The sequence below is a fragment of the Camellia sinensis genome, chromosome 2 (genome assembly GCF_055761805.1).
Source record: "Camellia sinensis isolate YWXY chromosome 2, ASM5576180v1, whole genome shotgun sequence".
NCBI classification, from domain to species: domain Eukaryota; kingdom Viridiplantae; phylum Streptophyta; class Magnoliopsida; order Ericales; family Theaceae; genus Camellia; species Camellia sinensis.
The window spans coordinates 131,774,389-131,918,567 of NC_138962.1; positions in this window are offsets into that span (position 1 = coordinate 131,774,389).

Genomic DNA, 144,179 nt, shown 5'->3' on the forward strand with positions numbered 1-144,179 from the left:
TGCTCACGGCATTCTCATACTGTACTCACATACTGCATTCTGCACTGATAAACTGCTCACGGCATTCATACATTGTACTCACACACTGCATTCTGCACTGATAAACTGCTCACGGCATTCTTACTGTATTCATACGCTGCATTCTGCACCTTTAAACTGTTCACAGTGTACTGATGCATTTCCCTTTTGTGTACTTTTCAGCCTCCTTTCCAGATTCCCATGGCGGGAGGTGCTCCAGCTAGACCTTCTGTCCCTGCTCGGGGGAGAGATGAGGAGGGCAGGATATTTCCCCGTACCAGGGGAGGGCGTACTCACGTCGGGAGTAGCTCGCGAGCTCCAGTCCCGGACGATGACGACGACGAGGAGTCAGAGGCGGAGGCAGGGTCATCGGAGGAGGAGACCGGAGACGGTTCTAGCTCGGGCTCTGATGACGACGCTGATGATGCTCCTGGACCTTCGTCCAGGAAGAGGACCAGGACGGACTGACAGCCCTCCGGAGTGCTCGATGCAGATTTTGCTATCTTTTCTTTCTTTCTTTGTACTTTTCTTTTTGTTGGTAGATAGATTACCTTGTACTGCCGCAGGCAGGTTTTTGTTTCCAAAACTTGTACATTTGAAAAGCTAAGTAAATGAAACAGACTTTTTATCTGAAAAAGTGTTTACATTTACACATTTCATGCATTGCATCGCATCTCATCATGTTACACCTCAATGTAAATGGAATTGATTGGTTTTCTGAAAATTGAAAACTTGCATTGTAATAATCAGATAAGTTAAACAGCCGACAGCAAAATAACCCAAGCAACCCACTGCCTGATTCTGGACACACAGCCCTTACTCTGTTGGGGATTAATCTACACACAGCCCATAACACAGCATTCGATTCATTCTGCACACGGCAATTCTAAACAAAACAGCCCAATCTGACAAGACGGACCTCAAAGATGGAACCGGTTGGAGTCAAAACACATTCAAATGTAGAGAATGGCACAGCATTCTGAGCATAAGCGATTTTTTTGAAATCGAATGAGGGTTTTTCAAACCGGGATATCGAGCCCAACACTGAACACAGCGGGGAGGACTCAAACAAAGAGGTACACGACCTAAACACAACGAGACACGCTCGGGAGAGACTCAAAACAAAAGACGAGACCGCCAAATGAAAGAGACACGACACACAGACGCGTAAACGAAGATGGGAGACCTCGGACCACGAGGAGCCAGTTCAATCTGGGTATTGTTTTCCCACCCTTTCTGATTTGTGATCCTCACATCACTCGACTCTCAAGCTCGGATTTTCTCTCAAAACCCTTTTCCTCACTTTTCTCTCAACTTACACCTCTCTATTCTTCAATCTCTCATTTTCCATCCCTCCCCGGGGTGATTGATGGATAAATAGAAAGTTGTGGGTTCATGCTCAATACCGTTAGCTCACAGCTATTTCTTCTGGTGGGCAGAGTGCTCTTCTGGCAAGTACGTCGATGACGGGGGAGAGACAGAACGCCTGGCTCAACTGTGCCCCTAGTTCATCATTTTAACCTTTTTTCGTTTTTGCCTTCTACTAAAACGGTTTTGATCAAAATGAGAGTCGGATTAACGTACTTGTTCGATTTTTGATTTGAAAAACATGCAAGTCAGGCTGCAAGCACTGAAAATTTTCCTTTTTTGGGTCCAAGACAATGGTCCGGTTTTGGAAAATGGAATAGTTTTCGAGAAAATAGTCAACTTCAGTAAAAATTTTCAAAAACTATTTTTCAAACAGCTGATGCTCAACAAGCACAGAACTTACCCTTCGAGATGCGCAACCTCGGATCGGAGGCAATGGAAAATTGCCCCTGGTTTGAAGGGGGGTGGGAGGCAACTGAAAGTTGCCCCTAGTTTGGAAGGCGGCTCACAGTGGCTCGTGGCAACGGAAAGTTGCCCCTTGTTTGGATGGTGCCGCAGCAGTCCGCAGACAGTCTTCATTGGCGGTGGTCGAGTTCTCAGACACAGAGATGACGAAGACGGTCACAACACATATATGGACACAGTCACCTTGAAGGGTGTTGGCCACTGGACTTTGGGATGAAATCGAAACCATTGCATGGACTGAGACGCTTATGAAAGCGTTGGGGGCTGGACTTCATGATGAAGTTGCCTACGTATCCCAAACATGGGAATCAAGCCTCGCGTAGTTCCGGTTAAGGTCCACTCGGGTATTTTAACCTTCACTTTGTTTGGCTCTTATTTTTGCCAAGGCGCCCAATGCGGGTTTTCGACCTTGCGAGCTTCTTTTCATTTTATTTTGTTCGTTTCTTTTTCTTTTCTTCTTTTTTTTTTTTGCTTTTCTTTTTTTTTCTTTTCTTTTTTCTTTTCTTCTTTTTTTTGTATTTTTCTCTTGCTCTAACTTTTGCCTGGGCCGCCCTTCCGGGTTTTCGGCCCAGCGAGCCTCTCAAAGGGTAAAAGTGTAGCAAGTCCATGCCAAATGTTTTTTTTTTTTGAAATTGAAGCCTCTCTGTGTCTAGGAGAACGGCTGTTGCACTGATTTGCGGAGAATCCATCAGGGTTACTCTACGAGCTTCTTCCGGCGAGATCTACTCCTTCTGATTCGGCCTTGGTGCCTTCTGCTCGAGGGCTGTTTCGAAACTGGCCACACGGGCCTCCATGGCGTTTGTCCGTTGAACTTTCTGAATATTCTAAACGGGTTCAAACTTGGAAAACAAATAGGTTGAATCTTGAGACTGAGAGCGATCCTAGGTTGCGCAATCTCAAGAGCGATTCCACACAGGTCTTCGCAGGGCTGCGTAAAACATTTGCTTTTGAAAGTTTTTAAGAAAGCGACGAATCGCTCGCGCCGAAGATAGTGTGGAACCAATCTGGATCAGGCCAGGGTCCTTCTCAGTACTCACGCCGACAAGCATGATTTCATTCATAAAAAGGCTCAGCACGCCTCTCTTTCTCTCAAAATGATCAAAATTTTGCAAAACCCGAGGAATTCCTTCCCCTTCGTTTTCATCACCGCAGTGTTCAAAAGTTTTTTTTTGAAAAACTTAGGTTAATGCTATGAGTTTGGTGCGCAGGAGAGCAGGCGAGATGTACTGTCAGCCCATTCAAATTCTCTGGTCCTTATGCTGAAAGCAAGCATGAAGGTTGAGATAGCAACAGCTGTTTCAATCGGCTTTGTTGGTGTACCTGGCCCCTCGGTAGAGACAGACTCAAAACAAAAACAGATAATAATTACAAAACAAAACGGTGTTCGAGGCAACAACCCCAGAATCACCTGGTATTATATACAACGAGGACTGACTCGATACAACAAGACAGACCCTTAAGCAAAAAAAGACTGACTCAAGACAAAGATACAGACTCAAAACACAAGACTGACTCGGCATCCAAGCCGGGATTTACAAAACTCGGTTTCACCGATGCTCAAAAATGCGTGCCAGACGCTTCATCCCAAAATGTACCAAATGTTGCCCGCAGGCGGTTCTCTTCACATACTCGCAGTATCTGAGCCCTCGAAATCCAACAACTGAGTGGTGACGGGCTTGCCTGAGGTAGGTGGTAGGATAACCTTATTATCAATCAAATCCTGCACTTCATGACGAAGGCGGGAACATCCATCGGTGCTGTGACCGGACTGCTGGTGGTACGCGCAGTACAAGGTAGCATCATGGGTGGCGGGGAGATTCTTCGGGAGCGGCCGGGGCTCCAAAGGCTTAAGATGCCCATTCTTCGCCAATATTAACAATGCCCTAGACAAAGGCATGTGGAGGTCGTGAAAGACCCTGCGCCCTCGGGGCAGGTACTTTGCAGTTTGAGGATTCTTGCCAGATGCGCTGGCGAAAGGATCGGCTGGCGCTGCCTTGGCTTTTTGAACCTTTCCCGGTGCAGGGTTGGGAACAACAGGAACTGTCTGGGCATGACGGGGCCCATCCCGGTGTTCTGCCTGGCTTGAACCGCCTTTGGTTGGAGCGGGGAAAACATCATCTATAGTTTTGGTCACTATTGCAGATGTTTGTTGCTTGTTCATCCCTCTGGCCTTCAGAGCCTCGACTGCCCACAGCAGTTGTTCAATGGGGTCGGCGTCTATCTTTGCCTTGTCCTTTCCCCTGGCCTCAGCCTGATCGAGGGTCTGGGTTGGTGCTGGCATGTCGTGGCTATAGCCGGAAGTCACCTCTGACTGGCTGAGCTCTATCACTATCCGCCCCAGTAGCGGGGGCTCCTGTGGTACAAAATTCCCGGCATACGGTGCCGCTGGCGATGAAGCCGTCATTCCATAGGCGAGGTCTGCCACAGACCTTTGGAGATCGCCTATCATCCCCATCAATTCGAAGGTGGTGGGCTCACGAGCCTGGTATAACTGGGGAGCCCAAACCGGGTGCACAACGGGCGACCTGGGCGGGTATGACATACTGATATTGGCCTCACTCTGCGGAGCGGTCCCCTGCTCCGATACAGCTGCCATAACCACAATTTCTTCTGAACTCTGTGCCGCCATAAATCCTGCCTCAACAAGGGGGAGACACTGACTATTCTGTTTCAACTCTGCGACTCTCTGAACTGAAAGGAAAAACAGACAGCATTTCAGCCCAAACTGATCAAACACGGGTGTAGCTAAACAACTGTACCCTACTGCCGATCACTGTTCCCAAATTTCTGTTCCCGAAAACTGAACCGATACCCGCGGATAACTGATTCTCAACAATACTGATTCTGGTGCCCTCGGGCCCGATACTCAAACTCACAAACTGGTATATGCATTCCTGTAGAGATACACTCTAGAAGCACATAGCAAGTAAGAGAGAGCCAAAACACCCCTATGTTGGGGTAGGGTTTCCCTGTCCTATTTCGTCAGGAACTAGGGTTTCACTACGCACACAACGGTTTCAAACAACTTAGCATCGGGTAAGCAACCTGTCCTAGTTTGGAATGGTCACTATGGATTCCGAATATGCACTAGGTCGAATGGTCAAAAGGGTGCCCCGGTAAAACCGGGGTTTGTGTTCCCATACTGTCAGAGCCCATAGCCGGTCAGCCTTACGGACATGCCTTGACAAGACAAGCCTCCGGTGAACCGTTCAGGAATGGCAGATGGCAAACACTGTGTTCCTAGGCGCACCAATGCACATGCAATACAAAGAAACACATAAATGAAGTCAAAACAGGATATCACGAGTTCGAGTCAAGCTCTCTAAAAATCCCCAGCAGAGTCGCCAGAAACTGTAACAGCGCCCGCGTGGGGCCTCGTGCTACAGTTCGGACTCGATTTGTGTCACGGTTCTTAATCTGAACCAAAGAGTCCAAATCTGGCAAATCGTTTTGAGAAACAGATTTTTTTGAAAAAGTAGTGCCAAACATGGACTGCTTTGCCAGATACAGAGTCGCCACCTAAATATTTTTTTTTTATGGGAGAATTTAGGAAACCCTGACTCGGTGCCGAAGGCCACATGTCCGTCATCACCGGAGTTGTCTCGGCTCGGGAGCTTGGGTACGATCGGGGAAGGTCAGCTATGAGCACCCCCTTTCGCCCGGTCCGAAGACCGGCCTCTACTAACTATGATATCCGTTTTTGAAAACTTTATGTGTTCTTAAACCAATTGTTAGCCTAGAATTACTATGTTATGCGCGCAGCAAACAAGTATAGACTAGATTGCCTAATTTGGAAATAAACATTGCATATCCGTTTGGTTTGAAAATTCTTTGGAATTTGCTACTCGCAAGTAGGCTAAAATACGGATTTCAACGAGTTTTTCCAACTCAAACAACCCAACCTTCACCCACAGGCATTCAAAGCAGTTTAACACATAAGCATCTAGCCACATGTTAAGCATACTGTTACGGCAACATTCACACTCATGCGATATGCTAAAGCAGAAATACTTACATAGTACTCCGTGCCAAAACAAAGAACTTGTTAGCAAACATGCATGATCCAAGTCCATGTGAAGTGCCTAATGCATCGCATACAAAATGTTGCTAGAATAGGCTCGGCTATCCTAAACATGTCATGTGAAAATGCACAATTATCACGTATTCAGTTTGAAAATTGAAGTTTTGATGCAATTAGCGTGATGTACCGAGCCTAATGCATGTAATACAAATGCATGGATGCACGCATGCATAGCATAAGGTATGCTAAAATAAATGTGACCTAATACTAACCATCAAAGCAGGTAAGTAAAAGGGAAGAAAGAAGTGGGGATTGGAAGACATTCACACACCCACACACACTTATTACAGATTTGCCCTCGCTCGGAGGGACCGAATAAATATTACAAATTAATTAACTACGCAAGCTAATTAATATTACAAATTAACTAATTTAATTAACAAATTAAATTAAATTAATTAAAGCAGGAAAGCATCTCGGGAAACGCGCCACCATGCACAAGCTGCCTCTGTTTTCCTTCCTTTCCTCCTCTGGAGGCTGTCAAAGCCTCAGGACTACATCCTTGGACAGAGGGGATCATCACCGGCTGAATGGAACTTCCACCGGCAGTGTGGTATGGCCATCGGCACAAAATAGGGTCTGTCGGCAGAGAAAAATGTGTCGGTCGGCACATTACCCTGCCGGTCGGCAGAGTATTCCTGCAGAACCTGCAACTCACAGCAACAAAGGGCAAAACAAGGCATGGCAGCATATTTCAAGGCATATATGCATCAACCATGTCTCTTATCATTGTGATGACTCAAAGGGACATGTGCCTCGGTTCTTGGACCACCAATCATGCATTTCCATGCATGGTGGCCCAAAGAACCGAGTATGCATCTTTGATTTCAAATGTATGCACACCAATCAAACAAATAAGGCCCAATTCCTATCACCAATTCAAGGAACAAGGCATGCATGCGAAATGCAATGCAACCTAGGCATACAAGCTAGGAATGCAACATGGCATGGCAATCAACTCATGCAAGCATACAAGCATGCATATGGCAATACAAATGAGTGCAAAGATGGACTTAAACATGAATTAGGCGGCTCTAAAAAAGGCCTAAAACAGTAGCCAAAGTTCTATGAAATGAAGGCTAAATGGCATGCACACACACATGCACATAAGGGCCAACACTTAAGCACAAATCAAACAACATTCAAGCACACTTGAAAGGAGGAAACATGGATAATTGGCATGCAACACGAGCCCTAAAATCATGTTAGGATGGTGCCAAACCAAGCAACAAAATCAAGCCAAAACATGCAACAAATAGTCCAAGTGTTCAAAGCAAATCAATAAGGCATTGAACTACACTTAACATGACCAAACATGGCATGCATTATACAACTAAAAAACAGATTTTTTAGCATGTTAAAACAAGGCCAAAGGACTCCTTAGATGGCACCTAAGTGGCTCAAATTCAAAGGCATGCAAAGGCACCAAAACATGGAGCATTGCAAAACATGCTTTCAAAGCATTAAAGAGACATGCAAGGCAATCCAACAAGCATGGAAATGGGACTGAAATAGCATGTAGGATGATTCCAAATCATCAAAACAATGCAAAGATGGCATGCTACACATGCACACACTCAAGGCCAACAAGCCCAAATACAAAGGAGCTATATAATGCATGCAAAGATCAACCCAAACGACTATGGACAGAGCTAAAGCATGGCAAAATAAGCACATAAACTTCACAAATACAAGCCTAAAACATGCTCCAACTAAGGCTAACAACCTAAGGCATATTAAGGCATAAACATGGCATTACATGGCAACTATGCTAAGCATGCATGGAGTTCCAAAACCAACTTGAAATCATGTTATATCATGGATATATAAGCATGAAAAACAAACCAAACATGCTCAACACACACTCAAGCATAGGCTTCTTTAAGAGGCCAAAATGTGCCCTTTTCAAGGACAACAAGGAGAGGGGGTGGCCCTCTCCTTCTTGGGACTTCAAAGCATCATCTTCACCACTGAAATCCCTCAAGATTTCAGTGGTGAAGAGACCTCAACACCAAAATCCCGGAGCTAGCACAAAATGGCTCAAAATGAGGCCTTTTGAGGCCTAAGGGTGGTCAACACCCCTCAAACAACAAAACACTCTTAATAAACAATAAAGAGGGCCTAAAAACAGAACTTTTTTATGTTATACAACAAGCACAAAAACAGCTCTAAGATAGGTATAAAATCAAAGCAAAAATAAGGGAAAAAGGGACTAGTTTCTTACCCTTGTAGTCCTCTTCAACAATGGTGCTCCAATGGCCTTCTTGAGCTTGAATCTAACACCAAAATCTCAAAACACACTCTTTGGAACCTCAGCTCCAAGAGGAAGGTGAAACACTAGGTGTTTGTGTGCAATAGTAAGGCACAAAACACCTAGTGTGCAAAATGAGAGGGAAATAGAGATAGAAAGTGTATATATAACCCTAACCCTAGAAAAACCAGAGCTCTTCTCTGTATTTCTCTCCCTCAAAAATGTCTAAGCCCCTCTCCTCTTTGCCTTAGAGAGAGCTCCTCTCTATATGCCTCTTGTAAAGCTTCTCAAACAAGCTTTGCAAGAGGGAGATCCCTCCATACACGTGTATGGAGGGGAGCAAAAGTTATACAGCTGTCCAAAAATATCTGCAAAAGCAGATGAACAGCAATCGGCCGGCAAAAAATGCCATCTTGGCCAAACAAAGTGCCGACCGGCACAAAAAAGTGCTGACCGGCAACAAATAGTGCCGACCGGCAAACTATTTTGCCGGTGGCAGCAAAAACCAGCCGGTGGCATCTAGCCACTGCCGGTGATGGGTGGGGATGGTCTACAAGCCCCACCCTGCCTCTCAAAGGCAAGATGCAAGTGTTTGGTGCAAAACCAGACACTAAACGGTCGAGTTCGGGGATCCTGAGGCGGGGCGCGCGAGCCGAGACCTCCGGGAACTCCAAACGAACACAAACATGGATAATCACCGAGTGTTCAAACGGTGACGTCCAAGTCTTGAGGACGGTCAAAAATGGGGTGTCTACACATATCAAGCACTATCTTGTTTTGATGACTTTTCTTGAAAGTCCTTAGTTGCAGGGGACTATAATGCAACTGCACTCTTGTCTTGACAGTCCTTAGTGCTAGAGGACTCTAAACTTTCGCAGCACAGCTTTTCTTGAAAGTCCTTAGTTGCAGGGGACTATAATGCAACTGCACTCTTGTCTTGACAGTCCTTAGTGCTAGAGGACTCTAAACTTTCGCAGCACAGCTTGTCTTGAAAGTCCTTAGTTGCAGGGGACTATAATGCAACTGCACTCTTGTCTTGATATGTCATCACCCCTTGAAATAAGTAGATGTTATTAACATCCAAGGAACTTGAAAGCCGGCAAATGAACTTGACTTTTCCCTTGATTGTAAAGTATACTATGTATTGTTTTGTAAGAGATCTTGGATGTCAATCATGCAAAACCTTTATTTCTAATATCATTCACTGAGTATCCAAGCTCACCCTCTCTATATATATATGTAGGTGATGAACAAGAAGGCATTGAGGCCTAGGCGTGATGCCAATGTGTTTTGGGCGCATTGCCGACATGTTTTGGACTTGCGTTTTGTATCGTCTTGAAGATTATGCTTCTCGGCTTATGTTTTCTCTTGTTTGTTTTGGAATATGTCGGCTTGAGAAGCCTTTTGGTCAGGATGTATTTTGTATCTCATTCTTGTTGTATCTAAATTGTAAGACTTGTAAGGATGCTTGATGTATGACATTCCATTGGACTTAAGCACGGCTCTCATGGACTACTCAGTTTTATATGTATATTTTGCTTCCGCTCTCGTAAGCCCCATATCTCATACTCTGATTGTGTGTGATTTTTGTAAGACGGCCTTCGGTAACCACGGGTTACTGGCCATCACGGCACCAAACTACTAGGGGCGGTTTGGGGGCGTGACAGATTGGTATCAGAGCACAAGTTCCTTATAGTACGTTAATCACACACCTCGAGTCCTAAAGAGCATAGGATTTCCCTTAGAATGATGTTAGGATTGCATCATATTGCTTGCTACTTGACAAGGTGTGCATCATCTCGGCGTGAACATTTTGTTATATCAGCATAATTATATTCTCTTGCATGCATGTTCCTTTGTTCATTTTGTTTAAGTGTCACACCCTGCATACTCCCAGCATCATGAGGAGAGGTAGACCTCCAGTTGGCTGAGATCGTTCAGAAGATAGATTGGAGAGACTGGAAAGGTTAGTCGAAGGCTTGGTTCGTGAGCTGAGACAACCGAGGCCGCAGGATACTGGTACCACCTCTACCCAGGCCGAGCAGACCAATGGCCGATATGTAGCTTCGCCTCCACCTCCTCCAGTGCCGCAAGTGCCTCCGCAGCAAGCTTTGTATGGGAATGACACGATAACCCTGATCAGAGAATTCAAGAAAATGAAACTGCCAAGATTCCAAGGGGGCATAGAGCCAATGAAAGCCGAGGCGTGGGTCTTAGAAATGGAGAAGCTGTTTGAAATTTTCCCCAGTACAGACGCTCAGAAGGTATCCCTGGCAGCGTTCACGTTAGACGACGATGCCCGCAGGTGGTGGATGATGGTCCGAGAAAGTAATCCGGGTTTGACTTGGGCCAGATTTCTGGAGTTGTTCTACAACAAACATTTTCCCCTTAGCGTCCGAGACCGAAAGACCACGGAGTTCCAGAATCTGACACAGGGGAACAAGACAGTGGCAGAGTATGACCGTGCCTTTACTGAATTGGCGAGGTATGCGCCTCACATGGTTGATGACGACTACCGGAAGGCGAGAAAGTTTGAAAGTGGGTTGCGTGGACCGATACAAGACCGCGTCAACATGCTCAATATGCCGACGTACGCCGGAGTACTAGACAAGGCTATCCTAGCTGAAGCTAACTTGAACTGATACCAGAGTTCGAGTGAGGGCCAGAGAAAGAGGCAGAATTATGATAATCGCCGAGTTCCGTTCAGTGCCAAGAAGAAGATCAATGTGGACAGTTCCAGCAACTCAAATCAGGAAGGAACTGCTAAGCCATTGTGTACGAGTTGTGGGAAGCTGCATTTTGGGGTCTGCCGTTGGGCGACAGGGGCTTGCTATGAGTGTGGCGAGATAGGCCATCGTGTGAAAGACTGCCCGAAAGCAAGGACCGATGATGGAAAGAGGAATGGAAGCACCTCGGGCTCTGTGCAGAAGAATAACATCGGGGGAATACAAGCGAGGCAGGGCAGAGTTTTCGCATTAGTGCCAGGAGACGCCCAGAATGCTGAAGCAGTGGTGTCAGGTACCATTTCAATTTGTTCTCAAGATGCATACGTATTGATTGATTCGGGTTCTACGCATTCGTTTGTATCTACTTTATTCGCCGAGAAGTTGGATAGGGGACTAGAACCCCTTGATTATGTATTATCTGTGTCAACTCCCTCTGGGAGAAATATGATTGTCGCATCCATTTATAGGGCGTGTGTTATTACGATTGAGGGAGTAAAGTTGTTAGTCGATTTAATGCCCTTGAGCATGACTCATTTCGATGTCATATTGGGGATGGATTGGTTGGTAGCGAATCATGCATCCATTAATTGTGTTACTAAGAGCGTCACCTTGAAGACCCCAGATCTAGCCGAGATCATTTTCCAAGGTAAAGGAGTAGTACCCCCACCTTACTTAATTTCATCTATGAAAGCCTACAAGTTGGTCCGGAAGGGATGTCAAGGTTATTTGTGCAGTATACTAAGTGATTTGAATGGAAGTATGGAGTTAGCCGACATACCTGTTGTGGAAGAATTTCCCGACGTCTTTCCAAAAGAGCTACCTGGCCACCTAGTCGATAGGGAAATAGAATTTGCTGTGAATATCATGTCGGGAACACAACCTATCTCCAAAACCCCCTACAGAATGGCCCCAGCTGAACTGAGAGAACTAAAATCGCAATTACAAGAATTGTTGGATAAAGGTTTTGTTAGGCCGAGCACTTCACCGTGGGGAGCACCCGTTCTGTTTGTTAAGAAAAAGGATGGCACACTTCGTCTTTGCATTGACTACAGGGAACTTAATAAGGTGACCATCAAGAACAAGTACCCTTTGCCTAGGATCGATGATTTACTTGATCAACTACGAGGAGCACGAGTCTTTTCCAAGATTGACCTTAGATCGGGCTACCACCAGTTGAAGGTTAAGGCCGAGGACATCGAGAAAACTGCTTTTCGGACAAGATATGGTCACTACGAATTTTTGGTAATGCCCTTCGGAGTAACCAATGCCCCAGCAGCATTCATGGACTTGATGAATAGAGTCTTTAAGCCGTATCTAAACGAGTTCGTGGTCGTTTTCATCGACGACATACTGATCTATTCCAAGAGTACGAATGAACACGGGAATCATCTGAGGCTTGCCCTACAAATCTTGAGAGATAAGGAGTTGTACGCCAAGTTGAGTAAATGTGAGTTTTGGCTTTCCAGCATCTCATTCTTAGGGCATGTGATTAATGAAGATGGTATATCAGTTGACCCCAGTAAGATTGAAGCCATTGTGAATTGGCCAGCGCCGACCAACGTGACCGAGGTTCGTAGTTTTCTAGGTTTGGCAGGTTATTACAGAAAGTTTGTGAAGGATTTCTCGAGGATTGCAGTGCCATTGACACAACTAACTAAGAAGGGAGTAGCTTATGAATGGACCCATGAAAGAGAATCAGCCTTCCAGGAGCTGAAGACGAGGTTAGTTACAGCACCAGTTCTTATACTACCATCGGCTAATGAGGAATTTCAGATTTACAGTGATGCTTCACATAAGGGTTTGGGTTGCGTGTTAATGCAAGAAGGTAAAGTCATAGCATACGCGTCTCGTCAGTTGAAGCCCAGTGAAGAGAATTATCCTACCCATGATCTGGAGTTAGCTGCCGTGGTTTTTGCTTTGAAGATATGGCGTCATTACTTGTATGGAACATCTTGCCGAGTTTTCACCGACCACAAGAGTCTGAAGTACTTGTTCACCCAGAAAGAGTTAAATATGAGGCAGAGAAGATGGCTCGAGCTGTTGAAGGACTATGACATGCAGATTCAGTATCACCCAGGTAAGGCAAACTCCGTAGCCGACGCATTAAGCAGGAAACTAGTCGGAAGTTTGGCGTGTCTGACAACGATCTCAGCGGAACCGACCATCGTTGAGGAAGTGAAGACCAGGCAGATGGAAGATAAGTTCCTAAAAAGGGTAATTGATGAATTCGTCACCAAGCCGAGGCCGGGATACACTATGGAGAATCAAGTGCTCAAGTTTGAAGGGAGATTGTGTGTAGCCGACGTACCAGAGCTAAAAAGGAAGATTTTGTAAGAGGCCCATAGTTCCAAGTTCGCCGTTCACCCAGGGAGCACCAAGATGTATCAAGACGTAAAGCGGACCTTTTGGTGGCCAAACATGAAAAGAGAGATAGCCGGGTTCGTATTTCAGTGTCTGAGTTGTCAGCAAGTGAAGGCAGAACACCAAAGACCGGCAGGACTTCTTCAACCCTTGTCAATTCCTGAGTGGAAATGGGAGCACATCTCCATGGATTTCGTAGTGGGCTTGCCGAGGACGCAAAGAGGTATGGATTCCATTTGGGTTATAGTCGACAGGTTTACTAAGTCAGCTCACTTCTTGCCTGTCAAGACTACGTTCAATGCCGACCGACTTGCCGAACTGTACATAAATGAAATCGTTAGACTTCATGGCGTACCGATGTCCATTGTTTCAGACCGGGATCCGAAATTCGTTTCTAGGTTTTGGCAGAGTCTACAAGGAGCCTTGGGAACGGAGTTGAGATTTAGCACAGCCTTTCACCCCCAGACTGACGGACAAACGGAAAGAATGATCCAGACACTCGAAGACATGCTCAGACTGTGTGTGTTGGACTTCCAGGGGAGTTGGGAATCACATTTGCCATTGGTGGAGTTCGCGTACAACAACAGTTATCAAGCCAGCATAGGCATGGCGCCGTATGAAGCTTTGTATGGAAGGAAGTGCAGATCGCCGATATGTTGGACTGAAATAGGAGACAAGGTTCTAATTGGCCCTGAGATGGTTCAAATGACAACCGAAAAGATTAAACTCATTCAGCAGAGGATTAAAACCGCACAGAGTCGACAGAAGAATTACGCCGACCAGAGAAGGAGGGAGTTAGAATTTGAAATTGGAGACCATGTATTCTTGAAGGTCTCGCCGATGACAGGAGTTTCGAGATTCGGGAAGAAGGGTAAACTTGCACCCCGATACATTGGGCCATTTGAAATTCTCGAGAGGGTTAACACCGTTGCTTACAGACTTGCTTTGCCACCAGATTTGAGTCAGGTCCACAGCGTGTTCCATGTTTCGATGTTGAGGAAATATATCCGAGACCCACTGCATGTGATAGATTATTCTGGGATTGCAGCTAATGAAGATCTAGGCTACGAAGAGAAACCGATGAGAATTATTGACAGACAAGTGAGACAGTTGAGAAACAAGTCGATTTCGATGGTAAAAATCGAATGTGTGAAGCATTATGGCAAGGAGGCCACGTGGGAAAAAGAAGAAGAGATAAAAATCTGTTATCCGGAGTTATTCGTAGGACAAGGTAACCTAAGTTTGGGGACCAAACTTCTTTAAGGAGGGTAGACTGTAAGAACCCACATTTTATGTCTTAATCATGTTCATGAGCATATGTATGATTATGGTTTACTAAGCTTGCATGTGTGTGTTCGTGGTTTGTCCTACCTAAGTGAGCAAGATCCATGCCTTGATTTGATACCTTGTGACTTGTCTAAGTGTTATGTGCTTGCCGAAGTTATGTTTAGCCGACGTTATGCCTAGATCATTCCAAGCCGAGGTCATTCTCAGTTTAGAAGTATCTTGGAACCCCTTGTTGACCTCCGTTCATGCCTTGACACATTAGCCGAGATGTTACCTTGTACCCCAGTGATCTCGTCCTGGAGCGGTATGACCTAGGCCGAGGTGTGGCGCATCTAGGCCAAGATGTGGCACAGCTTAGTCAAGTGTTGTCCTTTCTAGCCGAGGTCATTGTCACCTTAGTTGCCGAAGTCCTTTTGTTAGCCGATGTCACCCCTTGCCGGAGTATCGTTCCGTGTAGCTTGATAGATACGCCTTGTTATTAGCCGATGTCGTTGCCTTGTCAGGAAGCCCATACCGTTTTGCTTGTTGAACACCCTTCCACCATGCCTTGTCTGGTCTGTCAGCAACCTTTTCAGGGTGAACCCAACCAGTCGCCGCCACGTGTCCCAACAGAGCTATTAAGCCCAGAACCGAGTGAGAGCACTTATCATTTTAGTGTTATAACCTTGCCTTGTAGAGAGAGAAGCTCTAGGAGGAAGAAGGAGTTTTAGAGCGAGGAAGTAAGTCTTCAAGCTTGATTCCTTGAGATCAAACCGTTGGATTCGTGTTCTAAGGTTAGATTCTTGATCTGCTCATGATGTTCTTTATGTTCATGATATTGCATTGCATGATCGGATATGATTTGTAAGCCATGCATCGTCTTGAAACTCGGTTTTAGAAAGAGAAAATGACATTCACGTGTTCTTCAAGAAAAGTCATGTTTTGATCCGAAAGTTTTTGCCTAGACTCATGTTTTGTGTTTGTTCTTGCATGATTTTCAACTATGGGTACCCAGGTCCATGTTTTCAAACCCGTAGCATGAAAATCCCAGATTTGGGATAACAGATTGTGAACGAACATTCATATTTTCCATGTTTTCATACTCATGTTCTTCATATTCATCAGCAGAGGGAAACCCAGAGTTTCCCGACCTCTTTTCCTTGCATGTGGCCCTCGGAAACACACCTCGGCTTAGACCTGGTTGGTGCCCAGTATGTTTTCCAAAATCATTTGCATGCATGTTAGACTTGTTTTGAGGAATATGTTCACGTACGCTTTGCCATGTGATTGTAGGACTTGGACCTTGCTTGACCCCGACGTTTGAAGAATTATGTGAGTGGTATTTTTAATAAAGCTATGTTACACTTGTTTTGATAAATCTTGTTTTGCCTTGTCTTGAAGAGTATTTGATTTTAGCATGAATGGCTATCCCTAATTGCATATCAAGCACTATCTTGTTTTGATGACTTTTCTTGAAAGTCCTTAGTTGCAGGGGACTATAATGCAACTGCACTCTTGTCTTGACAGTCCTTAGTGCTAGAGGACTCTAAACTTTCGCAGCACAGCTTTTCTTGAAAGTCCTTAGTTGCAGGGGACTATAATGCAACTGCACTCTTGTCTTGACAGTCCTTAGTGCTAGAGGACTCTAAACTTTCGCAGCACAGCTTGTCTTGAAAGTCCTTAGTTGCAGGGGACTATAATGCAACTGCACTCTTGTCTTGATATGTCATCACCCCTTGAAATAAGTAGATGTTATTAACATCCAAGGAACTTGAAAGCCGGCAAATGAACTTGACTTTTCCCTTGATTGTAAAGTATACTATGTATTGTTTTGTAAGAGATCTTGGATGTCAATCATGCAAAACCTTTATTTCTAATATCATTCACTAAGTATCCAAGCTCACCCTCTCTATATATATATATGTAGGTGATGAACAAGAAGGCATTGAGGCCTAGGCGTGATGCCGATGTGTTTTGGGCGCATTGCCGACATGTTTTGGACTTGCGTTTTGTATCGTCTTGAAGATTATGCTTCTCGGCTTATGTTTTCTCTTGTTTGTTTTGGAATATGTCGGCTTGAGAAGCCTTTTGGTCAGGATGTATTTTGTATCTCATTCTTGTTGTATCTAAATTGTAAGACTTGTAAGGATGCTTGATGTATGACATTCCATTGGACTTAAGCACGGCTCTCATGGACTACTCAGTTTTATATGTATATTTTGCTTCCGCTCTCGTAAGCCCCATATCTCATACTCTGATTGTGTGTGATTTTTGTAAGACGGCCTTCGGTAACCACGGGTTACTGGCCATCACGGCACCAAACTACTAGGGGCGGTTTGGGGGCGTGACAAAATTAGTAAGAGTTTATTGAGTAATTCACCGATAATTAACTGAGTAATTTATAGAGAATTTAATGAAAATTTAACGAATAATTTACAGACTAACTTGATGAGTAGTTTACCAAGAATTTATACAAAATTTTCTGAGAATTTACAGAGTAATTTACTCATAATTTACTGGGTAATTCACAAAAAAAATTCTAATGATTTTCTAAGAATTTACACAGAATTTTCTAACAATATACTGAATAATTTTCTGAGAATTTTGCGTGTAATTTATTGAGAATTTTACTGAGTAATGTAATGAGAATTTATTGAGTAATTTACTAAGAATCTACCCCGATAATTTACTGAGTAATTGATTGAGATTTTACTGCGAATTTGACTAAGAAATTTTCTGATAAATTGTTAAGTTCTTCACTGGGTAATTTATTGAGAATTTACTGAGTAAGTTACTAAGAATTTATTGATAATTTACTTAGACTTTATGGATTAATTTATTGAGAATTTACTAAGTAATTTACTTAGAATTTATTGAATAATTTGTTGAGAATTTACAGGAAATTCACTAATTAATGTTCGAATAATTTACTGAGAATTAACAAAGTAATTCACGAATTTTTTTTGATAATTTTATGAGTAATTTACTATGAATTTACTGAGTAATTTACCAAGAATTTATAATGAATTTTCTTCGAAATTATTGGAAATTTTCTGAGTAATTTATTGAGAATTTATTAAATAATTTACTGAGAATTTATAGAAAATTTACAAAGTAATGTATAGAGAATTTATTGAGAACTTAACGAGTAATTTATTGAGAATCTACGGAGTAACTTGCTGAATAATTTACTAAGAAATTACTTTGAATTTACCAAGAAATTATATAGAATTTTCTGAGACTTTATTGAGTAATTTACACATAATTTACTGATTAATTCACAAAAAATATTCTTGTAATTTTTTGAGAATTTACTCAGAATTTTCTGATAAGTTGCTAAGAATTTGCTGAATAATTCATAGAGAATTTTATGTGTAATTTACTGAGAAATTTCCTGAGTAATTTAGTGAGAATTTACTAAGTAATTTACTGAGTAATGAACAGAGAATTTACCAATAATTTACTGAGTAATTTATAGAGAATTTATCGAGTAATTTGCTGATAAATTACTGAATAATTCACTCATTAATTTACTTGTAATTTACTGAGAATTTATGGAGTAATTTATTGAGAATTTACTCAGTAATTTGGTTAGAATTTATTAAATAATTTACTAAGAATTTACAGAGTAATTTTCTAATAATTTACTGAGTAATTTACTAAGTAATTGACCAAGAATTTTTTGAGAACTTATCGATAATTAACTGAGTAGTTTACTGAGAATTTACCTAGTAATTTAAAGATAAATTTAGTGAGTAATTCACCGAATAATTTACTATGAATTTACTTGGTAATTTATTTAGAATTTACTCAGTAAATTAGTAAGAGTTTATTGAGAATTTGTTGAGTAATTTTGTAGGAACTTACCAATCGTTTACGAAGCAATTTACCGAGTTATTTACCACGAATTTACTATAACTTTAATGGTAATTTGCTGAGTAATTTATTGAGAATTTACTGTGAATTTAATGAGTAATTTACTCAAAATTTATTCAGAATTTTCATAGAATCTATTGAAAATTTTCGGAGTAATTTACTTTGAATTTATTGAGTAATTCACCGATAATTAACTGAGTAATTTATAGAGAATTTAATGAAAATTTAACGAATAATTTACAGACTAACTTGATGAGTAGTTTACCAAGAATTTATACAAAATTTTCTGAGAATTTACAGAGTAATTTACTCATAATTTACTGGGTAATTCACAAAAAAATTTCTAATGATTTTCTAAGAATTTACACAGAATTTTCTAACAATATACTGAATAATTTTCTGAGAATTTTGCGTGTAATTTATTGAGAATTTTACTGAGTAATGTAATGAGAATTTATTGAGTAATTTACTAAGAATCTACCCCGATAATTTACTGAGTAATTGATTGAGATTTTACTGCGAATTTGACTAAGAAATTTTCTGATAAATTGTTAAGTTCTTCACTGGGTAATTTATTGAGAATTTACTGAGTAAGTTACTAAGAATTTATTGATAATTTACTTAGACTTTATGGATTAATTTATTGAGAATTTACTAAGTAATTTACTTAGAATTTATTGAATAATTTGTTGAGAATTTACAGGAAATTCACTAATTAATGTTCGAATAATTTACTGAGAATTAACAAAGTAATTCACGAATTTTTTTTGATAATTTTATGAGTAATTTACTATGAATTTACTGAGTAATTTACCAAGAATTTATAATGAATTTTCTTCGAAATTATTGGAAATTTTCTGAGTAATTTATTGAGAATTTATTAAATAATTTACTGAGAATTTATAGAAAATTTACAAAGTAATGTATAGAGAATTTATTGAGAACTTAACGAGTAATTTATTGAGAATCTACGGAGTAACTTGCTGAATAATTTACTAAGAAATTACTTTGAATTTACCAAGAAATTATATAGAATTTTCTGAGACTTTATTGAGTAATTTACACATAATTTACTGATTAATTCACAAAAAATATTCTTGTAATTTTTTGAGAATTTACTCAGAATTTTCTGATAAGTTGCTAAGAATTTGCTGAATAATTCATAGAGAATTTTACGTGTAATTTACTGAGAAATTTCCTGAGTAATTTAGTGAGAATTTACTAAGTAATTTACTGAGTAATGAACAGAGAATTTACCAATAATTTACTGAGTAATTTATAGAGAATTTATCGAGTAATTTGCTGATAAATTACTGAATAATTCACTCATTAATTTACTTGTAATTTACTGAGAATTTATGGAGTAATTTATTGAGAATTTACTCAGTAATTTGGTTAGAATTTATTAAATAATTTACTAAGAATTTACAGAGTAATTTTCTAATAATTTACTGAGTAATTTACTAAGTAATTGACCAAGAATTTTTTGAGAACTTATCGATAATTAACTGAGTAGTTTACTGAGAATTTACCTAGTAATTTAAAGATAAATTTAGTGAGTAATTCACCGAATAATTTACTATGAATTTACTTGGTAATTTATTTAGAATTTACTCAGTAAATTAGTAAGAGTTTATTGAGAATTTGTTGAGTAATTTTGTAGGAACTTACCAATCGTTTACGAAGCAATTTACCGAGTTATTTACCACGAATTTACTATAACTTTAATGGTAATTTGCTGAGTAATTTATTGAGAATTTACTGTGAATTTAATGAGTAATTTACTCAAAATTTATTCAGAATTTTCATAGAATCTATTGAAAATTTTCGGAGTAATTTACTTTGAATTTATTGAGTAATTCACCGATAATTAACTGAGTAATTTATAGAGAATTTAATGAAAATTTAACGAATAATTTACAGACTAACTTGATGAGTAGTTTACCAAGAATTTATACAAAATTTTCTGAGAATTTACAGAGTAATTTACTCATAATTTACTGGGTAATTCACAAAAAAATTTCTAATGATTTTCTAAGAATTTACACAGAATTTTCTAACAATATACTGAATAATTTTCTGAGAATTTTGCGTGTAATTTATTGAGAATTTTACTGAGTAATGTAATGAGAATTTATTGAGTAATTTACTAAGAATCTACCCCGATAATTTACTGAGTAATTGATTGAGATTTTACTGCGAATTTGACTAAGAAATTTTCTGATAAATTGTTAAGTTCTTCACTGGGTAATTTATTGAGAATTTACTGAGTAAGTTACTAAGAATTTATTGATAATTTACTTAGACTTTATGGATTAATTTATTGAGAATTTACTAAGTAATTTACTTAGAATTTATTGAATAATTTGTTGAGAATTTACAGGAAATTCACTAATTAATGTTCGAATAATTTACTGAGAATTAACAAAGTAATTCACGAATTTTTTTTGATAATTTTATGAGTAATTTACTATGAATTTACTGAGTAATTTACCAAGAATTTATAATGAATTTTCTTCGAAATTATTGGAAATTTTCTGAGTAATTTATTGAGAATTTATTAAATAATTTACTGAGAATTTATAGAAAATTTACAAAGTAATGTATAGAGAATTTATTGAGAACTTAACGAGTAATTTATTGAGAATCTACGGAGTAACTTGCTGAATAATTTACTAAGAAATTACTTTGAATTTACCAAGAAATTATATAGAATTTTCTGAGACTTTATTGAGTAATTTACACATAATTTACTGATTAATTCACAAAAAATATTCTTGTAATTTTTTGAGAATTTACTCAGAATTTTCTGATAAGTTGCTAAGAATTTGCTGAATAATTCATAGAGAATTTTACGTGTAATTTACTGAGAAATTTCCTGAGTAATTTAGTGAGAATTTACTAAGTAATTTACTGAGTAATGAACAGAGAATTTACCAATAATTTACTGAGTAATTTATAGAGAATTTATCGAGTAATTTGCTGATAAATTACTGAATAATTCACTCATTAATTTACTTGTAATTTACTGAGAATTTATGGAGTAATTTATTGAGAATTTACTCAGTAATTTGGTTAGAATTTATTAAATAATTTACTAAGAATTTACAGAGTAATTTTCTAATAATTTACTGAGTAATTTACTAAGTAATTGACCAAGAATTTTTTGAGAACTTATCGATAATTAACTGAGTAGTTTACTGAGAATTTACCTAGTAATTTAAAGATAAATTTAGTGAGTAATTCACCGAATAATTTACTATGAATTTACTTGGTAATTTATTTAGAATTTACTCAGTAAATTAGTAAGAGTTTATTGAGAATTTGTTGAGTAATTTTGTAGGAACTTACCAATCGTTTACGAAGCAATTTACCGAGTTATTTACCACGAATTTACTATAACTTTAATGGTAATTTGCTGAGTAATTTATTGAGAATTTACTGTGAATTTAATGAGTAATTTACTCAAAATTTATTCAGAATTTTCATAAAATCTATTGAAAATTTTCGGAGTAATTTACTTTGAATTTATTGAGTAATTCACCGATAATTAACTGAGTAATTTATAGAGAATTTAATGAAAATTTAACGAATAATTTACAGACTAACTTGATGAGTAGTTTACCAAGAATTTATACAAAATTTTCTGAGAATTTACAGAGTAATTTACTCATAATTTACTGGGTAATTCACAAAAAAATTTCTAATGATTTTCTAAGAATTTACACAGAATTTTCTAACAATATACTGAATAATTTTCTGAGAATTTTGCGTGTAATTTATTGAGAATTTTACTGAGTAATGTAATGAGAATTTATTGAGTAATTTACTAAGAATCTACCCCGATAATTTACTGAGTAATTGATTGAGATTTTACTGCGAATTTGACTAAGAAATTTTCTGATAAATTGTTAAGTTCTTCACTGGGTAATTTATTGAGAATTTACTGAGTAAGTTACTAAGAATTTATTGATAATTTACTTAGACTTTATGGATTAATTTATTGAGAATTTACTAAGTAATTTACTTAGAATTTATTGAATAATTTGTTGAGAATTTACAGGAAATTCACTAATTAATGTTCGAATAATTTACTGAGAATTAACAAAGTAATTCACGAATTTTTTTTGATAATTTTATGAGTAATTTACTATGAATTTACTGAGTAATTTACCAAGAATTTATAATGAATTTTCTTCGAAATTATTGGAAATTTTCTGAGTAATTTATTGAGAATTTATTAAATAATTTACTGAGAATTTATAGAAAATTTACAAAGTAATGTATAGAGAATTTATTGAGAACTTAACGAGTAATTTATTGAGAATCTACGGAGTAACTTGCTGAATAATTTACTAAGAAATTACTTTGAATTTACCAAGAAATTATATAGAATTTTCTGAGACTTTATTGAGTAATTTACACATAATTTACTGATTAATTCACAAAAAATATTCTTGTAATTTTTTGAGAATTTACTCAGAATTTTCTGATAAGTTGCTAAGAATTTGCTGAATAATTCATAGAGAATTTTACGTGTAATTTACTGAGAAATTTCCTGAGTAATTTAGTGAGAATTTACTAAGTAATTTACTGAGTAATGAACAGAGAATTTACCAATAATTTACTGAGTAATTTATAGAGAATTTATCGAGTAATTTGCTGATAAATTACTGAATAATTCACTCATTAATTTACTTGTAATTTACTGAGAATTTATGGAGTAATTTATTGAGAATTTACTCAGTAATTTGGTTAGAATTTATTAAATAATTTACTAAGAATTTACAGAGTAATTTTCTAATAATTTACTGAGTAATTTACTAAGTAATTGACCAAGAATTTTTTGAGAACTTATCGATAATTAACTGAGTAGTTTACTGAGAATTTACCTAGTAATTTAAAGATAAATTTAGTGAGTAATTCACCGAATAATTTACTATGAATTTACTTGGTAATTTATTTAGAATTTACTCAGTAAATTAGTAAGAGTTTATTGAGAATTTGTTGAGTAATTTTGTAGGAACTTACCAATCGTTTACGAAGCAATTTACCGAGTTATTTACCACGAATTTACTATAACTTTAATGGTAATTTGCTGAGTAATTTATTGAGAATTTACTGTGAATTTAATGAGTAATTTACTCAAAATTTATTCAGAATTTTCATAGAATCTATTGAAAATTTTCGGAGTAATTTACTTTGAATTTATTGAGTAATTCACCGATAATTAACTGAGTAATTTATAGAGAATTTAATGAAAATTTAACGAATAATTTACAGACTAACTTGATGAGTAGTTTACCAAGAATTTATACAAAATTTTCTGAGAATTTACAGAGTAATTTACTCATAATTTACTGGGTAATTCACAAAAAAATTTCTAATGATTTTCTAAGAATTTACACAGAATTTTCTAACAATATACTGAATAATTTTCTGAGAATTTTGCGTGTAATTTATTGAGAATTTTACTGAGTAATGTAATGAGAATTTATTAAGTAATTTACTAAGAATCTACCCCGATAATTTACTGAGTAATTGATTGAGATTTTACTGCGAATTTGACTAAGAAATTTTCTGATAAATTGTTAAGTTCTTCACTGGGTAATTTATTGAGAATTTACTGAGTAAGTTACTAAGAATTTATTGATAATTTACTTAGACTTTATGGATTAATTTATTGAGAATTTACTAAGTAATTTACTTAGAATTTATTGAATAATTTGTTGAGAATTTACAGGAAATTCACTAATTAATGTTCGAATAATTTACTGAGAATTAACAAAGTAATTCACGAATTTTTTTTGATAATTTTATGAGTAATTTACTATGAATTTACTGAGTAATTTACCAAGAATTTATAATGAATTTTCTTCGAAATTATTGGAAATTTTCTGAGTAATTTATTGAGAATTTATTAAATAATTTACTGAGAATTTATAGAAAATTTACAAAGTAATGTATAGAGAATTTATTGAGAACTTAACGAGTAATTTATTGAGAATCTACGGAGTAACTTGCTGAATAATTTACTAAGAAATTACTTTGAATTTACCAAGAAATTATATAGAATTTTCTGAGACTTTATTGAGTAATTTACACATAATTTACTGATTAATTCACAAAAAATATTCTTGTAATTTTTTGAGAATTTACTCAGAATTTTCTGATAAGTTGCTAAGAATTTGCTGAATAATTCATAGAGAATTTTACGTGTAATTTACTGAGAAATTTCCTGAGTAATTTAGTGAGAATTTACTAAGTAATTTACTGAGTAATGAACAGAGAATTTACCAATAATTTACTGAGTAATTTATAGAGAATTTATCGAGTAATTTGCTGATAAATTACTGAATAATTCACTCATTAATTTACTTGTAATTTACTGAGAATTTATGGAGTAATTTATTGAGAATTTACTCAGTAATTTGGTTAGAATTTATTAAATAATTTACTAAGAATTTACAGAGTAATTTTCTAATAATTTACTGAGTAATTTACTAAGTAATTGACCAAGAATTTTTTGAGAACTTATCGATAATTAACTGAGTAGTTTACTGAGAATTTACCTAGTAATTTAAAGATAAATTTAGTGAGTAATTCACCGAATAATTTACTATGAATTTACTTGGTAATTTATTTAGAATTTACTCAGTAAATTAGTAAGAGTTTATTGAGAATTTGTTGAGTAATTTTGTAGGAACTTACCAATCGTTTACGAAGCAATTTACCGAGTTATTTACCACGAATTTACTATAACTTTAATGGTAATTTGCTGAGTAATTTATTGAGAATTTACTGTGAATTTAATGAGTAATTTACTCAAAATTTATTCAGAATTTTCATAGAATCTATTGAAAATTTTCGGAGTAATTTACTTTGAATTTATTGAGTAATTCACCGATAATTAACTGAGTAATTTATAGAGAATTTAATGAAAATTTAACGAATAATTTACAGACTAACTTGATGAGTAGTTTACCAAGAATTTATACAAAATTTTCTGAGAATTTACAGAGTAATTTACTCATAATTTACTGGGTAATTCACAAAAAAATTTCTAATGATTTTCTAAGAATTTACACAGAATTTTCTAACAATATACTGAATAATTTTCTGAGAATTTTGCGTGTAATTTATTGGGAATTTTACTGAGTAATGTAATGAGAATTTATTGAGTAATTTACTAAGAATCTACCCCGATAATTTACTGAGTAATTGATTGAGATTTTACTGCGAATTTGACTAAGAAATTTTCTGATAAATTGTTAAGTTCTTCACTGGGTAATTTAGTTGGAAATTTCTAAGTAATTTATTGAGAATTTACTGAGTAAGTTACTAAGAATTTATTGATAATTTACTTAGACTTTATGGATTAATTTATTGAGAATTTACTAAGTAATTTACTTAGAATTTATTGAATAATTTGTTGAGAATTTACAGGAAATTCACTAATTAATGTTCGAATAATTTACTGAGAATTAACAAAGTAATTCACGAATTTTTTTTGATAATTTTATGAGTAATTTACTATGAATTTACTGAGTAATTTACCAAGAATTTATAATGAATTTTCTTCGAAATTATTGGAAATTTTCTGAGTAATTTATTGAGAATTTATTAAATAATTTACTGAGAATTTATAGAAAATTTACAAAGTAATGTATAGAGAATTTATTGAGAACTTAACGAGTAATTTATTGAGAATCTACGGAGTAACTTGCTGAATAATTTACTAAGAAATTACTTTGAATTTACCAAGAAATTATATAGAATTTTCTGAGACTTTATTGAGTAATTTACACATAATTTACTGATTAATTCACAAAAAATATTCTTGTAATTTTTTGAGAATTTACTCAGAATTTTCTGATAAGTTGCTAAGAATTTGCTGAATAATTCATAGAGAATTTTACGTGTAATTTACTGAGAAATTTCCTGAGTAATTTAGTGAGAATTTACTAAGTAATTTACTGAGTAATGAACAGAGAATTTACCAATAATTTACTGAGTAATTTATAGAGAATTTATCGAGTAATTTGCTGATAAATTACTGAATAATTCACTCATTAATTTACTTGTAATTTACTGAGAATTTATGGAGTAATTTATTGAGAATTTACTCAGTAATTTGGTTAGAATTTATTAAATAATTTACTAAGAATTTACAGAGTAATTTTCTAATAATTTACTGAGTAATTTACTAAGTAATTGACCAAGAATTTTTTGAGAACTTATCGATAATTAACTGAGTAGTTTACTGAGAATTTACCTAGTAATTTAAAGATAAATTTAGTGAGTAATTCACCGAATAATTTACTATGAATTTACTTGGTAATTTATTTAGAATTTACTCAGTAAATTAGTAAGAGTTTATTGAGAATTTGTTGAGTAATTTTGTAGGAACTTACCAATCGTTTACGAAGCAATTTACCGAGTTATTTACCACGAATTTACTATAACTTTAATGGTAATTTGCTGAGTAATTTATTGAGAATTTACTGTGAATTTAATGAGTAATTTACTCAAAATTTATTCAGAATTTTCATAGAATCTATTGAAAATTTTCGGAGTAATTTACTTTGAATTTATTGAGTAATTCACCGATAATTAACTGAGTAATTTATAGAGAATTTAATGAAAATTTAACGAATAATTTACAGACTAACTTGATGAGTAGTTTACCAAGAATTTATACAAAATTTTCTGAGAATTTACAGAGTAATTTACTCATAATTTACTGGGTAATTCACAAAAAAATTTCTAATGATTTTCTAAGAATTTACACAGAATTTTCTAACAATATACTGAATAATTTTCTGAGAATTTTGCGTGTAATTTATTGGGAATTTTACTGAGTAATGTAATGAGAATTTATTGAGTAATTTACTAAGAATCTACCCCGATAATTTGCTGAGTAATTGATTGAGATTTTACTGCGAATTTGACTAAGAAATTTTCTGATAAATTGTTAAGTTCTTCACTGGGTAATTTAGTTGGAAATTTCTAAGTAATTTATTGAGAATTTACTGAGTAAGTTACTAAGAATTTATTGATAATTTACTTAGACTTTATGGATTAATTTATTGAGAATTTACTAAGTAATTTACTTAGAATTTATTGAATAATTTGTTGAGAATTTACAGGAAATTCACTAATTAATGTTCGAATAATTTACTGAGAATTAACAAAGTAATTCACGAATTTTTTTTGATAATTTTATGAGTAATTTACTATGAATTTACTGAGTAATTTACCAAGAATTTATAATGAATTTTCTTCGAAATTATTGGAAATTTTCTGAGTAATTTATTGAGAATTTATTAAATAATTTACTGAGAATTTATAGAAAATTTACAAAGTAATGTATAGAGAATTTATTGAGAACTTAACGAGTAATTTATTGAGAATCTACGGAGTAACTTGCTGAATAATTTACTAAGAAATTACTTTGAATTTACCAAGAAATTATATAGAATTTTCTGAGACTTTATTGAGTAATTTACACATAATTTACTGATTAATTCACAAAAAATATTCTTGTAATTTTTTGAGAATTTACTCAGAATTTTCTGATAAGTTGCTAAGAATTTGCTGAATAATTCATAGAGAATTTTACGTGTAATTTACTGAGAAATTTCCTGAGTAATTTAGTGAGAATTTACTAAGTAATTTACTGAGTAATGAACAGAGAATTTACCAATAATTTACTGAGTAATTTATAGAGAATTTATCGAGTAATTTGCTGATAAATTACTGAATAATTCACTCATTAATTTACTTGTAATTTACTGAGAATTTATGGAGTAATTTATTGAGAATTTACTCAGTAATTTGGTTAGAATTTATTAAATAATTTACTAAGAATTTACAGAGTAATTTTCTAATAATTTACTGAGTAATTTACTAAGTAATTGACCAAGAATTTTTTGAGAACTTATCGATAATTAACTGAGTAGTTTACTGAGAATTTACCTAGTAATTTAAAGATAAATTTAGTGAGTAATTCACCGAATAATTTACTATGAATTTACTTGGTAATTTATTTAGAATTTACTCAGTAAATTAGTAAGAGTTTATTGAGAATTTGTTGAGTAATTTTGTAGGAACTTACCAATCGTTTACGAAGCAATTTACCGAGTTATTTACCACGAATTTACTATAACTTTAATGGTAATTTGCTGAGTAATTTATTGAGAATTTACTGTGAATTTAATGAGTAATTTACTCAAAATTTATTCAGAATTTTCATAGAATCTATTGAAAATTTTCGGAGTAATTTACTTTGAATTTATTGAGTAATTCACCGATAATTAACTGAGTAATTTATAGAGAATTTAATGAAAATTTAACGAATAATTTACAGACTAACTTGATGAGTAGTTTACCAAGAATTTATACAAAATTTTCTGAGAATTTACAGAGTAATTTACTCATAATTTACTGGGTAATTCACAAAAAAATTTCTAATGATTTTCTAAGAATTTACACAGAATTTTCTAACAATATACTGAATAATTTTCTGAGAATTTTGCGTGTAATTTATTGGGAATTTTACTGAGTAATGTAATGAGAATTTATTGAGTAATTTACTAAGAATCTACCCCGATAATTTACTGAGTAATTGATTGAGATTTTACTGCGAATTTGACTAAGAAATTTTCTGATAAATTGTTAAGTTCTTCACTGGGTAATTTAGTTGGAAATTTCTAAGTAATTTATTGAGAATTTACTGAGTAAGTTACTAAGAATTTATTGATAATTTACTTAGACTTTATGGATTAATTTATTGAGAATTTACTAAGTAATTTACTTAGAATTTATTGAATAATTTGTTGAGAATTTACAGGAAATTCACTAATTAATGTTCGAATAATTTACTGAGAATTAACAAAGTAATTCACGAATTTTTTTTGATAATTTTATGAGTAATTTACTATGAATTTACTGAGTAATTTACCAAGAATTTATAATGAATTTTCTTCGAAATTATTGGAAATTTTCTGAGTAATTTATTGAGAATTTATTAAATAATTTACTGAGAATTTATAGAAAATTTACAAAGTAATGTATAGAGAATTTATTGAGAACTTAACGAGTAATTTATTGAGAATCTACGGAGTAACTTGCTGAATAATTTACTAAGAAATTACTTTGAATTTACCAAGAAATTATATAGAATTTTCTGAGACTTTATTGAGTAATTTACACATAATTTACTGATTAATTCACAAAAAATATTCTTGTAATTTTTTGAGAATTTACTCAGAATTTTCTGATAAGTTGCTAAGAATTTGCTGAATAATTCATAGAGAATTTTACGTGTAATTTACTGAGAAATTTCCTGAGTAATTTAGTGAGAATTTACTAAGTAATTTACTGAGTAATGAACAGAGAATTTACCAATAATTTACTGAGTAATTTATAGAGAATTTATCGAGTAATTTGCTGATAAATTACTGAATAATTCACTCATTAATTTACTTGTAATTTACTGAGAATTTATGGAGTAATTTATTGAGAATTTACTCAGTAATTTGGTTAGAATTTATTAAATAATTTACTAAGAATTTACAGAGTAATTTTCTAATAATTTACTGAGTAATTTACTAAGTAATTGACCAAGAATTTTTTGAGAACTTATCGATAATTAACTGAGTAGTTTACTGAGAATTTACCTAGTAATTTAAAGATAAATTTAGTGAGTAATTCACCGAATAATTTACTATGAATTTACTTGGTAATTTATTTAGAATTTACTCAGTAAATTAGTAAGAGTTTATTGAGAATTTGTTGAGTAATTTTGTAGGAACTTACCAATCGTTTACGAAGCAATTTACCGAGTTATTTACCACGAATTTACTATAACTTTAATGGTAATTTGCTGAGTAATTTATTGAGAATTTACTGTGAATTTAATGAGTAATTTACTCAAAATTTATTCAGAATTTTCATAGAATCTATTGAAAATTTTCGGAGTAATTTACTTTGAATTTATTGAGTAATTCACCGATAATTAACTGAGTAATTTATAGAGAATTTAATGAAAATTTAACGAATAATTTACAGACTAACTTGATGAGTAGTTTACCAAGAATTTATACAAAATTTTCTGAGAATTTACAGAGTAATTTACTCATAATTTACTGGGTAATTCACAAAAAAATTTCTAATGATTTTCTAAGAATTTACACAGAATTTTCTAACAATATACTGAATAATTTTCTGAGAATTTTGCGTGTAATTTATTGGGAATTTTACTGAGTAATGTAATGAGAATTTATTGAGTAATTTACTAAGAATCTACCCCGATAATTTACTGAGTAATTGATTGAGATTTTACTGCGAATTTGACTAAGAAATTTTCTGATAAATTGTTAAGTTCTTCACTGGGTAATTTAGTTGGAAATTTCTAAGTAATTTATTGAGAATTTACTGAGTAAGTTACTAAGAATTTATTGATAATTTACTTAGACTTTATGGATTAATTTATTGAGAATTTACTAAGTAATTTACTTAGAATTTATTGAATAATTTGTTGAGAATTTACAGGAAATTCACTAATTAATGTTCGAATAATTTACTGAGAATTAACAAAGTAATTCACGAATTTTTTTTGATAATTTTATGAGTAATTTACTATGAATTTACTGAGTAATTTACCAAGAATTTATAATGAATTTTCTTCGAAATTATTGGAAATTTTCTGAGTAATTTATTGAGAATTTATTAAATAATTTACTGAGAATTTATAGAAAATTTACAAAGTAATGTATAGAGAATTTATTGAGAACTTAACGAGTAATTTATTGAGAATCTACGGAGTAACTTGCTGAATAATTTACTAAGAAATTACTTTGAATTTACCAAGAAATTATATAGAATTTTCTGAGACTTTATTGAGTAATTTACACATAATTTACTGATTAATTCACAAAAAATATTCTTGTAATTTTTTGAGAATTTACTCAGAATTTTCTGATAAGTTGCTAAGAATTTGCTGAATAATTCATAGAGAATTTTACGTGTAATTTACTGAGAAATTTCCTGAGTAATTTAGTGAGAATTTACTAAGTAATTTACTGAGTAATGAACAGAGAATTTACCAATAATTTACTGAGTAATTTATAGAGAATTTATCGAGTAATTTGCTGATAAATTACTGAATAATTCACTCATTAATTTACTTGTAATTTACTGAGAATTTATGGAGTAATTTATTGAGAATTTACTCAGTAATTTGGTTAGAATTTATTAAATAATTTACTAAGAATTTACAGAGTAATTTTCTAATAATTTTCTAATAATTTTGTAACGCCCTCAAAAATAAACCCATTATATATATCATTGACATGCATTATTTAAAGAAAACACTTTAGTAATTCATTATAATATCCATCAGAGTCTAACTAACCAAAAGCATTACATGTAACATCAAAGTAAATGCCCTACCGGCTTACATCTTTCCAAGCCAACACTTGGACACAAAGTATGAGTTCTAACTCAAATTTAAATAAAGCCCTAGGCTTGTGTGTTTACATGTACCAACAATGAAAAACAAATAACTAAAAATAGTCTTCCAAATCCAAGTCCTTCCAAGCTAAGTCCTTGGAGGTAGCTTATCACCTGAACCTGAAAATGATGTTCCCATAAAGGGTGAGCCACAGCCCAGCAGAAAAATACTAAACCACATATAAGCAATGAATAAAGCAATAGCATTCAACAGATGGTTAACCGAGGTAATCAATTACTTCATTTTACAGTGTCATGACACTATTGTCTATGACACGTTTTACTTTCCAATTTTATCAACATGGCTCAGAACCTGGCCAAACTTACAACAGTGAATTACATATATCATATTCACATCCTTCCAATATCAACAAACAAATGAGACTCAAGCTCAAATCAAAGCACTTCAGACTTCCAGATTGATACACATTTTAGTGCTGTATCAATAAAAACACTTCTATATAAATAAGCACACATAAAAGTGATGCTAATGGAGTCCATCCCCTATCTCCTCCCAAACAAAATCCGGTTTAGAGGTCCATCCCCTATCTTCCCCTAAACCGTGGAGTACATCCCCTATCTCCTCCCACACAAAACAATGTATGCAAATGCAATGCTCAATTAACACACATATTTTCTGTATCAATGCAATAGACAAAATTAATGACTTAACCAATGTGATTAGTTTCAGTTATTCCTAATCCACATGCAATGTCTACAACAATCACGACTATCCTCCACCGATAGCCCAAAACAGTTATTTCTAAACTGAAAATAACTATGTCAACAATTCAATAGACAAATGTTTCAAATTATCCAACTACGCCATTTAATCCATAAATTCCCCAATTCCATGAATTTAACCATCTTTTCCCAATTCCATGAATTTAACCATACAAATTGATTTAATAATACAACCAGGGTTTTTTCCAAAATTTTCCAAAGTATTCCCAACATATCAAAATACCAAAACTTAGAACAAAACCTATAAAATGGAGTAGGAAATCCCTACCTCGAAGAAATAGCCCCAAAAAAGAAGATGGAGATGAAAGCCCAAACTCCAAAGTGCTCCAAACTACCAACAATTCAGATTAAATGGAAGCCCTCGACCCACTCTATCTTTTTAATAAAGGATCTAAGGTAGAAACTCACTCTAAGTAGATCAATCCTAAGAGAGAAGGTGTGTAGAGGGAGAGAGAACTCGTACCTAGGGTTTTGGAATCTGAAAGGGAATGAAAAACTGATCTGAAACACGTTGCTGCCTAATTAAACCTGACCGGCTCGCTCGAGCGAAGACTTGGTCGCTCAAGCGACCAGACACAGAAAAGCTACGCTCGAGCCAAGAAAACCTTGCTCGAGCCAACAACCCAAAAGCTCGCTCGAGCGAAAGAAAACTCGATCGAGCGAAGAACTCAAATCCTCAGGTCTGTAACCAGACACACGCTCGATCGAAGGAACTATTGCTCGAGCGATGAACAAACTAACTTGCTCGAGCGAAGAAAAGCTCGCTCGAGCCAAGAATGCACAGCTACAGGTCCAAATCAGACGCAACCTCTCGCTCGAGCTACCAAACCCCGGCTCGAGCGAAGAACCAAAAATAACAGCTCGCTCGAGCGACAAACTCCTAGCTCGAGCGAAGATCCAAAATTCTGGACAGCAACACTTGGCTTCTAAACCCAACCAACCTGAAACAAACCTGCCCAACACATCCTATAAGTCCAAATGAGCAAATAAGGGACAACAACAACAATCATACAATGACAGAATCTACGGAACCTAAGTCCGGATACAATAATCAAATGGGAGAAGACCGGGGTCGCTATAACCTCCTCCCCTTCAAAGAATTTCGTCCCCGAAATTAAGCATAAGTTTTTGAAAACAGATTTTTTTTAACAATTCATTAGTAAACATCTTGACCCAAAACTGGTCATTTCATCTCTTTATCAAGAGGCATCTCATATTAAATATATAACACAACATATATCTCAACCTGTATCATTATTATGCATTATTCCTTTCAATGTTAACAATTCCCATATCATATTCAATCACATGATATATACAACCCATTCAACAATGAACTCAACAGATGCAATATTACACTAAACTTCTATAATGAAGCAAGTTTCAAGATACACCCATTTACCAATACAAACTCAATGTTTTACAACTTAAGACATATACAAAGCTCTTAAGTTCAATAATATAACAGAATCTAATTATAAGATTACAAATCAACAAACATGTCTGGATATTTCTGGCGGACTTCCAACTCACGTTCCCAAGTGGCTTCCTCCACTCCGTGGTGTTTCCACAAAACTTTGACCAAAGGGATGGTTTTGCCTCGCAAAACTTGATCCCGCCTATCCAAGACCCGAATCGGTCTCTCCTCATATGAGACATCTTCGTCAACCACTAAATCAGTCCAATCCAACACATGTGATGGATCCGGCTCATACTTCCGAAGCATACTCACATGAAACACGTCATGTACTCCGGACAACTGCGGCGGCAAAGCTAAACGATAAGCAGCCTCGCCAATCCTCTCAAGGATCTCAAATGGACCAATGAACCGAGGGGACAACTTCCCACTCTTCCCAAACCTCATCAAACCCCGTCTAGGTGATATCTTCAGAAAGACATGATCACCCACCTCAAGCACCAAAGGTCTCCTTCTACGGTCGGCATAAGATTTCTGACGACTCTGTGCTGTAACAAGCCTCTTACGGATAAGCTCAACTTTCTCCGTTGTTTCCCTCACCAACTCCGGACCCAACAGAGGTGCATCACCCACCTCGGCCCAACAAACAGGGGATCTACACGGTCGGCCATACAAGGCCTCAAACGGTGCCATACCAATACTAGACTGGAAACTGTTGTTGTAGGCAAACTCCACCAACGGCAAGTGCCTCTCCCACGACCCACTAAAGTCTAGAACACAACCCCGAAGCATATCCTCAAGGATTTGAATAGTACGCTCGGGCTACCCGTCAGTCTGAGGATGATAAGCCGTGCTAAAGGTCAACTTAGTGCCTAAGGCACTCTGCAAACTCTGCCACAACCTGGCAGTAAAACGAGGATCTCTATCTGAGACAATCGTCATTGGAACCCCGTGTAACCTCACTATGTCCCGAATGTACAAGTCGGCAAGATGATCTACCGAATCTCTCACGCGCATAGGAATGAAGTGCGCCGACTTAGTCAACCGGTCTACAACCACCCAAATAGCATCACTACCCCGCTGAGTCCTCGGAAGACCCACAACGAAGTCCATAGTGACGTGTTCCCACTTCCACTCGGCAATAGGCAAGGGTTGCAACAAACCCGCTGGCCTCTGATGTTCGGCCTTCACTTGTTGACAAGTAAGGCACTTAGATACGAAAGCTGCCACATCTCTCTTCATACCCCGCCACCAGAACTGACGACCCAAATCCCGATACATCTTAGTACCTCCCGGATGCACCGCAAGGCGTGAATGATGAAAATCTCGGAGTACCTCCTCTCGACAAGACTCTGGCACAAACAGACGGTCTCGGTATCTCACACTCAGGTCGGGATACACCGTCAAACCCTTCTCAACCTTTCCATCGGAAATCTTCTCACGAAGCGATTCTACCTCAAGATCACCCCTCTGAGCCTCTAACACTCGAGTCACAAGTGTAGGCTGTGCAACGACAGAAAACAAGGCCGCAGCCTCAACAGATTCGCCCAAAAGTAAATCAAACTCCCCAAGTGCACCCAACATCTCCCATTCTCGGATGGCTATACTAGCTATGACACCAACAGGTTTTCTGCTAAGGGCATCGGCCACCACATTGGCCTTTCCCGGATGATAATGCAACTCAAAGTCATAATCCTCTATGAACTCCATCCACCTCCTCTGCCTCAAGTTCAAGTCTTTTTGTGTAAACAAATATTTCAGACTCTTATGATCCGAGAACACCTCGAACCTCTCACCATAAAGATAATGCCTCCAAATCTTCAAGGCAAATATCACAGCTGCTAACTCTAGATCATGCGTAGGGTAATTCTGCTCGTGAATTTTCAACTGACGTGAGCCATAGGCAACTACTTTCCCCTCTTGCATTAACACACAACCCAGACCCTCTCGTGAGGCGTCACAATAGACTGCATAACCCAACCCTCTCTCTGGAATAATCAAGACTGGAGCGGTGGTCAGTCTAACTTTTAACTCCTGAAACGACTTTTCACAAGTCTCACTCCATACAAATTTGACTCTCTTCCGAGTCAATCTAGTCAAAGGCGAAGCTAATCTGGAGAAATCTTTCACAAACCGGCGATAATACCCAGCTAACCCCAGAAAACTGCGAATCTCAAACACACTCTTAGGCTGTGCCCAATCTTGCACTGCCTCAGTCTTGGATGTATCAACAGACACTCCTTCCCCAGAAACGACATGGCCTAAGAACTTGACCTCTTCTAGCCAAAACTCACACTTCCCAAACTTGGCATAAAGCTTATGGGCTCTAAGTAACTCAAGCACCACTCTCAAGTGTTCCTTGTGCTTCTCCTCAGAAGGTGAATAGATAAGGATGTCGTCTACGAAGACAACTACAAAACGATCTAAAAATTCCCGGAATATCCGGTTCATCAAATCCATAAAAACTGCCGGTGCGTTGGTGAGCCCAAATGGCATCACCAGAAACTCATAGTGGCCATACCACGTACGGAATGCCGTTTTCAGAATATCCTCCTCCCTGACTCTTAACTGATGGTAACTCGATCTCAAGTCTATTTTCAAGAAACAACGGGAACCCTTCAACTGATCGAACAGATCATCTATACGAGGCATAGGGTACTTATTCTTAACCGTAGCCCGATTCAATTTTCGGTAATCTATACACAGTCTCAAAGCACCACCTTTCTTTTTAACAAAGAGGGCCGGTGCTCCCCACGGCGAAACACTAGGACGTATAAAACCCTTGTCTAGCAACTCCTGGAGCTGAATCTTCAACTCAACTAACTCAGCTGGGGCAAAACGATAAGGTGCCATAGAAATCGGTGCCGTGCCGGGCACCAGGTCAATAGAGAACTCAATCTCTCGATGCGGTGGCAAACCAACAAGATCCTCGGGAAAGACGTCCGAGTACTCACAAACCACCCTTGGCAACACAATCTGAGTCTCAACATCCTCACTAATTGAAAGGTTAGCAAGTAGACCACTAAGCTCACTCCGTCCTCGCGGAACATACCCCGGTGGCAACACATCACCAACCCGGTCCCCCAGAAAATGAAAATACTCTCCGCTCACGGTACAACAAGTGACTCTCTGGCGGTAGCAATCAATAACTTCCCGGTATGACGATAACCAGTCCATACCCAAAATAACATCGAAACCCCTCATAGGCATAACTACAAAGGAAAATGGGATTCTATGATAATCAACCTCTATATCACAACCCCTAACACCTTGTTTCAAGATCAATTCACCCCCAAGAGGTGACACTACACAAATAGGAGATGCTAACTGTGCTAACTCCAACTCCAAAACAGATGCAAATGCAGCAGACACAAAGGAATGAGATGCACCCGTATCAATCAAAACATTAGCAACCGAGTTGCAAAACAAAAAGGTACCTCTCACAACTGATGGTGCCGGCACAAGATCCTGCGCGGTAACAGCATACACGCGCCCAGACGACCTCTGATCAACCTGCTCACCCCTAGGAGCATAAGATTGCTGCACTGACTGGGACGATGAAGCCCCCTGATTGGCCCTCGAGACCTGACCTGACTGAGCTGGCTGCTGACCCTGAATCGGCCTCAAACCAGATGCACCAGGTGTGCCACCCAACTACGGGCAATACCTCTTCATATGCCCTGGCTGACCACACTGATAACACGAGAGTGGCTGGCCTCTACCCTGACTCTGGCTCTGAGATCGAGCCGAAGCTGATGCTGCTCTTTGCACTCCTCCCCTCTGAGGACAAACTGGAGACTTGTGGCCCAGCTGGCCACACTTGAAACAGGTAATGTCTCTCTGACTGCCTTTCCCCGAACTAGCACTCGGCACAGGAAAAGTCGATCTAGAAAAGCTACCCCGAGACTGCTGAGGATTAAAACCCTTCTGTCTCCTACCATCACTCTGACCATCCTGACTCCTCTTGGAGCCCTTTTGTCCTTCCTCCTCCTCCTGCATCATGATCTCCATATGGGCTGCAGCATCAACCATACGCCCATAATCCCGAATCATAGTTCCCCCAACTCTCAGCTTGAGGCCACGCCTCAACTTCTTCTCGAACTCAATACAACGGCGTTCCTCAGACGCCACCAACTCAGGTGCAAACCTGGATAAACTAGTAAATGCAGCCTCAAACTCGGCCACTGAAGAACTCGACTGCTTAAGCTGACAAAACTGGTCTCGCAGCTTCTCCCTGACAGCTGGAGATAAGAACTTCTCCTGGAAAGCATTCACAAAAGCCTCCCACGTACCTCCTATACGCCCCTTAGTAAACTTCCACCACTGACCCGCATCCCCCTTCAACTGGAAAGATGCCAAGGTCACTTTCAACCCCTCGTCTTCGATGCCAAGCATCTCAAACGTCTTCGTTGTCTGTTCAAGCCATTCATCTGCCTTAAGCGGCTCTTTAGGATCACCCACAAATTCATCCGGATTAGACCGGAAGAACTCCCTCTTCAGAAAGGAAGGTCTTGCATCCACAACAACAACCTGAGCTTGATTCTCAGCTCTGAGAATGCCTACTGACTCCCTGAATGCCCCTGCTATCTCTCGGGCTAGAGCGCCCATAGCCTGCTGACCTACTGGCTCGGCCACATTGGCCTGGCCAATACCCTCCTGAACTACCGGAATCTCTTCTGGCACAGGCACCTCCTTCCTACCCGGCCTACCACGCCTACCGCGTCCTCGACCTTGTCCTGACATCCTAATAAAGGAAACAAACACATTAGCACATTAATAAATGTGCCGAAGCTAAACACTCGCGTCCTAATGCATTGGACAACAATAATTCATTCCACGTAAGCACATAATCACATAAGCACCTACGAATTTCATTCCCGGAATAATGATAGTCCCAATGCGTTACTATAGTTCCGGTTGGAAGCAGCAGTGATCAAGTGCCTTTCCAACAAGACTACTAGAAACTCAAGGGTCCAATCATCATCCCAGAAACTACATTCCATACCCACATAATCACATCAACATGTTATCACATAAGCGTATAACATTACACTAAGTCTCTATCAAACGAGACGAACCCAATGTGATACTAATCACTTCCCACGTACCCAAAGTATTCAAACCCGGTACGCTCTGATACCAAGTTGTAACGCCCTCAAAAATAAACCCATTATATATATCATTGACATGCATTATTTAAAGAAAACACTTTAATAATTCATTATAATATCCATCAGAGTCTAACTAACCAAAAGCATTACATGTAACATCAAAGTAAATGCCCTACCGGCTTACATTTTTCCAAGCCAACACTTGGACACAAAGTATGAGTTCTAACTCAAATTTAAATAAAGCCCTAGGCTTGTGTGTTTACATGTACCAACAATGAAAAACAAATAACTAAAAATAGTCTTCCAAATCCAAGTCCTTCCAAGCTAAGTCCTTGGAGGTAGCTTATCACCTGAACCTGAAAATGATGTTCCCATAAAGGGTGAGCCACAGCCCAGCAGAAAAATACTAAACCACATATAGGCAATGAATAAAGCAATAGCATTCAACAGATGGTTAACTGAGGTAATCAATTACTTCATTTTACAGTCTCATGACACTATTGTCTATGACACGTTTTACTTTCCAATTTTATCAACATGGCTCAGAACCTGGCCAAACTTACAACAGTGAATTACATATATCATATTCACATCCTTCCAATATCAACAAACAAATGAGACTCAAGCTCAAATCAAAGCACTTCAGACTTCCAGATTGATACACATTTTAGTGCTGTATCAATAAAAACACTTCTATATAAATAAGCACACATAAAAGTGATGCTAATGGAGTCCATCCCCTATCTCCTCCCAAACAAAATCCGGTTTAGAGGTCCATCCCCTATCTTCCCCTAAACCGTGGAGTACATCCCCTATCTCCTCCCATACAAAACAATGTATGCAAATGCAATGCTCAATTAACACACATATTTTCTGTATCAATGCAATAGACAAAATTAATGACTTAACCAATGTGATTAGTTTCAGTTATTCCTAATCCACATGCAATGTCTACAACAATCACGACTATCCTCCACCGATAGCCCAAAACAGTTATTTCTAAACTGAAAATAACTATGTCAACAATTCAATAGACAAATGTTTCAAATTATCCAACTACGCCATTTAATCCATAAATTCCCCAATTCCATGAATTTAACCATCTTTTCCCAATTCCATGAATTTAACCATACAAATTGATTTAATAATACAACCAGGGTTTTTCCCAAAATTTTCCAAAGTATTCCCAACATATCAAAATACCAAAACTTAGAACAAAACCTATAAAATGGAGTAGGAAATCCCTACCTCGAAGAAATAGCCCCAAAAGAGAAGATGGAGATGAAAGCCCAAACTCCAAAGTGCTCCAAACTACCAACAATTCAGATTAAATGGAAGCCCTCGACCCACTCTATCTTTTTAATAAAGGATCTAAGGTAGAAACTCACTCTAAGTAGATCAATCCTAAGAGAGAAGGTGTGTAGAGGGAGAGAGAACTCGTACCTAGGGTTTTGGAATCTGAAAGGGAATGAAAAACTGATCTGAAACACGTTGCTGCCTAATTAAACCTGACCGGCTCGCTCGAGCGAAGACTTGGTCGCTCGAGCGACCAGACACAGAAAAGCTACGCTCGAGCCAAGAAAACCTTGCTCGAGCCAACAACCCAAAAGCTCGCTCGAGCGAAAGAAAACTCGATCGAGCGAAGAACTCAAACCCCCAGGTCTGTAACCAGACACACGCTCGAGCGAAGGAACTATTGCTCGAGCGATGAACAAACTAACTCGCTCGAGCGAAGAAAAGCTCACTCGAGCCAAGAATGCACATCTACAGGTCCAAATCAGACGCAACCTCTCGCTCGAGCTACCAAACCCCGGCTCGAGCGAAGAACCAAAAATAACAGCTCGCTCGAGCGACAAACTCCTAGCTCGAGCGAAGATCCAAAATTCTGGACAGCAACACTTGGTTTCTAAACCCAACCAACCTGAAACAAACCTGCCCAACACATCCTATAAGTCCAAATGAGCAAATAAGGGACAACAACAACAATCATACAATGACAGAATCTACGGAACCTAAGTCCGGATACAATAATCAAATGGGAGAAGACCGGGGTCGCAATAAATTTACTGAGTAATTTACTAAGTAATTGACCAAGAATTTTTTGAGAACTTATCGATAATTAACTGAGTAGTTTACTGAGAATTTACTTAGTAATTTAAAGATAAGTTTAGTGAGTAATTCACCGAATAATTTACTATGAATTTACTTAGTAATTTATTTAGAATTTACTCAGTAAATTAGTAAGAGTTTATTGAGAATTTGTTGAGTAATTTTGTAGGAACTTACCAATCGTTTACGAAGCAATTTACCGAGTTATTTACCACGAATTTACTATAACTTTAATGGTAATTTGCTGAGTAATTTATTGAGAATTTACTGTGAATTTAATGAGTAATTTACTCAAAATTTATTCAGAATTTTCATAGAATTTATTAAAAATTTTCGGAGTAATTTACTTTGAATTTATTGAGTAATTCACCGATAATTAACTGAGTAATTTATAGAGAATTTAATGAAAATTTAACGAATAATTTACAGACTAACTTGATGAGTAGTTTACCAAGAATTTATACAAAATTTTCTGAGAATTTACAGAGTAATTTACTCATAATTTACTGGGTAATTCACAAAAAAATTTCTAATGATTTTCTAAGAATTTACACAGAATTTTCTAACAATATACTGAATAATTTTCTGAGAATTTTGCGTGTAATTTATTGAGAATTTTACTGAGTAATGTAATGAGAATTTATTGAGTAATTTACTAAGAATCTACCCCGATAATTTACTGAGTAATTGATTGAGATTTTACTGCGAATTTGACTAAGAAATTTTCTGATAAATTGTTAAGTTCTTCACTGGGTAATTTAGTTGGAAATTTCTAAGTAATTTATTGAGAATTTACTGAGTAAGTTACTAAGAATTTATTGATAATTTACTTAGACTTTATGGATTAATTTATTGAGAATTTACTAAGTAATTTACTTAGAATTTATTGAATAATTTGTTGAGAATTTACAGGAAATTCACTAATTAATGTTCGAATAATTTACTGAGAATTAACAAAGTAATTCACGAATTTTTTTTGATAATTTTATGAGTAATTTACTATGAATTTACTGAGTAATTTACCAAGAATTTATAATGAATTTTCTTCGAAATTATTGGAAATTTTCTGAGTAATTTATTGAGAATTTATTAAATAATTTACTGAGAATTTATAGAAAATTTACAAAGTAATGTATAGAGAATTTATTGAGAACTTAACGAGTAATTTATTGAGAATCTACGGAGTAACTTGCTGAATAATTTACTAAGAAATTACTTTGAATTTACCAAGAAATTATATAGAATTTTCTGAGACTTTATTGAGTAATTTACACATAATTTACTGATTAATTCACAAAAAATATTCTTGTAATTTTTTGAGAATTTACTCAGAATTTTCTGATAAGTTGCTAAGAATTTGCTGAATAATTCATAGAGAATTTTACGTGTAATTTACTGAGAAATTTCCTGAGTAATTTAGTGAGAATTTACTAAGTAATTTACTGAGTAATGAACAGAGAATTTACCAATAATTTACTGAGTAATTTATAGAGAATTTATCGAGTAATTTGCTGATAAATTACTGAATAATTCACTCATTAATTTACTTGTAATTTACTGAGAATTTATGGAGTAATTTATTGAGAATTTACTCAGTAATTTGGTTAGAATTTATTAAATAATTTACTAAGAATTTACAGAGTAATTTTCTAATAATTTACTGAGTAATTTACTAAGTAATTGACCAAGAATTTTTTGAGAACTTATCGATAATTAACTGAGTAGTTTACTGAGAATTTACCTAGTAATTTAAAGATAAATTTAGTGAGTAATTCACCGAATAATTTACTATGAATTTACTTGGTAATTTATTTAGAATTTACTCAGTAAATTAGTAAGAGTTTATTGAGAATTTGTTGAGTAATTTTGTAGGAACTTACCAATCGTTTACGAAGCAATTTACCGAGTTATTTACCACGAATTTACTATAACTTTAATGGTAATTTGCTGAGTAATTTATTGAGAATTTACTGTGAATTTAATGAGTAATTTACTCAAAATTTATTCAGAATTTTCATAGAATCTATTGAAAATTTTCGGAGTAATTTACTTTGAATTTATTGAGTAATTCACCGATAATTAACTGAGTAATTTATAGAGAATTTAATGAAAATTTAACGAATAATTTACAGACTAACTTGATGAGTAGTTTACCAAGAATTTATACAAAATTTTCTGAGAATTTACAGAGTAATTTACTCATAATTTACTGGGTAATTCACAAAAAAATTTCTAATGATTTTCTAAGAATTTACACAGAATTTTCTAACAATATACTGAATAATTTTCTGAGAATTTTGCGTGTAATTTATTGGGAATTTTACTGAGTAATGTAATGAGAATTTATTGAGTAATTTACTAAGAATCTACCCCGATAATTTACTGAGTAATTGATTGAGATTTTACTGCGAATTTGACTAAGAAATTTTCTGATAAATTGTTAAGTTCTTCACTGGGTAATTTAGTTGGAAATTTCTAAGTAATTTATTGAGAATTTACTGAGTAAGTTACTAAGAATTTATTGATAATTTACTTAGACTTTATGGATTAATTTATTGAGAATTTACTAAGTAATTTACTTAGAATTTATTGAATAATTTGTTGAGAATTTACAGGAAATTCACTAATTAATGTTCGAATAATTTACTGAGAATTAACAAAGTAATTCACGAATTTTTTTTGATAATTTTATGAGTAATTTACTATGAATTTACTGAGTAATTTACCAAGAATTTATAATGAATTTTCTTCGAAATTATTGGAAATTTTCTGAGTAATTTATTGAGAATTTATTAAATAATTTACTGAGAATTTATAGAAAATTTACAAAGTAATGTATAGAGAATTTATTGAGAACTTAACGAGTAATTTATTGAGAATCTACGGAGTAACTTGCTGAATAATTTACTAAGAAATTACTTTGAATTTACCAAGAAATTATATAGAATTTTCTGAGACTTTATTGAGTAATTTACACATAATTTACTGATTAATTCACAAAAAATATTCTTGTAATTTTTTGAGAATTTACTCAGAATTTTCTGATAAGTTGCTAAGAATTTGCTGAATAATTCATAGAGAATTTTACGTGTAATTTACTGAGAAATTTCCTGAGTAATTTAGTGAGAATTTACTAAGTAATTTACTGAGTAATGAACAGAGAATTTACCAATAATTTACTGAGTAATTTATAGAGAATTTATCGAGTAATTTGCTGATAAATTACTGAATAATTCACTCATTAATTTACTTGTAATTTACTGAGAATTTATGGAGTAATTTATTGAGAATTTACTCAGTAATTTGGTTAGAATTTATTAAATAATTTACTAAGAATTTACAGAGTAATTTTCTAATAATTTACTGAGTAATTTACTAAGTAATTGACCAAGAATTTTTTGAGAACTTATCGATAATTAACTGAGTAGTTTACTGAGAATTTACCTAGTAATTTAAAGATAAATTTAGTGAGTAATTCACCGAATAATTTACTATGAATTTACTTGGTAATTTATTTAGAATTTACTCAGTAAATTAGTAAGAGTTTATTGAGAATTTGTTGAGTAATTTTGTAGGAACTTACCAATCGTTTACGAAGCAATTTACCGAGTTATTTACCACGAATTTACTATAACTTTAATGGTAATTTGCTGAGTAATTTATTGAGAATTTACTGTGAATTTAATGAGTAATTTACTCAAAATTTATTCAGAATTTTCATAGAATTTATTGAGTAATTCACCGATAATTAACTGAGTAATTTATAGAGAATTTAATGAAAATTTAACGAATAATTTACAGACTAACTTGATGAGTAGTTTACCAAGAATTTATACAAAATTTTCTGAGAATTTACAGAGTAATTTACTCATAATTTACTGGGTAATTCACAAAAAAATTTCTAATGATTTTCTAAGAATTTACACAGAATTTTCTAACAATATACTGAATAATTTTCTGAGAATTTTGCGTGTAATTTATTGGGAATTTTACTGAGTAATGTAATGAGAATTTATTGAGTAATTTACTAAGAATCTACCCCGATAATTTACTGAGTAATTGATTGAGATTTTACTGCGAATTTGACTAAGAAATTTTCTGATAAATTGTTAAGTTCTTCACTGGGTAATTTAGTTGGAAATTTCTAAGTAATTTATTGAGAATTTACTGAGTAAGTTACTAAGAATTTATTGATAATTTACTTAGACTTTATGGATTAATTTATTGAGAATCTACTAAGTAATTTACTTAGAATTTATTGAACAATTTACTGAGAATTTATAAAGTAATTTACTGAGAATTTACAGGAAATTTACTAATTAATGTTCGAATAATTTACTGAGAATTAACAAAGTAATTCACGATTTTTTTTTTTTAATTTTGTGAGTAATTTACTATGAATTTACTGAGTAATTTACCAAGAATTTATACAGAATTTTCTTGGAAATTATTGAAAATTTTCTGAGTAATTTATTTAGGATTTATTAAATAATTTACTGAAAATTTACAGATAATTTACAAAGTAATTTATAGAGAATTTATTGAAAACTTAACGAGTAATTTATTGAGAATTTACGGAGTAATTTGCTAAATAATTGTCACGACCCCAAATCGCCCCTAGTAGTTTGGTGCCGTGATGGCCAGCAATCCGAGATTACCGAAGGCCAACTTTCAAAAGCTTAACACAATCAGAGTATAACAAACGGGGCTCACAAATGCGGAAGCAATAAATCAAAATACAAGTGGTCCATAAGAGCAGTGCATAAGTCCAATGAAATGGCATACATCTTTACAACTTGAATACAACAAAGCAAAATACGTATTACATCTTGATCAAAAGGCTTCTCGAGCCGACATATACAAAATGACAATGAATACAAGCCAAGAAGCATAATTTTCAAGATTTGCCGACATAAAAATGACATCGCCGACGTGAATACAAAACAAAGCCGACAAAATCATGGATCCAAAACAAGCTTTCAAAAACACATTCTAGGCGTCGCCGACGTCCTGCTCATCACCTACATATATATAGAGAGGGTGAGCTTGGATACTCAGTGAATGATACTAGAAATAAAGGTTTTGCATGAATATAGCCGAAGTCTTTCAAAACAAAACATGCCAAAACCATACGAATATTAGCCGAGATCTTTTCACAGCAAAACACATCAAAACTTTATCAAAACAAGAGATGAACCGTATTCATCTATCAAGTCTTACAAGTCTCAAGGGATGCTCACTGGCATCGGCAAAACACAAATCAAGCTTTCCGAACAAACAAGTCCACGCGGTAAACCGTCAGTGGCAAAACAAGGATTGCACGATCCGTAATCGATTAGGCAAAGGTACTGCGAAAGTTTGTAGTCCTCCAGCACAAGGGACTTGTGTTACTTAAGCCCGTAGCTCTTTTTAACACGATGGTCTTGTGTTACTTAGGCCCGTAGCCCATTTTAACACGATAGCCTTGTGTTACTTAGTCCCGTAGCCCGCTTTAACACGATAGTCTTTCCAGGAAAGGACCGTATCCTTTTATACTTAGTGCTGCGAAAGTTTAGAGTCCTCCAGCACAAGGGACTTTTATACTTGGTACTGCGAAAGTTTAGAGTCCTAAAGTACAAGGGACTTTTCAAGAATGACTTCAAAACAAAGCTTATACTTGATACATCAAAACAGAGCTATTCATTCATGCTTAACAAATCCTTTCGTCAAAACAAAGCAGAGCAAGATTTATCAAAACAGTATAACATAGCTTTATTAAAAATACCACTCACATAGATCTTCTCAGGTGTAGGCTCAAAGCAAAGATCAAGGACCTACAATCACATGGCAATCACATTCTCAAAACGAGCTTTACATGCATGCAAATGATCCCCGCATTCTCGCCAGATCCAAGTCAATAACAAAGCAAAACATGCTGAGAGTTTAAACACTGCTTTCCGTCTCATGAAAACACACTGGGTACCAACCAGGTCTTTGCCGAGGTCCTACACCTCCTTGCCGAGGTGTGGTCCGATGGCCTCATTCAAAAACAAAGTCGGGAAAACCTGGGTTTCCCTTTGAAGAACATGATGAACATGATCATGAGGAAGATGAATACAAGGTCATAACTTGTTACAAAAATCTGAAATTTCATGCCATGAGTTCAAAACATGGACCTGGGTACCCATACAAGAAGATCATGCAAAAACAAACACAAAAACATGGTTCTTGTTCCAAACTTTCGGATCAAAACGAGACTTTTCTTCAAGAACACATGAATACTATTTTTCTCTTCCGAAACCAACTTCAAATCGATGCATGACATGCAAAACAAATCCGATCATGCAATGCAGCTAGATGATCAATAACAACAACAAGAGTAGGTTAAGATTCTAACCTCAAAACTCGAATCCAACGGTTCAAACCTCGAAGATCAAGCTTGGAAGATCTATTCTCACTCAAGAACTTCTCCTCCTTTCTCTAGAGCTTCTCTCTCTAAAGGCAAAGATTTAAGACAAAAATGAATTTGTTTCTAGATCTGCCGGCTGTCTTAACAATCAGCTCGGACACGTGGCGCTACTGGGTTGGTTCAACTCAAAAGGTGACTGATTGATAAGACAAGTCTATGACAAAGCGTATGCAACAAGCTAAGGCAAGACACATCGGCAAGTAATGACATCGGCTAAAGTTAAAGCTTCGGCAACAGGGTAACAAAGACATCGGCTAGGGAGGACGACACTTGACTAAGCTGTGCCACACCTTGGCCGGGGTGTGCCACACCTCGGTCTAGGCCATACCTGCCCAAGGACAAGGATCACTAAGTGCAAAACATCTCGGCAAACATGCCAGGGTGAAGATGGGGTCGACCAAGTGGTTCCAAAACAATTCTAAGTACAAAGGTTCAGAGGTGAACTAAGCTCAAGATGACCTCGGCTACACACCAAGCGAGGAACAAAATCATGCAAGCAATACTTAAACAAAACAAGACAAGGCAAAACTTGCAAAACAACATAACAAGACAAGATCACGCATGAATGTATGCAAGTATGACAAGGGTAAGGTGAGGGTTGCTACAGTCTACCCCCCTTAAAAAAGTTTGGTCCCCAAACTTAAATTGCCTTGCTCTATAAACAACTCCGGATAACGGATTCTCACATCCTCTTCCTTTTCCCACGTGGCTTCTGTGCCATAATGCTCATTCTATTCGACCTTTACCATTGGTATCGATTTGTTTCTCAACTGCCTCACTTGCCTGTCAATAATCCTCATTGGTTTCTCCTCATCGCCCAAATCCTCATTAACCGTAATTCCAGAATGATCAATTATATGTAGTGGGTCTCGGATGTACTTCCTCAACATCGAAACATGAAACACATTGTGGACTTGGCTTAAGTCTGGCGGCAAAGCAAGTCTGTAGGCAACGGGGTTAATTCTCTCAAGAATTTCAAATGGTCCAATATACCAGGGTGCTAATTTACCTTTCTTTCCGAATCTTGAAACTCCGGTCATCGGCGAGATCCTCAAAAATACATGATCCCCAACCTCGAATTCTAGCTCCCTTCTCCTCTGGTCGGCATAACTCTTCTGTCGACTCTGTGCGGTCCAAATCCTCTACTGAATGAGCTTAATCTTTTCGGTCGTTCGTTGAACTAACTCGGGGCCAATCAAAGTTGTATCTCCCACCTCGGTCCAACATATCGACGACCTGCACTCCCTTCCATACAAGGCTTCGTACGGCGCCATTCTAATGCTGGCATGATAACTGTTGTTGTATGCGAATTCTACTAATGGCAGATGCGATTCCCAACTTCCCTTGAAATCCAATACACACATTCTGAGCATATCCTCAAGTGTCTGAATGGTTCTTTCCGTTTCCCCATCCGTCTGGGGGTGAAAAGCTTTGCTAAACCTCAACTCAATCCCCAAGGCTCCTTGCAGGCTCTGCCAAAATCTAGAAACGAATTTCAAATCTCGATCTGATACAATGGACACCGGCACACCGTGAAGTCTAATAATCTCATTCATATACAGTTCGGCAAGTCGGTAGGCATTGAACGTAGTTTTAACTGGCAAGAAGTGTGCTGACTTAGTTAACCTGTCAACGATAACCCAAATTGAATCCATACCTCTTTGCGTCCTCGGCAAACCCACCACAAAATCCATGGAGATGTGTTCCCATTTCCACTCAGGAACTGACAAGGGTTGTAGAAGCCCTGCTGGTCTCTGGTGTTCTGCCTTCACTTGCTGACAACTCAGACACTGAAATACGAACTCAGCTATTTCTCTTTTCATATTTGGCCACCAGAAGGTCCGCTTCACATCTTGATACATCTTGGTGCTTCCTGGATAAACGGAAAATTTGGAGTTGTGGGCTTCTTGCAAAATCTTTCTTTTTAACTCTGGGATGTCGGCCACACATAACCTTCCTTCAAACTTGAGCACTTGATCTTTGATGGTATACCCTGATCTCGGCTTTGTGACAATCTCCTCGGCTACTTTCTTGAAGAATTTATCCTCCATCTGTCTTGTCTTTACCTCATCAACAATAGTCGGCTCCACTGTTATCATGGTCAAACATGCCAAATTTCCATCTGACTTTCTGCTCAAAGCGTCGGCCATGCTATTAGCTTTACCTGGGTGATATTGAATTTGCATATCATAGTCTTTCAACAACTCAAGCCACCTTCTCTGTCTCAAATTCAATTCCTTCTGAGTGAACAGGTACTTTAAACTCTTATGATCTGTAAAAACCTGACAAGAAGCTCCATACAAGTAGTGACGCCAAATCTTTAAAGCAAATACGACGGCTGCTAGCTCCAAATCATGGGTGGAATAGTTCCTTTCATGTGGTTTCAACTGACGAAATGCATATGCTATAACCTTACCCCCTTGCACTAACACACAACCCAAGCCCTTACGTGAAGCATCGCTATAGATGTGAAACTCTTCATTACCTGATGGAAGTACGAGTACTGGTGCTGTAACTAACCTCGTATTCAGTTCCTGGAAAGCTGACTCCCGATCTTTGGTCCATTCATACAGTGTTCCCTTCTTAGTCAATTGCGTCAATGGAATTGCGATTCTTGAGAAATCCTTCACAAACTTCCTGTAATAACCTGCCAAACCCAGAAAACTACGAATCTCGGACACATTAGTCGGCCTCGACCAATTTACTACGGCTTCAATTTTGCTAAGATCAACCGAGATACCCTCTTCATTAATCACATGACCCAAGAATGAGATAGTAGAAAGCCAAAACTCACACTTGTTAAACTTAGCATACAATTTTCGGTCTCTCAGGATCTGTAAGGCAAGTCTCAAATGATTTTCATGTTCAGCTTTACTCTTGGAATAGATCAATATATCATCAATGAAGACAACTACAAACTCGTCTAAATATGGCTTGAAGACTCTGTTCATCAAATCCATAAATGCAGTAGGGGCATTGGTCACTCCAAAAGGCATTACTAAAAACTCATAGTGGCCATATCTTGTCCGAAAAGCAGTCTTCTCAACATCTTCGGCTTTAACTTTAAGTTGGTGGTAACCAGACCTAAGGTCAATCTTAGAAAAGACTCGTGCTCCTTGTAATTGATCAAGCAAATCATCAATCCTAGGTAATGGGTACTTGTTCTTAATGGTGACCTTATTAAGTTCTCTGTAATCGATACAAAGACGGAGTGTGCCATCCTTTTTCTTAACAAATAAAACAGGTGCTCCCTATGGTGAAGTGCTCGGCCTAATAATCCCTTATCCAACAATTCTTGTAATTGCAGTTTCAATTCCCTAAGTTCAGCTGGGGCCATCCTGTAGGGGGTTTTGGAGATCGGCTGGGTTCCCGGCATGATATCAACAGTAAACTATATCTCTCTATCGGCTAAGTGGCCAGGCAATTCGTCTGGGAAGACGTCGAGGAATTCACTAACAACTGGGATGTCGGCTAAATTAACATTTCCATTCTGGTCACTCAGTATACTACACAAGTAGCCTCGACACCCTTTCTGAATTAACTTATAGGCTTTAATGGACGAAATCAAGTAAGGTGGGGACACTACCCCTTTACCTTGGAAGATAACCTCAGCTAGGTTTGGGGGTTTCAGTGTGACACTTTTTGAAACACAATTAATAGATGCATGATTTGCGACTAACCAATCCATTCCCAGTATAACATCAAAATGAGTCATGACCAGAGGTATTAAATCTACTAACAGTTCGACATTCTCAATCACGACAACACATGCTCTATAAATGGATACAACAATCATAGATCTCCCAGATGGCGTAGACACAGATAACACATAATCAAGGGGCTCTAGTTCTCTATTAATTTTCTCGGCAAACTTAGTAGACACAAACGAATGCGTAGAACCCGAATCAATCAACGCATAGGCATTTTGGGAGCAAATTAGGAGTGTACCTGACACCACTGTCTCAGCATTCTGAGTGTCTCCTGGTACTAGCGCAAATACTCTGCCCTGTCTCATCTGTCCTTTCCCAACATTACCCTTCTGGACAGAACCTGAGATATTTTCACCTTTCTTGCTATTATCAGCCTTTGTCTTAGGGCAATCCTTCACATAATGACCCATTTCGCCACATTCATAACAAGCTCCAGACGTCCGACGACAGACCCCGAAATGTGGCTTCCCACAACTGGAACATATCGGCTTAGAACCACTATCTTGTCTTGGGTTGCTTGAACTGCCGACGTTCGCTTTCTTCTTGGTACTAAACTGTGCGCGGTGATTGTCATAACTCAGCCTCTTCCTCTGGCTCTCTCCTGAACCCTGGTATCTGTTCAAGTTAGCTTCGGCCAGAATGGCTTTGTCCAACACTTCGGCGTAAGTCGGAATATTGTGCAAGTTAACCCGGTCTTGAATCGGTCCGCGAAGTCCACTCTCGAACTTCCTGGCCTTCATGTATTCATCGTTGGCCATGTGAGGTGCAAACCTCGCCAATTCAGTAAAAGCGCGGTCGTATTCCGCCACTGTTCGGTTGCCTTGCGTCAAAGTCTGAAATTCGGTAGCCTTGCGGTTTCGAACACTTAGGGGAAAGTGTTTGTTGTAGAACAACTCTAAAAATCGGGTCCAGGTCAGATCTGGATTGCTTTCTCGAACCATCATCCACCATCTGCGAGCGTCATCATCTAAGGTGAATGCTGCCAACGTCACCTTCTGAGCATCGGTGCTAGGAAAGATCTCGAACAACTTTTCCATTTCCAATACCCACGCCTCAGCCTTCATTGGCTCTATACCCCCAGAGAATCTCGGTGGTTTCATTTTCTTGAACTCCCTGATCAAAGCTATCGTGCCATCCCCATATAAGGCTGGATGCGGGGGAACTTGCGGCACTGGAGGAGGTGGAGGCGGAACTACATTTCGGCCGTTGGTCTGTTCGGCCTGAGTCGACGTAGCACTAGTGTACTGCTGTCTTGTTTGCCTCAACTCGCGGGCCAAACCTTCCACTAATCTTTCCAGTCTGTCCAATCTGTCTTCGGCCTGATCCCGGCCAATTGGAGGTCTACCTCTCCTCATGATGCTATGAGCATGCAAAGTGTGACTTTAAAACAAATAAGAAAATAATCACGTAGGCAAGTAACAAATAGGTATGTCAAGACAATGCACACCTCGTTCAAATAGCAAGCACCATGATGCAATCCTAACATCTTTCTAAGGGAAATCCTATGCTCTTTAGGACTCAAGGTGTGTGAATAACGTATACTGAGGAACTTGTGCTCTGATACCATTCTGTCACGACCCCAAACCGCCCCTAGTAGTTTGGTGCCGTGATGGCCAACAATCCGAGATTACCGAAGGCCAACTTTCAAAAGCTTAACACAATCAGAGTATAACAAACGGGGCTCACAAATGCGGAAGCAATAAATCAAAATACAAGTGGTCCATAAGAGCAGTGCATAAGTCCAGTGAAATGGCATACATCTTTACAACTTGAATACAACAAAGCAAAATACGTATTACATCTTGATCAAAAGGCTTCTCGAGCCGACATATACAAAATGACAATGAATACAAGCCAAGAAGCATAATTTTCAAGATTTGCCGACATAAAAATGACATCACCGACGTGAATACAAAACAAAGCCGACAAAATCATGGATCCAAAACAAGCTTTCAAAAACACATTCTAGGCGTCGCCGACGTCCTGCTCATCACCTACATATATATAGAGAGAGTGAGCTTGGATACTCAGTGAATGGTACTAGAAATAAAGGTTTTGCATGAATATAGCCGAAGTCTTTCAAAACAAAACATGCCAAAACCATACGAATATTAGCCGAGATCTTTTCACAGCAAAACACATCAAAACTTTATCAAAACAAGAGATGAACCGTATTCATCTATCAAGTCTTACAAGTCTCAAGGGATGCTCACTGGCATCGGCAAAACACAAATCAAGCTTTCCGAACAAACAAGTCCACGCGGTAAACCGTTAGTGGCAAAACAAGGACTGCACGATCCGTAATCGATTAGCCAAAGGTACTGCGAAAGTTTATAGTCCTCCAGCACAAGGGACTTGTGTTACTTAAGCCCGTAGCTCTTTTTAACACGATGGTCTTGTGTTACTTAGGCCCGTAGCCTGTTTTAACACGATAGCCTTGTGTTACTTAGGCCCGTAGCCCGCTTTAACACGATAGTCTTTCCAGGAAAGGACCGTATCCTTTTATACTTAGTGCTGCGAAAGTTTAGAGTCCTCCAGCACAAGGGACTTTTATACTTGGTACTGCGAAAGTTTAGAGTCCTAAAGTACAAGGGACTTTTCAAGAATGACTTCAAAACAAAGCTTATACTTGATACATCAAAACAGAGCTATTCATTCATGCTTAACAAATACTTTCGTCAAAACAAAGCAGAGCAAGATTTATCAAAACAGTATAACATAGCTTTATTAAAAATACCACTCACATAGATCTTCTCGGGTGTAGGCTCAAAGCAAAGATCAAGGACCTACAATCACATGGCAATCACGTTCTCAAAACGAGCTTTACATGCATGCAAATGATCCCGGCATTCTCGCCAGATCCAAGTCAATAACAAAGTAAAACATGCTGAGAGTTTAAACACTGCTTTCCGTCTCATGAAAACACACTGGGTACCAACCAGGTCTTTGCCGAGGTCCTACACCTCCTTGCCGAGGTGTGGTCCGATGGCCTCATTCAAAAACAAAGTCGAGAAAACCTGGGTTTCCCTTTGAAGAACATGATGAACATGAATACAAGGTCATAACTTGTTACAAAAATCTGAAATTTCATGCCATGAGTTCAAAACATGGACCTGGGTACCCATACAAGAAGATCATCCAAGAACAAACACAAAAACATGGTTCTTGTTCCAAACTTTCGATCAAAACGAGTCTTTTCTTCAAGAATACATGAATACTATTTTTCTCTTCCGAAACCAACTTCAAATCGATGCATGACATGCAAAACAAATCCGATCATGCAATGCAGCTAGATGATCAATAACAACAACAAGAGTAGGTTAAGATTCTAACCTCAAAACTCGAATCCAACGGTTCAAACCTCGAAGATCAAGCTTGGAAGATCTATTCTCACTCAAGAACTTCTCCTCCTTTCTCTAGAGCTTCTCTCTCTAAAGGCAAAGATTTGAGACAAAAATGAATTTGTTTCTAGATCTGCCGGCTGTCTTAACAATCAGCTCGGACACGTGGCGCTACTGGGTTGGTTCAACTCAAAAGGTGACTGATTGATAAGACAAGTCTATGACAAAGCGTATGCAGCAAGCTAAGGCAAGACACATTGGCAAGTAATGACATCGGCTAGGGAGGACGACACTTGACTAAGCTCTGCCACACCTTGGCCGGGGTGTGCCACACCTCGGTCTAGGCCATACCTGCCCAAGGACAAGGATCACTAAGTGCAAAACATCTTGGCAAACATGCCCGGGTGAAGATGGGGTTGACCAAGTGGTTCTAAAACAATTCTAAGTACAAAGGTTCAGAGGTGAACTAAGCTCAAGATGACCTCGGCTACACACCAAGCGAGGAACAAAATCATGCAAGCAATACTTAAACAAAACAAGACAAGGCAAAACTTGCAAAACAACATAACAAGACAAGATCACGCATGAATGTATGCAAGTATGACAAGAGTAAGGTGAGGGTTGCTACAATAATTTACTAAGAAATTACTTTGAATTTACCAAGAATTTATATAGAATTTTCTGAGAATTTATTGAGTAATTTACTCATAATTTACTGATTAATTCACAAAAAATATTCTTGTAATTTTTTGAGAATTTACTTAGAATTTTCTGATAAATTACTAAGAATTTGCTGAATAATTTATAGAGAATTTTACGTGTAATTTACTGAGAAATTTCCTGAGTAATTTAGTGAGAATTTACTAAGTAATTTACTGGTAATTTACTGAGTAATTAACAGAGAATTTACCAATAATTTACTGAGCAATTTACAGAGAATTTATCGAGTAATTTACTGAAAAATTACTGATTAATTCACTCATTAATTTACTTGTAATTTATTGAGAAGTTAAGGAGTAATTTATTGAGAATTTACTCAGTAATTTGCTTAGAATTTATTAAATAATTTACTAAGAATTTACAGATAATCTACTGTGTTATTTTCTTGGAATTTACAGAGTAATTTTTTGATAATTTACTGAGTAATTTACTAAGTAATTGACCAAGAATTTTTTGAGAACTTATCGATAATTAACTGAGTAATTTACTTGGAATTTACCTAGTAATTTACAGATAAATTTAGTGAGTAATTCACAAATAATTTACTATGAATTTACTTAGTAATTTATTTAGAATTTACTCAGTAAATTACTAAGAGTTTATTGAGAATTTACTGAGAATTTGTTGAGTAATTTTCTAGGAACTTACCAATCATTTACGAAGCAATTTACTGAGAATTTACCGAGTTATTTACCACAAATTTATTATAACTTTAATGGTAATTTGCTGAGTAATTTATTGAGAATTTTCTGTGAATTTAATGAGTAATTTACTCATAATTTATTGATAATTTTCTTAGAATTTATTGAAAATTTTCAGAGTAATTTACTTTGAATTTATTGAGTAATTCACCGATAATTAACTGAGTGATTTATAGAGAATTTAACGAATAATTTACAGAGTAATTTGCTGAGTAATTTTTTTAAAAAATTCTGTGAATTTACTGAGTAATTTACCTAGAATTTATACAAAATTTTCTGAGAATTTACAGAGTAATTTACTCATAATTTATTGAGTAATTCACAAAAAAAATTTCTAATGATTTTCTAAGAATTTACACAGAATTTTTTAACAATTTACTGAATCTAACGATAATTTACTGAGTAATTTACTAAGAATCTACCGATAATTTACTGAGTAATTTATTGAGATTTTACTGCGAATTGACTAAGAAATTTTCTGATAAATTGTTAAGTTCTTCACTAGGTAATTTAGTTGGAAATTTCAAAGAAATTTATTGAGAATTTACTGAGTAAGTTACTAAGAATTTATTGATAATTTACTTAGACTTTATGGATTAATTTATTGAGAATTTACTAAGTAATTTAGTTATAATTTATTGAATAATTTGCTGAGAATTTATAAAGTATTTTACTGAGAATTTACAGGAAACTCACCAATTAATGTTCAAATAATTTACTAAGAATTAACAAAGTAATTCACGAATTTGTTTTTGATAATTTTAGGAGTAATTTACTATGAATTTATTGAGTAATTTACCCAGAATTCATACAGAATTTTCTTGGAAATTATTGAAAATTTTCTGAGTAATTTATTTAGAATTTATTAAATAATTTGCTTAATATTTATAGCTAATTTACAATGTAATTTATAGAGAATTTTTTGAAAACTTAATGAGTAATTTATTGAGAATTTACGGAGTAATTTGCTGAATAATTTACTAAGAAATTACTTTGAATTTACCAAGAATTTGTATAGAATTTTCTGAGAATTTATTGAGTATTTTACTAATAATTTGCTGATTAATTCACAAAAAATATTCTTGTAATTTTTTGAGAATTTACTCAGAATTTTCTAATAAATTGCTAAGAATTTGCTGAATAATTTCTAGACAATTTTACGTGTAATTTACTGAGAAATTTCCTGAGTAATTTAGTGAGAATTTACTAAGTAATTTACAGGTAATTTACTGAGTAATTTACAGAGAATTTATCGAGTAATTTACTGATAAATTACTAAACAATTCACTCATTAATTTACTTGTAATTTACTGAGAATTTACGGAGTAATTTTTTGAGAATTTACTCAGTAATTTGCTTAGAATTTATTAAATAATTTACTAAGAATTTACAGATAATTTACTGTGTTATTTTCTTGGAATTTACAGAGTAATTTTCTAATAATTTACTGAGTAATTTACTAAGTAATTGACCAAGAATTTTTTGAGAACTTATCGATAATTAACTGAGCAATTTACTGGGAATTTACCTATAATTTATAGATAAATTTAGTGAGTAATTCACAAATAATTTACTATGAATTTACTTAGTAATTTATTTAGAATTTACTTACTAAATTACTAAGAGTTTATTGAGAATTTACTGAGAATTTGTTGAGTAATTTTCTAGGAACTTACCAATCATTTACGAAGAAATTTAATGAGAATTTACCGAGTTATTTACCACGAATTCACTATAACTTTAATGGTAATTTGCTGAGTAATTTATTGAGAATTTACTGTGAATTTAATGAGTAATTTACTCATAATTTATTGATAATTTTCTTAGAATTTATTGAAAATTTTCAGAGTAATTTACTTTGAATTTATTGAGTAATTCACCGATAATTAACTGAGTAATTTATAGAGAATTTATTGAAAATTTAACGAATAATTTACAGAGTAATTTGCTGATTAATTTTTTAAAAAAATTCTGTGAATTTACTGAGTAATTTACCAAGAATTTATACAAAATTTTCTGAGAATTTATAGAGTAATTCACTCATAATTTACTGAGTAATTCGCAAAAAAATTTCTAATGATTTTCTAAGAATTTACACAGAATTTTCTGAATAATTTTTCGAGAATTTTGCGTGTAATTTATTGAGAATTTTACTGAGTAATGTAATGAGAATTTACTGAGAATTTATTGAGTAATTTACTAAGAATCTACCGATAATTTACTGAGTAATTTATTGAGATTTTACTGCGAATTGACTAAGAAATTTACTGATAAATTGTTAAGTTCTTCACTGGGTAATTTAGTTGGAAATTTCTAAATAATTTATAGAGATTTCACTTAGTAAGTTACTAAGAATTTATTGATAATTTACTTAGACTTTATGGATTAATTTATTGAGAATTTACTAAGTAATTTACTTAGAATTTATTGAACAATTTGCTGAGAAATTATAAAGTAATTTACTGAGAATTTACAGGAAATTCAGTAATTAATGTTCAAATAATTTACTGAGTAATTTACTGAGAATTAACAAAGTAATTCACGAATTTTTTTTTGATAATTTTATGAGTAATTTACTATGAATTTATTGAGCAATTTACAAAAGAATTTATACAGAATTTTCTTGGACAATATTGAAAATTTTCTGAGTAATTTATTCAAAATTTATTAAATAATTTATTGAAAATTTATAGCAAATTTATAAAGTATTTTATAGAGAATTTATTGAAAACTTATCGAGTAATTTATTGAGAATTTATGGAGTAATTTGCTGAATAATTTACTAAGAAATTACTTTGAATTTACCAAGAATTTATATAGAATTTTCTCCGAATTTATTGAGTAATTTACTCATAATTTACTGATTAATTCACAAAAAATATTATTGTAATTTTTTGAGAATTTACTTAGAATTTTCTGATAAATTACTAAGAATTTACTGAATAATTTATAGAGAATTTTACGGGTGATTTACTAAGAAATTTCCTGAGTAATTTAGTGAGAATTTACTAAGTAATTTACTGGTAATTTACTGAGTAATTAACAGAGAATTTACCAATAATTTACTGAGTAATTTAATGAGTAATTTACTCAGAATTTATTGAAAATTTTCAGAGTAATTTACTTTGAATTTATTGAGTAATTCACCAATAACTAACTGAGTAATTTATAGAGAATTTATTGAAAATTTAACGAATAATTTATAGAGTAATTTGCTAAGTAATTTTTTAAAAAAATTCTGTGAATTTACTTAGTAATTTACCAAGAATTTATACAAAATTTTCTGAGTAATTTACTCGTAATTTACTAAGTAATTCACAAAAAAATTTCTAATGATTTTCTAAGAATTTACACAGAATTTTCTAACAATTTACTAAGAATTTACTGAATAATTTTCTGAGAATTTTGCGTGTAATTTATTGAGAATTTTACTGAGTAATGTAATGAGAGTTTATTGAGTAATTTACTAAGAATCTACCGATAATTTACTGAGTAATTTATTGAGATTTTACTACGAATTGACTAAGAAATTTACTGATAAATTGTTAAGTTCTTCACTGGGTAATTTAGTTGGAAATTTCTAAGTAATTTATTGAGTATTTACTGAGTAAGTTACTAAGAATTTATTGATAATTTACTTAGACTTTATGGATTAATTTATTGAGAATTTACTAAGTAATTTACTTAGAATTTATTAAATAATTTACTGAGAATTTATAAAGTAATTTACTAAGAATTTACAGGAAATTCACTAATTAATATTCGAATAATTTACTGAGTAATTTCCTGAGAATTAACAAAGTAATTCACAAAATTTTTTTGATAATTTTATGAGTAATTTACTATGAATTTACTGAGTAATTTACCAAGAATTTATACAAAATTTTCTTGGAAATTATTGAAAATTTTCTGAGTAATTTATTCAGAATTTATTAAATAATTTACTGAAAATTTACAGCTAATTTATAAAGTAATTTATAGATAATTTATTGAAAACTTAACGAGTAATTTATTGAGAATTTACGAAGTAATTTGCTGAATAATTTACTAAGAAATTACATTGAATTTACCAAGAATTTATATAGAATTTTCTGAAAATTTATTGAGTAATTTACTCATAATTTACTAATTAATTCACAAAAAATATTCTTGTAATTTTTTGAGAATTTACTCCGAATTTTCTGATAAATTACTAAGAATTTGCTGAATAATTTATAGAGAATTTTACGGGTGATTTACTGAAAAATTTCCTGAGCAATTTAGTGAGAATTTACTAAGTAATTTACTGGTAATTTACTGAGTAATTTAATGAGTAATTTACTCCAAATTTATTGAAAATTTTCAAAGTAATTTACTTTGAATTTATTGAGTAATTTACCGATAACTAACTGAGTAATTTATAGAGAATTTGTTGAAAATTTAACGAATAATTTATATAGTAATTTGCTGAGTAATTTTTTAAAAAAATTCTGTGAATTTACTTAGTAATTTACCAAGAATTTATACAAAATTTTCTGAGAATTTACAGAGTAATTTACTCATAATTTACTGAGTAATTCACAAAAAAATTTCTAATGATTTTCTAACAATTTACTAAGAATTTACTGAATAATTTTCTGAGAATTTTGCATGTAATTTATTGAGAATTTTACTGAGTAATGTAATGAGAATTTATTGAGTAATTTACTAAGAATCTACCTATAATTTACTGAGTAATTTATTGAGATTTTACTACGATTTGACTAAGAAATTTACTGATAAATTGTTAAGTTCTTCACTGGGTAATTTAGTTGGAAATTTCTACGTAATTTATTGAGCATTTACTGAGTAAGTTACTAAGAATTTATTGATAATTTACTTAGACTTTATGGATTAATTTATTGAGAATTTACTAACTAATTTACTAAGAATTTATTAAACAATTTACTGAGAATTTATAAAGTAATTTACTGAGAATTTACAGGAAATTCACTAATTAATGTTCGAATAATTTACTGAGTAATTTCCTGAGAATTAACAAAGTAATTCACAAATTTTTTTTGATAATTTTATGAGTAATTTACTTTGAATTTACTGAGTAATTTACCAAGAATTTATATAGAATTTTCTAAGAATTTATTGAGTATTTTACTAATAATTTGCTGATTAATTCAAAAAAAATATTCTTGTAATTTTTTGAGAATTTACTCAAAATTTTCTAATAAATTGCTAAGAATTTGCTGAATAATTTCTAGACAATTTTACGTGTAATTTACTAAGAAATTTCTTGAGTAATTTAGTGAGAATTTACTAAGTAATTTACTGGTAATTTACTGAGTAATTTACAGAGAATTTATTGAGTAATTTACTGATAAATTACTAAATAATTCACTCATTAATTTACTTGTAATTTACTGAGAATTTACGGAGTAATTTTTGAGAATTTACTCAGTAATTTGCTTAGAATTTACAGATAATTTACTGTGTTATTTTCTTGGAATTTACAGAGTAATTTTCTAATAATTTACTGAGTAATTTACTAAGTAATTGACCAAGAATTTTTTGAGAACTTATCGATAATTAACTGAGCAATTTACTGGGAATTTACCTAGTAATTTAAAGATAAATTTAGTGTGTAATTCACCGAATAATTTACTATGAATTTACTTAGTAATTCATTTAGAATTTACTTAGTAAATTACTCAGAGTTTATTCAGAATTTACTGACAATTTGTTGAGTAATTTTCTAGGAACTTACCAATCATTTACGAAGCAATTTACTGAGAATTTTCCGACTTATTTACCACGAATTTACTATAACTTTAATGGTAATTTGCTGAGTAATTTATTGAGAATTTACTGTGAATTTAATGAGTAATTTACTCATAATTTATTGAGAATTTTCTTAGAATTTATTGAAAATTTTCAGAGTAATTTAATTCGAATTTATTGAGTAATTCACTGATAATTAACTGAGTAATTTATAGAGAATTTATTGAAAACTTAACGAATAATTTACAGAGTAATCTGCTGAGTAATTTTTTAAAAAAATTCTGTGAATTTACTGAGTAATTTACCAAGAATTTATACAAAATTTTCTGAGAATTTACAGAGTAATTCACTCATAATTTACTGAGTAATTCACAAAAAAATTTCTAATGATTTTCTAAGAATTTACACAGAATTTTCTGAATAATTTTTCGAGAATTTTGCGTGTAATTTATTGAGAATTTTATTGAGTAATGTAATGAGAATTTACTGAGTAATTCACTAAGAATCTACCGATGATTTACTGAGTAATTTATTGAGATTTTACTGCGAATTGACTAAGAAATTTACTGATAAATTGTTAAGTTCTTCACTAGGAAATTTAGTTGGAAATTTCTAAGTAATTTATTGAGAATTTACTGAGTAAGTTACTAAGAATTTTTTGATAATTTACTTAGACTTTATGGATTAATTTATTGAGAATTTACTAAGTAATTTACTTAGAATTTATTGAATAATTTTCTGAGAATTTATAAAGTAATTTATTAAGAATTTGCAGGAAATTCACTAATTAATGTTCGAATAATTTTCTGAGAATTGACAAAGTAATTCACGATTTTTTTGATAATTTTATGAGTAATTTACTTTGAATTTACTGAGTAATTTACCAAGAATTTATATTGAATTTTCTTGGAAATTATTGAAAATTTTCTGTGTAATTTATTTAGAATATATTAAATAATTTACTGGAAATTTACAAATAATTTACAAAGTAATTTATAGAGAATTTATTGAAAACTTAACGAGTAATTTATTGAGAATTTACGGAATAATTTGCTGAATAATTTACTCAGAAATTACTTTGAATTTACCAAGAATTTATATAGAATTTTCTGAGATTTTATTGAGTAATTTACTCATAATTTACTGATTAATTCACAAAAAATATTCTTGTAATTTTTTGAGAATTTACTCAGAATTTTCTGAATAATTTATAGGGAATTTTACGTGTAATTTACTGAGAAATTTCCTGAGTAATTTAGTGAGAATTTACTAAGTAATTTACTGGTAATTTACTGAGTAATTAACAGAGAATTTACTAATAATTTACTGAGTAATTTACAGAGAATTTATCGAGTAATTTACTGATAAATTACTGAATAATTCACTCACTAATTTACTGAGAATTGAAGGAGTAATTTATTGAGAATTTACTCAGTAATTTGCTTAGAATTTATTAAATAATTTACTAAGAATTTACAGATAATTTACTGTGTTATTTTTTTGGAATTTACAGAGTAATTTTCTAATAATTTACTGAGTAATTTACTAAGTAATTGACCAAGACTTTTTTGAGAACTTATCGATAATTAACTGAGTAATTTACTGGGAATTTACCAAGTAATTTACAGATAGATTTAGTGAGTAATTCACCGAATAATTTACTATGAATTTACTTAGTAATTCATTTAGGATTTACTCAGTAAATTACTAAGAGTTTATTGAGAATTTACTGACAATTTGTTGAGTAATTTTCTAGGAACTTACCAATCATTTACGAAGCAATTTACTGAGAATTTACCGAGTTATTTACCACGAATTTACAATAACTTTAATGGTGATTTGCTGAGTAATTTATTGAGAATTTAATGAGTAATTTACTCATAATTTATTGAGAATTTTCTTAGAATTTATTGAAAGTGTTCAGATTAATTTACTTTGAATTTATTGAGTAATTCACTGATAATTAACTGAGTAATTTATAGAGAATTTATTGAAAATTTAACGAATAATTTACAGAGTAATTTGCTGAGTAATTTTTTAAAAAAATTCTGTGAATTTACTGAGTAATTTACCAAGAATTTATACAAATTTTTCTGAGAATTTACAGAGTAATTCACTCATAATTTACTGAGTAATTCACAAAAAAAATTCTAATGATTTTCTAAGAATTTACACAGAATTTTCTGAATAATTTTTTGAGAATTTTGCGTGTAATTTATTGAGAATTTTACTGAGTAATGTAATGAGAACTTACTGAGAATTTATTGAGATTTTACTGCGAATTGACTAAGAAATTTACTGATAAACTGTTAAGTTCTTCACTGGGCAATTTAGTTGGAAATTTCTAAGTAGTTTATTGAGAATTTACTGAGTAAGTTACTAAGAATTTATTGATAATTTACTTAGACTTTATGGATTAATTTATTAAGAATTTACTAAGTAATTTACTTAGAATTTATTGAATAATTTTCTGAGAATTTATAAAGTAATTTATTGAGAATTTGCAGGAAATTCACTAATTAATGTTCGAATAATTTTCTGAGAATTGACCAAGTAATTCACGATTTTTTTGATAATTTTATGAGTAATTTACTTTGAATTTACTGAGTAATTTACCAAGAATTTATATCGAATTTTCTTGGAAATTATTGAAAATTTTCTGAGTAATTTATTTAGAATTTATTAAATAATTTACTGGAAATTTACAAATAATTTACAAAGTAATTTATAGAGAATTTATTGAAAACTTAACGAGTAATTTATTGAGAATTTACGGAGTAATTTGCTGAATACTTTACTAAGAAATTACTTTGAATTTACCAAGAATTTATATAGAATTTTCTGAGATTTTATTGAGTAATTTACTCATAATTTACTGATTAATTCACAAAAAATATTCTTGTAATTTTTTGAGAATTTACTCAGAATTTTCTGAATAATTTATAGGGAATTTTACGTGTAATTCACTGAGAAATTTCCTGAGTAATTTAGTGAGAATTTACTAAGTAATTTACTGGTAATTTACTGAGTAATTAACAGAGAGTTTACTAATAATTTACTGAGTAATTTACAGAGAATTTGTCGAGTAATTTACTGATAAATTACTGAATAATTCACTCACTAATTTACTGAGAATTGAAGGAGTAATTTCTTGAGAATTTACTCAGTAATTTGCTTAGAATTTATTAAATAATTTACTAAGAATTTATAGATAATTTACTGTGTTATTCTCTTGGAATTTACAGAGTAATTTTCTAATAATTTACTGAGTAATTTACTAAGTAATTGACCAAGACTTTTTTGAGAACTTATCGATAATTAACTGAGTAATTTACTGGGAATTTACCAAGTAATTTACAGCTAGATTTAGTGAGTAATTCACCGAATAATTTACTATGAATTTACTTAGTAATTCATTTAGGATTTACTCAGTAAATTACTAAGAGTTTATTGAGAATTTACTGACAATTTGTTGAGTAATTTTCTAGGAACTTACCAATCATTTACGAAGCAATTTACTGAGAATTTTCCGACTTATTTACCACGAATTTACTATAACTTTAATGGTAATTTGCTGAGTACTTTATTGAGAATTTACTGTGAATTTAATGAGTAATTTACTCATAATTTATTGAGAATTTTCTTAGAATTTATTGAAAGTTTTCAGATTAATTTACTTTGAATTTATTGAGTAATTCACCGATAATTAACTGAGTAATTTATAGAGAATTTATTGAAAATTTAACGAATAATTTACAGAGTAATTTGCGGAGTAATTTTTTAAAAAAATTCTGTGAATTTACTGAGTAATTTACCAAGAATTTATACAAAATTTTCTGAGAATTTACAGAGTAATTCACTCATAATTTACTGAGTAATTCACAAAAAAAATTCTAATGATTTTCTAAGAATTTACACAGAATTTTCTGAATAATATTTTGAGAATTTTGCGTGTAATTTATTGAGAATTTTACTGAGTAATGTAATGAGAACTTACTGAGAATTTATTGAGATTTTACTGCGAATTGACTAAGAAATTTACTGATAAATTGTTAAGTTCTTCACTGGGCAATTTAGTTGGAAATTTCTAAGTAATTTATTGAGAATTTACTGAGTAAGTTACTAAGAATTTATTTATAATTTACTTAGACTTTATGGATTAATTTATTGAGAATTTACTAAGTAATTTACTTAGAATTTATTGAATAATTTTCTGAGAATTTATAAAGTAATTTATTGAGAATTTGCAGGAAATTCACTAATTAATGTTCGAATAATTTTCTGAGAATTGACCAAGTAATTCACGATTTTTTTGATAATTTTATGAGTAATTTACTTTGAATTTACTGAGTAATTTACCAAGAATTTATATAGAATTTTCTTGGAAATTATTGAAAATTTTCTGTGTAATTTATTTAGAACTTTTTAAATAATTTACTGGAAATTTACAAATAATTTACAAAGTAATTTATAGAGAATTTATTGAAAACTTAACGAGTAATTTATTGAGAATTTACGGAGTAATTTGCTGAATAATTTACTAAGAAATTACTTTGAATTTACCAAGAATTTACCAAGAATTTATATAGAATGTTCTGAGATTTTATTAAGTAATTTACTCATAATTTACTGATTAATTCACAAAAAATATTCTTGTAATTTTTTGAGAATTTACTCAGAATTTTCTGAATAATTTATAGGGAATTTTACGTGTAATTCACTGATAAATTTCCTGAGTAATTTAGTGAGAATTTACTAAGTAATTTACTGGTAATTTACTGAGTAATTAACAGAGAATTTACTAATAATTTACTGAGTAATTTACAGAGAATTTATCGAGTAATTTACTGATAAATTACTGAATAATTCACTCACTAATTTACTGAGAATTGAAGGAGTAATTTATTGAGAATTTACTCAGTAATTTGCTTAGAATTTATTAAATAATTTACTAAGAATTTACAGATAATTTACTGTGTTATTTTCTTGGAATTTACAGAGTAATTTTCTAATAATTTACTGAGTAATTTACTAAGTAATTGACCAAGACTTTTTTGAGAACTTATCGATAATTAACTGAGTAATTTACTGGGAATTTACCAAGTAATTTACAGATAGATTTAGTGAGTAATTCACCGAATAATTTACTATGAATTTACTTAGTAATTCATTTAGGATTTACTCAGTAAATTACTAAGAGTTTATTGAGAATTTACTGACAATTTGTTGAGTAATTTTCTAGGAACTTACCAATCATTTACGAAGCAATTTAATGAGAATTTACCGAGTTATTTACCACGAATTTACTATAACTTTAATGGTGATTTGCTGAGTAATTTATTGAGAATTTAATGAGTAATTTACTCATAATTTATTGAGAATTTTCTTAGAATTTATTGAAAGTTTTCAGATTAATTTACTTTGAGTTTATTGAGTAATTCACCGATAAATAACTGAGTAATTTATAGAGAATTTATTGAACATTTAACGAATAATTTACAGAGTAATTTGCTGAGTAATTTTTTAAAAAAATTCTGTGAATTTACTGAGTAATTTACCAAGAATTTATACAAAATTTTCTGAGAATTTACAGAGTAATTCACTCATAATTTACTGAGTAATTCACAAAAAAATTTCTAATGATTTTCTAAGAATTTACACAGAATTTTCTGAATAATTTTTTGAGAATTTTGCGTGTAATTTATTGAGAATTTTACTGAGTAATGTAATGAGAACTTACTGAGAATTTATTGAGATTTTACTGCGAATTGACTAAGAAATTTACTGATAAATTGTTAAGTTCTTCACTGGGCAATTTAGTTGGAAATTTCTAAGTAATTTATTGAGAATTTACTGAGTAAGTTACTAAGAATTTATTTATAATTTACTTAGACTTTATGGATTAATTTATTGAGAATTTACTAAGTAATTTACTTAGAATTTATTGAATAATTTTCTGAGAATTTATAAAGTAATTTATTGAGAATTTGCAGGAAATTCACTAATTAATGTTCGAATAATTTTCTGAGAATTGACCAAGTAATTCACGATTTTTTTGATAATTTTATGAGTAATTTACTTTGAATTTACTGAGTAATTTACCAAGAATTTATATTGAATTTTCTTGGAAATTATTGAAAATTTTCTGTGTAATTTATTTAGAACTTTTTAAATAATTTACTGGAAATTTACAAATAATTTACAAAGTAATTTATAGAGAATTTATTGAAAACTTAACGAGTAATTTATTGAGAATTTACGGAGTAATTTGCTGAATAATTTACTAAGAAATTACTTTGAATTTACCAAGAATTTATATAGAATGTTCTGAGATTTTATTGAGTAATTTACTCATAATTTACTGATTAATTCACAAAAAATATTCTTGTAATTTTTTGAGAATTTACTCAGAATTTTCTGAATAATTTTTCGGGAATTTTACGTGTAATTTACTGAGAAATTTCCTGAGTAATTTAGTGAGAATTTACTAAGTAATTTACTGGTAATTTACTGACTAATTAACAGAGAATTTACTAATAATTTACTGAGTAATTTACAGAGAATTTATCGAGTAATTTACTGATAAATTACTGAATAATTCACTCACTAATTTACTGAGAATTGAAGGAGTAATTTATTGAGAATTTACTCAGTAATTTGCTAAGAATTTATTAAATAATTTACTAAGAATTTACAGATAATTTACTGTGTTATTTTCTTGGAATTTACAGAGTAATTTTCTAATAATTTACTGAGTAATTTACTAAGTAATTGACCCAGACCCTTTCGAGAACTTATCGATAATTAACTGAGTAATTTACTGGGAATTTACCAAGTAATTTACAGATAGATTTAGTGAGTAATTCACCGAATAATTTACTATGAATTTACTTAGTAATTCATTTAGGATTTACTCAGTAAATTACTAAGAGTTTATTGAGAATTTACTGACAATTTGTTGAGTAATTTTCTAGGAACTTACCAATCATTTACGAAGCAATTTACTGAGAATTTACCGAGTTATTTACCACGAATTTACAATAACTTTAATGGTGATTTGCTGAGTAATTTATTGAGAATTTAATGAGTAATTTACTCATAATTTATTGAGAATTTTCTTAGAATTTATTGAAAGTGTTCAGATTAATTTACTTTGAATTTATTGAGTAATTCACCGATAATTAACTGAGTAATTTATAGAGAATTTATTGAAAATTTAAAGAATAATTTACAGAGTAATTTGCTGAGTAATTTTTTAAAAAAATTCTGTGAATTTACTGAGTAATTTACCAAGAATTTATACAAATTTTTCTGAGAATTTACAGAGTAATTCACTCATAATTTACTGAGTAATTCACAAAAAAATTTCTAATGATTTTCTAAGAATTTACACAGAATTTTCTGAATAATTTTTTGAGAATTTTGCGTGTAATTTATTGAGAATTTTACTGAGTAATGTAATGAGAACTTACTGAGAATTTATTGAGATTTTGCTGCGAATTGACTAAGAAATTTACTGATAAACTGTTAAGTTCTTCACTGGGCAATTTAGTTGGAAATTTCTAAGTAATTTATTGAGAATTTACTGAGTAAGTTACTAAGAATTTATTGATAATTTACTTAGACTTTATGGATTAATTTATTGAGAATTTACTAAGTAATTTACTTAGAATTTATTGAACAATTTTCTGAGAATTTATAAAGTAATTTATTGAGAATTTGCAGGAAATTCACTAATTAATGTTCGAATAATTTTCTGAGAATTGACCAAGTAATTCACGATTTTTTTGATAATTTTATGAGTAATTTACTTTGAATTTACTGAGTAATTTACCAAGAATTTATATAGAATTTTCTTGGAAATTATTGAAAATTTTCTGAGTAATTTATTTAGAACTTATTAAATAATTTACTGGAAATTTACAAATAATTTACAAAGTAATTTATAGAGAATTTATTGAAAACTTAACGAGTAATTTATTGAGAATTTACGGAGTAATTTGCTGAATAATTTACTAAGAAATTACTTTGAATTTACCAAGAATTTATATAGAATGTTCTGAGATTTTATTGAGTAATTTACTCATAATTTACTGATTAATTCACAAAAAATATTCTTGTAATTTTTTGAGAATTTACTCAGAATTTTCTGAATAATTTATACGGAATTTTACGTGTAATTCACTGAGAAATTTCCTGAGTAATTTAGTGAGAATTTACTAAGTAATTTACTGGTAATTTACTAAGTAATTAACAGAGAATTTACTGATAATTTACTGAGTAATTTACAGAGAATGTATCGAGTAATTTACTGAGAATTGAAGGAGTAATTTATTGAGAATTTACCCAGTAATTTGCTTAGAATTTGTTAAATAATATACTAAGAATTTACAGATAATTTACTGTGTTATTTTCTTGGAATTTACAGAGTAATTTTCTAATAATTTACTGAGTAATTTACTAAGTAATTGACCAAGACTTTTTTGAGAACTTATCGATAATTAATTGAGTAATTTACTGGGAATTTACCAAGTAATTTACACATAGATTTAGTGAGTACTTCACCGAATAATTTACTATGAATTTACTTAGTAATTCATTTAGGATTTACTCAGTAAATTACTAAGAGTTTATTGAGAATTTACTGACAATTTGTTGAGTAATTTTCTAGGAACTTACCAATCATTTACGAAGCAATTTACTGAGAATTTACCGAGTTATTTACCACGAATTTACTATAACTTTAATGGTAATTTGCTGAGTAATTTATCGAGAATTTAATGAGTAATTTACTCATAATTTATTGAGAATATTCTTAGAATTTATTGAAAGTTTTCAGATTAATTTACTTTGAATTTATTGAGTAATTCACCGATAAATAACTGAGTAATTTATAGAGAATTTATTGAAAATTTAACGAATAATTTACAGAGTAATCTGCTGAGTAATTTTTTAAAAAAATTCTGTGAATTTACTGAGTAATTTACCAAGAATTTATACAAAATTTTCTGAGAATTTACAGCGTAATTCACTCATAATTTACTGAGTAATTCACAAAAAAATTTCTAACGATTTTCTAAGAATTTACAAAGAATTTTCTGAATAATTTTTTGAGAATTTTGCGTGTAATTTATTGAGAATTTTACTGAGTAATGTAATGAGAACTAACTGAGAATTTATTGAGATTTTACTGCGAATTGACTAAGAAATTTACTGATAAATTGTTAAGTTCTTCACTGGGCAATTTAGTTGGAAATTTCTAAGTAATTTATTGAGAATTTACTGAGTAAGTTACTAAGAATTTATTGATAATTTACTTAGACTTTATGGATTAATTTATTGAGAATTTACTAAGTAATTTACTTAGAATTTATTGAATAATTTTCTGAGAATTTATAAAGTAATTTATTGAGAATTTGCAGGAAATTCACTAATTAATGTTCGAATAATTTTCTGAGAATTGACCAAGTAATTCACGATTTTTTTTGATAATTTTATGAGTAATTTACTTTGAATTTACTGAGTAATTTACCAAGAATTTATATAGAATTTTCTTGGAAATTATTGAAAATTTTCTGTGTAATTTATTTAGAACTTATTAAATAATTTACTGGAAATTTACAAATAATTTACAAAGTAATTTATAGAGAATTTATTGAAAACTTAACGAGTAATTTATTGAGAATTTACGGAGTAATTTGCTGAATAATTTACTAAGAAATTACTTTGAATTTACCAAGAATTTATATTGAATGTTCTGAGATTTTATTGAGTAATTTACTCATAATTTACTGATTAATTCACAAAAAATATTCTTGTAATTTTTTGAGAATTTACTCAGAATTTTCTGAATAATTTATACGGAATTTTACGTGTAATTCACTGAGAAATTTCCTGAGTAATTTAGTGAGAATTTACTAAGTAATTTACTGGTAATTTACTAAGTAATTAACAGAGAATTTACTGATAATTTACTGAGTAATTTACAGAGAATGTATCGAGTAATTTACTGAGAATTGAAGGAGTAATTTATTGAGAATTTACCCAGTAATTTGCTTAGAATTTGTTAAATAATTTACTAAGAATTTACAGATAATTTACTGTGTTATTTTCTTGGAATTTACAGAGTAATTTTCTAATAATTTACTGAGTAATTTACTAAGTAATTGACCAAGACTTTTTTGAGAACTTATCGATAATTAATTGAGTAATTTACTGGGAATTTACCAAGTAATTTACAGATAGATTTAGTGAGTACTTCACCGAATAATTTACTATGAATTTACTTAGTAATTCATTTAGGATTTACTCAGTAAATTACTAAGAGTTTATTGAGAATTTACTGACAATTTGTTGAGTAATTTTCTAGGAACTTACCAATCATTTACGAAGCAATTTACTGAGAATTTACCGAGTTATTTACCACGAATTTACTATAACTTTAATGGTAATTTGCTGAGTAATTTATCGAGAATTTAATGAGTAATTTACTCATAATTTATTGAGAATATTCTTAGAATTTATTGAAAGTTTTCAGATTAATTTACTTTGAATTTATTGAGTAATTCACCGATAAATAACTGAGTAATTTATAGAGAATTTATTGAAAATTTAACGAATAATTTACAGAGTAATCTGCTGAGTAATTTTTTAAAAAAATTCTGTGAATTTACTGAGTAATTTACCAAGAATTTATACAAAATTTTCTGAGAATTTACAGCGTAATTCACTCATAATTTACTGAGTAATTCACAAAAAAATTTCTAACGATTTTCTAAGAATTTACAAAGAATTTTCTGAATAATTTTTTGAGAATTTTGCGTGTAATTTATTGAGAATTTTACTGAGTAATGTAATGAGAACTAACTGAGAATTTATTGAGATTTTACTGCGAATTGACTAAGAAATTTACTGATAAATTGTTAAGTTCTTCACTGGGCAATTTAGTTGGAAATTTCTAAGTAATTTATTGAGAATTTACTGAGTAAGTTACTAAGAATTTATTGATAATTTACTTAGACTTTATGGATTAATTTATTGAGAATTTACTAAGTAATTTACTTAGAATTTATTGAATAATTTTCTGAGAATTTATAAAGTAATTTATTGAGAATTTGCAGGAAATTCACTAATTAATGTTCGAATAATTTTCTGAGAATTGACCAAATAATTCACGATTTTTTTTGATAATTTTATGAGTAATTTACTTTGAATTTACTGAGTAATTTACCAAGAATTTATATAGAATTTTCTTGGAAATTATTGAAAATTTTCTGTGTAATTTATTTAGAACTTATTAAATAATTTACTGGAAATTTACAAATAATTTACAAAGTAATTTATAGAGAATTTATTGAAAACTTAACGAGTAATTTATTGAGAATTTACGGAGTAATTTGCTGAATAATTTACTAAGAAATTACTTTGAATTTACCAAGAATTTATATTGAATGTTCTGAGATTTTATTGAGTAATTTACTCATAATTTACTGATTAATTCACAAAAAATATTCTTGTAATTTTTTGAGAATTTACTCAGAATTTTCTGAATAATTTATACGGAATTTTACGTGTAATTCACTGAGAAATTTCCTGAGTAATTTAGTGAGAATTTACTAAGTAATTTACTGGTAATTTACTAAGTAATTAACAGAGAATTTACTGATAATTTACTGAGTAATTTACAGAGAATGTATCGAGTAATTTACTGAGAATTGAAGGAGTAATTTATTGAGAATTTACTCAGTAATTTGCTTAGAATTTATTAAATAATTTACTAAGAATTTACAGATAATTTACTGTGTTATTTTTCTTGGAATTTACAGAGTAATTTTCTAATAATTTACTGAGTAATTTACTAAGTAATTGACCAAGACTTTTTTGAGAACTTATCGATAATTAACTGAGTAATTTACTGGGAATTTACCAAGTAATTTACAGATAGATTTAGTGAGTAATTCACCGAATAATTTACCATGAATTTACTTAGTAATTCATTTAGGATTTACTCAGTAAATTACTAAGAGTTTATTGAGAATTTACTGACAATTTGTTGAGTAATTTTCTAGGAACTTACCAATCATTTACGAAGCAATTTACTGAGAATTTACCGAGTTATTTACCACGAATTTACTATAACTTTAATGGTAATTTGCTGAGTAATTTATCGAGAATTTAATGAGTAATTTACTCATAATTTATTGAGAATTTTCTTAGAATTTATTGAAAGTTTTCAGATTAATTTACTTTGAATTTATTGAGTAATTCACCGATAATTAACTGAGTAATTTATAGAGAATTTATTGAAAATTTAACGAATAATTTACAGAGTAATTTGCTGAGTAATTTTTTTAAAAAATTCTGTGAATTTACTGAGTAATTTACCAAGAATTTATACAAAATTTTCTGAGAATTTACAGCGTAATTCACTCATAATTTACTGAGTAATTCACAAAAAAATTTCTAATGATTTTCTAAGAATTTACACAGAATTTTCTGAATAATTTTTTGAGAATTTTGCGTGTAATTTATTGAGAATTTTACTGAGTAATGTAATGAGAACTTACTGAGAATTTATTGAGATTTTTCTGCGAATTGACTAAGAAATTTACTGATAAATTGTTAAGTTCTTCATTGGGTAATTTAGTTGGAAATTTCTAAGTAATTTATTGAGAATTTACTGAGTAAGTTACTAAGAATTTATTGATAATTTACTTAGACTTTATGGATTAATTTATTGAGAATTTACTAAGTAATTTACTTAGAATTTATTGAATAATTTTCTGAGAATTTATAAAGTAATTTATTGAGAATTTGCAGGAAATTCACTAATTAATGTTCGAATAATTTTCTGAGAATTGACCAAGTAATTCACGATTTTTTTGATAATTTTATGAGTAATTTACTTTGAATTTACTGAGTAATTTACCAAGAATTTATATAGAATTTTCTTGGAAATTATTGAAAATTTTCTGTGTAATTTATTTAGAACTTATTAAATAATTTACTGGAAATTTACAAATAATTTACAAAGTAATTTATAGAGAATTTATTGAAAACTTAACGAGTAATTTATTGAGAATTTACGGAGTAATTTGCTGAATAATTTACTAAGAAATTACTTTGAATTTACCAAGAATTTATATTGAATGTTCTGAGATTTTATTGAGTAATTTACTCATAATTTACTGATTAATTCACAAAAAATATTCTTGTAATTTTTTGAGAATTTACTCAGAATTTTCTGAATAATTTATAGGGAATTTTACGTGTAATTCACTGAGAAATTTCCTGAGTAATTTAGTGAGAATTTACTAAGTAATTTACTGGTAATTTACTGAGTAATTAACAGAGAATTTACTGATAATTTACTGAGTAATTTACAGAGAATGTATCGAGTAATTTACTGAGAATTGAAGGAGTAATTTATTGAGAATTTACTCAGTAATTTGCTTAGAATTTATTAAATAATTTACTAAGAATTTACAGATAATTTACTGTGTTATTTTTCTTGGAATTTACAGAGTAATTTTCTAATAATTTACTGAGTAATTTACTAAGTAATTGACCAAGACTTTTTTGAGAACTTATCGATAATTAACTGAGTAATTTACTGGGAATTTACCAAGTAATTTACAGATAGATTTAGTGAGTAATTCACCGAATAATTTACTATGAATTTACTTAGTAATTCATTTAGGATTTACTCAGTAAATTACTAAGAGTTTATTGAGAATTTACTGACAATTTGTTGAGTAATTTTCTAGGAACTTACCAATCATTTACGAAGCAATTTACTGAGAATTTACCGAGTTATTTACCACGAATTTACTATAACTTTAATGGTAATTTGCTGAGTAATTTATCGAGAATTTAATGAGTAATTTACTCATAATTTATTGAGAATTTTCTTAGAATTTATTGAAAGTTTTCAGATTAATTTACTTTGAATTTATTGAGTAATTCACCGATAATTAACTGAGTAATTTATAGAGAATTTATTGAAAATTTAACGAATAATTTACAGAGTAATTTGCTGAGTAATTTTTTTAAAAAATTCTGTGAATTTACTGAGTAATTTACCAAGAATTTATACAAAATTTTCTGAGAATTTACAGCGTAATTCACTCATAATTTACTGAGTAATTCACAAAAAAATTTCTAATGATTTTCTAAGAATTTACACAGAATTTTCTGAATAATTTTTTGAGAATTTTGCGTGTAATTTATTGAGAATTTTACTGAGTAATGTAATGAGAACTTACTGAGAATTTATTGAGATTTTTCTGCGAATTGACTAAGAAATTTACTGATAAATTGTTAAGTTCTTCATTGGGTAATTTAGTTGGAAATTTCTAAGTAATTTATTGAGAATTTACTGAGTAAGTTACTAAGAATTTATTGATAATTTACTTAGACTTTATGGATTAATTTATTGAGAATTTACTAAGTAATTTACTTAGAATTTATTGAATAATTTTCTGAGAATTTATAAAGTAATTTATTGAGAATTTGCAGGAAATTCACTAATTAATGTTCGAATAATTTTCTGAGAATTGACCAAGTAATTCACGATTTTTTTGATAATTTTATGAGTAATTTACTTTGAATTTACTGAGTAATTTACCAAGAATTTATATAGAATTTTCTTGGAAATTATTGAAAATTTTCTGTGTAATTTATTTAGAACTTATTAAATAATTTACTGGAAATTTACAAATAATTTACAAAGTAATTTATAGAGAATTTATTGAAAACTTAACGAGTAATTTATTGAGAATTTACGGAGTAATTTGCTGAATAATTTACTAAGAAATTACTTTGAATTTACCAAGAATTTATATTGAATGTTCTGAGATTTTATTGAGTAATTTACTCATAATTTACTGATTAATTCACAAAAAATATTCTTGTAATTTTTTGAGAATTTACTCAGAATTTTCTGAATAATTTATAGGGAATTTTACGTGTAATTCACTGAGAAATTTCCTGAGTAATTTAGTGAGAATTTACTAAGTAATTTACTGGTAATTTACTGAGTAATTAACAGAGAATTTACTGATAATTTACTGAGTAATTTACAGAGAATGTATCGAGTAATTTACTGAGAATTGAAGGAGTAATTTATTGAGAATTTACTCAGTAATTTGCTTAGAATTTATTAAATAATTTACTAAGAATTTACAGATAATTTACTGTGTTATTTTTCTTGGAATTTACAGAGTAATTTTCTAATAATTTACTGAGTAATTTACTAAGTAATTGACCAAGACTTTTTTGAGAACTTATCGATAATTAACTGAGTAATTTACTGGGAATTTACCAAGTAATTTACAGATAGATTTAGTGAGTAATTCACCGAATAATTTACTATGAATTTACTTAGTAATTCATTTAGGATTTACTCAGTAAATTACTAAGAGTTTATTGAGAATTTACTGACAATTTGTTGAGTAATTTTCTAGGAACTTACCAATCATTTACGAAGCAATTTACTGAGAATTTACCGAGTTATTTACCACGAATTTACTATAACTTTAATGGTAATTTGCTGAGTAATTTATCGAGAATTTAATGAGTAATTTACTCATAATTTATTGAGAATTTTCTTAGAATTTATTGAAAGTTTTCAGATTAATTTACTTTGAATTTATTGAGTAATTCACCGATAATTAACTGAGTAATTTATAGAGAATTTATTGAAAATTTAACGAATAATTTACAGAGTAATTTGCTGAGTAATTTTTTAAAAAAATTCTGTGAATTTACTGAGTAATTTACCAAGAATTTATACAAAATTTTCTGAGAATTTACAGCGTAATTCACTCATAATTTACTGAGTAATTCACAAAAAAATTTCTAATGATTTTCTAAGAATTTACACAGAATTTTCTGAATAATTTTTTGAGAATTTTGCGTGTAATTTATTGAGAATTTTACTGAGTAATGTAATGAGAACTTACTGAGAATTTATTGAGATTTTTCTGCGAATTGACTAAGAAATTTACTGATAAATTGTTAAGTTCTTCATTGGGTAATTTAGTTGGAAATTTCTAAGTAATTTATTGAGAATTTACTGAGTAAGTTACTAAGAATTTATTGATAATTTACTTAGACTTTATGGATTAATTTATTGAGAATTTACTAAGTAATTTACTTAGAATTTATTGAATAATTTTCTGAGAATTTATAAAGTAATTTATTGAGAATTTGCAGGAAATTCACTAATTAATGTTCGAATAATTTTCTGAGAATTGACCAAGTAATTCACGATTTTTTTGATAATTTTATGAGTAATTTACTTTGAATTTACTGAGTAATTTACCAAGAATTTATATAGAATTTTCTTGGAAATTATTGAAAATTTTCTGTGTAATTTATTTAGAACTTATTAAATAATTTACTGGAAATTTACAAATAATTTACAAAGTAATTTATAGAGAATTTATTGAAAACTTAACGAGTAATTTATTGAGAATTTACGGAGTAATTTGCTGAATAATTTACTAAGAAATTACTTTGAATTTACCAAGAATTTATATTGAATGTTCTGAGATTTTATTGAGTAATTTACTCATAATTTACTGATTAATTCACAAAAAATATTCTTGTAATTTTTTGAGAATTTACTCAGAATTTTCTGAATAATTTATACGGAATTTTACGTGTAATTCACTGAGAAATTTCCTGAGTAATTTAGTGAGAATTTACTAAGTAATTTACTGGTAATTTACTGAGTAATTAACAGAGAATTTACTGATAATTTACTGAGTAATTTACAGAGAATGTATCGAGTAATTTACTGAGAATTGAAGGAGTAATTTATTGAGAATTTACTCAGTAATTTGCTTAGAATTTATTAAATAATTTACTAAGAATTTACAGATAATTTACTGTGTTATTTTTCTTGGAATTTACAGAGTAATTTTCTAATAATTTACTGAGTAATTTACTAAGTAATTGACCAAGACTTTTTTGAGAACTTATCGATAATTAACTGAGTAATTTACTGGGAATTTACCAAGTAATTTACAGATAGATTTAGTGAGTAATTCACCGAATAATTTACTATGAATTTACTTAGTAATTCATTTAGGATTTACTCAGTAAATTACTAAGAGTTTATTGAGAATTTACTGACAATTTGTTGAGTAATTTTCTAGGAACTTACCAATCATTTACGAAGCAATTTACTGAGAATTTACCGAGTTATTTACCACGAATTTACTATAACTTTAATGGTAATTTGCTGAGTAATTTATCGAGAATTTAATGAGTAATTTACTCATAATTTATTGAGAATTTTCTTAGAATTTATTGAAAGTTTTCAGATTAATTTACTTTGAATTTATTGAGTAATTCACCGATAATTAACTGAGTAATTTATAGAGAATTTATTGAAAATTTAACGAATAATTTACAGAGTAATTTGCTGAGTAATTTTTTAAAAAAATTCTGTGAATTTACTGAGTAATTTACCAAGAATTTATACAAAATTTTCTGAGAATTTACAGCGTAATTCACTCATAATTTACTGAGTAATTCACAAAAAAATTTCTAATGATTTTCTAAGAATTTACACAGAATTTTCTGAATAATTTTTTGAGAATTTTGCGTGTAATTTATTGAGAATTTTACTGAGTAATGTAATGAGAACTTACTGAGAATTTATTGAGATTTTTCTGCGAATTGACTAAGAAATTTACTGATAAATTGTTAAGTTCTTCATTGGGTAATTTAGTTGGAAATTTCTAAGTAATTTATTGAGAATTTACTGAGTAAGTTACTAAGAATTTATTGATAATTTACTTAGACTTTATGGATTAATTTATTGAGAATTTACTAAGTAATTTACTTAGAATTTATTGAATAATTTTCTGAGAATTTATAAAGTAATTTATTGAGAATTTGCAGGAAATTCACTAATTAATGTTCGAATAATTTTCTGAGAATTGACCAAGTAATTCACGATTTTTTTGATAATTTTATGAGTAATTTACTTTGAATTTACTGAGTAATTTACCAAGAATTTATATAGAATTTTCTTGGAAATTATTGAAAATTTTCTGTGTAATTTATTTAGAACTTATTAAATAATTTACTGGAAATTTACAAATAATTTACAAAGTAATTTATAGAGAATTTATTGAAAACTTAACGAGTAATTTATTGAGAATTTACGGAGTAATTTGCTGAATAATTTACTAAGAAATTACTTTGAATTTACCAAGAATTTATATTGAATGTTCTGAGATTTTATTGAGTAATTTACTCATAATTTACTGATTAATTCACAAAAAATATTCTTGTAATTTTTTGAGAATTTACTCAGAATTTTCTGAATAATTTATAGGGAATTTTACGTGTAATTCACTGAGAAATTTCCTGAGTAATTTAGTGAGAATTTACTAAGTAATTTACTGGTAATTTACTGAGTAATTAACAGAGAATTTACTGATAATTTACTGAGTAATTTACAGAGAATGTATCGAGTAATTTACTGAGAATTGAAGGAGTAATTTATTGAGAATTTACTCAGTAATTTGCTTAGAATTTATTAAATAATTTACTAAGAATTTACAGATAATTTACTGTGTTATTTTTCTTGGAATTTACAGAGTAATTTTCTAATAATTTACTGAGTAATTTACTAAGTAATTGACCAAGACTTTTTTGAGAACTTATCGATAATTAACTGAGTAATTTACTGGGAATTTACCAAGTAATTTACAGATAGATTTAGTGAGTAATTCACCGAATAATTTACTATGAATTTACTTAGTAATTCATTTAGGATTTACTCAGTAAATTACTAAGAGTTTATTGAGAATTTACTGACAATTTGTTGAGTAATTTTCTAGGAACTTACCAATCATTTACGAAGCAATTTACTGAGAATTTACCGAGTTATTTACCACGAATTTACTATAACTTTAATGGTAATTTGCTGAGTAATTTATCGAGAATTTAATGAGTAATTTACTCATAATTTATTGAGAATTTTCTTAGAATTTATTGAAAGTTTTCAGATTAATTTACTTTGAATTTATTGAGTAATTCACCGATAATTAACTGAGTAATTTATAGAGAATTTATTGAAAATTTAACGAATAATTTACAGAGTAATTTGCTGAGTAATTTTTTAAAAAAATTCTGTGAATTTACTGAGTAATTTACCAAGAATTTATACAAAATTTTCTGAGAATTTACAGCGTAATTCACTCATAATTTACTGAGTAATTCACAAAAAAATTTCTAATGATTTTCTAAGAATTTACACAGAATTTTCTGAATAATTTTTTGAGAATTTTGCGTGTAATTTATTGAGAATTTTACTGAGTAATGTAATGAGAACTTACTGAGAATTTATTGAGATTTTTCTGCGAATTGACTAAGAAATTTACTGATAAATTGTTAAGTTCTTCATTGGGTAATTTAGTTGGAAATTTCTAAGTAATTTATTGAGAATTTACTGAGTAAGTTACTAAGAATTTATTGATAATTTACTTAGACTTTATGGATTAATTTATTGAGAATTTACTAAGTAATTTACTTAGAATTTATTGAATAATTTTCTGAGAATTTATAAAGTAATTTATTGAGAATTTGCAGGAAATTCACTAATTAATGTTCGAATAATTTTCTGAGAATTGACCAAGTAATTCACGATTTTTTTGATAATTTTATGAGTAATTTACTTTGAATTTACTGAGTAATTTACCAAGAATTTATATAGAATTTTCTTGGAAATTATTGAAAATTTTCTGTGTAATTTATTTAGAACTTATTAAATAATTTACTGGAAATTTACAAATAATTTACAAAGTAATTTATAGAGAATTTATTGAAAACTTAACGAGTAATTTATTGAGAATTTACGGAGTAATTTGCTGAATAATTTACTAAGAAATTACTTTGAATTTACCAAGAATTTATATTGAATGTTCTGAGATTTTATTGAGTAATTTACTCATAATTTACTGATTAATTCACAAAAAATATTCTTGTAATTTTTTGAGAATTTACTCAGAATTTTCTGAATAATTTATACGGAATTTTACGTGTAATTCACTGAGAAATTTCCTGAGTAATTTAGTGAGAATTTACTAAGTAATTTACTGGTAATTTACTGAGTAATTAACAGAGAATTTACTGATAATTTACTGAGTAATTTACAGAGAATGTATCGAGTAATTTACTGAGAATTGAAGGAGTAATTTATTGAGAATTTACTCAGTAATTTGCTTAGAATTTATTAAATAATTTACTAAGAATTTACAGATAATTTACTGTGTTATTTTTCTTGGAATTTACAGAGTAATTTTCTAATAATTTACTGAGTAATTTACTAAGTAATTGACCAAGACTTTTTTGAGAACTTATCGATAATTAACTGAGTAATTTACTGGGAATTTACCAAGTAATTTACAGATAGATTTAGTGAGTAATTCACCGAATAATTTACTATGAATTTACTTAGTAATTCATTTAGGATTTACTCAGTAAATTACTAAGAGTTTATTGAGAATTTACTGACAATTTGTTGAGTAATTTTCTAGGAACTTACCAATCATTTACGAAGCAATTTACTGAGAATTTACCGAGTTATTTACCACGAATTTACTATAACTTTAATGGTAATTTGCTGAGTAATTTATCGAGAATTTAATGAGTAATTTACTCATAATTTATTGAGAATTTTCTTAGAATTTATTGAAAGTTTTCAGATTAATTTACTTTGAATTTATTGAGTAATTCACCGATAATTAACTGAGTAATTTATAGAGAATTTATTGAAAATTTAACGAATAATTTACAGAGTAATTTGCTGAGTAATTTTTTTAAAAAATTCTGTGAATTTACTGAGTAATTTACCAAGAATTTATACAAAATTTTCTGAGAATTTACAGCGTAATTCACTCATAATTTACTGAGTAATTCACAAAAAAATTTCTAATGATTTTCTAAGAATTTACACAGAATTTTCTGAATAATTTTTTGAGAATTTTGCGTGTAATTTATTGAGAATTTTACTGAGTAATGTAATGAGAACTTACTGAGAATTTATTGAGATTTTTCTGCGAATTGACTAAGAAATTTACTGATAAATTGTTAAGTTCTTCATTGGGTAATTTAGTTGGAAATTTCTAAGTAATTTATTGAGAATTTACTGAGTAAGTTACTAAGAATTTATTGATAATTTACTTAGACTTTATGGATTAATTTATTGAGAATTTACTAAGTAATTTACTTAGAATTTATTGAATAATTTTCTGAGAATTTATAAAGTAATTTATTGAGAATTTGCAGGAAATTCACTAATTAATGTTCGAATAATTTTCTGAGAATTGACCAAGTAATTCACGATTTTTTTGATAATTTTATGAGTAATTTACTTTGAATTTACTGAGTAATTTACCAAGAATTTATATAGAATTTTCTTGGAAATTATTGAAAATTTTCTGTGTAATTTATTTAGAACTTATTAAATAATTTACTGGAAATTTACAAATAATTTACAAAGTAATTTATAGAGAATTTATTGAAAACTTAACGAGTAATTTATTGAGAATTTACGGAGTAATTTGCTGAATAATTTACTAAGAAATTACTTTGAATTTACCAAGAATTTATATTGAATGTTCTGAGATTTTATTGAGTAATTTACTCATAATTTACTGATTAATTCACAAAAAATATTCTTGTAATTTTTTGAGAATTTACTCAGAATTTTCTGAATAATTTATAGGGAATTTTACGTGTAATTCACTGAGAAATTTCCTGAGTAATTTAGTGAGAATTTACTAAGTAATTTACTGGTAATTTACTGAGTAATTAACAGAGAATTTACTGATAATTTACTGAGTAATTTACAGAGAATGTATCGAGTAATTTACTGAGAATTGAAGGAGTAATTTATTGAGAATTTACTCAGTAATTTGCTTAGAATTTATTAAATAATTTACTAAGAATTTACAGATAATTTACTGTGTTATTTTTCTTGGAATTTACAGAGTAATTTTCTAATAATTTACTGAGTAATTTACTAAGTAATTGACCAAGACTTTTTTGAGAACTTATCGATAATTAACTGAGTAATTTACTGGGAATTTACCAAGTAATTTACAGATAGATTTAGTGAGTAATTCACCGAATAATTTACTATGAATTTACTTAGTAATTCATTTAGGATTTACTCAGTAAATTACTAAGAGTTTATTGAGAATTTACTGACAATTTGTTGAGTAATTTTCTAGGAACTTACCAATCATTTACGAAGCAATTTACTGAGAATTTACCGAGTTATTTACCACGAATTTACTATAACTTTAATGGTAATTTGCTGAGTAATTTATCGAGAATTTAATGAGTAATTTACTCATAATTTATTGAGAATTTTCTTAGAATTTATTGAAAGTTTTCAGATTAATTTACTTTGAATTTATTGAGTAATTCACCGATAATTAACTGAGTAATTTATAGAGAATTTATTGAAAATTTAACGAATAATTTACAGAGTAATTTGCTGAGTAATTTTTTTAAAAAATTCTGTGAATTTACTGAGTAATTTACCAAGAATTTATACAAAATTTTCTGAGAATTTACAGCGTAATTCACTCATAATTTACTGAGTAATTCACAAAAAAATTTCTAATGATTTTCTAAGAATTTACACAGAATTTTCTGAATAATTTTTTGAGAATTTTGCGTGTAATTTATTGAGAATTTTACTGAGTAATGTAATGAGAACTTACTGAGAATTTATTGAGATTTTTCTGCGAATTGACTAAGAAATTTACTGATAAATTGTTAAGTTCTTCATTGGGTAATTTAGTTGGAAATTTCTAAGTAATTTATTGAGAATTTACTGAGTAAGTTACTAAGAATTTATTGATAATTTACTTAGACTTTATGGATTAATTTATTGAGAATTTACTAAGTAATTTACTTAGAATTTATTGAATAATTTTCTGAGAATTTATAAAGTAATTTATTGAGAATTTGCAGGAAATTCACTAATTAATGTTCGAATAATTTTCTGAGAATTGACCAAGTAATTCACGATTTTTTTGATAATTTTATGAGTAATTTACTTTGAATTTACTGAGTAATTTACCAAGAATTTATATAGAATTTTCTTGGAAATTATTGAAAATTTTCTGTGTAATTTATTTAGAACTTATTAAATAATTTACTGGAAATTTACAAATAATTTACAAAGTAATTTATAGAGAATTTATTGAAAACTTAACGAGTAATTTATTGAGAATTTACGGAGTAATTTGCTGAATAATTTACTAAGAAATTACTTTGAATTTACCAAGAATTTATATTGAATGTTCTGAGATTTTATTGAGTAATTTACTCATAATTTACTGATTAATTCACAAAAAATATTCTTGTAATTTTTTGAGAATTTACTCAGAATTTTCTGAATAATTTATAGGGAATTTTACGTGTAATTCACTGAGAAATTTCCTGAGTAATTTAGTGAGAATTTACTAAGTAATTTACTGGTAATTTACTGAGTAATTAACAGAGAATTTACTGATAATTTACTGAGTAATTTACAGAGAATGTATCGAGTAATTTACTGAGAATTGAAGGAGTAATTTATTGAGAATTTACTCAGTAATTTGCTTAGAATTTATTAAATAATTTACTAAGAATTTACAGATAATTTACTGTGTTATTTTTCTTGGAATTTACAGAGTAATTTTCTAATAATTTACTGAGTAATTTACTAAGTAATTGACCAAGACTTTTTTGAGAACTTATCGATAATTAACTGAGTAATTTACTGGGAATTTACCAAGTAATTTACAGATAGATTTAGTGAGTAATTCACCGAATAATTTACTATGAATTTACTTAGTAATTCATTTAGGATTTACTCAGTAAATTACTAAGAGTTTATTGAGAATTTACTGACAATTTGTTGAGTAATTTTCTAGGAACTTACCAATCATTTACGAAGCAATTTACTGAGAATTTACCGAGTTATTTACCACGAATTTACTATAACTTTAATGGTAATTTGCTGAGTAATTTATCGAGAATTTAATGAGTAATTTACTCATAATTTATTGAGAATTTTCTTAGAATTTATTGAAAGTTTTCAGATTAATTTACTTTGAATTTATTGAGTAATTCACCGATAATTAACTGAGTAATTTATAGAGAATTTATTGAAAATTTAACGAATAATTTACAGAGTAATTTGCTGAGTAATTTTTTTAAAAAATTCTGTGAATTTACTGAGTAATTTACCAAGAATTTATACAAAATTTTCTGAGAATTTACAGCGTAATTCACTCATAATTTACTGAGTAATTCACAAAAAAATTTCTAATGATTTTCTAAGAATTTACACAGAATTTTCTGAATAATTTTTTGAGAATTTTGCGTGTAATTTATTGAGAATTTTACTGAGTAATGTAATGAGAACTTACTGAGAATTTATTGAGATTTTTCTGCGAATTGACTAAGAAATTTACTGATAAATTGTTAAGTTCTTCATTGGGTAATTTAGTTGGAAATTTCTAAGTAATTTATTGAGAATTTACTGAGTAAGTTACTAAGAATTTATTGATAATTTACTTAGACTTTATGGATTAATTTATTGAGAATTTACTAAGTAATTTACTTAGAATTTATTGAATAATTTTCTGAGAATTTATAAAGTAATTTATTGAGAATTTGCAGGAAATTCACTAATTAATGTTCGAATAATTTTCTGAGAATTGACCAAGTAATTCACGATTTTTTTGATAATTTTATGAGTAATTTACTTTGAATTTACTGAGTAATTTACCAAGAATTTATATAGAATTTTCTTGGAAATTATTGAAAATTTTCTGTGTAATTTATTTAGAACTTATTAAATAATTTACTGGAAATTTACAAATAATTTACAAAGTAATTTATAGAGAATTTATTGAAAACTTAACGAGTAATTTATTGAGAATTTACGGAGTAATTTGCTGAATAATTTACTAAGAAATTACTTTGAATTTACCAAGAATTTATATTGAATGTTCTGAGATTTTATTGAGTAATTTACTCATAATTTACTGATTAATTCACAAAAAATATTCTTGTAATTTTTTGAGAATTTACTCAGAATTTTCTGAATAATTTATACGGAATTTTACGTGTAATTCACTGAGAAATTTCCTGAGTAATTTAGTGAGAATTTACTAAGTAATTTACTGGTAATTTACTGAGTAATTAACAGAGAATTTACTGATAATTTACTGAGTAATTTACAGAGAATGTATCGAGTAATTTACTGAGAATTGAAGGAGTAATTTATTGAGAATTTACTCAGTAATTTGCTTAGAATTTATTAAATAATTTACTAAGAATTTACAGATAATTTACTGTGTTATTTTTCTTGGAATTTACAGAGTAATTTTCTAATAATTTACTGAGTAATTTACTAAGTAATTGACCAAGACTTTTTTGAGAACTTATCGATAATTAACTGAGTAATTTACTGGGAATTTACCAAGTAATTTACAGATAGATTTAGTGAGTAATTCACCGAATAATTTACTATGAATTTACTTAGTAATTCATTTAGGATTTACTCAGTAAATTACTAAGAGTTTATTGAGAATTTACTGACAATTTGTTGAGTAATTTTCTAGGAACTTACCAATCATTTACGAAGCAATTTACTGAGAATTTACCGAGTTATTTACCACGAATTTACTATAACTTTAATGGTAATTTGCTGAGTAATTTATCGAGAATTTAATGAGTAATTTACTCATAATTTATTGAGAATTTTCTTAGAATTTATTGAAAGTTTTCAGATTAATTTACTTTGAATTTATTGAGTAATTCACCGATAATTAACTGAGTAATTTATAGAGAATTTATTGAAAATTTAACGAATAATTTACAGAGTAATTTGCTGAGTAATTTTTTTAAAAAATTCTGTGAATTTACTGAGTAATTTACCAAGAATTTATACAAAATTTTCTGAGAATTTACAGCGTAATTCACTCATAATTTACTGAGTAATTCACAAAAAAATTTCTAATGATTTTCTAAGAATTTACACAGAATTTTCTGAATAATTTTTTGAGAATTTTGCGTGTAATTTATTGAGAATTTTACTGAGTAATGTAATGAGAACTTACTGAGAATTTATTGAGATTTTTCTGCGAATTGACTAAGAAATTTACTGATAAATTGTTAAGTTCTTCATTGGGTAATTTAGTTGGAAATTTCTAAGTAATTTATTGAGAATTTACTGAGTAAGTTACTAAGAATTTATTGATAATTTACTTAGACTTTATGGATTAATTTATTGAGAATTTACTAAGTAATTTACTTAGAATTTATTGAATAATTTTCTGAGAATTTATAAAGTAATTTATTGAGAATTTGCAGGAAATTCACTAATTAATGTTCGAATAATTTTCTGAGAATTGACCAAGTAATTCACGATTTTTTTGATAATTTTATGAGTAATTTACTTTGAATTTACTGAGTAATTTACCAAGAATTTATATAGAATTTTCTTGGAAATTATTGAAAATTTTCTGTGTAATTTATTTAGAACTTATTAAATAATTTACTGGAAATTTACAAATAATTTACAAAGTAATTTATAGAGAATTTATTGAAAACTTAACGAGTAATTTATTGAGAATTTACGGAGTAATTTGCTGAATAATTTACTAAGAAATTACTTTGAATTTACCAAGAATTTATATTGAATGTTCTGAGATTTTATTGAGTAATTTACTCATAATTTACTGATTAATTCACAAAAAATATTCTTGTAATTTTTTGAGAATTTACTCAGAATTTTCTGAATAATTTATAGGGAATTTTACGTGTAATTCACTGAGAAATTTCCTGAGTAATTTAGTGAGAATTTACTAAGTAATTTACTGGTAATTTACTGAGTAATTAACAGAGAATTTACTGATAATTTACTGAGTAATTTACAGAGAATGTATCGAGTAATTTACTGAGAATTGAAGGAGTAATTTATTGAGAATTTACTCAGTAATTTGCTTAGAATTTATTAAATAATTTACTAAGAATTTACAGATAATTTACTGTGTTATTTTTCTTGGAATTTACAGAGTAATTTTCTAATAATTTACTGAGTAATTTACTAAGTAATTGACCAAGACTTTTTTGAGAACTTATCGATAATTAACTGAGTAATTTACTGGGAATTTACCAAGTAATTTACAGATAGATTTAGTGAGTAATTCACCGAATAATTTACTATGAATTTACTTAGTAATTCATTTAGGATTTACTCAGTAAATTACTAAGAGTTTATTGAGAATTTACTGACAATTTGTTGAGTAATTTTCTAGGAACTTACCAATCATTTACGAAGCAATTTACTGAGAATTTACCGAGTTATTTACCACGAATTTACTATAACTTTAATGGTAATTTGCTGAGTAATTTATCGAGAATTTAATGAGTAATTTACTCATAATTTATTGAGAATTTTCTTAGAATTTATTGAAAGTTTTCAGATTAATTTACTTTGAATTTATTGAGTAATTCACCGATAATTAACTGAGTAATTTATAGAGAATTTATTGAAAATTTAACGAATAATTTACAGAGTAATTTGCTGAGTAATTTTTTTAAAAAATTCTGTGAATTTACTGAGTAATTTACCAAGAATTTATACAAAATTTTCTGAGAATTTACAGCGTAATTCACTCATAATTTACTGAGTAATTCACAAAAAAATTTCTAATGATTTTCTAAGAATTTACACAGAATTTTCTGAATAATTTTTTGAGAATTTTGCGTGTAATTTATTGAGAATTTTACTGAGTAATGTAATGAGAACTTACTGAGAATTTATTGAGATTTTTCTGCGAATTGACTAAGAAATTTACTGATAAATTGTTAAGTTCTTCATTGGGTAATTTAGTTGGAAATTTCTAAGTAATTTATTGAGAATTTACTGAGTAAGTTACTAAGAATTTATTGATAATTTACTTAGACTTTATGGATTAATTTATTGAGAATTTACTAAGTAATTTACTTAGAATTTATTGAATAATTTTCTGAGAATTTATAAAGTAATTTATTGAGAATTTGCAGGAAATTCACTAATTAATGTTCGAATAATTTTCTGAGAATTGACCAAGTAATTCACGATTTTTTTGATAATTTTATGAGTAATTTACTTTGAATTTACTGAGTAATTTACCAAGAATTTATATAGAATTTTCTTGGAAATTATTGAAAATTTTCTGTGTAATTTATTTAGAACTTATTAAATAATTTACTGGAAATTTACAAATAATTTACAAAGTAATTTATAGAGAATTTATTGAAAACTTAACGAGTAATTTATTGAGAATTTACGGAGTAATTTGCTGAATAATTTACTAAGAAATTACTTTGAATTTACCAAGAATTTATATTGAATGTTCTGAGATTTTATTGAGTAATTTACTCATAATTTACTGATTAATTCACAAAAAATATTCTTGTAATTTTTTGAGAATTTACTCAGAATTTTCTGAATAATTTATACGGAATTTTACGTGTAATTCACTGAGAAATTTCCTGAGTAATTTAGTGAGAATTTACTAAGTAATTTACTGGTAATTTACTGAGTAATTAACAGAGAATTTACTGATAATTTACTGAGTAATTTACAGAGAATGTATCGAGTAATTTACTGAGAATTGAATGAGTAATTTATTGAGAATTTACTCAGTAATTTGCTTAGAATTTATTAAATAATTTACTAAGAATTTACAGATAATTTACTGTGTTATTTTTCTTGGAATTTACAGAGTAATTTTCTAATAATTTACTGAGTAATTTACTAAGTAATTGACCAAGACTTTTTTGAGAACTTATCGATAATTAACTGAGTAATTTACTGGGAATTTACCAAGTAATTTACAGATAGATTTAGTGAGTAATTCACCGAATAATTTACTATGAATTTACTTAGTAATTCATTTAGGATTTACTCAGTAAATTACTAAGAGTTTATTGAGAATTTACTGACAATTTGTTGAGTAATTTTCTAGGAACTTACCAATCATTTACGAAGCAATTTACTGAGAATTTACCGAGTTATTTACCACGAATTTACTATAACTTTAATGGTAATTTGCTGAGTAATTTATCGAGAATTTAATGAGTAATTTACTCATAATTTATTGAGAATTTTCTTAGAATTTATTGAAAGTTTTCAGATTAATTTACTTTGAATTTATTGAGTAATTCACCGATAATTAACTGAGTAATTTATAGAGAATTTATTGAAAATTTAACGAATAATTTACAGAGTAATTTGCTGAGTAATTTTTTAAAAAAATTCTGTGAATTTACTGAGTAATTTACCAAGAATTTATACAAAATTTTCTGAGAATTTACAGCGTAATTCACTCATAATTTACTGAGTAATTCACAAAAAAATTTCTAATGATTTTCTAAGAATTTACACAGAATTTTCTGAATAATTTTTTGAGAATTTTGCGTGTAATTTATTGAGAATTTTACTGAGTAATGTAATGAGAACTTACTGAGAATTTATTGAGATTTTTCTGCGAATTGACTAAGAAATTTACTGATAAATTGTTAAGTTCTTCATTGGGTAATTTAGTTGGAAATTTCTAAGTAATTTATTGAGAATTTACTGAGTAAGTTACTAAGAATTTATTGATAATTTACTTAGACTTTATGGATTAATTTATTGAGAATTTACTAAGTAATTTACTTAGAATTTATTGAATAATTTTCTGAGAATTTATAAAGTAATTTATTGAGAATTTGCAGGAAATTCACTAATTAATGTTCGAATAATTTTCTGAGAATTGACCAAGTAATTCACGATTTTTTTGATAATTTTATGAGTAATTTACTTTGAATTTACTGAGTAATTTACCAAGAATTTATATAGAATTTTCTTGGAAATTATTGAAAATTTTCTGTGTAATTTATTTAGAACTTATTAAATAATTTACTGGAAATTTACAAATAATTTACAAAGTAATTTATAGAGAATTTATTGAAAACTTAACGAGTAATTTATTGAGAATTTACGGAGTAATTTGCTGAATAATTTACTAAGAAATTACTTTGAATTTACCAAGAATTTATATTGAATGTTCTGAGATTTTATTGAGTAATTTACTCATAATTTACTGATTAATTCACAAAAAATATTCTTGTAATTTTTTGAGAATTTACTCAGAATTTTCTGAATAATTTATACGGAATTTTACGTGTAATTCACTGAGAAATTTCCTGAGTAATTTAGTGAGAATTTACTAAGTAATTTACTGGTAATTTACTGAGTAATTAACAGAGAATTTACTGATAATTTACTGAGTAATTTACAGAGAATGTATCGAGTAATTTACTGAGAATTGAAGGAGTAATTTATTGAGAATTTACTCAGTAATTTGCTTAGAATTTATTAAATAATTTACTAAGAATTTACAGATAATTTACTGTGTTATTTTTCTTGGAATTTACAGAGTAATTTTCTAATAATTTACTGAGTAATTTACTAAGTAATTGACCAAGACTTTTTTGAGAACTTATCGATAATTAACTGAGTAATTTACTGGGAATTTACCAAGTAATTTACAGATAGATTTAGTGAGTAATTCACCGAATAATTTACTATGAATTTACTTAGTAATTCATTTAGGATTTACTCAGTAAATTACTAAGAGTTTATTGAGAATTTACTGACAATTTGTTGAGTAATTTTCTAGGAACTTACCAATCATTTACGAAGCAATTTACTGAGAATTTACCGAGTTATTTACCACGAATTTACTATAACTTTAATGGTAATTTGCTGAGTAATTTATCGAGAATTTAATGAGTAATTTACTCATAATTTATTGAGAATTTTCTTAGAATTTATTGAAAGTTTTCAGATTAATTTACTTTGAATTTATTGAGTAATTCACCGATAATTAACTGAGTAATTTATAGAGAATTTATTGAAAATTTAACGAATAATTTACAGAGTAATTTGCTGAGTAATTTTTTAAAAAAATTCTGTGAATTTACTGAGTAATTTACCAAGAATTTATACAAAATTTTCTGAGAATTTACAGCGTAATTCACTCATAATTTACTGAGTAATTCACAAAAAAATTTCTAATGATTTTCTAAGAATTTACACAGAATTTTCTGAATAATTTTTTGAGAATTTTGCGTGTAATTTATTGAGAATTTTACTGAGTAATGTAATGAGAACTTACTGAGAATTTATTGAGATTTTTCTGCGAATTGACTAAGAAATTTACTGATAAATTGTTAAGTTCTTCATTGGGTAATTTAGTTGGAAATTTCTAAGTAATTTATTGAGAATTTACTGAGTAAGTTACTAAGAATTTATTGATAATTTACTTAGACTTTATGGATTAATTTATTGAGAATTTACTAAGTAATTTACTTAGAATTTATTGAATAATTTTCTGAGAATTTATAAAGTAATTTATTGAGAATTTGCAGGAAATTCACTAATTAATGTTCGAATAATTTTCTGAGAATTGACCAAGTAATTCACGATTTTTTTGATAATTTTATGAGTAATTTACTTTGAATTTACTGAGTAATTTACCAAGAATTTATATAGAATTTTCTTGGAAATTATTGAAAATTTTCTGTGTAATTTATTTAGAACTTATTAAATAATTTACTGGAAATTTACAAATAATTTACAAAGTAATTTATAGAGAATTTATTGAAAACTTAACGAGTAATTTATTGAGAATTTACGGAGTAATTTGCTGAATAATTTACTAAGAAATTACTTTGAATTTACCAAGAATTTATATTGAATGTTCTGAGATTTTATTGAGTAATTTACTCATAATTTACTGATTAATTCACAAAAAATATTCTTGTAATTTTTTGAGAATTTACTCAGAATTTTCTGAATAATTTATACGGAATTTTACGTGTAATTCACTGAGAAATTTCCTGAGTAATTTAGTGAGAATTTACTAAGTAATTTACTGGTAATTTACTGAGTAATTAACAGAGAATTTACTGATAATTTACTGAGTAATTTACAGAGAATGTATCGAGTAATTTACTGAGAATTGAAGGAGTAATTTATTGAGAATTTACTCAGTAATTTGCTTAGAATTTATTAAATAATTTACTAAGAATTTACAGATAATTTACTGTGTTATTTTTCTTGGAATTTACAGAGTAATTTTCTAATAATTTACTGAGTAATTTACTAAGTAATTGACCAAGACTTTTTTGAGAACTTATCGATAATTAACTGAGTAATTTACTGGGAATTTACCAAGTAATTTACAGATAGATTTAGTGAGTAATTCACCGAATAATTTACTATGAATTTACTTAGTAATTCATTTAGGATTTACTCAGTAAATTACTAAGAGTTTATTGAGAATTTACTGACAATTTGTTGAGTAATTTTCTAGGAACTTACCAATCATTTACGAAGCAATTTACTGAGAATTTACCGAGTTATTTACCACGAATTTACTATAACTTTAATGGTAATTTGCTGAGTAATTTATCGAGAATTTAATGAGTAATTTACTCATAATTTATTGAGAATTTTCTTAGAATTTATTGAAAGTTTTCAGATTAATTTACTTTGAATTTATTGAGTAATTCACCGATAATTAACTGAGTAATTTATAGAGAATTTATTGAAAATTTAACGAATAATTTACAGAGTAATTTGCTGAGTAATTTTTTAAAAAAATTCTGTGAATTTACTGAGTAATTTACCAAGAATTTATACAAAATTTTCTGAGAATTTACAGCGTAATTCACTCATAATTTACTGAGTAATTCACAAAAAAATTTCTAATGATTTTCTAAGAATTTACACAGAATTTTCTGAATAATTTTTTGAGAATTTTGCGTGTAATTTATTGAGAATTTTACTGAGTAATGTAATGAGAACTTACTGAGAATTTATTGAGATTTTTCTGCGAATTGACTAAGAAATTTACTGATAAATTGTTAAGTTCTTCATTGGGTAATTTAGTTGGAAATTTCTAAGTAATTTATTGAGAATTTACTGAGTAAGTTACTAAGAATTTATTGATAATTTACTTAGACTTTATGGATTAATTTATTGAGAATTTACTAAGTAATTTACTTAGAATTTATTGAATAATTTTCTGAGAATTTATAAAGTAATTTATTGAGAATTTGCAGGAAATTCACTAATTAATGTTCGAATAATTTTCTGAGAATTGACCAAGTAATTCACGATTTTTTTGATAATTTTATGAGTAATTTACTTTGAATTTACTGAGTAATTTACCAAGAATTTATATAGAATTTTCTTGGAAATTATTGAAAATTTTCTGTGTAATTTATTTAGAACTTATTAAATAATTTACTGGAAATTTACAAATAATTTACAAAGTAATTTATAGAGAATTTATTGAAAACTTAACGAGTAATTTATTGAGAATTTACGGAGTAATTTGCTGAATAATTTACTAAGAAATTACTTTGAATTTACCAAGAATTTATATTGAATTTTCTGAGATTTTATTGAGTAATTTACTCATAATTTACTGATTAATTCACAAAAAATATTCTTGTAATTTTTTGAGAATTTACTCAGAATTTTCTGAATAATTTATAGGGAATTTTACGTGTAATTCACTGAGAAATTTCCTGAGTAATTTAGTGAGAATTTACTAAGTAATTTACTGGTAATTTACTGAGTAATTAACAGAGAATTTACTGATAATTTACTGAGTAATTTACAGAGAATGTATCGAGTAATTTACTGAGAATTGAAGGAGTAATTTATTGAGAATTTACTCAGTAATTTGCTTAGAATTTATTAAATAATTTACTAAGAATTTACAGATAATTTACTGTGTTATTTTTCTTGGAATTTACAGAGTAATTTTCTAATAATTTACTGAGTAATTTACTAAGTAATTGACCAAGACTTTTTTGAGAACTTATCGATAATTAACTGAGTAATTTACTGGGAATTTACCAAGTAATTTACAGATAGATTTAGTGAGTAATTCACCGAATAATTTACTATGAATTTACTTAGTAATTCATTTAGGATTTACTCAGTAAATTACTAAGAGTTTATTGAGAATTTACTGACAATTTGTTGAGTAATTTTCTAGGAACTTACCAATCATTTACGAAGCAATTTACTGAGAATTTACCGAGTTATTTACCACGAATTTACTATAACTTTAATGGTAATTTGCTGAGTAATTTATCGAGAATTTAATGAGTAATTTACTCATAATTTATTGAGAATTTTCTTAGAATTTATTGAAAGTTTTCAGATTAATTTACTTTGAATTTATTGAGTAATTCACCGATAATTAACTGAGTAATTTATAGAGAATTTATTGAAAATTTAACGAATAATTTACAGAGTAATTTGCTGAGTAATTTTTTTAAAAAATTCTGTGAATTTACTGAGTAATTTACCAAGAATTTATACAAAATTTTCTGAGAATTTACAGCGTAATTCACTCATAATTTACTGAGTAATTCACAAAAAAATTTCTAATGATTTTCTAAGAATTTACACAGAATTTTCTGAATAATTTTTTGAGAATTTTGCGTGTAATTTATTGAGAATTTTACTGAGTAATGTAATGAGAACTTACTGAGAATTTATTGAGATTTTTCTGCGAATTGACTAAGAAATTTACTGATAAATTGTTAAGTTCTTCATTGGGTAATTTAGTTGGAAATTTCTAAGTAATTTATTGAGAATTTACTGAGTAAGTTACTAAGAATTTATTGATAATTTACTTAGACTTTATGGATTAATTTATTGAGAATTTACTAAGTAATTTACTTAGAATTTATTGAATAATTTTCTGAGAATTTATAAAGTAATTTATTGAGAATTTGCAGGAAATTCACTAATTAATGTTCGAATAATTTTCTGAGAATTGACCAAGTAATTCACGATTTTTTTGATAATTTTATGAGTAATTTACTTTGAATTTACTGAGTAATTTACCAAGAATTTATATAGAATTTTCTTGGAAATTATTGAAAATTTTCTGTGTAATTTATTTAGAACTTATTAAATAATTTACTGGAAATTTACAAATAATTTACAAAGTAATTTATAGAGAATTTATTGAAAACTTAACGAGTAATTTATTGAGAATTTACGGAGTAATTTGCTGAATAATTTACTAAGAAATTACTTTGAATTTACCAAGAATTTATATTGAATTTTCTGAGATTTTATTGAGTAATTTACTCATAATTTACTGATTAATTCACAAAAAATATTCTTGTAATTTTTTGAGAATTTACTCAGAATTTTCTGAATAATTTATAGGGAATTTTACGTGTAATTCACTGAGAAATTTCCTGAGTAATTTAGTGAGAATTTACTAAGTAATTTACTGGTAATTTACTGAGTAATTAACAGAGAATTTACTGATAATTTACTGAGTAATTTACAGAGAATGTATCGAGTAATTTACTGAGAATTGAAGGAGTAATTTATTGAGAATTTACTCAGTAATTTGCTTAGAATTTATTAAATAATTTACTAAGAATTTACAGATAATTTACTGTGTTATTTTTCTTGGAATTTACAGAGTAATTTTCTAATAATTTACTGAGTAATTTACTAAGTAATTGACCAAGACTTTTTTGAGAACTTATCGATAATTAACTGAGTAATTTACTGGGAATTTACCAAGTAATTTACAGATAGATTTAGTGAGTAATTCACCGAATAATTTACTATGAATTTACTTAGTAATTCATTTAGGATTTACTCAGTAAATTACTAAGAGTTTATTGAGAATTTACTGACAATTTGTTGAGTAATTTTCTAGGAACTTACCAATCATTTACGAAGCAATTTACTGAGAATTTACCGAGTTATTTACCACGAATTTACTATAACTTTAATGGTAATTTGCTGAGTAATTTATCGAGAATTTAATGAGTAATTTACTCATAATTTATTGAGAATTTTCTTAGAATTTATTGAAAGTTTTCAGATTAATTTACTTTGAATTTATTGAGTAATTCACCGATAATTAACTGAGTAATTTATAGAGAATTTATTGAAAATTTAACGAATAATTTACAGAGTAATTTGCTGAGTAATTTTTTAAAAAAATTCTGTGAATTTACTGAGTAATTTACCAAGAATTTATACAAAATTTTCTGAGAATTTACAGCGTAATTCACTCATAATTTACTGAGTAATTCACAAAAAAATTTCTAATGATTTTCTAAGAATTTACACAGAATTTTCTGAATAATTTTTTGAGAATTTTGCGTGTAATTTATTGAGAATTTTACTGAGTAATGTAATGAGAACTTACTGAGAATTTATTGAGATTTTTCTGCGAATTGACTAAGAAATTTACTGATAAATTGTTAAGTTCTTCATTGGGTAATTTAGTTGGAAATTTCTAAGTAATTTATTGAGAATTTACTGAGTAAGTTACTAAGAATTTATTGATAATTTACTTAGACTTTATGGATTAATTTATTGAGAATTTACTAAGTAATTTACTTAGAATTTATTGAATAATTTTCTGAGAATTTATAAAGTAATTTATTGAGAATTTGCAGGAAATTCACTAATTAATGTTCGAATAATTTTCTGAGAATTGACCAAGTAATTCACGATTTTTTTGATAATTTTATGAGTAATTTACTTTGAATTTACTGAGTAATTTACCAAGAATTTATATAGAATTTTCTTGGAAATTATTGAAAATTTTCTGTGTAATTTATTTAGAACTTATTAAATAATTTACTGGAAATTTACAAATAATTTACAAAGTAATTTATAGAGAATTTATTGAAAACTTAACGAGTAATTTATTGAGAATTTACGGAGTAATTTGCTGAATAATTTACTAAGAAATTACTTTGAATTTACCAAGAATTTATATTGAATTTTCTGAGATTTTATTGAGTAATTTACTCATAATTTACTGATTAATTCACAAAAAATATTCTTGTAATTTTTTGAGAATTTACTCAGAATTTTCTGAATAATTTATAGGGAATTTTACGTGTAATTCACTGAGAAATTTCCTGAGTAATTTAGTGAGAATTTACTAAGTAATTTACTGGTAATTTACTGAGTAATTAACAGAGAATTTACTGATAATTTACTGAGTAATTTACAGAGAATGTATCGAGTAATTTACTGAGAATTGAAGGAGTAATTTATTGAGAATTTACTCAGTAATTTGCTTAGAATTTATTAAATAATTTACTAAGAATTTACAGATAATTTACTGTGTTATTTTTCTTGGAATTTACAGAGTAATTTTCTAATAATTTACTGAGTAATTTACTAAGTAATTGACCAAGACTTTTTTGAGAACTTATCGATAATTAACTGAGTAATTTACTGGGAATTTACCAAGTAATTTACAGATAGATTTAGTGAGTAATTCACCGAATAATTTACTATGAATTTACTTAGTAATTCATTTAGGATTTACTCAGTAAATTACTAAGAGTTTATTGAGAATTTACTGACAATTTGTTGAGTAATTTTCTAGGAACTTACCAATCATTTACGAAGCAATTTACTGAGAATTTACCGAGTTATTTACCACGAATTTACTATAACTTTAATGGTAATTTGCTGAGTAATTTATCGAGAATTTAATGAGTAATTTACTCATAATTTATTGAGAATTTTCTTAGAATTTATTGAAAGTTTTCAGATTAATTTACTTTGAATTTATTGAGTAATTCACCGATAATTAACTGAGTAATTTATAGAGAATTTATTGAAAATTTAACGAATAATTTACAGAGTAATTTGCTGAGTAATTTTTTTAAAAAATTCTGTGAATTTACTGAGTAATTTACCAAGAATTTATACAAAATTTTCTGAGAATTTACAGCGTAATTCACTCATAATTTACTGAGTAATTCACAAAAAAATTTCTAATGATTTTCTAAGAATTTACACAGAATTTTCTGAATAATTTTTTGAGAATTTTGCGTGTAATTTATTGAGAATTTTACTGAGTAATGTAATGAGAACTTACTGAGAATTTATTGAGATTTTTCTGCGAATTGACTAAGAAATTTACTGATAAATTGTTAAGTTCTTCATTGGGTAATTTAGTTGGAAATTTCTAAGTAATTTATTGAGAATTTACTGAGTAAGTTACTAAGAATTTATTGATAATTTACTTAGACTTTATGGATTAATTTATTGAGAATTTACTAAGTAATTTACTTAGAATTTATTGAATAATTTTCTGAGAATTTATAAAGTAATTTATTGAGAATTTGCAGGAAATTCACTAATTAATGTTCGAATAATTTTCTGAGAATTGACCAAGTAATTCACGATTTTTTTGATAATTTTATGAGTAATTTACTTTGAATTTACTGAGTAATTTACCAAGAATTTATATAGAATTTTCTTGGAAATTATTGAAAATTTTCTGTGTAATTTATTTAGAACTTATTAAATAATTTACTGGAAATTTACAAATAATTTACAAAGTAATTTATAGAGAATTTATTGAAAACTTAACGAGTAATTTATTGAGAATTTACGGAGTAATTTGCTGAATAATTTACTAAGAAATTACTTTGAATTTACCAAGAATTTATATTGAATTTTCTGAGATTTTATTGAGTAATTTACTCATAATTTACTGATTAATTCACAAAAAATATTCTTGTAATTTTTTGAGAATTTACTCAGAATTTTCTGAATAATTTATAGGGAATTTTACGTGTAATTCACTGAGAAATTTCCTGAGTAATTTAGTGAGAATTTACTAAGTAATTTACTGGTAATTTACTGAGTAATTAACAGAGAATTTACTGATAATTTACTGAGTAATTTACAGAGAATGTATCGAGTAATTTACTGAGAATTGAAGGAGTAATTTATTGAGAATTTACTCAGTAATTTGCTTAGAATTTATTAAATAATTTACTAAGAATTTACAGATAATTTACTGTGTTATTTTTCTTGGAATTTACAGAGTAATTTTCTAATAATTTACTGAGTAATTTACTAAGTAATTGACCAAGACTTTTTTGAGAACTTATCGATAATTAACTGAGTAATTTACTGGGAATTTACCAAGTAATTTACAGATAGATTTAGTGAGTAATTCACCGAATAATTTACTATGAATTTACTTAGTAATTCATTTAGGATTTACTCAGTAAATTACTAAGAGTTTATTGAGAATTTACTGACAATTTGTTGAGTAATTTTCTAGGAACTTACCAATCATTTACGAAGCAATTTACTGAGAATTTACCGAGTTATTTACCACGAATTTACTATAACTTTAATGGTAATTTGCTGAGTAATTTATCGAGAATTTAATGAGTAATTTACTCATAATTTATTGAGAATTTTCTTAGAATTTATTGAAAGTTTTCAGATTAATTTACTTTGAATTTATTGAGTAATTCACCGATAATTAACTGAGTAATTTATAGAGAATTTATTGAAAATTTAACGAATAATTTACAGAGTAATTTGCTGAGTAATTTTTTAAAAAAATTCTGTGAATTTACTGAGTAATTTACCAAGAATTTATACAAAATTTTCTGAGAATTTACAGCGTAATTCACTCATAATTTACTGAGTAATTCACAAAAAAATTTCTAATGATTTTCTAAGAATTTACACAGAATTTTCTGAATAATTTTTTGAGAATTTTGCGTGTAATTTATTGAGAATTTTACTGAGTAATGTAATGAGAACTTACTGAGAATTTATTGAGATTTTTCTGCGAATTGACTAAGAAATTTACTGATAAATTGTTAAGTTCTTCATTGAGTAATTTAGTTGGAAATTTCTAAGTAATTTATTGAGAATTTACTGAGTAAGTTACTAAGAATTTATTGATAATTTACTTAGACTTTATGGATTAATTTATTGAGAATTTACTAAGTAATTTACTTAGAATTTATTGAATAACTTTATGAGAATTTATAAAGTAATTTATTGAGAATTTGCAGGAAATTCACTAATTAATGTTCGAATAATTTTTTGAGAATTGACAAAGTAATTCACGATATTTTTGATAATTTTATGAGTAATTTACTTTGAATTTGCTGAGTAATTTACCAAGAATTTATATAGAATTTTCTTGGAAATTATTGAAAATTTTCTGAGTAATTTATTTAGAATTTATTAAATAATTTACTGGAAATTTACAAATAATTTACAAAGTAATTTATAGAGAATTTATTGAAAACTTAACGAGTAATTTATTGAGAATTTACGGAGTAATTTGCTGAATAATTTACTAAGAAATTACTTTGAATTTACCAAGAATTTATATAGAATTTTCTGAGATTTTATTGAGTAATTTACTCATAATTTACTGATTAATTCACAAAAAATATTCTTGTAATTTTTTGAGAATTTACTCAGAATTTTCTGAATAATTTATAGGGAATTTTACGTGTAATTTACTGGGAAATTTCCTGAGTAATTTAGTGAGAATTTACTAAGTAATTTACTGGTAATTTACTGAGTAATTAACAGAGAATTTACTAATAATTTACTGAGTAATTTACAGAGAATTTATCGAGTAATTTACTGATAAATTACTGAATAATTCACTCACTAGTTTACTGAGAATTGAAGGAGTAATTTATTGAGAATTTACTCAGTAATTTGCTTAGAATTTATTAAATAATTTACTAAGAATTTACAGATAATTTACTGTGTTATTTTCTTGGAATTTACAGAGTAATTTTCTAATAATTTACCGAGTAATTTACTAAGTAATTGACCAAGACTTTTTTGAGAACTTATCGATAATTAACTAAGTAATTTACTGGGAATTTACCAAGTAATTTACAGATAGATTTAGTGAGTAATTCACCGAATAATTTACTATGAATTTACTTAGTAATTCATTTAGGATTTACTCAGTAAATTACTAAGAGTTTATTGAGAATTTACTGACAATTTGTTGAGTAATTTTCTAGGAACTTACCAATCATTTACGAAGCAATTTACTGAGAATTTACCGAGTTATTTACCACGAATTTACTATAACTTTAATGGTAATTTGCTGAGTAATTTATCTAGAATTTAATGAGTAATTTACTCATAATTTATTGAGAATTTTCTTAGAATTTATTGAAAGTTTTCAGATTAATTTACTTTGAATTTATTGAGTAATTCACCGATAATTAACTGAGTAATTTATAGAGAATTTATTGAAAATTTAACGAATAATTTACAGAGTAATTTGCTGAGTAATTTTTTTAAAAAATTCTGTGAATTTACTGAGTAATTTACCAAGAATTTATACAAAATTTTCTGAGAATTTACAGCGTAATTCACTCATAATTTACTGAGTAATTCACAAAAAAATTTCTAATGATTTTCTAAGAATTTACACAGAATTTTCTGAATAATTTTTTGAGAATTTTGCGTGTAATTTATTGAGAATTTTACTGAGTAATGTAATGAGAACTTACTGAGAATTTATTGAGATTTTACTGCGAATTGACTAAGAAATTTACTGATAAATTGTTAAGTTCTTCACTGGGTAATTTAGTTGGAAATTTCTAAGTAATTTATTGAGAATTTACTGAGTAAGTTACTAAGAATTTATTGATAATTTACTTAGACTTTATGAATTAATTTATTGAGAATTTACTAAGTAATTTACTTAGAATTTATTGAATAACTTTCTGAGAATTTATAAATTAATTTATTGAGAATTTGCAGGAAATTCACTAATTAATGTTCGAATAATTTTTTGAGAATTGACAAAGTAATTCACGATTTTTTTGATAATTTTATGAGTAATTTACTTTGAATTTACTGAGTAATTTACCAAGAATTTATATAGAATTTTCTTGGAAATTATTGAAAATTTTCTGAGTAATTTATTTAGAATTTAATAAATAATTTACTGGAAATTTACAAATAATTTACAAAGTAATTTATAGAGAATTTATTGAAAACTTAACGAGTAATTTATTGAGAATTTACGGAGTAATTTGCTGAATAATTTACTAAGAAATTACTTTGAATTTACCAAGAATTTATATAGAATTTTCTGAGATTTTATTGAGTAATTTACTCATAATTTACTGATTAATTCACAAAAAATATTCTTGTAATTTTTTGAGAATTTACTTAGAGTTTTCTGAATAATTTATAGGGAATTTTACGTGTAATTTACTGAGAAATTTCCTGAGTAATTTAGTGAGAATTTACTAAGTAATTTACTGGTAATTTACTGAGTAATTAACAGAGAATTTACTAATAATTTACTGTATAGCGATCCCGGGTTTATCCTTGTTGTACAGTGATCCAGACATGGGTCCGTGGATGTTGGTAGTTGTTTATTATCTTGTTTGCATCCTCTTTACTTCATATTTGAGTTATAGGATGTGTTGGGCAGGTTTGTTACAGGTTGGTTGTGTTTGGGAGCCTAGTGTTGCTGCCCAGATTTTTGGACCTTCGCTCGAGCGAGGAGTTGGTCGCTCGAGCGAGAGTGAGGTTCGTGTCTGGTGGGTCGAGCCAGGGTGGATTCGCTCGAGCGAGTGTTGCGTCTGGTTCTGGACCTGAGAGTTGCCTTTCTTGGCTCGAGCGAGCTTCCTGCGCTCGAGCGGTCTGGGTTTTTCTTCGCTCGATCGAGAACTTCTTGGCTCGAGCGAGAGTTTTCTGTGTCTGGTCGCTCGAGCGACCAAGTCTTCGCTCGAGCGAGAGTGTTTTATATCAGCGGACAGTAGCGATTTTAAACTTCACTTTTTCACTTTCTTTTTGATCCAAAACCTAGATTCGAAACCCTCTCTCTCTACACTTGCACTCTCTCTAAGATTTGATCTCCCTAGAATGTGAATCTAGCCTAGAGCCTTTGTTAAAAAGATAGAGGGTGTTGAGAGCTTTGTTTTAATCTGAAAAAGTTTGGTTTTGGAGCACGTTGATCTTCGAGTCTTCATCTCCTTTTTGGCTCAAACTTCGAGGTAGGGATATCCTACTCCTCTCTATGGATTTTGTCTCTAAATTTTGGTATTTTGAGATGTTGGGGTTGGTTTGGTAATCTTGTGAAAGTTTGGGGCTTTTGTGTGATTTTACAAAAGTTGGGGTTTTATTCATAATAAACCTAGATGCATGTTTGGCATAGGGGAATGGAATTGATGTTAAATCATTGATGAAAATGGGACCTAAGGGTTGAAATGTTAATTATGGGAATTGACCTAATTACATTGTTTAATTAATTGGGATAATTAATTGTGAGGAGTAAGGAAATGAAATGTTGATTGAATATCCATTGTGCATTTATTTTCTGTTTAGAAATAACTGCTTTGGGCTATCGGTGGAGGATAGTCGTGATTGTTGTAGACAATGCATGATGATTAGGCAAACTAAAACTAATCAATGAAATGTGTCATGGAACTTGACGGTTGATAGAATACATTAACTGTATGTATTGAGTGATTGTATATAGAACCAATGTGTTTATATACGTTATGTGTAGAGGAGGAGATAGGGGATGTACTCCACGGTTTAGGGGAAGATAGGGGATGTACCTCTAAACCGGATAGTGTTGGGAGAAGATAGGGGATGAACTCCGTAGATACAGCTCATATGCTTGTCTAGTAGTGAAGATAGAGCTTATATGCTTATCTTTGTGAAGTGTGGATATAGCTTTTATGCTTATCTGTGGATATTGTGGTTATACATATCTGTTGTAGAATGTGGATATAGCTTATATGCTTATCTGTGAATGTGGATATTGTTGTTATACATATCTGTTGAGCATGTGGATAGAGTTTATATGCCTATCTATTGAAAAAGGGGAAAATGAAAGGTAACTTGGACTCATAAGTCGCATGACATAAATATATGATTTATGTGATTGTATCAGTGTTGGCCATCTATCAATTGCTAATATTTTAGTCATTGTTCATGGTTGGTTTAGTGTATTTCTACTGGGCTGTGGCTCACCCTATATGGGAATATCATTTTCAGGTGCAGGAAGCATGCCACCTCCAAGGACATAGCTTGGGAGGCTTGAGGAGGACTTAATGTTGTCGTTTTACTTTTTTGGTGTATTACATGTAAATACAAGCCAAGGGCTTAATGTGTATGAGTTAGTACTCTTTTGTTGTAACCAAGTATTAACTTGGAAAGCTGTAAGCCCGTAGGGCATTTTGTTTTGATGTTAACATGTAATACTAATGTAATGGAACTCTAATGAATAAGAGAATGTGGTTAGTTTATATATCAACGCATGTCAAAATTGTTGGGTTTATTGTTATTATTTTGAGGACGTTACAACTTGGTATCAGAGCGTACCGGGTTCGAATACTTTGGGTACGTGGGAAGTGATTAGTATCACAATGGGTTTGTCTCGCTTGATAGAGACTTAGATGTAGTATCATATGCTATGTGCTTACTTGATAACATGCTTATGTGACTATGTGGGTATGGGATTTAATTTCTAGGATGTTGATTGGATCCTTGGGTTTCTGTGAGTCTTGTTGGAAAAGCACTTGATCAATGCTGTTTCTAACCGGAACTCTAGTAACGCCTCGGGACTATCATTATCCGGAAATGAAATTCGTAAGTGCTTATGTGTTTATGTGCTTACGTGGAGTGAATTACAGTTGTCCATGCATTAGGACGTGAGTGTTTAGTTTCGGCACATTTGTGAATGTGCTAACGTTCTGTGTTACCTTTATTAGGATGTCAGGACGAGGAAGAGGTGCTAGGCGAGGTAGACCTGCGAGGCAGGAAGTACCATTACAGGGTGAGATTCCGGCAGTGCAGGAGGGAGTTGGTCAGGCCAATGTGGCCGAGCCAGTGGGTCAGCAGGCTATGGGTGCCTTGGCCAGAGAGATAGCAGGAGCTTTGGGTATTCTTAGAGCTGGGAATCAGGCATCTGAGGCAGGGCCTTCTTTCTTGAAGAGGGAGTTCTTCCGGTCTAATCCAGATGAGTTTATTGGGGATCCGAAGGAGCCACTGAAGGCTGATGAGTGGCTAGAGCAAATGAGTAAGACGTTCGAGATGCTTGGCATCGAGGACGGAGCACTGAAAGTGACCTTGGCATCCTTCCAACTGAAGGGAGATGCGGGTCAATGGTGGAAGTACGAGAAGGCTCGTGTTGGTGGTACTTGGGAGGCGTTTGTGAATGCTTTTCAGGAGAGGTTTTTGTCTGCAGTAGCTAGGGAGAAGCTGAGGGATCAGTTTAGCCGGCTAAATCAGCAGGGCTTGTCAGTGGCCGAGTTTGAGGCTACCTTTACCAGTTTGTCCAGGTTTGCACCTGAACTGGTGGCGTCTGAGGAACGCCGTTGCTATGAGTTTGAGCGGAAGTTGAGGCGGGGCCTCAAGTTGAGAGTTGGTGGGTCTTACATCCGAGAGTATAGACACCTGGTAGATGCTGCAGCTCATATGGAGCTCATGATGCAGGAGGAGGATGAGGGGCAGAGAGGCTCCAAGAGGAGCCAGGATAGTCAGGGTGATGACAGGAGGCAGAGGGGTTGTAACCCTCAGCAGTCGCAGGGTGGTGTTGCTAGATCGACCTTCCCAGTGCCGAGTGTAGGCTCAGGGAGAGGTGGTCAGGGGGATTTCACTTGTTACAAGTGTGGCCAGTTGGGTCACAAGGTTTCAGTTTGCCCGCTGAAGGGTGGGGGTCAGAGAGCTGCTTCTTCTTCAGCTAGACCGCAGAGTCAGAGTTTGGGCAGGGGGCAGCCCTTGTCTTGTTATCAGTGTGGACAGCCTGGGCACCTGAAGAGGTTTTGCCCACAGTTGAGTGCCACTTCGGGAGCGTCTGGTTCTAGGCAGACGCAGGGTTTTCAGCCAGCTCAGTCTGTGCAGGCCTCGAGGGCCAATCCGGGAGCTTCGTCATCCCAGTCTGTGCAGCAGTCTTTTGCTCCGAGAGGTGAGCAAGTAGACCAGGGGCCTACGGGGCGCGTGTATGCTGTTACCGCGCAGGATTTAGTACCGGCTCCATCAGTGGTGAGAGGTACTTTTCTGTTTTGCAACTCGGTTGCTAATGTGTTGATAGACACTTGCATCGGTTTTGGAATTGGAGTTAGCACAGTTAGCATCTCCTATTTGTGTGGTATCGCCTTTGGGTGGTGAGTTGATCCTGAAACAGGGTGTTAGAGGATGTGATATAGAGGTCGCCGACTATAGGCTTCCTTTTCCGTTTGTTGTCATGCCTATGAAGGGTTTTGATGTTATTTTGGGTATGGACTGGCTATCGTCATACCGGGCAGTTATCGATTGCTACCGCCAGAGGGTCACATTATGTACCTTGAGCGGGGAGTGGTTTCATTTCTTGGGAGACCGGGTTGGTTGTGTTTTGCCACCGGGGTATGATTCGCGAGGGCGAAGTGAGCTTAGTAGTCTACTTGCTAGCTTGGGGAGTAGTGAGTGTGATGAGACACAGATTGTGTTGCCGAGGGTGGTTTGTGAGTATTCGGATGTCTTTCCCGAAGATCTTGTTAGTTTGCCACCTTACCGTGAGATAGAGTTTTCTATTGATTTAGTGCCCGGCACGGCGCCGATTTCTATGGCACCTTACCATTTTGCTCCAGCAGAGTTGGTTGAGTTGAAAGTTCAGCTCCAGGAATTGCTAGATAAGGGTTTTGTTCGCCCTAGTGTTTCGCCGTGGGGAGCGCCGGCCCTCTTTGTTAAAAAGAAAGATGGTGCCTTGAGATTGTGTATTGACTACCGGAAGTTGAATCGGGCTACGGTTAAGAATAAGTATCCTATGCCCCGTATAGATGATTTGTTTGACCAGTTGAAGGGTTCCCGTTGTTTCTCTAAGATAGACTTGAGATCGGGCTACCATCAGTTGAGGGTCAGGGAAGAGGATATTCCGAAAACGGCATTCCGTACGCGGTATGGCCATTATGAGTTTCTGGTGATGCCATTTGGGCTTACCAATGCACCGGCAGTCTTTATGGACTTGATGAACCGGATTTTCCGGGAGTTCTTAGATCGATTTTTGGTCGTCTTTGTGGACGACATCCTTATCTATTCGCCTTCAGAGGAGGAGCACGAGGAACACTTGAGAGTGGTGCTTGAGTTTCTTAGAGCCCATAGGCTGTATGCCAAGTTTGGGAAGTGTGAGTTCTGGCTGAGGGAAGTCAAATTCTTAGGCCACGTGGTATCCGGGGAAGGGGTGTCTGTTGATACATCCAAGGTTGAGGCAGTGCAAGATTGGGCACAGCCTAAGAGTGTGTTTGAGATCCGCAATTTTCTGGGATTAGCTGGGTATTACCGTCGGTTTGTGAAAGATTTCTCCAGGTTAGCGTCACCGTTGACTAGACTGACTCAGAAGGGAGTCAAGTTTGTGTGGAGTGAGACTTGTGAAAAGTCGTTCCAAGAGCTGAAATTTAGATTGACCACCGCTCCGGTGTTGATTATTCCGGAGAGAGGGTTGGGTTATGCGGTTTATTGCGATGCCTCACGAGAGGGTTTGGGTTGTGTGTTGATGCAAGAGGGGAAAGTAGTAGCTTATGGCTCACGTCAGTTGAAGATATACGAGAAGAATTACCCCACACACGACCTAGAGTTAGCAGCAGTGATCTTTGCCTTAAAAATTTGGAGGCACTACCTTTATGGTGAGAGGTTCGAGGTATTCTCGGATCATAAGAGTTTGAAGTATCTGTTTACACAGAGAGACTTGAATTTGAGGCAGAGGAGATGGATGGAGTTCATCGAGGATTATGATTTTGAGTTGCATTATCATCCGGGAAAGGCCAATGTTGTGGCCGATGCCCTTAGTAGGAAAACCATTAGTGATGTAGCTTGTATAGCCATCCGGGAATGGGAGATGTTGGGAGCACTTGGCGAGTTTGATTTGCTATTGGGCGAATCTGTTGAGGCTGCTGCCTTGTTTTCCGTTGTTGCGCAGCCTACTCTTATGACTAGAGTGTTAGAGGCACAGAGAGGTGACCTTGAGGTAGAATCCCTCCGAGAGAAGATCTCCAGTGGGAAAGTTGAGAAGGGTCTGACGGTGTATCCCGACTTGAGTGTGAGATACCGGAACCGTTTGTTTGTACCGGAGTCTCGCCGAGAGGAAGTACTCCGAGAGTTTCATCATTCGCGCCTTGCGGTGCATCCGGGAGGTGCTAAGATGTATCAGGACTTGGGTCGCCAGTTTTGGTGGCGGGGTATGAAAAGAGATGTGGCGGTTTTCGTATCGAAGTGCCTTACTTGCCAGCAAGTGAAGGTCGAGCATCAGAGGCCAGCGGGTTTGTTGCAACCCTTGCCTATTGCCGAGTGAAAGTGGGAGCATGTCACTATGGACTTCGTTGTAGGTCTTCCGAGGACTCAGCGGGGTAGTGATGCTATTTGGGTGGTTGTAGACCGGTTGACTAAATCGGCGCACTTTATTCCTATGCGCGTGAGAGATTCGGTGGATCATCTTGCCGATTTGTATATTCGGGATGTAGTGAGATTGCACGGGGTCCCAGTGACGATCGTCTCAGATAGAGATCCTCGTTTTACTGCTAGATTGTGGCAGAGTTTGCAGAGTGCCTTGGGCACTAAGTTGACCTTTAGTACGGCCTATCATCCTCAGACTGACGGACAGTCCGAGCGTACTATTCAGATCCTCGAGGATATGCCTCGGGGTTGTGTCCTGGATTTCAGTGGGACGTGGGAGAGGCACTTACCCTTGGTAGAGTTTGCCTACAACAACAGTTTTCAGTCTAGCATCGGTATGGCACCGTTTGAGGCCTTGTATGGCCGACCGTGTAGGTCTCCAGTTTGTTGGGCCGAGGTGGGTGATGCACCTTTGTTGGGTCCGGAGTTGGTTAGGGAGACGACGGAGAAAGTTGAGCTTATCCGTAGGAGGCTTGTTACAGCCCAGAGTCGGCAGAAATCTTATGCTGACCGTAGGAGGAGGCCTTTGGCGTTTGAGGTAGGTGATCATGTCTTTCTGAAGATATCACCTAGGCGGGGCTTGATGAGGTTTGGGAAGAGTGGGAAGTTATCCCCTCGGTTTATTGGTCCTTTTGAGATCCTTGAGAGGATTGGCGAGGTTGCTTATCGGTTAGCCTTACCGCCACAGTTGTTCGGAGTGCATGACGTGTTTCATGTGAGTATGCTTCGGAAGTATGAGCCAGATCCATCACATGTGTTGGATTGGACCGATTTAGAGGTAGATGAGGATGCCTCGTATGAGGAGAGACCGGTTCGGGTCTTGGATAGGCGGGATCAGGTCCTGCGTGGCAAGACCATTCCTTTGGTGAAAGTCTTGTGGAAACATCACGGAGTGGAGGAGGCCACTTGGGAACGTGAGTTGGGAGTCCGTGAGAAATATCCGGACTTGTTTGTTGATATGTGATCTTGTATTTAAATTTTGCATTTTATTGAACTTAAGAGCTTTTATATATGTCTTAAGTTGTGAAACATTGGAAATGTTTGGTTTATTGGAAGTATGTTTTGGAACTTGCCTCATATGGAAGTTAGATGTGACATTATATATGTTGATTATATTGTTGAAATTGGAAAGATAATGCATAATGTTGATGCATGTTGAAAATACATATGTGATTTACATATTGTGATATGTCTCTTGTTAAAGGGATGCGATGACCGGTAATGGGTCGAATTGTTGAATGTTAAATTGTAACATTGTTTAAAATGGAGAACAAACTTGTTTTTGAAACCTGTGCTTAATTTCGGGGACGAAATTCTTTGAGGGGGGGAGGTTATAGCGATCCCGGGTTTATCCTTGTTGTACAGTGATCCGGACATGGGTCCGTGGATGTTGGTAGTTGTTTATTATCTTGTTTGCATCCTCTTTACTTCATATTTGAGTTATAGGATGTGTTGGGCAAGTTTGTTACAGGTTGGTTGTGTTTGGGAGCCTAGTGTTGCTGCCCAGATTTTTGGACCTTCGCTCGAGCGAGGAGTTGGTCGCTCGAGCGAGAGTGAGGTTCGTGTCTGGTGGGTCGAGCCAGGGTGGATTCGCTCGAGCGAGTGTTGCGTCTGGTTCTGGACCTGAGAGTTGCCTTTCTTGGCTCGAGCGAGCTTCCTTCGCTCGAGCGGTCTGGGTTTTTCTTCGCTCGATCGAGAACTTCTTGGCTCGAGCGAGAGTTTTCTGTGTCTGGTCGCTCGAGCGACCAAGTCTTCGCTCGAGCGAGAGTGTTTTATATCAGCGGACAGTAGCGATTTTAAACTTCACTTTTTCACTTTCTTTTTTATCCAAAACCTAGATTCGAGACCCTCTCTCTCTACACTTGCACTCTCTCTAAGATTTGATCTCCCTAGAATGTGAATCTAGCCTAGAGCCTTTGTTAAAAAGATAGAGGGTGTTGAGAGCTTTGTTTTAATCTGAAAAAGTTTGGTTTTGGAGCACGTTGATCTTCGAGTCTTAATCTCCTTTTTGGCTCAAACTTCGAGGTAGGGATATCCTACTCCTCTCTATGGATTTTGTCTCTAAATTTTGGTATTTTGAGATGTTGGGGTTGGTTTGGTAATTTTGTGAAAGTTTGGGGCTTTTGTGTGATTTTACAAAAGTTGGGGTTTTATTCATAATAAACCTAGATGCATGTTTGGCATAGGGGAATGGAATTGATGTTAAATCATTGATGAAAATGGGACCTAAGGGTTGAAATGTTAATTATGGGAATTGACCTAATTACATTGTTTAATTAATTGGGATAATTAATTGTGAGGAGTAAGGAAATGAAATGTTGATTGAATATCCATTGTGCATTTATTTTCTGTTTAGAAATAACTGTTTTGGGCTATCGGTGGAGGATAGTCGTGATTGTTGTAGACAATGCATGATGATTAGGCAAACTAAAACTAATCAATGAAATGTGTCATGGAACTTGACGGTTGATAGAATACATTAACTGTATGTATTGAGTGATTGTATATAGAACCAATGTGTTTATATACGTTATGTGTAGAGGAGGAGATAGGGGATGTACTCCGCGGTTTAGGGGAAGATAGGGGATGTACCTCTAAACCGGATAGTGTTGGGAGAAGATAGGGGATGAACTCCGTAGATACAGCTCATATGCTTGTCTAGTAGTGAAGATAGAGCTTATATGCTTATCTTTGTGAAGTGTGGATATAGCTTTTATGCTTATCTGTGGATATTGTGGTTATACATATCTGTTGTAGAATGTGGATATAGCTTATATGCTTATCTGTGAATGTGGATATTGTTGTTATACATATCTGTTGAGCATGTGGATAGAGTTTATATGCCTATCTATTGAAAAAGGGGAAAATGAAAGGTAACTTGGACTCATAAGTCGTATGACATAAATATATGATTTATGTGATTGTATCAGTGTTGGCCATCTATCAATTGCTAATATTTTAGTCATTGTTCATGGTTGGTTTAGTGTATTTCTACTGGGCTGTGGCTCACCCTATATGGGAATATCATTTTCAGGTGCAGGAAGCATGCCACCTCCAAGGACATAGCTTGGGAGGCTTGAGGAGGACTTAATGTTGTCGTTTTACTTTTTTGGTGTATTACATGTAAATACAAGCCAAGGGCTTAATGTGTATGAGTTAGTACTCTTTTGTTGTAACCAAGTATTAACTTGGAAAGCTGTAAGCCCGTAGGGCATTTTGTTTTGATGTTAACATGTAATACTAATGTAATGGAACTCTAATGAATAAGAGAATGTGGTTAGTTTATATATCAACGCATGTCAAAATTGTTGGGTTTATTGTTATTATTTTGAGGACGTTACATACTGAGTAATTTACAGAGAATTTATCGAGTAATTTACTGATAAATTACTGAATAATTCACTCACTAATTTACTGAGAATTGAAGGAGTAATTTATTGAGAATTTACTCAGTAATTTGCTTAGAATTTATTAAATAATTTACTAAGAATTTACAGATAATTTACTGTGTTATTTTCTTGGAATTTACAGAGTAATTTTCTAATAATTTACTGAGTAATTTACTAAGTAATTGACCAAGACTTTTTTGAGAACTTATCGATAATTAACTGAGTAATTTACTGGGAATTTACCAAGTAATTTACAGATAGATTTAGTGAGTAATTCACCGAATAATTTACTATGAATTTACTTAGTAATTCATTTAGGATTTACTCAGTAAATTACTAAGAGTTTATTGAGAATTTACTGACAATTTGTTGAGTAATTTTCTAGGAACTTACCAATCATTTACGAAGCAATTTACTGAGAATTTACCGAGTTATTTACCACGAATTTACTATAACTTTAACGGTAATTTGCTAAGTAATTTATCGAGAATTTAATGAGTAATTTACTCATAATTTATTGAGAATTTTCTTAGAATTTATTGAAAGTTTTCAGATTAATTTACTTTGAATTTATTGAGTAATTCACCGATAATTAACTGAGTAATTTATAGAGAATTTATTGAAAATTTAACGAATAATTTACAGAGTAATTTGCTGAGTAATTTTTTAAAAAAATTCTGTGAATTTACTGAGTAATTTACCAAGAATTTATACAAAATTTTCTGAGAATTTACAGCGTAATTCACTCATAATTTACTGAGTAATTCACAAAAAAATTTCTAATGATTTTCTAAGAATTTACACAGAATTTTCTGAATAATTTTTTGAGAATTTTACTGAGTAATGTAATGAGAACTTACTGAGAATTTATTGAGATTTTACTGCGAATTGACTAAGAAATTTACTGATAAATTGTTAAGTTCTTCACTGGGTAATTTAGTTGGAAATTTCTAAGTAATTTATTGAGAATTTACTGAGTAAGTTACTAAGAATTTATTGATAATTAACTTAGACTTTATGGATTAATTTATTGAGAATTTACTAAGTAATTTACTTAGAATTTATTGAATAATTTTCTGAGAATTTATAAAGTAATTTATTGAGAATTTGCAGGAAATTCACTAATTAATGTTCGAATAATTTTCTGAGAATTGACAAAGTAATTCACGATTTTTTTGATAATTTTATGAGTAATTTACTTTGAATTTACTGAGTAATTTACCAAGAATTTATATAGAATTTTCTTGGAAATTATTGAAAATTTTCTGAGTAATTTATTTAGAATTTATTAAATAATTTACTGGAAATTTACAAATAATTTACAATGTATTTTATAGAGAATTTATTGAAAACTTAACGAGTAATTTATTGAGAATTTACGGAGTAATTTGCTGAATAATTTACTAAGAAATTACTTTGAATTTACCAAGAATTTATATAGAATTTTCTGAGATTTTATTGAGTAATTTACTCATAATTTACTGATTAATTCACAAAAAATATTCTTGTAATTTTTTGAGAATTTACTCAGAATTTTCTGAATAATTTATAGGGAATTTTACGTGTAATTTACTGAGAAATTTCCTGAGTAATTTAGTGAGAATTTACTAAGTAATTTACTGGTAATTTACTGAGTAATTAACAGAGAATTTACTAAAAATTTACTTAGTAATTTACAGAGAATTTATCGAGTAATTTACTGATAAATTACTGAATAATTCACTCACTAATTTACTGAGAATTGAAGGAGTAATTTATTGAGAATTTACTCAGTAATTTGCTTAGAATTTATTAAATAATTTACTAAGAATTTACAGATAATTTACTGTGTTATTTTCTTGGAATTTACCGAGTAATTTACTAAGTAATTGACCAAGACTTTTTTGAGAACTTATCGATAATTAACTGAGTAATTTACTGGGAATTTACCAAGTAATTTACAGATAGATTTAGTGAGTAATTCACCGAATAATTTACTATGAATTTACTTAGTAATTCATTTAGGATGTACTCAGTAAATTACTAAGAGTTTATTGAGAATTTACTGACAATTTGTTGAGTAATTTTCTAGGAACTTACCAATCATTTACGAAGCAATTTACTGAGAATTTACCGAGTTATTTACCACGAATTTACTATAACTTTAATGGTAATTTGCTGAGTAATTTATTGAGAATTTAATGAGTAATTTACTCATAATTTATTGAGAATTTTCTTAGAATTTATTGAAAGTTTTCAGATTAATTTACTTTGAATTTATTGAGTAATTCACCGATAATTAACTGAGTAATTTATAGAGAATTTATTGAAAATTTAACGAATAATTTACAGAGTAATTTGCTGAGTAATTTTTTTAAAAAATTCTGTGAATTTACTGAGTAATTTACCAAGAATTTATACAAAATTTTTTGAGAATTTACAGAGTAATTCACTCATAATTTACTGAGTAATTCACAAAAAAATTTCTAATGATTTTCTAAGAATTTACACAGAATTTTCTCACAATTTACTGAATAATTTTCTGAGAATTTTGCGTGTAATTTATTGAGAATTTTACTGAGTAATGTAATGAGAATTTATTGAGTAATTTACTAAGAATCTCCGGATAATTTACTGAGTAATTTATTGAGATTTTACTGCGAATTGACTAAGAAATTTACTGATAAATTGTTTAGTTCTTCACTGGATAATTTAGTTGAAAATTTCTAAGTAATTTATTTAGAATTTACTGAGTAAGTTACTAAGAATTCAATGATAATTTACTTAGACTTTATGGATTAATTTATTGAGAATTTACTAAGTAATTTACTTAGAATTTATTGAATACTTTACTGAGAATTTATAAAGTAATTTACTGAGAATTTACAGGAAATTCACTAATTAATGTTCGAATAATTTTCCGAGTAATTTACTGAGAATTAACAATGTAATTCACGAATTTTTTTTTGATAATTTTATGAGTAATTTACTATTAATTTACTGAGTAATTTATATAGAATTTTCTTGGAAATTATTGAAAATTTTCGGAGTAATTTATTTAGAATTTATTAAATAATTTACTGAAAATTTACAGATAATTTACAATGTAATTTATAGAGAATTTATTGAAAACTTAACGTGTAATTTATTGAGAATTTACGGAGTAATTTGCTGAATAATTTACTAAGAAATTACTTTGAATTTACCAAGAATTTATATAGAATTTTCTGAGAATTTATTGAGTAATTTACTCATAATTTACTGATTAATTCACAAAAAAATATTCTTGTAATTTTTTAAGAATTTTCTCAGACTTTTCTGATAAATTACTAAGAATTTGCTGAATAATTTATGTAGAATTTTACGTGTAACTTACTGAGAAATTTCCTGAGTAATTTAGTGAGAATTTACTAAGTAATTGACTGGTAATTTACTGAGTAATTAACAGAGAATTTACCAATAATTTACAGAGTAATTTACAGAGAATTTATCGAGCAATTTACGGATAAATTACTGAATAATTCAGTCATTAATTTACTTGTAATTTACTGAGAATTAAAGGAGTAATTTATTGAGAGTTTACTCAGTAACTTGTTTAGAATTTATTAAATAATTTACTTAGAATTTACAGATAATTTACTGTGTTATTATCTTGGAATTTACAAAGTAATTTTCTAATAATTTACTGAGTAATTTACTAAGTAATTGACCAAGAATTTTGTGAGAACTTATCGATAATTAACTAAGTAATTTACTGGGAATTTACCTAGTAATTTACAAATAAATTTAGTGAGTAATTCACCGAATAATTTACTATGAATTTACTTAGTAATTCATTTAGAATTTACTCAGTAAATTACTAAGAGTTTATTCAAAATTTACTGAGAATTTGTTAAGTAATTTTCTAGGAACTTACCAATCATTTACGAAGCAATTTACTGAGAATTTACCGAGTTATTTACCACGAATTTACTATAACTTTAATGGTAATTTGTTGAGTAATTTATTGAGAATTTACTGTGAATTTAATGAGTAATTTACTCATAATTTATTGAGAATTTTCTTAGAAGTTATTGAAAATTTTCAGATTAATTTACTTTGAATTTATTTAGTAATTCACCGATAATTAACTGAGTAATTTATAAAGAATTTATTGAAAATTTAACGAATAATTTACAGAGTAATTTGCTGAGTAATTTTTTTAAAACATTCTGTGAATTTACTTTGTAATTTACCAAGAATTTATACAAAATTTTCTAAGAATTTACAGCGTAATTTACTCATAATTTACTGAGTAACTCACAAAAAAATTTCTAATGATTTTCCAAGAATTTACACAGAATTTTCTCAGAATTTACTGAATAATTTTCCTAGAATTTTGCGTGTAATTTATTGAGAATTTTACCGAGTAATGTAATGAGAATTTACTAAGAATTTATTAAGTAATTTACTAAGAATGTACCGATGATTTACTGAGTAATTTATTGAGATTTTACTGCGAATTGACTAAGAAATTTACTGATAAATTGTTAAGTTCTTCCCTGGGTAATTTAGTTGGAAATTTCTAAGTAATTTATTCAGAATTTACTGAGTAAGTTACTAAGAATTTATTGATAATTTACTTAGACTTTATGGATTAATTTATTGAGAATTTACTAAGTAATTTACTTAGAATTTGTTGAATACTTTACTGAGAATATAAAAAATAATTTACTGAGAATTTACAGTAAATTCACTAATTAATGTTCGAATAATTTACTGAGTAATTTACTCAGAATTAACAAAGTAATTCACAAAATTTTTTTTGATAATTTTATGAGTAATTTACTATGAATTTACTGAGTAATTTACAAAAGAATTTATACAGAATTTTCTGGGAAATCATTGAAAATTTTCTGAGTAATTTATTTAGAATTTATTAAATAATTTACTGAAAATTTACAGATAATTTACAAAGTAATTTATAGAGAATTTATTGAAAACTTAACGAGCAATTTATTGAGAATTTACGGAGTAATTTGCTGAATAATTTACTAAGAAATTACTTTGAATTTACCAAGAATTTATATAGAATTTTCTCAGAATTTATTGAGTAACTTACTCATAATTTACTGATTAATTCACAAAAAATATTCTTGTAATTTTTTGAGAATTTACTCAGAATTTTCTGATAAATTACTAAGAGTTTGCTGAATAATTTATAGAGAATTTTACGTGTAATTTAGTGAGAATTTACTAAGTAATTTATTGGTAATTTACTGAGTAATTTACCGAGAATTTACCAATAATCTACTCAGTAATTTACAGAGAATTTATCGAGTAATTTACTGATAAATTACTGAATAATTCACTCACTAATTTACTTCTAATTTACTGAGAATTGAAGCAGTAATTTATTGAGAATTTACTCAGTAATTTGCTTAGAATTTATTAAATAATTTACTAAGAATTTACAGATAATTTACTGTGTTATTTTCTTGGAATTTACAGAGTAATTTTCTAATAATTTACTGAGTAATTTACTAAGTAATTGACCAAGAATTTTTTGAGAACTTATCGATAATTAACTGAGTAATTTGCTGGGAATTTACCTAGTAATTTACAGATAGATTTAGTGAGTAATTCAATGAATAATTTACTATGAATTTACTTAGTGATTCATTTAGAATTTCCTCAGTAAAATACTAAGAGTTTATCAAGAATTTACTGAGAATTTGTTGAGTAATTTTCTAAGAATTTACCAATCATTTACGTAGCAATTTACTGAGAATTTACCGAGTTATTTACCACGAATTTACTATAACTTCAATGGTAATTTGCTGAGTAATTTATTGAGAATTTACTGTGAATTTAATGAGTAATTTACTCATAATTTATTGAGAATTTTCTTAGAATTTATTGAAAATTTTCGGATTATTTTACTTTGAATTTATTGAGTAATTCACCGATAATTAACTGAGTAATTTATAGAGAATTTATTGAAAATTTAACGAATAATTTACAAAGTAATTTGCGGAGTAATTTTTTTAAAATATTCTGTGAATTTACTGAGTAATTTACCAATATTTTTTACAAAATTTTCTGAGAATTTACAGAGTAATTTACTCATAATTTACTGAGTAACTCACAAACAAATTTTTAATGATTTTCTAAGAATTTACTGAATAATTTTCTGAGAATTTTGCGTGTAATTTATTGAGAATTTTACTGAGTAATGTAATGAGAATTTACTGAGAATTTATTGAGTAATTTACTAAGAATCAACCGATAATTTACTGAGTAATTTATTGAGATTTTACTGCGAATTGACTAAGAAATTTATGGATAAATTGTTAAGTTCTTCACTGGGTAATTTAGTTGGAAATTGTTAAGTAATTTATTTAGAATTTACTGCGTAAGTTACTAAAAATTTATTGATAATTTACTTAGACTTTATGGATTAATTTATTGAGAATTTACTAAGTAATACTTAGAATTTATTGAATAATTTCCTGAGAATTTATAAAGTAATTTACTGAGAATTTACAAGAAATTCACTAATTAATGTTCGAATAATTTACTAAGTCATTTACTAAGAATTAACAAAGTAATTCACGATTTTTTTTGATAATTTTATTATTAATTTACTATGAATTTACTGAGTAATTTACCAAGAATTTATACAGAATTTTCTTGGAAATTATGGAAAATTTTCTGAGTAAATTATTTAGAATTTATTAAATAATTTATTGAAAATTTACAAATAATTTACAAAGTAATTTATAGAGAATTTATTGAAAGCTTAACGAGTAATTTATTGAGAATTTACGGAGTAATTTGCTGAATAATTTACTAAGAAATTACTTTGAATTTACCAAGAATTTATAGAGAATTTATTGAGAATTTATTGAGTAATTTACTCATAATTTACTGATTAATTCACAAAAAATGTTCTTGTAATTTTTTGAGAATTTACTCAGAATTTTCTGATAAATTTCTAAGAATTTGCTGAATAATTTATAGAGAATTTTTCGTGTAATTTACTGAGACATTTCCTGAGTAATTTAGTGAGAATTTACTAAGTAATTTACTGGTAATTTACTGAGTAATTAACAGAGAATTTACCAGTAATTTACTGAGCAATTTACAGAGAATTTATCGAGTAATTTACTAATAAATTACTGAATAATTCACTCACTAATTTACTTGTAATTTACTGAGAATTGAAGGAGTAATTTATTGAGAATTTACTCAGTAACTTGCTTAGAATTTATTAAACAATTTACTAAGAACTTACAGAAAATTTACTGTGTTACTTTCTTGGAATTTACAGGGTAATTTTCTAATAATTTACTGCGTAATTTACTAAGTAATTGACCAAGAATTTTTGGAGAACTTATCGATAATTAACTGAGTAATTTACTCGGAATTTACCTAGTAATTTACAGATAAATTTAGTGAGTAATTCACCGAATAATTTACTATGAATTTACTCAGTAAATTACTAAGAGTTTATTGAGAATTTACTGACAATTTGTTAAGTAATTTTCTAGGAACTAACCAATCATTTACGGAGCAATTTATTGAGAATTTACCGAGTTATTTACCACGAATTTACTATAACTTTAATGGTAATTTGCTAAGCAATTTATTGAGAATTTACTGTGAATTTAATGAGTAATTTACTCATAATTTATTGAGAATTTTCTTAGAATTTATTGAAAATTTTCAGAGTAATTTTCGTTGAATTTATTTAGCAATTCACCGATAATTAACTGAGTAATTTATAGAGAATTTATTGAAAATTTAACGAATAATTTACAGAGTACTTTGTTGAGTAATTTTTTAAAAAATTTTTGTGAATTTACTGAGTAATTTACCAATAATTTATACAAAATTTTCTAAGAATTTAAACAGTAATTTACTCATAATTTACTGAGTAATTCACAAAAAAATTTCTAATGATTTTTTAATAATTTATTGAATAATTTTCTGAAAATTTTGTGTGTAATTTATTGAGAATTTTACTGAGTAATGTAATGAGAATTTACTGAGAATTTATTGAGTGATTTACTAAGAATCTACCAATAATTTACTGAGTAATTTATTGAGATTTTACTGCGAATTGACTAAGAAATTTACTGATAAATTGTTTAGTTCTTCACTGGATAATTTAGTTGAAAATTTCTAAGTAATTTATTTAGAATTTACTGAGTAAGTTACTAAGAATTCAATGATAATTTACTTAGACTTTATGGATTAATTTATTGAGAATTTACTAAGTAATTTACTTAGAATTTATTGAATACTTTACTGAGAATTTATAAAGTAATTTACTGAGAATTTACAGGAAATTCACTAATTAATGTTCGAATAATTTACTGAGTAATTTACTGAGAATTAACAATGTAAATCACGATTTTTTTTTGTGATAATTTTATGAGTAATTTACTATGAATTTACTGAGTAATTTACAAAAGAATTTATACATAATTTTCTTGGAAATTATTGAAAATTTTCTGAGTAATTTATTTAGAATTTATTAAATAATTTACTGAAAATTTACAGATAATTTACATAGTAATTTATAGAGAATTTATTAAAAACTTAACGAGTAATTTATTGAGAATTTACGGAGTAATTTGCTGAATAATTTACTAAGAAATTACTTTGAATTTACCAAGAATTTATATAGAATTTTCTTCAGAATTTGTTGAGTAATTTACTCATAATTTACTGATTAATTCACAAAAAATATTCTTGTAATTTTTTGAGAATTTACTCAGAATTTTTTGATAAATTACCAAGAATTTGCTGAATAATTTATATAGAATTTTACGTGTAATTTACTGAGAAATTTCAGGAGTAATTTAGTGAGAATTTACTAAGTAATTTACTGGTAATATAATGAGTAATTAACAGAGAATTTACCAATAATTTACTGAGCAATTTATAGAGAATTTATCGTGTAATTCACAGATAAATTACTGAATAATTCACTCACTAATTTACTTGTAATTTACTGAGAATTTAAGGAGTAATTTATTGAGAATTTACTCAGTAATTTGCTTAGAATTTATTAAATAATTTACTAAGAATTTACAGATAATTTACTGTGTTACTTTCATGGAATTTACAAAGTAATTTTCTAATTATTTACGGCGTAATTTACTAAGTAATTGACTAAGAATTTTTTGAGAACTTATCGATAATTAACTGAGTAATTTACTCGGAATTTACCTAGTAATTTACAGATAAATTTAGTGAGTAATTCACCGAATAATTTACTATGAATTTACTTAGTAATTCATTTAGGATTTACTCAGTAAATTACTACGAGTTTATTGAGAATTTACTGACAATTTGTTGAGTAATTTTCTAGGAACTTACCAATCATTTACGAAGCAATTTACTGAGAATTTACGGGTTATTTACCACGAATTTACTATAAATTTAATGGTAATTTGCTGAGTAATTTATTGAGAATTTACTGTGAATTTAATGAGTAATTTACTCATAATTTATTGAGAATTTTCTTAGAATTTATTGAAAATTTTCAGAGTAATTTACTTTGAATTTATTTAGTAATTCACCGATAATTAACTGAGTAATTTATAGAGAATTTATTGAAAAATTAACGAATAATTTACAGAGTAATTTTTTAAAAAGAATCTGTGAATTTATTGAGTAATTTACCAATAATTTATACAAAATTTTTTAAGAATTTAAACAGTAATTTACTCATAATTTACTGAGTAATTCACAAAAAAATTTCTAATGATTTTGTAAGAATTTACTGAATAATTTTCTGAGAATTTTGCGTGTAATTTATTGAGAATTTTACTGAGTAATGTAATGAGAATTTACTGAGAATTTATTAAGTAATTTACTAAGAATCTACCGATAATTTACTAAGTAATTTATTGAGATTTTACTGCGAATTGACTAAGAAATTTACTGATAAATTGTTAAGTTCTTCACTGGGTAATTTAGTTGGAAATTTCTAAGTAATTTATTGAGAATTTACTGTGTAAGTTACTAAGAATTTGTTGATAATTTACTTAGACTTTATGGATTAATTTATTGAGAATTTACTAAGTAATTTATTTAGAATTTATTGAATACTTTACTGAGAATTTATAAAGTAATTTACTGAGAATTTACAGGAAATTCACTAGTTAATGTTCGAATAATTTACTGAGTAATTTACTGAGAATTAACAATGTAATTCACGAATTTTTTTTTTGATAATTTTATGAGTAATTTACTATGAATTTACTGAGTAATTTACAAAAGAATTTATACATAATTTTCTTGGAAATTATTGAAAATTTTCTGAGTAATTTATTTAGAATTTATTAAATAATTTACTGAAAATTTACAGATAATTTACAAAGTAATTTATAGAGAATTTATTGAAAACTTAACGAGTAATTTATTGAGAATTTACGGAGTAATTTGCTGAATAATTTACTAAGAAATTACTTTGAATTTACCAAGAATTTATATAGAATTTTCTCAGAATTTATTGAGTAATTTACTCATAATTTACTGATTAATTCACAAAAAATATTCTTGTAATTTTTTGAGAATTTACTCAGAATTTTATGATAAATTACTAAGAATTTGCTGAATAATTTATAGAGAATTTTACGTGTAATTTACTGAGAAATTTCCTGAGTAATTTAGTGAGAATTTACTAAGTAATTTACTGGTAATTTACTGAGTAATTAACAGAGAATTTACCAATAATTTACTGAGTAATTTACGGAGAATTTATCGAGTAATTTACTGATAAATTACTGAATAATTCACTCACTAATTTACTTGTAATTTACTGAGAATTGAAGGAGTAATTTATTGAGAATTTACTCAGTAATTTGCTTTGAATTTATTAAATAATTTACTAAGAATTTACAGATAATCTACTGTGTTACTTTCTTGGAATTTATAGAGTAATTTTCTAATAATTTACTGAGTAATTTACTAAGTAATTGACCAAGAATTTTTTGAGAACTTATCGATAATTAACTGAGTAATTTACTGGGAATTTACCTAGTAATTTACAGATAAATTTAGTGAGTAATTCACCGAATAATTTACTATGAATTTACTTAGTAATTCATTTAGGATTTACTCAGTAAATTACTACGAGTTTATTGAGAATTTACTGAGAATTTGTTGAGTAATTTTCTAGAAACTTACCAATCATTTACGTAGCAATTTACTGAGAATTTACCGAGTTATTTACCACGAATTTACTATAACTTTAATGGTAATTTGCTGAGTAATTTACTCATAATTTATTGAGAATTTTCTTAGAATTTATTGAAAATTTTCAGAGTAATTTACTTTGAATTTATTTAGTAATTCACCGATAATTAACTGAGTAATTTATAGAATTTATTGAAAAATTAACGAATAATTTATAGAGTAATTTGCTGAGTAATATTCTAAAAAAATTATGTGAATTTACTGAGTAATTTACCAATAATTTATACAAAATTTTCTAAGAATTTATAGTGTAATTTACTCATAATTTACTGAGTAATTCACAAAAAAATTTGTAATGTTTGCTAAGAATTTACTGAATAATTTTCTGAAAATTTTGCGTGTAATTTATTGAGAATTTTACTGAGTAATGTAATGAGAATTTACTGAGAATTTATTGAGTAATTTACTAAGAATCTACCGATAATTTACTGAGTAATTTATTGAGATTTTACTGCGAATTGACTAAGAAATTTACTGATAAATTGTTAAGTTCTTCAGTGGGTAATTTAGTTGGAAATTTCTAAGTAATTTATTGAGAGTTTACTGAGTAAGTTACTAAGAATTTATTGATAATTTACTTAGACTTTATGGATTAATTTATTGAGAATTTACTAAGTAATTTACTTAGAATTTATTGAATACTTTACTGAGAATTTATAAAGTAATTTACTTAGAATTTACAGGAAATTCACTAATTAATGTTCGAATAATTTACCGAGTAATTTACTGAGAATTAACAATGTAATTCACGAATTTTTTTTTGAATAATTTTATGAGTAATTTACTATGAATTTACTGAGTAATTTATACAGAATTTTCTTGGAAATTATTGAAAATTTTCTGAGTAATTTATTTAGAATTTATTAAATAATTTACTGAAAATTTACAGATAATTTACAAAGTAATTTATAGAGAATTTATTGAAAACTTAACGTGTAATTTATTGAGAATTTACGGAGTAATTTGCTGAATAATTTACTAAGAAATTACTTTGAATTTACCAAGAATTTATATAGAATTTTCTCAGAATTTATTGAGTAATTTACTCATAATTTACTGATTAATTCACAAAAAATATTCTTGTAATTTTTTGAGAATTTACTTAGAATTTTCTGATAAATTACTAAGAATTTGCTGAATAATTTATAGAGAATTTTACGTGTAATTTACTGAGAAATTTCCTGAGTAATTTAGTGAGAATTTACTAAGTAATTTACTGGTAATTTACTGAGTAATTAACAGAGAATTTACCAATAATTTATTGAGCAATTTACAGAGAATTTATCGAGTAATTTACTGAAAAATTACTGAATAATTCACTCACTAATTTACTTGTAATTTACTGAGAATTGAAGGAGTAATTTATTGAGAATTTACTCAGTAATTTGCTTAGAATTTATTAAATAATTTACTAAGAATTTACAGATAATTTACTGTGTTATTGTAACAACCCACATTTCCTATCCTAGTTATGTTTGCTTGCATTATATGTTTTGCCATGTTAAGTTGCTGTCACACCCCATATTTATGTCTTAGTCATGTTCATGAGCATTGATATGATCATGACTCGTTGAGCTTGCATTTGTATGTTTATGACTTGTTTTGCCTAAGTAAGATCCATGCCTTGTTTTGATGTCTATGTGATTTGCTTAAGCGTTGTGTACGTGCTCTGTTCCTTTCTTGGTGCCTCGAGCCTAAGTTATGTTTAGCCGAAGTCATTCCGAGCCTAAGTTATGTTTAGCCGAGGTTATGCCAAGCCTAGGTTACGTTACGTCTAGATCATTCCTAGCCGAGGTCATCTTCAGTCTAGAAGTATCTTGGAACCCCTTTGTTTGACCTCCATCTTCGCCTTGACATATTGGCCGAGATGTCATTATCTAGGCCGAGGTGTGAATCACCAAGGCCGAGATGTGTATCATCTAGGCCGAGATGTTACCTTTGCACCTGAGTGATCTTGTCTTGGAGTGATATGACCTAGACCGAGGTGTGGCACATCTAGGCCAATGTGTGGCACAGCTTAGTTAAGTGTTGTCCTTCCTAGCCGAGGTCATTGTCACCTTAGTTGCCGAAGTCTTGTTGTTAGCCGATGTCATCAATTGCCGGAGTGCCTTACCGAGTAGCTTGTTAGATACGCTTTGTCATAGTCTTGTCTTGTCAATCTATCAACCTTTTGAGGAGAACCAACCAGCCGTTGCCATGTGTCCGAGCTGAGAGTTAAGTCAGCCGGCAGAGAGAGAAACCCATCATTTGTTCCTATACTTGTTTTGAAGAGAGGAGAGAGAAGCTCTAGAGGAGGGAGAGGAGTTCTTGGGAGGAGATAGATTTCCAAGCTTGATCCCTAGTGATCGAACCGTTAGATCCGTGTTTTAAGGTTAGATTCTTGATCTGCTCTTGTCGTTCTTTATGTTTATGTTATTGCATTGCATGATTGAATATGATTTGTAAGCCATGCATTGCTTTGAAGTTCGGTTTTAGAAAGAGAAGATGGCATTCATGTGTTCTTCAAGAAAAGTCATGTTTTGATCCGAAGGCTCATGCCTAGATCCATGTTTTTGTGTTTGTTTTCACATGATTTCAAGTATGGGTACCCAGGTCCATGTTTTCGATCTCATAGCATGAAATCCCAGATTTTGTAATAAAGAAGTTACGATTTTAGCGTTCATGTTCTTCATGTTCTTCACGGGTGGAAACCCAGATCTCCAGACCTCACTTCCCGAGGTGTAGTCGCCGAGATCACTCTTACCTAGACCTCACACTTAGGCCAAGCATCGTATCTCACCTTGGCCTACCTTGCATGATCACTTACACCTTTAGTTTTTCTTGAGCAAACCTCGGCATGCAGCCGCACGCCGAAGCCTAGGTAGCCACACCTCGGCCAGGAGGTGTGGGACCTCGACAAAGACCTGGTTGGTACCCAGCATGTCTTCCTGACATGTAAAACAGTGTTTTGACTTCCAGCATGTTTTTCCGAGATCATTTGCATGCATGTAAGACTTGTTTTAAGAAGTGCATTCAGTATGCTTTGCCATGTGTTTGTAGGACTTGAACCTTTGCCTTGATCTCGACGTCCCAAGAACTATGTGAGTGGTATTTTTAATAGAGTTATGTTATAAGGCTTTGATAAAGCTTTGCCTTGTTTTGATAAAAGTATTTGTTAAGCATGAATGATATCCCTATTTTATGTATCAAGTATAAGTTTTGTATATCAAGTATTAGCCTTGTTTTGGATGACATTCTTGGAAAGTCCGTACGTGCTAAGGGACTATAAGCATTCGTAGCACACATGTGAAGTCCGTACGTGCTAAGGGACTATAAGCATTCGTAGCACACATGTGAAATCCGTACGTGCTAGGGGACTATAAGCATTCGTAGCACACATGTGAAGTCCGTACGTGCCAGGGGACTCTAAGCTTTTGTGGCACCTTTGTTTGTTTTGTCCGGAATATCATCACCCCTTGTTTTAAGATTTGACGCATGTTAAGTAAGTAAGTAAGATTTGAAAGACCAAGATTTGATTGATGAACTTGATCCATCCCATGTTTTGAACAAGTTATGATATATGTATTGTTTTGAAAAGACCTCGGGAATCATTCATTTAACCCCTTTATTACTTGTACCATTCACTGAGTTTCCAAGCTCACCCTCCCTATGTATATATATGTAGGTAACAAGCAAGAAGTTGGCTACGCCGAGATGTGTGTATTACAAGGTGTTTTGGATGCATGTTATGTCGGCAATGTTTATGTCGGCAATCCTGGATATTATGTATCTTGACTTGTATTTCATGTATTTTGTTTATGTCGGCAATTTTGAAGCTTATGTATTTTGAATATGTCGGTTTGAGAAGCCCTTTACCAAGATGTAATATGTATTTTTGTGCTTCATCTCTATTTGTACTCAAGTTGTAAAGCTATGCAAAGATGTATGCCATTTCATTTGACTTATGCACTGCTCTTATGGACCACTTGTATTCTAGATTATTGCTTCCGCACATGTTAGCCCCATATATTTATACTCTAATTGTGTGTGAATTTTGTAAGTTGGCCTTTGGTAATCTCGGATTACTGACCATCACGGCACCAAACTAATAGGGGCGGTTTGGGGTCGTGACAGTTATTTTCTTGTAATTTACAGAGTAATTTTCTAATAATTTATTGAGTAATTTACTAAGTAATTGACCAAGAATTTTTTGAGAACTTATCGATAATTAACTGAGTAATTTACTAGGAATTTACCTAGTAATTTACAGATAAATTTAGTGAGTAATTCACCGAATAATTTACTATGAATTTACTTAGTAATTCATTTAGGATTTACTCAGTAAATTACTAAGAGTTTATTGAGAATTTACTAAGAATTTGTTGAGTAATTTTCTAGGAACTTACCAATCATTTACGAAGCAATTTACCACGAATTTACTATAACTTTAATGGTAATTTGCTGAGTAATTTATTGAGAATTTACTGTGAATTTAATGAGTAATTTACTCATAATTTATTGAGAATTTTCTTAGAATTTATTGAAAATTTTCAGAGTAGTTTACTCTGAATTTATTGAGTAATTCACCGATAATTAACTGAGTAATTTATAGAGAATTTATTGAAAATTTAACGAATAATTTACAGAGTAATTTGTTGAGTAATTTTTTAAAAAAATTCTGTGAATTTACTGAGTAATTTACCAAGAATTTATACAAAATTTTCCGAGAATTTACAGAGTAATTCACAAAAAAATTTCTAATGATTTTCTAAGAATTTACTGAATAATTTTCTGAGAATTTTGCGTGTAATTTATTGAGAATTTTACTGAGTAATGTAATGAGAATTTACTGAGAATTTATTGAGTAATTTACTAAGAATCTATTGATAATTTACTGAGTAATTTATTGAGATTTTACTGCAAATTGACTAAGAAATTTACGGATAAATTAGTAATTCTTCACTAGGTAATTTGGTTGGAAATTTCTAAGTAATTTATTGAGAATTTACTGAGTAAGTTACTAAGAATTTATTTATAATTTACTTAGACTTTATGGATTAATTTATTGAGAATTTACTAAGTAATTTACTTAGAATTTATTGAATACTTTGCTGAGAATTTATAAAGTAATTTACAGAGAATTTACAGGAAATTCACTAATTAATGTTCGAATAATTTACTGAGAATTAACAAAGTAAATCACGATTTTTTTTTTGATAATTTTATGAGTAATTTACTATGAATTTGCTGAGTAATTTACAAAAGAATTTATACATAATTTTCTTGGAAATTATTGAAAATTTTCTGAGTAATTTATTTAGAATTTATTAAATAATTTACTGAAAATTTACAAATAATTTACAAAGTAATTTTAGAGAATTTATTGAAAACTTAACGAGTAATTTATTGAGAATTTACGGAGTAATTTGCTGAATAATTTACTAAGAAATTACTTTGAATTTATCAAGAATTTATATAGAATTTTCTCAGAATTTGTTGAGTAATTTACTCATAATTTACTGATTAATTCACAAAAAATATTCTTGTAATTTTTTGGGAATTTACTCAGAATTTTTTGATAAATTACCAAGAATTTGCTTAATAATTTATAGAGAATTTTACGTGTAATTTACTGAGAAATTTCATTAGTAATTTAGTGAGAATTTACTAAGTAATTTATTGGTAATTTACTGAGTAATTAACAGAGAATTTACCAATAATTTACTGAGTAATTTACAGAGAATTTATCGAGTAATTTACTGATAAATTACTGAATAATTCACTCATTAATTTACTTGTAATTTACTGAGAATTTAAGGAGTAATTTATTGAGAATTTACTCAGTAATTTGCTTAGAATTTATTAAATAATTTACTAAGAATTTACAGATAATTTACTGTATTATTTTCTTGGAATTTACAGAGTAATTTTCTAATAATTTACTGAGTAATTTACTAAGTAATTGACCAAGAATTTTTTGAGAACTTATCCATAATTAACTGAGTAATTTACTGGGAATTTACCTAGTAATTTACAGATAAATTTAGTGAGTAATGCACCGAATAATTTACTATGAATTTACCTAGTAATTCATTTAGGATTTACTCAGTAAATTACTAAGAGTTTATTGAGAATTTGTTGAGTAATTTTCTAGGAACTTACCAATCATTTACGAAGCAATTTACTGAGAATTTACCGAGTTATTTACCACGAATTTACTATAACTTTAATGGTAATTTGCTGAGTAATTTATTGAGAATTTACTGTGAATTTAATGAGTAATTTACTCATAATTTATTGAGAATTTTCTTAGAATTTATTGAAAATTTTCAGAGTAATTTACTTTGAATTTATTGAGTAATTCACCGATAATTAACTGAGTAATTTATAGAGAATTTATTGAAAATTTAACGAATAATTTAGAGAGTAATTTGCTGAGTAATTTTTTTAAAAAAATTCTGTGAATTTACTGAGTAATTTACCAAGAATTTATACAAAATTTTCTGAGAATTTACAGAGTAATTTACTCATAATTTACTGAGTAATTCACAAAATTTTTTTTAATGATTTTCTAAGAATTTACACAGAATTTTCTAATAATTTACTAAGAATTTACTGAATAATTTTCTGAGAATTTTGCGTGTAATTTATTGAGAATTTTACTAAATAATGTAATGAGAATTTACTAAGAATTTATTGAGTAATTTACTAAGAATCTACCGATGATTGACTGAGTAATTTATCGAGATTTTACTGCGAATTGACTAAGAAATTCACTGATAAATAATTAAGTTCTTCACTGGGAAATTTAGTTGAAGATTTCTAAGTAATTTATTGAATAATTTACTGAGAATTTATAAAGTAATTTTCTGAGAATTTACAGAAAATTCACTAATTAATGTTCGAATAATTTACTGAGTAATTTACTGAGAATTAACAAAGTAATTCATGGATTTTTTTTTTGATAATTTTATGAGTAATTTACTATGAATTTACTGAGTAATTTATACAAAATTTTCTTGGAAATTATTGAAAATTTTCTGAGCAATTTATTTAGAATTTATTAAATAATTTACTAAAAAATTACAGATAATTTACAAAGTAATTTATAGAGAATTTATTGAAGACTTAACGAGTAATTTATTGAGAATTTACGAAATAATTTGCTGAATAATTTACTAAGAAATTACTTTGAATTTACCAAGAATTTATATAGAATTTTCTGAAAATTTATTGAGTAATTTACTCATAATTTACTAATAAATTCACAAAAAATATTCTTGTAATTTTTTGAGAATTTACTAAGAATTTTATGATAAATTACTAAGAATTTGCTGAATAATTTATAGAGAATTTTACGTGTAATTTACTGAGAAATTTCCTGAGTAATTTAGCGAGAATTTACTAAGTAATTTACTGTTAATTTACTGAGTAATTAACAGAGAATTTACCAATAATTTACTGAGTAATTAACAGAGAATTTATCGAGTAATTTACTGATAAATTACTGAATAATTCACTCACTAATTTACTTGTAATTTACTGAGAATTGAAGGAGTAATTTATTGAGAATTTACTCAGTAATTTGCTTAGAATTTATTAAATAATTTACCAAGAATTTACAGATAATTTACTGTGTTATTTTCTTGGAATTTATAGAGTAATTTTCTAATAATTTACTGAGTAATTTACTAAGTGATTGACCAAGAATTTTTTGAGAACTTATCGATAATTAACTGAGTAATTTACTGAGAATTTACCTAGTAATTTACAGATAAATTTAGTGAGTAATTCACCGAATAATTTACTATGAATTTACTTAGTAATTCATTTAGAATTTACTCAGTAAATTACTAAGAGTTAATTGAGAATTTACTGAGAATTTGTTGAGTAATTTTCTAGGAACTTACCACTCATTTACGGAGCAATTTACTGAGAATTTACCGAGTTATTTATCACGAATTTACTATAACCTTAATGGTAATTTGCAAAGTAATTTATTGAGAATTTACTGTGAATTTAATGAGTAATTTACTCATAATTTATTGAGAATTTTCTTAGAATTTATTGAAAATTTTCAGAGTAATTTACTTTGAATTTATTGAGTAATTCACCGATAATTAACTGAGTAATTTATAGAGAATTTATTGAAAATTTAACGAATAATTTAGAGAGTAATTTGCTGAGTAATTTTTTAAAAAAAAATTCTGTGAATTTACTGAGTAATTTACCAAGAATTTATTCAAAATTTTTTGAGAATTTACAGAGTAATTTACTCATAATTTACTGAGTAATTCACCAAAATATTTCTAAAGATTTTCTAAAAATTTACACCGAATTTTCTAATAATTTACTAAGAATTTACTGAATAATTTTCTGAGAATTTTGCGTGTAATTTATTGAGAATTTTACTGAGTAATGTAATGAGAATTTACTGAGAATTTATTGAGTAATTTACTAAGAATCTACCGATGATTTACTGAGTAATTTATTGAGATTTTTCTGCGAATTGACTAAGAAATTTACTGATAAATTATTAAGTTCTTCACTGGGTAATTTAGTTGGAAATTTCTAAGTAATTTATTGAATAATTTACTGAGAATTTATAAAGTAATTTACTGAGAATTTACAGGAAATTCACTAATTAATGTTCGAATAATTTACTGAGTAATTTACTGAGAATTAACAAAGTAATTCACGAATTTTTTTTTGATAATTTTATGAGTAATTTATTATGAATTTACTGAGTAATTTATACAGAATTTTCTTGGAAATTATTGAAAATTTTCTGAGCAATTTATTTTGAATTTATTAAATAATTTACAGATAATTTACAAAGTAATTTATAGAGAATTTATTGAAGACTTAATGAGTAATTTATTAAGAATTTAGGAAGTAATTTGCTGAATAATTTACTAAGAAATTACTTTGAATTTACCAAGAATTTATATAGAATTTTCTGAGAATTTATTGAGTAATTTACTCATAATTTCTAGATTAATTCACAAAAAATATTCTTGTAATTTTTTGAGAATTTACTCAGAATTTTCTGATGAATTACTAAGAATTTGCTGAATAATTTATAGATAATTTTACGTGTAATTTACCCAGAAATTTCCTGAGTAATTTAGCGAGAATTTACAAAGTAATTTACTGGTAATTTACTGAGTAATTAACAGAGAATTTACCAATAATTTACTGAGTAAGTAACAGAGAATTTATCGAGTAATTTACTGATAAATTACTGAATAATTCACTCACTAATTTACTTGTAATTTACTGAGAATTGAAGGAGTAATTTATTGAGAATTTACTCAGTAATTTGGTTAGAATTTATTAAATAATTACTAAGAATTTACAGATAATTTACTGTATTATTTTCTTGGAATTTACAAAGTAATTTTCTAATAATTTACTGAGTAATTTACTAAGTAATTGACCAAGAATTTTTTGAGAACTTATCCATAATTAATTTAGTAATTTACTGGAAATTTACCTAGTAATTTACAGATAAATTTAGTGAGTAATTCACCGAATAATTTACTATGAATTTACTTAGTAATTCATTTAGAATTTACTCAGTAATTTACTCAGAGTTTATTGAGAATTTGTTGAGTAATTTTCTAGGAACTTACCAATCATTTACGAAGCAATTTACTGAGAATTTACCGAGTTATTTACCACGAATTTACTATAACCTTAATGGTAATTTGCAGAGTAATTTATTGAGAATTTACTGTGAATTTAATGAGTAATTTACTCATAATTTATTGAGAATTTTCTTAGAATTTATTGAAAATTTTCAGAGTAATTTACTTTGAATTTATTGAGTAATTCACCGATAATTAACTGAGTAATTTATAGAGAATTTATTGAAAATTTAACGAATAATTTAGAGAGTAATTTGCTGAGTAATTTTTTTAAAAAAAATCTGTGAATTTACTGAGTAATTTACCAAGAATTTATACAAAATTTTCTGAGAATTTACAGAGTAATTTACTCATAATTTACTGAGTAATTCACAAAAAAATTTCTAAAGATTTTCTAAGAATTTACACCGAATTTTCTAATAATTTACTAAGAATTTACTGAATAATTTTCTGAGAATTTTGCGTGTAATTTATTGAGAATTTTACTGAGTAATGTAATGAGAATTTACTGAGAATTTATTGAGTAATTTACTAAGAATCTACCGATGATTTACTGAGTAATTTATTGAGATTTTGCTGCGAATTGACTAAGAAATTTACCGAAATCCTTTCAAAACAATACAAGACAAACTCTATATATAACAAGGAATGGACCTCGCCCATCAAACAAATCTTCAAAGTTCCAAGGGACACTTGCTAGCATCATATATCACAAATGACAACATTTCGGCAATAGGTCCACGCGGTAAACCGTCCGTGGCAAATCAGGACAAAGCAAAAGAGGCATCTCAACCAAGGGTGCTACAAAAGTTTAGAGTCCTCTAGCACAAGGGACTTTCAAGACAAGATGTGCTGCGAAAGTTTAGAGTCCTCCAGCACGAGGGACCTATGTTACAAAGGCCCGTAGCCCTTTAACACTAGAGTAAAAATCAAGGGTGCTGCGAAAGTTTAGAGTCCTCCAGCACAAGGGACTTTCAAAACAAGATGTGCTGCGAAAGTTTAGAGTCCTCCAGCACAAGGGACTTTCCAAGAAGGTCATCAAGACAAGGTCATACTTGGTATACAAAACAAGGACAATTATTCATGCTTATCAAACACTTTCAAAACAAAGCAAAGCAAAGTCTTTATCAAAACATATAACATAGCTTTATTAAAAATACCACTCACTTAGTGTCACGACCCCAAACCGCCCCTAGTAGTTTGGTGCCGTGATAGCCAGTAATCCGTAATTACCGAAGGCCAACTTTCAAAAAAACTTAACACAATCAGAGTATGATAAACGGGGCTCACAAACGCGGAAGCAATAATCTAAAATACAAGTGGTCCATAAGAGCAGTGCATAGATCCAATGTAATGGCATACATCTTTACAACTTTACAAACTTGAATACAACCAAGCAAAATACGTATTACATCTTGATCAAAAGGCTTCTCGAGCCGACATATACAAAAATACAGTGAATACAAGCCAAGAAGCATATTGTTCAAGATTTGCCGACGTAAATAAAAATGACATTGCCGACGTGAATGCAAAATAATGCCGACATAATCATGGATCCAAAACAAGCTTTCAAAACACATTCTAGGCATCGCCGACGTCCTGCTCATCACCTACATATATATAGAGAGGGTGAGCTTGAATACTCAGTGAATGGTACTAGAAATAAAGGTTTTTGCATGAATATAGCCGAGGTCCTTACAGAACAAAACACGTCAAATCTTTATCAAACAAGGGATGAACCGTATTCATCTATCAAGTCTTACAAATCTCAAGGGATGCTTACTGACATCGGCAAAACACATCAAGCTTATCAAACAAGCAAGTCCACGCGGTAAACCGTCAGTGGCAAAACAAGGACTGTACGATCCGTAATCGTTTAGTCAAAGGTACTGCAAAACTTTATAGTCCTCCAGCACAAGGGATTTGTGTTACTTAAGCCTGTAGCTCCTTTTAACACGATGATCTGATGTTACTTAGGCCCGTAGCCCGATTTAACATTATGGAACTTGTGTTACTTAGGCCCGTAGTCTGATTTAACATTTATAGTCTTTCCACGAAAAGACCGTATCCTTTTATACTTAGTGCTGCGAAAGTTTAGAGTCCTCCAGCACAAGGGACTTTTCAAGGATGACATCAAAACAAAGCTTATACTTGATACATCAAAACAGGGCTATTCATTCATGCTTAGCAAATACTTTCGTCAAAACAAAACAAAGCAAGATTTATCAAAACGAGTGTAACATAGCTTTATCATAAATACCACTCACCTAGTTCTTCAGGCGTAGGCTCAAAGCAAGGATCAAGGTCCTACAATCACATGGCAATCAGCTGGGGCCATCCCTTATCCAACAATTCTTGTAATTGCAGTTTCAATTCTCTAAGTTCAGCTGGGGCTATCCTATAAGGTGTTTTGGAGATCGGCCGCGTTCCCGACACGATGTCAACAGTAAACTCTATTTCTCTATCGGTTAAGTGGCCAGGCAATTCGTTTGGGAAGACGTCGGAAAATTCACTAACGACTGGGATGTCGGCTAAATTAACATTTCCATCCTGATCACTCAGTATACTACACAGGTAGCCTCGGCACCCCTTCTGAATTAACTTATAGGCTTTAATGGACGAAATCAAGTAAGGTGGGGGCACTATCCCCTTACCCTGGAAAATGACCTCGGCTAGGTTTAGGGGTCTCAGTGTGACACTTTTCGAAACACAATCAATGGATGCATGATTTGCGACTAACCAATCCATTCCCAGTATAACGTCAAAATGGGCTATGTCTAGAGGCATTAAATCTACTAACAATTCCACATTCTCAATCACAACAACACATGCTCTATAGATGGATGCAACAATCATAGATCCCCCAGATCGAGTAGACACAGATAACATATAATCAAGGGGCTCTAGTTCTCTATCAATTTTCTCGGCAAATTTAGCAGACACAAACGAATGCGTAGAACCCGAATCAATCAACACATATGCATTCTGGGAGCAAATTAGAAGTATACCTGACACCACTGTCTCAGCATTCTGAGTGTCTCCTGGTACTAGCGCAAATACTCTGCCCTGTCTTATCTGTCCTCTCCCAGCATTACCCTTCTGAACGAAACCCGAGGTGTTCTCACCTTTCTTGTTGTTATCAGCCTTTGTCTTGGAGAAATCTCTCACATAATGGCCATCTCGCCACATTCGTAACAAGCTCCAGACGTCCGTCGACAGACCCCGAAATGCGGCTTCCGACAATCCGAACACATCGGTTTAGCACTACCCTCCTGTCTTAGGTTACCAGTACTGCCCATGTTCGTTCTCTTCTTGGTGCCCAGCTGTCCTCGGCGGTTGTCATAGTTCTGCCTTTTTCGCTGATTCTCTCCCGAGCTCTGGTATCGATTCAGGTTAGCTTCGGCCTGAATAGCCTTGTCCAACACTTCGGCATAAGTCGGCATATTGTGTAAATTTACTCGGTCTTGAATCGGTCCACGAAGCCCACACTCGAATTTCCTGGCCTTCATGTATTCATCGTTGGCCATGTGAGGTACAAACCTCGCCAATTCAGTAAAAGCGCGGTCGTATTCCGCCACTGTTCGGTTGCCTTGTGTCAAAGTATGAAATTTGGTAGCCTTGCTGTTTCGAACGCTTACTGGAAAGTGCTTGTTGTAGAACAACTCTAAGAATTGGGTCCAGGTCAGATCTGGATTGCTTCCTCGAACCATCATCCACCATCTGCGAGCGTCATCATCTAAGGTGAAAGCTGCCAACGTCACCTTCTGAGCGTCGGTGCTAGGAAAGATCTCGAACAACTTTTCCATTTCCAAAACCCATGCCTCAGCCTTCATCGGCTCTATACCCCCAGAGAATCTTGGTGGTTTCATTTTCTTGAACTCCCTAATCAAAGCTATCGTGCCATCCCCATATAAGGCTGGCTGTGGGGGAACTTGCGGCACTGGAGGAGGTGGAGGCGGAACTACATTTCAGCCGTTGGTCTGCTCGGCCTGAGTCGACGTGGCACTGGCGAACTGCTGTCTTGTTTGCCTTAACTCGCGGGCCAAACCTTCAACTAATCTTTCCAGTATGTCCATTCTATCTTCGGGCTGATCCCGACCAATCGGAGGTCTACCTCTCCTCATAATGCTATGAGCATGCAAAGTATGACTTTAAGACAATCAAGAAAATAACCACGTGGGCAAGTAACACATAGGCACGTCAAGACAATGCACACCTTGTTCAAATAGCAAGCACTATGATGCAATCCTAACATCTTTCTAAGGGAAATCCTATGCTCTTTAGGACTCAAGTGTGTGAATATCGTAACTGAGGAACTTGTGCTCTGATACCATTCTGTCACGACCCCAAACCGCCCCTAGTAGTTTGGTGCCGTGATGGCCAGTAATCCGTAATTACCGAAGGCCAACTTTCAAAAAAACTTAACACAATCAGAGTATGATAAACGGGGCTCACAAACGCGGAAGCAATAATCTAAAATACAAGTGGTCCATAAGAGCAGTGCATAGATCCAATGTAATGGCATACATCTTTACAACTTTACAAACTTGAATACAACCAAGCAAAATACGTATTACATCTTGATCAAAAGGCTTCTCGAGCCGACATATACAAAAATACAGTGAATACAAGCCAAGAAGCATATTGTTCAAGATTTGCCAACGTAAATAAAAATGACATTGCCGACGTGAATGCAAAATAATGCCGATATAATCATGGATCCAAAACAAGCTTTCAAAACACATTCTAGGCGTTGCCGACGTCCTGCTCATCACCTACATATATATAGAGAGGGTGAGCTTGAATACTCAGTGAATGGTACTAGAAATAAAGGTTTTTGCATGAATATAGCCGAGGTCCTTACAGAACAAAACACGTCAAATCTTTATCAAACAAGAGATGAACCGTATTCATCTATCAAGTCTTACAAATCTCAAGGGATGCTTACTGACATCGGCAAAACACATCAAGCTTATCAAACAAGCAAGTCCACGTGGTAAACCGTCAGTGGCAAAACAAGGACTGTACGATCCGTAATCGTTTAGTCAAAGGTACTGCGAAACTTTATAGTCCTCCAGCACAAGGGACTTGTGTTACTTAAGCCCATAGCTCCTTTTAACACGATGATCTGATGTTACTTAGGCCCGTAGCTCGATTTAACATTATGGAACTTGTGTTACTTAGGCCCGTAGCCCGATTTAACATTTATAGTCTTTCCAAGAAAGGACCGTATGCTTTTATACTTAGTGCTGCGAAAGTTTAGAGTCCTCCAGCACAAGGGACTTTTCAAGGATGACATCAAAACAAAGCTTATACTTGATACATCAAAACAGGGCTATTCATTCATGCTTAGCAAATACTTTCGTCAAAACAAAACAAAGCAAGATTTATCAAAACGAGTGTAACATAGCTTTATCATAAATATCACTCACCTAGTTCTTCAGGCGTAGGCTCAAAGCAAGGATCAAGGTCCTACAATCACATGGCAATCACATTCTCAAAACGAGCTTTATATACACATGCGAATGATCTCGGCATTCTTACCAGATCCAAGTTAATAACAAAACAAAACATGCTGGGAGTCTAAACACTGCTCCCGCCCCGTGAAAACACACTGGGTACCAACCAGGTCTTTGCCGAGGTCCCACACCTCCTTGCCGAGGTGTGGTCCCGAGGGCTTCATCAAAACAAAGCCGGGAAAACCTGGGTTTCCCTTTGAAGAATATGAAGAACATGATCATTTGGAAGATGGATGCAAGTTCACAACTTGTTACAAAAATCTGAGTTTTCATGCCATGAGTTCAAACCATGGACCTGGGTACCCATTCAAGAAGGTCATGCAAGAACAAACATAAAAACATGGTTTCGGTTCCAACTTTCGGATCAAAACGAGACTTTTCTTCAAAACACATGAACACTATCTTTTTCTTCCGAAACTAACTTCAAATTGATGCATGACACGCAAAACAGATCCGATCATGCAATGCGGCTAGATGATCAATAACAACAATCAAAGTAGATCATGATTCTTACCTCAAGGCTCAAATCCAACGGTTCAATCTTCGAAGATCAAGCTTGGAAGGTCTATTCCCACTCAAGAACTTCTCCTCCTTCTCTCTAGAGCTTCTCTCTCTAAAGGCAAAGATTTGAGACAAAAATGATTTGTCTCTAGGTCTGCCGGCTGTCTTAACAATCAGCTCGGACACGTGGCGCTATCGGGTTGGCTCAACTCAAAAAGGTGATTGATAGATAAGACAAGTCTCTGACAAAGCGTATGCAGCAAGCTGGGTAAGACACATCGGCAAGTAATGACATCGGCTCAAATTAAGGATCCGGCAACAGGTTAACAAAGACATCGGCTAGGAAGGACGACACTTGACTAAGCTGTGCCACACCTTGGCCGGGGTGTGCCACATCTCGGCCTAGGCCATACCTGCCTGCGGACAAGGTTCACTAATGTGCAAAACATCTCGGCAATAATGCCCGAGGTGAAGATGGTATCGACCAAGCGGTTCCACAACATTCAAAGTACAAAGGCTCAGAGTGGATCAAATCTCAAGATGACCTCGGCTACACGCCGAGCAAAGAACAAAATCATGCAAGCAATACTTAGCCAAAACAAGGCAAGGCAAAACTAGCAAAATAACATATCAAGACAAGATCATGCATGAATGTATGCAAGTATGACAAGGGTAAGATAAGGGCTGCTACACTTAGTTCTTCAAACGACGGGGTCAAGGCAAGTCCAAGTCCTGACAAACACATGGCAAAGTCCATTGAATGCACTACTCAAAACAAGTCTAGCACACATGCAAATGACCTCGGCATTCTTCAAAAACTAAGTCAATCAAATCGAAACACAGTTTCTTATCTTTGGAAAAACACGCTGGGCAACTACCAGGACTTGGCCGAGGTCCCACACCTTCTCGCCGAGGTGTGGTCCTGACGGCCACATTCGAAAGCGTAGTCGGGAAAAATCTGGGTTTCCCTCTTGATAGACATGAAGAACAAGAGCATGAAGAACTTGAAGAACATGAACATGAGGGAGATGAATGCAAAGATCGAAACTTGCTATTACAACAGCTGAGACTTCATGCTATGAATTCAAAAACATGGACCTGGGTACCCACACTCAAAGTTCTTATCAAAACAAACACAAAAACATGAGCTTTAATGCAATCTTTCGGATCAAACGAGGCTTTTCTTCAAAAACACATGAAAACCATTTTCTCTTTCTAAAACCAACTTTAAATCGATGAATGGCGTGCGGAATAGGTTTGATCGTGCAATGCAGCTAGATGATCAATAAGAACAACAAGAATAGGTTACGATTTTAACCTCAAAACTCGAATCTAACGGTTCAAGCTCCAACGATCAAGCTTGGAAGCCCCCCCCTCTCTAGCTCAAACTTCTCCTCCTTCTAACTAGAGCTTCTCTCTCTAAAAAGGCAAGATTGATACCAATGATATGCCTCACACGACAAACACTGACTTAATCCCTCTATCGGGACACATGGCATCGGCCAATTCACTCAACTCAAAAAGGTGACTGACTTGACGAGACAAGACCAAGACAAAGTGTACTCAACAAGCTAGGCGGCAAGAACACACTGGCAAGTAACGACATCGGCTAACAACAAGACTCCGGCAATCAAGGGGCAAGGACATCGGCTTGGAAGGACAACACTTAACTAAACTGTGCCACACTTTGGCCTAGATGTGCCACACCTCGGTCTAGGTCATACCATTCCAGGAACAAAATCACTCACGTGAGGATCAAGGATCTAGAACGCCTAGATATTAACATCTCGGCCCAGATGATGCACATCTGGGCCTAGGCGACGCGCACCTCGGCCTAGATGGTGACATCTCGACCAATATGTCAGGGTGAAGATGGAGGTCAACCAAAGGGGTTCCAAGATAGTTCTAAGTGATAAAGGTTTCAAAGGTGTCTAGGCTCAAGATGACCTCGGCAACACACCAGACAAGAACAAAGCGTGCAAGCAATCATTCAAGCAAAACAAGACAAGATTTGCAAATGCACATATTAACACAAGATCATCCACAAATGTATGCAAGTATGACTAAGTAAAAAATGAGGGTTGTTACATCTTACCCCCCTTAAGGAAGTTTGGTCCCCAAACTTGAGTTACCTTGTTTCAAAAACAATTCTGGATGTAGGACTTTCATTTCCTCTTCCATCTCCCATGTAGCATCCTCCCCGTAATGCTCCGTCCATTCAACTTTCACCATGGGTATCGACTTGTTTCTCAACTGCCTCACCTGTCTATCGACAATCCGTATCGGCTTCTCTTCGTAGCCTAAATCTTCATTAATTACAATTCCGAAATAGTCGATCACATGTAGCGAATCTCGAATATATTTCCTCAACATCGAAACATGAAATACATTATGGACTTGGCTCAATTCCGGTGGCAAAGCAAGTCTGTAGGCGGCGAGGTTAATCTTCTCAAAGATTTCAAAAGGCCCGATGTAACGGGGTGCTAACTTACCCTTCTTCCCAAATCTTGTAACTCCTTTCGTCGGCGAAATTCTTAGGAACACGTGGTCCCCGACTTCAAATTCTAACTCTCTTCTTCTCTGGTCGGCATAACTCTTCTGTTGACTCTGTGCGGTTTTGATTCTTTGCTGAATGAGCTTAATCTTCTCGGTTGTTACTTGAATTAACTCGGGACCAAGCAGAGCTTTGTCTCCCACCTCGGTCCAACATATTGGTGACCTGCACTTTCTGCCATACAGTGCCTCATACGGCGCCATGCCAATGCTAGCTTGGTAGCTGTTGTTGTAGGTAAATTCCACCAAAGGCAAATGTATTCCCCAACTTCCTTGGAGGTCCAATACACATAGTCTAAGCATATCTTCAAGTGTCTGAATCGTCCTCTCTGTTTGCCCATCAGTCTGGGGATGAAAAGCTGTGCTAAACCTCAACTCGGCTCCGAAAGCTCTTTGTAGGCTCTGCCAAAATCTGGAAACCAACTTCGGATCTCGGTCTGACATAATTGACATCGGCACTCCATGAAGTCTAACAATCTCATTCACATACAACGAAGCGAGTTTATCGGCGTTGAAGGTGGTCTTGACAGGCAAGAAGTGCGCTGACTTAGTTAGTCTATCCACAACAACCCAAATCGAATCCATACCCTTTTGTGTCTTCGGCAAACCAACCACGAAGTCCAAAGAGATGTGCTCCCACTTCCACTCAGGAATCGGCAAAGGTTGAAGAAGTCATGCTGGCCTTTGATGTTCCGCTTTTACTTGTTGACAATACAGACACTGGGACACGAACTCGGCTATCTCTCCTTTCATATTTGGCCACCAAAACGTCTGCTTCACATCCTGATACATCTTGGTGTTCCCGGGGTGGACAGCAAACTTGGAACCATGAGCCTCTGTAACAAGCCCGCGGGGGACCTCGCCACAGCTCGGACTCGACTTTTGTCAGTCACGGTTCTAGGTCTGAACCAAAGAGTCCAAATCCGGCAAATCGTTTTGAGAAAAACTGATTTTTGAAAGAAGTGCCAAACATGGACTGCTTTGCCAGATACAGAGTCGCCACCTAAATATTTTATTTTTGGGAAATTTAG